This window comes from Lepidochelys kempii, chromosome 5 (genome assembly GCF_965140285.1).
Source record: "Lepidochelys kempii isolate rLepKem1 chromosome 5, rLepKem1.hap1, whole genome shotgun sequence".
Lineage (NCBI taxonomy): Eukaryota > Metazoa > Chordata > Testudines > Cheloniidae > Lepidochelys > Lepidochelys kempii.
The window spans coordinates 809,939-948,644 of NC_136384.1; the positions used below are offsets into that span (position 1 = coordinate 809,939).

General features: G+C 58.9%; 4 protein-coding genes across 9 annotated transcripts in view; 1 reads left to right on the forward strand and 3 right to left on the reverse strand.

Annotated features, from left to right (window-relative positions):
- Positions 1–3,208: 3,208 nt before the first annotated feature.
- On the forward strand, positions 3,209–53,869 carry NPR2 (natriuretic peptide receptor 2). Of its 6 annotated transcripts, XM_073343266.2 has the most exons (23): positions 8,065–8,300; positions 20,078–20,375; positions 22,847–23,046; positions 29,962–30,075; positions 35,809–35,944; positions 36,284–36,378; positions 36,748–36,880; positions 37,400–37,484; positions 40,279–40,399; positions 40,815–40,889; positions 40,980–41,057; positions 41,598–41,702; positions 45,619–45,690; positions 46,159–46,318; positions 47,737–47,892; positions 49,434–49,602; positions 50,334–50,480; positions 50,768–50,891; positions 51,237–51,305; positions 51,550–51,724; positions 51,936–52,034; positions 52,351–52,442; positions 52,962–53,869. In XM_073343266.2, the coding sequence occupies exons 1-23, from the start codon at positions 8,244–8,246 to the stop codon at positions 53,022–53,024; spliced, it is 2,823 nt and encodes a 940-aa protein (XP_073199367.1). In that variant the 5' UTR covers positions 8,065–8,243; the 3' UTR covers positions 53,025–53,869. The 6 variants fall into 6 exon arrangements, with proteins under 6 accessions (XP_073199362.2, XP_073199363.2, XP_073199364.2 ...); XM_073343261.2 differs by lacking the exons at positions 8,065–8,300; positions 20,078–20,375 and adding an exon at positions 3,209–3,942 and having other exon boundaries at positions 22,811–23,046; XM_073343262.2 differs by lacking the exons at positions 8,065–8,300; positions 20,078–20,375 and adding an exon at positions 3,209–3,942.
- A 2,988-nt stretch (positions 53,870–56,857) lies between these two features.
- SPAG8 (sperm associated antigen 8) lies at positions 56,858–71,107 on the reverse strand. The gene is made up of 7 exons (XM_073343267.2): positions 70,860–71,107; positions 66,032–66,362; positions 63,427–63,601; positions 60,100–60,145; positions 57,847–57,961; positions 57,308–57,370; positions 56,858–57,004 (listed from the first exon to the last, which is right to left on the reverse strand). The coding sequence occupies exons 1-7, from the start codon at positions 70,898–70,900 to the stop codon at positions 56,882–56,884; spliced, it is 894 nt and encodes a 297-aa protein (XP_073199368.1). The 5' UTR covers positions 70,901–71,107; the 3' UTR covers positions 56,858–56,881.
- Positions 71,108–130,400: 59,293 nt separating this feature from the next.
- Positions 130,401–134,907, reverse strand: HINT2 (histidine triad nucleotide binding protein 2). Its single transcript, XM_073343269.2, has 5 exons — positions 134,798–134,907; positions 132,891–133,046; positions 131,686–131,793; positions 131,148–131,220; positions 130,401–130,589 (listed from the first exon to the last, which is right to left on the reverse strand). Exons 1-5 carry the CDS (start codon positions 134,867–134,869, stop codon positions 130,498–130,500), a joined length of 501 nt encoding a protein of 166 aa, XP_073199370.2. The 5' UTR covers positions 134,870–134,907; the 3' UTR covers positions 130,401–130,497.
- Positions 134,908–137,815: 2,908 nt separating this feature from the next.
- Positions 137,816–138,706, reverse strand: part of TAF1C (TATA-box binding protein associated factor, RNA polymerase I subunit C) — a 10,870-nt gene continuing 9,979 nt past the window's right edge. The window contains exon 14 of the mRNA XM_073343268.1: positions 137,816–138,706. This exon is cut by the window's right edge and continues 510 nt beyond it. Within this exon, the coding sequence (XP_073199369.1) occupies positions 137,964–138,706 (743 nt within the window). The 3' untranslated portion in view covers positions 137,816–137,963.

Consider the following 138,706-nt stretch of genomic DNA (forward strand, 5'->3'; position numbering starts at 1 on the left):
TGTCCGAGGGGGGAGCCAGGGGCGAAGCTGGGAGGGGACTAGGAGGGCAGGGTCGGAGGGGGCTGAAAGCAGCGTGTCCGAGGGGGGAGCTGGTGCCACAGGCTGGGAGGGAATTTGGGGGCCAGGAGGGCAGGCTCGGAGGGGGTTGAAGGCAGCGTGTCCGAGGGGGGAGCCAGGGGTGAAGCTGGGAGGGGACTAGGAGGGCAGGGTCAGAGGGGGCTGAAGGCAGCGTGTCCGAGGGGGGAGCCAGGGGTGAGGCTGGGAGGGGATTTGGGGGGGCCAGGAGGGCAGGCTCAGAGGCGTCTGAAGGCAGCGTGTCCGAGGGGGGAGCCAGGGGTGAGGCTGGGAGGGGATTTGGGGGGGCAGGAGGGCAGGCTCGGAGGCCTCTGAAGGCAGCGTGTCCGAGGGGGCAGCCGGTGGCACAGGGTGGGAGGGGATTTTGGGGGGCAGGAGGGCAGGGTCAGAGGGGGCTGAAGGCAGCGTGTCCGAGGGGGGAGCCGGTGGCACAGGGTGGGAGGGGATTTTGGGGGGCAGGAGGGCAGGGTCAGAGGGGGCTGAAGACAGTGTGTCCGAGGGGGGAGCCGGTAGCACAGACTGGGAGGGGTTTTGGGGAGCAGACTCCAAAGCAGCTCCAGTCGTTTGGAACCTCACATGCTACACTTTACAGAGCTCATCAAATCCTTCCCATGCAAATGTCTGGCAATAGCCAGGCGGATCCGCTCGTGCTCAGCTTTCGGCAGAGACCAGTGGAGTTCCCAGCAGCTGCTCAGACGGGCGGAAGAGCCCTGCCTGGGCATGTCACGATGCTCTCAACAGAAGGGCCCATGCAGCGGAGCCAGGGGCTCGTCCCTCAGCCACCCTCCCACGCTACAGCTGCTGTGCAAGGAGACAGGAGCCACAGCTGCGGTTCCCAGATGTTGCCCGCACTGGCGCTACGGAGGACACCCAGGGCACTGTCTGGAGTCGTTCCCCAGGGAGCTGTGCTGAGCACGGGCTCCCCACTTGCTCTGCGCCATGGAGCCGGACCAAATTCCCACCAGCAGCCGTGGAGTCCACACGCCGGAGTGTGCCACATTGCCAGGCCCGAGGCTGCAGTCTGCTGAGAAAACAGCCTTAGCAGGGCCCTGAGTGGCATAGGCCCAGGCCTGTCCTGGGGAGAGCAGCTCCTCTGCCCCGCAACTCAGGGTTCGGGACCCCGTCCCAGCCACACCCCCAACGCTCTCGAGCGCTCGCACAGATGGTACCATGAGGCCTCCTGCTCCACGTGTGTGAAGAGCAGAGCTTGGGTCCGCTCAACTCCGCTCCAACAGCAAAGCTTGGTCTAGTTTGCCAGCTGAGAGCCCCTCTGTGACGAAGCAGGACTGTTCTTAATGTTTTCTCCGAATACTGTAGGGGTGCCTCAGTTTCCCGTATGCATCTCTTAAGTATCTAGGTGGTGGGATAAGGGGGTGAGATTGTTGCAGAGCCCTAGGCAGGTGTGATGGTGTCTGCACAGAGAATGGCCGACACCCTGTTTCCTGGCAACTGATGGCCTGGCCCTTCCCCCCTGCAAAGGTGCCAACTGAAGGTATTGGAGAACAGAGACCTGGTGGCCTCCTGGCCCAGGAAAGAGACAAAAGCCAGAGGAGGAGGGGCTGGAGAGTTTCAGTTTGGAGCTGGCTGGGGAAAGAGAGGGAGGCCCTCACCCCCCCATGGTGGACCTGCCTGAGGGGTCCTGTTCTCTGCACCTACAAGCTCTGTTTTAGACCATGTTCCTGTCGTCTAATAAACCTTCTGTTTTACTGGCTGGCTGAGAGTCACGTCTGACTGCGGAGTTGGGGGCAGGACCCTCTGGCTTCCCCAGGAGCCCTGCCTGAGCGGACTCGCTGGGGGAAGCACACGGAGGGCAGAGGATGCTGAATGCTCCGAGGTCAGACCCAGGAAGGGGGAAGCCGGGTGAGCTGTGTGTCCTGCAGACAGGCTGCTCCCAGAGAGGAGGCTCCCCCAGAGTCCCGCCTGGCTTCATGGGGAGCAGTTCGAGAGCATCGCCCGGGGACTCCGTGACACCCTCCCATGCCACTGCCATAATCTTTGTGTAATCTCCCCCCCACCACCCCATGCTCTGGCTCCAGTCCTGTGCCAGGGCCCTGCATAACTCCATGGCATAGCGGCTCCCCCACCTGGGGGCATTGCTGGAGGCAGGGGTTATGTGGAGGGGCCAGCGGCCTGCAGCTGGTTTGGCAGCTCGGGTGGCTGCGCTTCTGCTGTGGAAGGACCATCCAAGGGCCTGACACAGTCTGGGGAGCTGCTGGGCTGGAGCACAGGGTAGGGGAAGGCGCCACCTTCCCTGGGCCTGTGGAGGCAGGGATGGGGGGGCATTGGTGGAAGCCATGGGGGGGGGGGTGTAATGTGGAGGGGGGCATAGTCCTGCTGCCTGCAAGGGGGATACTTGTGATGGTGGCTTGATGCAGAGGCTCATCCCTGAGGACCACAGCTCATGTCACCCCCCTGTCCCGCGGGGGGGGGGTCCTGCTGGGGACGGGGTGCCCCCAGCTTCTAGGAGAGGCAGCCCAGCCCGGAGAGGAGGAGAGCCCCTTTCAGCTCCCCAGGACGTTGACTCTTGTCCCTAAGGATGGCGGAGCACTGTGAGCTTCCACCGCGGAGCCTTGAGTGAACGCGCTTCCTCCCCCGCGGCTGCCTGCCCGGCCGCAGCGCCCGGGGACCGCGGGGCCAGCGCGCGAGGCGCACACGGGCTGCAGCCCCCAGCTCGGCGCCGGCCTGCGGGGGGGTCGGGGCTGGCCGGGGGGGCGCCCCGCTCTGGCGCCGGCCCCCGGCTCCCCCGGCGAGCAGCAGCGGCCGGGGCCGCGGGGCCGCGGATCCGCTTCCAGGCCCGAGCAGCGCCCCGGCCCCGGCCCGGCCCGGCCCCGGCCCCGGCCCCGGCCCGGCCCCGGCCCGCGCGCAGCCCGGGGGCCCGGCGGGGTCGCGCGGGGCTGGCGGCGGCAGGGGGCGCTGGGCTGGCTCCGCGGCGGGGCGGCGGGCTCTGTGCAGTCACGTCCGGAGGGAGGCGCAGGGCAGCGGGGGCCGGGGCCGGGGGCGGGGGCCGCGGGGCGGAGGCGGCCGCTCCCGGGGAGCCGGGCGCAGTCGGAGGCAGCGAGCGGCGGCAGCAGGGAGCCGCCGGCCGGGGCTGGGCAGGGGGCCGCGCAGCGGGGCGGAGCGGGGCCGGGCCGGGCCGGGCCGGGCCCCCCATGGCGCCGCCGCCGCCGCGGCTGCTGCTCCGGCTGCTGCTCCTGGCCGCGCTGCGGGCCGCCGGGCGCGCCGAGCCCGAGGGCGCGAACCGCAGCCTGAGCCTGGCCGTGGTGCTGCCCGAGCGCAACGTGAGCTACGCGTGGGCCTGGCCGCGCGTGGGCCCCGCCATCCGCCTGGCGCTCGAGGCGCTGGAGCGCGGCGACCCCCCGCTGCTGCCCGGCCCGCTCGCCGTGCGCCTCCACTTCAGGAGCTCGGAGCTGGAGGGCGCCTGCTCCGAGTACGTGGCGCCCCTCAACGCCGTGGACCTGAAGCTCTACCACGACCCCGACGTGCTCTTCGGGCCGGGCTGCGTCTACGCCGCCGCCTCGGTGGGGCGCTTCGCCTCGCACTGGCGCCTGCCGCTCATCACGGCCGGGGCGGTGGCCACCGGCTTCAGCCACAAGCGCGGCCACTACGGCACCACGGTGCGCACCGGGCCCTCGGCGCCGCAGCTGGGCGCCTTCGTCTCGCAGCTCCACGCGCACTTCAACTGGAGCGCCCGCGCCGCGCTGCTCTACGCCGACCACAAGACCGACGACCGGCCCCACTACTTCACCATCGAGGGCGTGTACCAGGAGCTGCAGGAAGCGCTCAACCTCACCGTGCGGTACCACATCTACGCGCCCGACGAGGGCGGCGCGGAGGCGGCCATCCACTTCATCCGGGCCAGCGGGCGCGGTGAGTGCGCGGGGGCGCAGCGGCCGGGGGGCGCGGGGCTCTGCGCGGCGGGGCAGGGCGGGGGGCGCGGGGCTCTGCGCGGCGGGGCAGGCCGGGGGGCGCGGGGCTCTGCGCGGCGGGGCAGGCCGGGGGGCGCGGGGCCCTGCGCGGGGCGGGGCGCACTCGGGGGTCCTTCCCCCTTTTGCTCTCTGGGTGGGCACCCAGGGCGCGCGCAGCCCTTTGGAAATGGGGCTGAGTGCGCGCGCGGGAGGTACCGCCGGGCGCGCTGGAGCATCAGCGGAGCAGGAGGCATCGCCGCGCCCCGAGGAGTCTCGGTACCAGCCCGGGGTTCCGCCCGGTGCCCCGCCACCGGCCACGCCTTGGTCTCCTCCACGCTCCAAGGCACCTGCCCCAGCGCCGTCCCCGCCCCGGCACAGGGCACAACCGCTGGAGGCAGCCCCTGCCCGGCCCGCTGCGAGGGGCAGTCCCGGTCCGGCGCAGCCCCCGCCGCCCCCAGCCCAGGAGCACCAACCGCCCAGCTCTCCTCGGCCCCGGGTTGGACCCAGCCTGCCCGGCGCTGTGGCCGTCCGGCGGTCTCGGGGGGCGGAGTGGGGGCAGAAGCGGTCGAGCCGCAGGGGGGCGAGGAGCCGCGGAGCGGGGAGCCGGGGCAGGCGCTTGCTGCTCCCAGCCTGGAGCGTGGGCGGCTCAGCTCTGGGGGGCCCTGCGGCGGGGGACGCAGCGGCTCCGGCCGAAGTGCAAAGGGAGCTGCGGGGTGGGGCGGGGCCAGCAGGAGCCAGGAGAGACCCCAGTGGCTCCTGGGCTGAGCCCTGTGCCCAGGCAGGGGGGTGAGACCAGCCAGAGGGGAACGAAGTAGCCGGGAGCCCCCAGCCTCGGGCTGCGCCCTACAGGAACCGCACCCCTCCGGCGCGGCCCCACACCCCCATAGGCTTTGTAGGCCTGGCTCCGGTGTGGGTTCCTGGGCTGGCTCCGGGGCACTGGGTGGGACTTGATTGTTATTTGGGATAGCAGCACTTCGGCCCCGGCCGAGACGGGGGCCCCGTCGGGCCCGGGCGCTGCCCGGGCCCCGGCCGAGAGGGGCGCTGCCCGGGCCCCGGCCGAGAGGGGCGCTGCCCGGGCCCCGGCCGAGAGGGGCGCTGCCCGGGCCCCGGCCGAGAGGGGCGCTGCCCGGGCCCCGGCCGAGAGGGGCGCTGCCCGGGCCCCGGCCGAGAGGGGCGCTGCCCGGGCCCCGGCCGAGAGGGGCGCTGCCCGGGCCCCGGCCGAGACGGGGGCCCCGTCGGGCCGGGCGCTGCCCGGGCCCCGGCCGAGAGGGGCGCTGCCCGGGCCCCGGCCAAGACGGGGGCCCCGTCGGGCCGGGCGCCGCGCTGATGCAGAGCGAGAGACAAGCAGAGGGAAGGGGGCAGCCCAGTAGTGGCAAAGGACATTCTAGCGCCATGCGGGGGGTGGGGTTTGGCCTGGGCAGAGCTTGGGGAAGGCAACGTGGGCTAAACCCCCTGGCAGGAGCGGCAGAGCAGTGCCAATCTCTGAGCTGCCGTGCGCCCTTTGGGCCAGGCTGGGCACTGTCACCTTCTCCGGCCCCAGCACGGTCCCCGGGAGGGGCAGCTGCAAGGGAGCAGAGCGCGGAGCTGGAACCAAGTGCGTGACTTTTCCCGGCAGATGGACGGAGCTGGGATTCCAGGCCCGGGTGATGGGGGAGGGGGCTGGGGGCTGCGCCAGCCTGCTGATGGATTGATAAAGCTGCCGCCGGCCTGGGGAGGTGGCCCTGGGAGAGCGGCTATATTGGGAGCAGGAGGAAATGGAGAGGGTTACAGAGCAGCTGGAGCCCAAGGGCAGCCTGAGGCTGGTTCATTATTGATGAGAAGGGGTTATTGATTCCGGAGGCAGCTGCTCGGCTGCTGGCTAATGGATCCTAAGATGCTGTGTCATTAAGAAGGGCAGGGAGTCGGGATGCTGGAGCCGGCGCGGCTGGTGGGCACTCCTCTCTGCTCCCAGGAAGCCTGGCCACAGCAGGAGTGGGGCCTGGGGCAGTCGGTGCTTCGCACTGGCTCCTGCCCCAGGTGCTGAGCCTGGGGTGCCCCCTGTGCTGCCCCACACTCATGCTGGGGCAGGTGGGTGCAGGCCCAGGCTGGAGACGCAGTTCTGGCCTCAGTTCTTGCTGCTGAGCGTTAGGAACTGGGAGCTGCAGTGACCTGGCCCTTGGGGGGGCTTTGCATCCCTGTGAGCGTGAGGGGACCCGGCCCCTGAACTTAGCCAAGGGTCTGAATGCTGGCCCCCAGGGCCCGATGCTCAGATCAGGGAGGGGTCAGTGACTCGGCCCTCACACCAGCGCCAGGGCTGTGTGACTGACAGTGGGCAGTTGGGCCAGGCCAGAGGAGGGGCCTTAGGGGTGGTCCAGTGGCCAGGGCACTCGCCAGGTGCTGGAGACCCCTGCTAAGTCCCTGCTCCAGGGATGGGTTAGTTATTTATAGGGGTGGCAGCGACTGACTGGCCCCATTGCTCGGGGTGTGGAAACTCCACAGCCAGGTCTCCTCTGCTCATCGCGCTCTGGGTGCGTGGCGTCTCCCACGTCCCAGGTGAACGTCCTAAGCACTGCACTAGGGGCTAGAAGGGAGCTCCCGCTCCGCCCCACTCGTTGTGGGGCCAGCAGGCCTCAGCTTGGGCTGAAGGCCTGAGACCAGCCTGAGAAGCGCTGGGCTGAGACGGAAGGTGGGCCTTAGGCCGGAGCTAGTGGATCCCTGCCTGGGAGTGATACTGGAACCAGGACCCTGCGCCCTCCTGGCTCCTTCCAGCGCCCAGCCCTGTGCCAGAGCCTGGCGTCTCCCCCGCCCCGCAGCCGCCTCGCCTCTGCTGCCCTGCTCCAGCCCCCGGTGCGGCCCCCTCTCCCCCGCGTGGGCGTGGGCATGCCTGTGTGCCGGGGCTTGGCCTGCGGCACCCTGTGACATTCCTGCCGCAGCCTCCTCCACCGGCCTGCTCGCGGGCTGGGGGAAGCCCTGGCTGCTCCCCGCCTCTGGCCCCCCTGCTGGGGCAAGGGGCCCCCTTGGGGAGGGGGTTTCAGCTGGCGGGCCGGGGGCTGTGGGCAATGCTCCAGCCTGGCTGGGGAGAGCAGCCTGGCTGTCCCCTTCCTGTCCGGGGAGGCGCCGGCAGGGCAGCCGCTCTGTTTCCAATTAGCGCCGGAATCCAGGGACCTGCACATTCCTGCCGCTGCTGCAAACCCAAACATGTTTTCACCCCGCTTGGAGCCTGGTGGCTTTGGCCAGGGATCCTCGGCTCTGCCCCATGTGGGTGTCGGGGCTCCTGGCCCCAGGGCTGGGGCTGAGCCAAGGGGCACAGCTCAGAGCAGGCTTCCCCCAGAAGTTTTCTGCCCCGTCCAGAGGAGCCCGCAGAGCAGCCGGGGCCAGTTTTGAAGCCTGTCCCCCCATCAAAGGCAGGCCCGGGGCCGGGTGAGGCCCCGTCAGGGGCAGAGGGACTGGGCTGGGGGATAAGAGGAAGAGGGGCAGGTGGGGGCTGAGTTCTGGAGATGCCAGAGCAGGGGATGGGGGGCAGGTGCAAGGCTGGAGCAGTGGGAAAGGGCAGGTCCCTACTTTGCTACTTGCTGGGGTCGGCCTGGTACGTGGGGCTGGCTGGAGGCCTGCAAGGGGAGCAGTGCCCAGCATGTGGGGGGTTGGCGAAGAGGTTTGACTGGAGGTCTGTGTGGGGGTGGCTGGCACATGGGTCTCACTGAGGATGTCTGTGGGGCTGGTTGGATTCTATGGGAGCTAGCTAGAGGTGTGGGGGGCTGGCTGGATGGCTGGGGGCATGCAGGAGGGCTGGCTTGGGACACGCAGGGACGGGGAGGGGCTGGCTGGTTGGGGGTCACATTCATGTATATCATTTTTTCTCCTGTAAGATCATACAAGTCTCTGCAGGGGGTCCCCCTCATCCCCCACCCTAGGGACTGAACCCCCCTGCCGGCCACCCTAGAAATGGCACTTTCATTCTCCATGGCACTTAGCAAAGGGGGGACAGGCAGGGCCATAAGCTCTGGTCCGGGTGTGCCGAGAGAGAGGAGCTGGGTGAGGGGCAGGGCGGGGGGAGGGTTATGAACCCTGGGGACGAGTGTCCAAGGGCTGAGGTGGGTTCTCCCCCAGTGACCGTTTTTTCACTCAGGATGGGATGGGTTGCAAAGAGACCTGCTCCTGGCGCCTCCGTCCCGCGTCCTACGGGGGTCAGACCAGAGGGGCACAGGGGGGCTGCCCTTGGAGCGGCTGATCCTGGGAAGGCGCTGTCGGGGGGATGTCCATGTTCTGGCTCCTGGCTAGTGTGACATGCAGCAACAGGCCTGTCGCGCTCGGGCACCATCGGCTCTCGGGCCGCAGCCTGAGGTGGGGAGAGGGAGAGGGGGTGCATGCGGGGGTGGGTGCGTGCGGGGGGGTGCGTGCGGGGGGGGTGCGTGCGGGGGGGGTGCGTGCGGGGGTGGGTGTGCGGGTGGGTGCATGCGGGGGTGTGCGCAAGAGGGTGCGTGCGGGTGGGTGCGTGCGGGTGGGTGTGCGGGGGGTGGGTGCATGCGGGGGTGCGTGCGGGGGGGGTGCGTGCGGGGGGGGGTGCGTGCAGGGGGGGGTGCGTGCAGGGGGGGTGCGCGCGGGGGTGGGTGTGCGGGTGGGTGTGCGCGAGAGGGTGCGGGGCGGGGGTGGGTGCATGCGGGGGTGTGCGCGAGAGGGGTGTGCGGGGGTGGGTGCATGCGGGGGTGGGTGTGCGGGGGTGGGTGCATGTGGGGGTGCGTGCGGGTGGGTGCGTGCGGGGGTGTGCGCGAGAGGGTGCGTGCGGGGGTGGGTATGCGGGGGTGTGCGCGGGGGTGGGTGTGCGGGGGTGTGCGCGGGTGGGTGCGTGCGGGGTGGGGTGCATGCGGGGCTGTTTCCGCACTGCTGGAAAGGTGTGTTCCTACCTCGAGTTCCATTCGCGGCGCTGACTCGGCTCTGTGGCATTTAACCGGGCCCAGCAGCCTAGTTACACCCTGTGGGGCAGCCTGGGCTAGAACTCGGCGAGCCACGGGTCATGTCTGCGCTGCTCTTGTGACCGAGTTAGGAGCCTTTTTTGCAGTGAAGAGGCACGTTGAGTGACAGCCCGGGTGGGGGGTTGTGGGTGTCAGTGGGGGGGGTGAGAGCGGGGGGTGGGTGAGGGGCTGGGTGGACCGGGTGCCAGGGGAGAAGGAGCCAGGTGAACTTCCCATTCTTCCCCAGTGAGCTGCCTGTCCCCCACCCCCGTCCCCTCACCTTCCCTCCCTCTGTTGGCCCCCAGCTAGCTTGTGGGTGGGGGCAGGGCTGGTCCAGGGATCCCCAGTGCCATGAGGGCCGTGCACTGGGGAGCTCAGGGCATGGAGGCGAGCAGGTTTGGGACACTGGACTCCGTCCGGGGCAGCCCTGAATGTAGTGTGGGACGGGGTCGGGTTCAGCACTCTCACCGACAGGCCGAGTTCTCCACTGTCCCCATCCTCCGGGGAGCGGGATTCCCAAGCTGGACCCATCCCATGATGGGCTCCTGGCGCCCTGTGCTGAGTGTGGGGCTGCCCCTGCAGAGCTGAGACAGTTTATCCACTGCTCCCCATAGGGATTTCCCTACACACCCCTGAATTTCCCCAATCCCCCCCCCCCCCCAGTTTTGTGAACTAGTTACATTCAGTGTTGCCAATTTAGTGATTGTTTGGAAATTTGAATTGAAATGGAAACATTAATACACACTTTAAAGCATATACAGTGTATGATAAAATACGCGTATCTGAAAAGGTATCACAGATTTGAAAAGTATGAACATAGACTAGCTTCCTTATACAGCTGTTGTTTTTTATGACAATGTCAGTGATGTTGACCAACCTAATAATTTCAAATGACGATTTGTAAGCAAAGTCTAAATGAGTTCTCTCTGACGGGTTGGGTCACAGAACCCCCCGCGGGACCTGCCACCTGATGTGCTGGGACTACCTCTGAGCCCGTTTTCCCTGGCAGCTTGGGACTCTGGAACCCTTGCCTGGTTTGAGCCAGACACGCCAGCCTGCTACAAAGACAGACTCAGGTCTGAACCACGTCCCCCAAAAGCTGCAGGCTTAACTGAAAACAGCTTAAGGGGTGTTCCTGTCTCCAGCACTCAGATACCCAACTCCCAATGGGGTCCAAACCCCAAATAAATCCGTTTTACCCTGTATAAAGCTTATACAGGGTAAACGTATAAATTGTTCGCCCTCTGTAACACTGATAGAGAGAGATGCACAGCTGACCGCCCCTCCCCCCTGGTATTAATACATACTCTGGGTTAATTAATAAGTAAAAAGTGATTTTATTAAATACACAAAGTAGGATTTAAGTGGTTCCGAGTAATAACAGACAGAACAAAGTGAATTACCAAGCAAAATAAAATAAAACACACAAGTCTAAGCCTAATACAGTAAGAAATCTGAATACAGATAAAATGTCACCCGCAGAGATGTTTCAATAAGCTTCTAACACAGACTGGATGCCTTCCTAGTCTGGGCCCAATCCTTTTCCCTGGTACAGTCTTTGTTCCAGCTCAGGTGGTAACTAGGGGATTTCTCATGACTGCCGCCCCCTTTGTTCTGTTCCACCCCCTTATATAGCTTTGGCACAAGGTGGGAATCCTTTTTCCCTCTCTGGGTCCCCACCCCTCCTTCTTCTGAATGGAAAAGCACCAGCTTAAAGATGGATTCCAGGTCAGGTGACATGATCACATGTCACTGTAAGACTTCATTACCCACTTGCCAGCACAAGTAAAGACTTACAAGTAAACAGAGCCATCAAAATTCCAAACCACCATTAATGGCCCATACTTTGCATCGTTACAATAGGCCCTCAGAGTTATACTTCATATTTCTAGTTTCAGATACAAGAATGATACATACATACAACTAGGATGACCACACTCAGTAGATTAGAAGCTTTGTAGTGATACCTTACAAGAGACCTTTTGCATGAAGTATATTCAAGTTACATCATATTCACACTCATTAGCATATTTTCATAAAATCATATAGAGTGCAATGTCACACTCTCCCGGACAGCTAGTGATGAGCTGGGGGCTGGGGGGAAAGGCTTCAGGACCAGATTGTATTTACATTCACACCTCATCTACTGAGGTATCCAGCAAACAGAGCTGCCTTGCCCAAGTGATAGATTTTGGCTGGAGCTGGGTTACAAATCACTTGAATGCGGGGGGAGGTGGGTGGGAATGAAATGTTGTTGTTCTTATTGTCTGAGTAAAGGGCAGTAGAACGGTACTTCGCCTGTGCTGACTGAGGGCATCGAGAGAGAGAGAGAGAGGGTGGGGACAGGTGTTTTGCTTGATGGTCTGCCTGAGTCACAAGTACGATTTGACCTGCCCCTCTCCACTGTTTAAAGACAGAGCTGATCAGGCTCCATAGCGAGTCTTTTGTTCTGCTCAGTGACCCCTACAGCTGAAATCACTGATAATCAGGACTAAGCGCTTAGACCGGCTGTGGGACAGCGTTTCTGTGGCAGAGACGGCCCAGTCTGCACTCGCAGCGAGGTTCCCCCCCGAGCGCTCGGCTGAAATCACTGAGAATCAGGTCTAAGTGCTCAGACCGGCTGGGGGACAGGGTTTCTGTGGCAGAGACGGCCCAGTCTGCACTCGCAGCGAGGTTCCCCCACTGAGAGCTCGGCTGAAATCACTGAGAATCAGGTCTAAGTGCTCAGACCGGCCGTGGGACAGCGTTTCTGTGGCAGAGACGGCCCAGTCTGCACTCGCAGCGAGGTTCCCCCCCCGAGCGCTCGGCTGAAATCACTGAGAATCAGGTCTAAGTGCTCAGACCGGCTGGGGGACAGGGTTTCTGTGGCAGAGACGGCCCAGTCTGCACTCGCAGCGAGGTTCCCCCCCGAGCGCTCGGCTGAAATCACTGAGAGCCGGTGGAACCTCCAGAGACCGACTCGCAGAGGTCACGGTGGCAGGTGGCAGCCGAAGGCGACGGCGCAGGGCCATGGGGGACAGAGCGATGGAGCGAACGGTGGCACAACGAACAGCAGTGGCCAGAGCGAACCGTGAGCAGCTGCAGGAACGAGCAAGGGGCCTTCTTGCCCCCACCTGGGCAGTGAACTCACGTGAAAGCACCTCTGAACTCTGAGTCCCCACTGACCAAGGACAACAGCGGTGAGTGGGGTGTGGGGGAGGGAAAAGCGAGGGGCCCGTTAAATAAACATTTGTTTGTTGGACTATATTTTAGTGACTTTGCTCCAGAATACTAGATTTGTGACTGGGAATGGAAACTTATAGACATATGTTTCCTAGGAGGCCAAGATTTTTAAAATACATTATTTGCCAAGGTTGTTATCTCACATTGTTGCTATCTTGAGAGGTCATTATGTTGGGGAGTTTCTGTACTAAACATTTTTATTATTATAATTATTTTTTACATAAGAATGACCACACTGGGTCAGATCAACTGTCCATATAGCCCAATATCCTGTCTGCCGACAGTGGTCAAGGCCAGGTGCCCCAGAGGGAATGACCAGAACAGGGCAATCATCAAGCGACCCATCCCCTGTCGCCCATTCCAAGCTTCTGGCACACAGGCGAGGGACACTCAGAGCATGGTGTTGCATCCGTCCCCATCCTGGCTAATAGCCACTGATGGACCTATTCTCCAGAATGTATCTAGTTCCTTTTTTAATCCTGTTATAGTTTTGGGCTTCACAGCATCCCGTGGCAAGGAGGTCCACAGGTTGACTTTATGTTGTGTGCAGAAATACTTCCTTTTGTTTTGTTTTTTAAAACCTGCTGCCATTTAATTTCATTGGGTGACTGCTAGTTCTTGTGTTATGTGAAGGATTAAATAACATTTCCTTATTCATTTTCTTCACACCAGTCAAGATTTTATAGACCTCTATCATATCCCCCCTTAGTCATCTCTTTTCTAAACTGAAAATTCCTAGTCATTTTAATCTCTCCTCCTGTGTCATGCCCCTAATCATTTTCGTTACCCCTCTCTGTACCTTTTCCAATTCCAGTATACCTTTTTTGGGATGGGGTGACCAGATCTGCATGCAGTATTCAAGGTGTGGGCGTTCCATGCCTTTATATAGAGGCAACATGATATTTTCTGTCTTATTATCGCTCCCTTTCTTAATGATTCCCAACATTCTGTTTGCTTTGTTGACTGCCCCTGCACATTGAGTGGATGTTTTCAGAGAACAATGACTCCAAGATCTTTCTTGAGTGGTAACACTAATTTAGATGCTGTCACTTGCTATGGCTAGTTGGGATGATGGTTTCCAATGTGCATTACTTTGCATTGATCAACACGGAATTTCACCTGCCATTTTGTTGCCCAGTCACCCAGTTTTGTGAGATCCCTTTGTAACTGTTCGCAGTCTGCTTTGGACTTAACTATCTTGAATAGTTTTGTATCATCTGCAATTTTTGCCACCTCACTGTTTACCCCTTTTCCCAGATCATTTATGAGTATGTTGAATAGGACTGGGCCCAGTACCGACCCCTCAGGGACACCACTATTTACCTCTCTCCATTCTGAAAACTGATAATTTATTCCTACCCTTTGTTTCCTATCTTTTAATCCATGAGAGGACTTCCCTCTTATCCCATGATGGCTTACTTTTCAAAAGTCAATTTAAATTAAATAAATTTTTAAAAAAATTACATTTGTTTTAGAAATCTAGAACTGTTATGTGTTTTGGTGTATTTTGCGTTACCCTTATGTTAAATTTGCATTATCCTAACAAAACATTTACTTTATTCATATCTCTTTTATATGTTGCAGGTCAAAGTGAAAATGAAAAGACAAAAAACAATGCAACAATTTTTCCACTCAAAGGCCTCAAAAACCAACTAAGGTGAAGAACACGTCAAGAACCAAGAACATATCAACATGTCGTCTGAAGGTTCAAGTGGTGTATCTACATCCGACCAGCCTGAAGCACGAATACAGCTACCTACTGAAGAAACAGTGTCTCCAAAACCTAAAGGCATTTCCTGATGTTTGTCGGTCAAAGTGTTCCCATTTACTGAAGTTACAAAAGATGGCTACTGGTGCACCTCTTGCAAAGAAGCTTACGAAGAAGGAAAGCTTCCCAATGCTATAATTGGTAAAAGTGGAGGAGCTTGGTTTGTCAGACTGATCAGCAAAGCGAATGCTGACAAACTATGTGGAAAGGCTGCAAAACACCATGCCTGTGGAGTGCATCAACATGCAGAAAGCCTCATAAGCCCAGTTTCAAAGGCAATTTTAGAAGTACTTAATGAGGTTGGTAAGAATGCTGGAGACACAACACAGTTCATGTGAACAAACATGGCTGTGGCATCCTACTTTCCATTTAAGCAAGAGATACCACACGCTACAAACCGGAGGCCAATGTTAAGTGCATTGTCACTTGTTCATCCTAGAGTTGAACAACTGGTTCCGAACAAGACCAGCAAATGCTCACTGTCTTTCTGCAGGAAACTCAGCTGACTGGCTAGATGCATGCGGTGCAACAGTGAAAGACTCAACAGTTGAAAAAGTGAAGAACTCTCTCACCACATTTAAAAAATTGAGAGGAGACTTCCCCAGAGTCCTGCCTGGCTTTGTAGGGAGCAGTTCCAGAGCATCGCCCAGGGACTCCGTGACGGGCATCAAGTATTAAGTCATTGTGTACGTTATCTTGATGTCAGTGATAGGCCAGTAGATGCGTTTCTAGATGTTCAAGTTATAGAAGACACATCGGCTGCATCTGTGACAACCCACATCCTTAGAAGAATTAAATGCTTGTCAATTGGACCCCAAAGAGATAGCTGCTTGTGCATTTGATGGAGCCGCAAACTTCTCTGGAAGATATGGTGGAGCACAAGCTTTGCTCAGAGAAAAGTGTAGCCCTAGCCTCTCCTATACACACTGCAGAGGCCATCTACTCCAACTAGCGCTAGGACGAGCTGCAGAATCTTCAAAAGACATTAAAAAAGCTATAAATTTAATGTCTTCATTATATTCTTTTTTCAGTAAGAGTCCAAAAAGACTGAATATCTTGGAAACAAATAGAAGATACACTGGGACTGAAGTTCAAATTAGTCCAACCTGGGAAAACCCGCTGGCTTTCTCATGAGCGATCTTTGACTGTTGTCTTAAAATTACTCCAGCCGTTATTACTGTCTTTGGAAAGTCCTACCAAGGTGGGATGGATCTAAGTAGTGAGGCTGGTGGATTACTTTTGCTACTACATTCAGAGAAGACTATCACCATTCTCTCTCTTGTAAGTCTACTGTGGAAACCACTTGGGTCATTAAACAATGCCATCCGGGCATCTGCTACAACAGTAGTAGATCTTTGTCCAGCAACAGAAGCTACATTTGGATCAATCCGAGAGCTATCCATTGAAAAAGTACTGGAAGAAGGAAAGACTTCAGTCCAGAAGTTGACTAATGAAGGCTTTTATATTGAATCCTTAAGTGAAAAGGACAAGAAGTGTTTAAGACTTGATTCTTAAAAATCTACAACAGCGACCTCTAGATTCTACTCAACCTCTACGTAGCTTTTACAGATCCCTGTCCTATAAAACACTGACAGCTGAGGGGAGTGAGGCACAAGCAGCCATGGGGCTGCCGTGTGCTCCAGAGAGAATAGAGAATTTGAACACAGAGTGGAATATCATACGACGAATGAATGAAGATTTGACTTCAACTTCTTTTTTATCATCGCTCGTGGCTTAGCCCGACCGTTGTGCTCTGTTTCTTGGGAGGAAAGAAGTCGGAATTCCTCTCTTGCTACTCCCAGTCACAGCAGCCACAGCTGAGCGTTCTTTTGCCTCATTGAATCAAATTTTGTGTTCAGAAAGAAGTCGCCTTCTGCCTGATCCTGTGACTGAACTAATGAGCCTATCAGTTGAAGGACTGGAAGTACCGGACACACGAGAAGCCACTGAAGATGAACGCATTGCATTCAAGAAGTTCATTAACAGAGTTGTGCAAAATTATTACAAGAAACCAAGAAGGATGCAGATGTCGTGCTTCATAAAAGGCTTGAGTAGCCAACTTTAATTTGTGTGATGATTTTAAAACGTGAGTTAAATCTAATGAAATGGTCATGAACATTTTTCAGTTTTTACTATCATGCCATACAGCCACCTTCACCCTCACGGTCTCAGCCCTCTGCGGCCTTGACACCTCCTCCCCGGTAAATTCAAACACTCCCCCAGTTTCAATTCCTGGGGAAAACACTGGCTCCCCAGACGTTGGTCTGTCTCTGCTGGGAGGTTCCCTGGCAGGTGGTGGGGGCCGCTCAGGGCAGGGGTGACGCCATATTGGCTGGGTGAAGGGTCTTGCCCCGTCCAGCAAGGGCAGTGGCCCTGACCAGGCACCAGCCCCTTCACCTCTGCTGCTCGCAATAGTCTAACTAGCCTCGTTGGCACTGCAAGTAACACACCCAGCATCAGCCACACAGCACTGGGCCAGGTGGGCAGGGGCCTGGTGCGGCTACGCAGAGGGTTACGCCTTCCTCTGGCGCAGCAGTTCTCAACCAGGTGTCCGGGGCCGCCAAGATAAACCAGAGAGCAAGGCCGGTGTTAGACTCACTGGGGCTCAGGACAGAAAGCCGAAGCCCGAGCCCCGCCACTCAGGCCTGAAGCCGAAGCCTGAGCATCTTAGCTCTGCAGGGGCCCCAGGCAATTGCCCTGCTTGGTACCCCTAGCACCGGCCCCGGCGTTTAGCAATTGTTGGGCCACAGGCAGGCCGGGCACTTTGTATCGCATGTTGCGGGGGAGGGATAGCTCAGTGGTTTGAGCATTGGCCTGCTAAACCCAGGGTTGTGAGTTCAATCCTTGAGGGGGCCATTTAGGGATCTGGGGCAAAAATTGGCGATTGGTCCTGCTTTGAGCAGGGAGGTTGGACTAGATGACCTCCTGAGGTCCCTTCCAACCCTGATATTCTGTGATTCTAAAAAGGTTGTAAACGCCTGGGCTAGGGCATCAGGCACTGGCGGGCCGAGTCGTCCAGGGCCTGGCACGGCCTGTGTTCCCAAGCGTCCGGGGCTGCAGTGCTGCCCTGCTCGGAGGCCGCTCGTGCTACACGGGCGCCGAACACAGCGAACGAGCACCAGGAGCACCGAGCGCTGGGGGGTCGAGGGAGGAGCCCCCAGCTCCTGGCTGCAGACAGCCCTGGAGAGCTGGGGAGATCTGGCCCTGGGGCGCTCTAGGCTGAGGGTGCCAGGATTGGGGCTGGGCTGGGGAGGAGACATGCCGGTGCGTTGGGACTGGCCGGCTCTTGTCAGGGCCCAGTTCACTCTCCCCTCAGCCCTGGCTGCGTCTCTCCCCCTGACCAGTCACAGAGCCTCTGTCTGCGTGCCCGGCACAGGCAGCTGGGAGCCACCGGCTCTCTGGGGAACCAGCTAATGGGGGCTGGGGCTGGGGTGCAGCCGGCTGGTCCCTGTGCGGTGAGTGGATTAGCCGGGGAAGGCCTGGCTCAGCCAGCCAGAGGCTGCTGGGAAGGCATTGGCAACAACCCCCAACTGGAGGTGTGACTCGCCTTGGTGGGAGGTGGAGGGGCTGTCCCGGGGGGGCGGTGACGCTCATTGGGGGGGCTGACCCGGGGAGTGATTCAGGGGCACGTTGGGGCCGTTCCGGGGGGTGACTGTCACAGAGTCTCAGTGAGAACGGCTCTGGATGAAGTTAGACGACTCTGGGGCAGCGTCTCAGGGCACCCTCACCAGGGCAAGGAGCCTGCTCGGCTTCGGCACCTCCTGGGTCTGACCTGGGAGCGTTCAGCCCCCTGCTTGCCCCGGGAGCTCCCTGCAGTGAGTCCCCCTGGGGAGCTTCACCCCCCCAAAGGGCTCTGGCCCCCACTCCGCAGCCAGCAGTGACCCAGCCAGCGTGTGACACAGACGGGTTATTAAGTGTGGGGATATCACGGTGTCCCCGGGCGATGCTCTGGAACTGCTCCCTACGAAGCCAGGCAGGACTCTGGGGCAGTCTCCTTTCTGTGAGCAGCCTGTCTGCAGGACACACAGCTCACCCGGCTTCCCCCTTCCTGGGTCTGACCTCGGAGCATTCAGCCTCCTCTGCCCCTCCGTGCGCTTCCCACAGCGAGTCCGCTCAGGCGGGGTCCTGGGGCGGCCAGAGGGTCCTGCCCCCCAACTCCGCAGTCAGACGTGACTCTCAGCCAGCCAGTAAAACAGAAGGTTTATTAGACGACAGGAACATGGTCTAACACAGAGCTTGCAGGTGCAGAGAACAGGACCCCTCAGCCATGTCCATTTTGGGGGGCAGTGAGCCAGACAACCCCATCTGCACTTCACTCCATGTCCCCAGCCAGCCCCAAACTGAAACTCTCTCCACCCCCTCCTCCTCCTCTGGGCTTTGTCCCTTTCCTGGCCAGGAGGTCACCTGATTCCTTTGTTCTCCAACCCTTTAGCTCTCACCTTGCAGGAAGTTGCCAGGAAACAGGGTGTTGGCCATTCTCTGTGTCCAGACCCCTGCACACACCTGCCCTCTAGGGCTCTGCAAGGATCATACACCCGTATCCCACCCCCTAGATACTTAAGATCTGCATAGGGGAAACTGAGGCACCCTCACAATATTCAGAGGAAACATTAAGAACAGTGCCACTTCATCACAGGGGAACCCAGCGTAGAGCAGAGCTTGTTCCTGGTTTCTGAACTAACATTCAGCAAAGTCCATCTTGGGGGGGCTCCAGAGCCCAGGGCTCCCCCCATCCTCCCTGAGTCCCAAAACAGGAGACTGACCAGCTTGCAGGAGCCCAGCCTCTGTCAGGCCCAGCTGCCCCCCTCCGGGCATTGTCTCTTTCCTGGGCAAACAGCAGGTCACCTCACTTGGCCTCCACCTCTCTCTTTGTTCTCTAACATCCCCAGCTGATTCTTGCAGGGGCCTGCTCTGGCCATCAGTTGGCAGGATACAGGTTGTCAGCCATTCTCTGTCTCAGGCAGCCAGTCGGTGTCACACTTGCCCTCTAGGGGCCTCTGCAATGATCACACACCCTTGTCGCACCACCTAGGTACTTGAGTAACACATAGGGGAAACTGAGGCACACACAGTATTCAGACAAAACATTAAGAACATTTCCACTGCGTCATAGACTCATTGGGGGATTGTGTGTGATAGGGTTGCCAACTTTCCAGTTAGAATCATAGAATATCAGGGTTGGAAGGGACCTCAGGAGGTCATCTAGTCCAACTCCCTGCTCAAAGCAGGACCAATCCCCAACTCAATCATCCCAGCCAGGGCTTTGTCAAGTCTGACCTTAAAAACCTCTCAGGAAGGAGATTCCACCACCTCCCTAGGTAACCCCTTCCAGTGCTTCACCACCCTCCCAGTGAAAAAGTTTTTCCTAATATCCAACCTAAACCTCCCCCACTGCAACTTGAGACCATTACTCCTTGTTCTGTCATCTGCTACCACTGAGAACAGTCTAGAGCCGTCCTCTTTGGCACCCCTTTCAGGTAGTTGAAAGCAGCTATCAAATCCCCCCTCATTCTTCTCTTCTGCAGACTAAACAATCCCAGTTCCCTCAGCCTTTCCTCATAAGTCACGTGTTCCAGCCCCCTAATCATTTTTGTTGCCCTCCGCTGGACTCTCTCCAATTTATCCACATCCTTCTTGTAGTGTGGGGCCCAAAACTGGACACAGTACTCCAGATGAGGCCTCACCCGTGTTGAATAGAGGGGGACGATCACGTCCCTCGATCTGCTCGCTATGCCCCTACTTATAAATCCCAAAATGCCATTGGCCTTCTTGGCAACAAGGGCACACTGCTGACTCATATCCAGCTTCTCGTCCACTGTAACCCCTAGGTCCTTTTCCGCAGAACTGCTGCCTAGCCATTCGGTCCCTAGTCTGTAGCGGTGCATGGAAACCGGACACCCTGCTTTGACCCATCTCCCTGAGGCCTTGCCCCCACTCACTCCTCTCCCCTCCAATCAAAACAAAAACACCTAAACCCCAAAGGAGGAATCACTGCAGGAAATTGTGTGTTTCCTACCCCCTCTTCCAATCTTAACCCTTATCACAAGTTCTGAGGAAAGGGGGCGGTGAAGCTTCGCTGTAATACTTATCTTGGTATTTGTCAGGGTATCTGGGAAGTGTCAAGGAGTTGCTGGCTCCTACTGCATTAAGTACCATTACTTGTATCCCTGCCACCGCAGCGCGCCAGAGACGCTGTGCGCAAGACGAGGGATGAGCCTGCTGCCAGAACAACCCTTCAGCAGAGAACCGTTGGGATGCTGAGAGTTACTACACAAGTACGGTGCGGCCTGAGATATAAACACAGGAAATGCATTTCAGCAACGGACACCTGCTCTGCTTCCCCCTCTCCCCTCCGTACGACGAGAGCAAAACAGGGACTTTTGCTGGCTGCGTGTTCGTTTTGGCTGAGAAGTTCGTTCTTGCCCCCTCCTCTATCCAAAGAGCCAGCACCTGAGCCCCACCTTCCGCGAGCTCACGGTGAGAGCAGGTGACGTGGTCCTCTCTACAGAGCTCTCTGCGCTGTGCAGAGAAAAGGTCCACAGCTCAACCAGGCAAGTCCTGGAATAGCCCCGACAGGGCAGCGGGTGTTTAGGACCCTCTTTAAGACACATCATTGAGGGAAGAATGTGGGGAGAAGGGGAGATACTGACTCAACTGAGCTAAACCTCAGCGCCCTCCCCAAAAAAGATTCCCAAAAAAGTCAAAGACCTTTAAATAAACTCCAAAACTGACATGACCCCCCCACACACACACACGTACACACCAGAGGCGAGGAAACAACACATAGTAATTCCAGGGTGTTGGGATCGGGCGGGGGGGGGACACTGTGGTATCTGTGGTCCTCCTGGGGAATGAGTGGCAGGGGAGCTGGCTCTAGGTCCTGTGCAGGGATGGGGGAGGGCTGCGTGGCCAGGGTGCGTGCCCAGGAAGGGGGATGAGGCTCGGAGCCAAGCCGGCCCCATTGTGGGAGCAGGGCACACGGGGGTTTTGCCGCCGCAGGGGCTGGCTGGGGACAGGGCAGCTGCAGGCTCTGTGTGCGGGGTGTGGGCAGTGAGGTGAAACACTGCCAAGGGGTAGGTGCAGCCCCCCTGCCCGAGGGAGCAGGGATCTCCTTCCCTGTGAGCTGCCCTGGGCCGGGGGCACTCTGCCCCAGCCACTCACCCATGCAAGGTGGGAGCGGGCAGCAGTGCAGCAGGGGCGCTGATGTGGGGGGCGGGGGCGGGAGCAGGGTGGGAGCCTGGGCGGCCCATCCCTGGCGCTGCTGCCCCTGCTCCCGCCGCTGGAGGAGGCGGGAATGGAGACTCCCGCACGGGCACACGCTGGGAGGAGCAAAGTGGGGGGCATGGCCCCTTGCTGCCCTCGCTGCCAGCTCTGTGCCCGATCCCCTCACAGCGCCTCCCTGCCCGCCTGCTTGGCCCCAACGGTCCTGGCGCCCCTGCAGGACTTTGGGTGTCCGGTCAGTGTTTCTGACTGGACACTGTCGGGTGCCCTTTTTGACTGAACTTTCCGGTCGAAAAAGGGGGCACCTGGCAACCCTAGGCCGTGTGGAGGGGTGGTTCTTGTTGGGGAGGAGATTGGGGTGTGGAGGAGCTGTCATGGGGGGATGGCTCATTGGGGAGGTTGGGATGTGGAGGGGCCGTCTCAGGAGGGTGACTTGTTGGGGGTGGGGTTGAGGTGCAAATGTGCTGTCCCGGGGGGTGACTCACTGGGGGGGGTGACTTGTTGGGGGGGGGGGTTGGAGTGCAGAAGTGCCGTCCAGATGGGGATGATGGAGCATTGAGGGTTTTTTGTGGGAGTGAAGTCGCCTTAAATAGAAAGGTAGACTGGGAACTTTCCCTGTCCCCAGCTCCCCCCACAAGGAGAAAGGAGGGACATTGAAAATGGATCAAAGGAAACTCTTTTTCACACGGTGTGTAATTAACCTGTGGAACTCACTGCCACAGGATTTAATTGAGGTCAAACTTTTAACAAGTTTCAAAGGGGATTGGCCATTCCTGAGCATTACAGCAATAGTCAGGGTGCAGTTAATGCTAACTGTTCTGGCAGGGAGATTAAACGTTGTTCTCAGGGCTTGAAGCAATCTCTAACTATTAGAGACCAGGGTGGGACCTGAGGTGGGGTACATAATCCCACACCTGCGACTGTGGGGTTGTTGCGCCTTCCTCTGGAGTATCTAGCACTGCCCATGGTCGGGGCCCTGGGCTGATGGGTGCCGGTTCAGTCCTGTCTGGCAGTGCCCATGTGCCTGCGAACCTGTCCACGTGGTGGGGGTGGGGTCTGGGTACGTTCCTCTGCTGATCTGGTGTGAGCGCTGCATCGGCCCTGAGCCTCCTGCACTGCCCTTCCGTCAGGCTGGACCGTCAGGGCTCGGGGCCCTGCATCACACTGGGACCAGTCCCCCAGCTCTGCGCAGGCTCCCAGCTTTTCCTGCCCAAGACGGCTCTGAGTGTTCCCAGGGGGCCCGCAGCCCTGAGCTGCACGGCAGGTCCTAGCTGGCCAGCCTCGGGAGAGCCCAGGCCTGGGGCTGTGAGCAGGGGCATGTGGTTGTGCTGTGCATTGTGGCTGAAGCTTATGCTCTCCGCCTGTCTCTGCCCTCCAGCGACTGACACAGCCTGTCCCCCATTCTCCACCTGTCTCTGCCCCACAATGACTGACACTTCCTGTCCCCCCTCTTCCACCTGTCTCTGCCCCTCAGTGACTGACACCTCATCACCCCCATTCTCCGCCTGTCTCTGCCCCGCAGCGACTGACACAGCCTGTCCCCCCTCCTCCACCTGTCTCTGCCCTGCAGCAACTGACACCTCATCACCCCCATTCTCCGCCTGTCTCTGCCCCGCAGCGACTGACACAGCCTGTCCCCCTCCTCTGCAGCAAACTGACACTGCCCCTTCCCTCCCCTCTCTTCCCCACAGTGACTGACGCTGCCCCTGTGTTTCCCACCCCCACAGTCATCTACATCTGCGGCCCCCTGGAGATGTTGCACCGGATTATGAGGCTGGCCCAGCGGGAGAGCCTGACTAATGGCGACTATGTCTTCTTCTACGTGGACGTGTTTGGGGAGAGCCTGCGTGCCAATGCTGCTCGCGACGCCTTGAAACCCTGGCAGAACAGACAGAGTCAGGACGTGGGCCTGCGTCAGGCCTTCCAGGTACCCCCCGGGGCTGGGGCTTGGCTTGGGCCTGTCCCACGCCAGTCCCTGCGGAGCGACCCTCCAGGGTGCCAGCCCCCAGGCAGTCCCACAGCCTCCAAGACTCCAGCCCTGGGCCTGTGGGTGCACACGGTCCCTGTCTCCCTCTGCCTCCAGAGCAACCCTGCACTGCTCAGCCTCTGCTTTCCCCTTCTCAGGGCTTCTTAAAGGAGCACCACCCGGTCCGAAGAGAATGAAGCATTCCCTGCCTAGGATCCGATTGCCCCTGCCCCTCCAGCCCCAGCTCAGCGTGTCTCCTCATGAGCTCAGCGAGCAGGCTTTCAGATAGAACGCTAGGCAGCCCTCCTCCCAGCTGCAGCCGGCACAGTCCTGCCCCCCAGTACCTCCCGCCTGGAGTGGGTTTTCTCCGCAGGCCTCCCCCTCAGCGGCTGACTCAGGGCCCTGCAGGAGCCGCCTCGGGCCACGTCTACGCTACAGACAGTGGCTGGCGCCCGGTTCGCGGCAGGACGCCGCTGCACTTGGTGCATCGCTCCTGCAGGCGCCTGCTGGGGTCCTGGCGCTGTGGCCATGCTCAGGGCAGCGCTCCGTGGGTAGGTGTCCCAGCGCGAACTCGCATCATCCGGCATCACGCTGGCTTTTGGGGAAGGGTGGTGGTGCCGGTCAGTGGGAAATCAGTTTGCAATTGGAAAATGCACAGCGCAGGCCATTGTCCTGCGAGCCCCCAGGGCCATTAATCGTCTCCTGTTAGGCAGGACCGTGGCTCTTGGCAGCGTGTAGGACGTAGTGGCTGGATTTGCAGCTGTGGGGTTCCCGAACAGTGGTGGAGCAATAGACGGCGCGTTTCGCTCTATTTTGGCCCCAGACCACCTTGCCACAGAGCACATCAGCAGAAAGGGCTGGTGCACCCCCAGGGACACTTCACCGGCATCAGCGTTGGCTGGTCAGGGGAGGTGCGTGACGTGCACAGGGGACGTGCACATCTTTAGAAGATAGCGCTGCTCAAAAAGCTGCAGGCAGGGACTTTCTTTCCCGACCAGGGGATCATCTCTGGTGATGCTGAAATGCCGGTAGTGATCCTGGGGACCCAGACTACCCCTTACTCCTCTGGCTCAGGAAGCCATACACCGGCCCCCTGGACAGCACCGAGGAAAGATGTGCCAGTGGAATGTGCTTTTGGTTAAGTGAAGAGACGCTGCTGGTGTTTGCTCACAAGATTGGATCTCAGTGAGAAAAACATCCCAATGGTTAGAGCTGTCTGTTGTGTCCTGCAGAATATCAGTGAGGCACTGGGGAGAAAGCTGCCGCTGGCATGGAGAGGGAGTGGCTGTCTGCTGAGTTTGACCAGCTAGACAGAAGGACTGTGAGAAGAGCTCAGTGCAGAGCTGTGTGGTTGTGGGAGGCCTTGAAAGAGCCCTTTACCAGTGAGCCAGAGCAATGTGGTGTGGGGGACAGTGCTCCAGCCGGCCCTTACGTGTTGGGGCTGTTACGAATTGTGCGGGGGCTGGTGACCATTTCTGATTATAGCAGTTTGTCAGTGGACCTGTTAATTTGGCGCTGCGTGCTGTACCTTTATCATTATGACACTGTGTGTCGCCGAGCCCAAGAATTCTGGTGCCCTGGACAACAGCAAGTCGGGAGTGCTTTCAGTAGCACTAGGCCTATTGTATCCTGTGTGGCGAAATAAAGATAAATGGTATTCCCCCAAATCAGATTTTATTGGGTACCAAAACCAGTGCATAGAAACGGTGTGCAGTTAAAAACCAATATGATACAAAGTTAGAAAGAAAGGAACAGAACTAAACAAGGGGAAAGAACATTCTTGTCTCTTTCATCCCGTGTTGGCCACCCATACCGCAGTCGTGGCTCTCTCACGTCAGTGTATAGGAACCTGGGCTTGTCCTTGCTGGTTCTCGGGGTGTAGGCGTGCAGGCAGGGGGGCACCCCTCAGGCGACGTGGACTGTTAAGAGGGCTATAGGGAGGTGCTGCAGTGGAGTTCTCCATGGACTGCAAAGGGAGGAGAGCCCAGGCTTGTTGACCCTGTATGTCCACAAGAGTCTGCAGCATCTGTGTTTCCTGCCGGAGAAGTCCCATTATGGCCTGGTGCATCTCCCTCTCCTTGGCCTGCTGGGACCCTGGGGCCTTTCTCTTGTCTGCTTTTTCCTTCTCCATACAGTCTGCAGTATTCTCTCTCAGGGCCCTCTGCTCACAGTCGGATGCAGCGCTGCCTTGCAGGATCTCACTGGATATGGCATCCCGAGTCCTCTTCTTTCTCCTCCTCTTCTGGCTCAGGCATTCCCCCCAAAGCCGCAGTGGCGGTACCCTTGTCAGCGTAGTCACGACGGCAAGTGAAAGCAAAGGTGCAGAAATCCCCTTACTCCCCTAACAGTTTAACAAGACTTTCTCACTGCTGGCTGGAGAGATTGTGCCCAGCTCTGTTCTGCATTCGGAGCCCTGGGGACCCTGGCGGCTGGGGCCGGGGGGCAAGGGAGTGAGGAGAGAGTTGTAAACACACACGGGGCAATGGCACTGAAGACGGGCACTCGATGGGCCTTGGGGGTTTCAGCGGAGCTCTCGCTCACGAGAGGCACAGAGAGCGCAGCGGCTGCTGGTGTCCCGAAGCCGGTTTCCTGCAGTGGCGCCAGGCGAGCTCATCGCAGACTGGCGTGGGAAGGGGTCCTACTGTGGAGGAAGAGATCGGGCTGCCGTCCCTAGAGGCTTTCGGGAGAGGATGGCAGAGTACCTCTGTGAATGTTTCACCGAGAGCTCTAAGGAGGAGTCAAGGAACATCCCTGAGCACATAAATAAGCTGCTCCAGCTGCCACCCTTGCCTGACTCTACAGGGCAGTGAAAAGCAGATACCAACTCTCCCTCTGGTCGATGTGTGTTACCTCTTCTAGTACGCGTAAACGAATAAGAAGTGGATGGCTGTGTCCTTTAACAGTGCGGCCCGTCACCACCACTGCATTTAAACTCCATGAGAAATGCACTCACGTTCCTTCCCATGCATCAGGCGCATCCAGGCAGGACTGTCTGGCCTGTGGGGAGTCTCAGATGGTCCTGGCTCGTGGCGTAGCAGGACCCACCAGTTGCGTGTCCCTCCTCCTCGTCCTCACTGTTGACAGCAGTGGTCTGCCTCAGGCTCTTGGAGGCATCCAGGGTGGTTGGCGGGGGGGGGTGTGTATGTCTCTGCTGAGGATGGCATGCGGCTCTTTGTATAAGCAGCGGGTCTGTGGCTTGGCATCGGATTGGTTATTGGCCTCCCTGGCTTCCTGGTACACCCACCACAGCTCCTCTGCTGTCACACGGCACTGCCGCTGGTCTCTGCCGTACCCCTTCGCCTGCGTCCCCCAAGCAATCTGCTCACAACTGTCCACGTTTCTATGGCTGGTCCGTGGCTGTGCTCCCCACAGGCCCGGGAGATCCAGTACCTGGCTGTACACGACAGTGGAGAGCCGCTAGGCGAGCTGGGCAACCAGGAAAAGCCATTTCAGAAATGTCCGGTGGTTTTTCAATAGGGAGGTGGGTTCCGGTCTTTGTGACCCCTGGGCAGCCGAGTTCACGGCTGTGACCAGAGTGCTTGTGCTGGGCATTGGGGGACAGCAGCTGGAGGGTCGTTAGGGTCGACATCGTCATGCTGCATTTACCTACCTACCTCGCCCGTCGGGGAGGCGGTGTAACTGCGTCGCTGTAACAGGGCGCTTGCGTGGGCGGGATAGAAATGGAAGTGTTGAGACATGCCTGGCTAGTTCGACACAAGGCAGCTCACATCAGCCTGACTGGAGTGTAGACAGGCCTTGCTCTCTGCAGACATAACCACAACTTCCTGGACTTCCCCCTTCTCCGCAGCTTCCTGCTGCTTCTCTCCTGGCATCACCTGATTCCTCTTGGGGGCGCTCAGTCTGCAATCAGGGTAGGCCAGCCCCAGTTCTCCAGCTGTTAAGGGGTGAGCCACCCCGTTATAGGTTCCCTGCAGAAAATCCTGCAGAGCCAGACCCCCGAGGGAGCTCCCCCAGGGCACGGCGTGCTCGGTGATACCTGGCAGCAGTTTATTAGTCACCTGGCACAGCGTGCGAAGGTCCCGAGGTCAGCAGACAGATGCAGAGGTTCAGATGGGTCAGTCTAGCCAACACCCAGCCAAGCTGCTGTAGAATCCGTTTGGGCCCTGGCTCGCTGTCTCGCCCTTTCTTGTTTGTCCCAGGTGTGTGCTCAGGGTCTCTGCACCCTCAGCTCTTAGCACCACCACCTGGCACCGGTCCTCTGGGCTCCACTCAGGGCTTTGCTCTGCTTCCCTGCAGAGAGGGAGGGGAATCTCCTTCCTCGGCTGTTATCGCTCGGTGCGATGCTCCCGCCAAAGGGGCTGCCTTGGCTTTCCGGAGCTGCCCCTCACACACCTGTGGACTTCAGTCACGTTAATGACTCTGGTTTCCAGCCAGGCTGCTGAGTCAGCACCTCCTCTCTTCCCCTCCACTCAGTGCCTGGCCACGCCAAGGCCAGAGGGAAATGGAGGCATGCGTGGGGATCATAAAAATATTACCAAAATTCCCCCATGTCACAGGCCGGGCACTGGGCTGGGGTCAGGGGTTGGGCCCATGCCAGGTCGGGGCCGGGGGTCAGGGGTTGGGCCCAGTGGTGAGCTGGAGCCGGTGGTTAAATTTAGAAGCCCCTTTAGAACCGGTGGTTCCGCGATGGAGAGCCGGCTCTAAAAGGGCTTCTAAATTTAACCACCGGCCAGAAGTGGCACCTTAGGCGCCGACTCCGGGGGTGCTCCGGGGCTGGAGCCCTCATGGGGAAAATTTGGTGGGTGCAGAGCCCCCACCGGCAGCTCCCCGCCCCTGCTCCCCCCCCAGCTACGCTCCCCCGCCCCTAGGAGCCAGAGGGACCTGCCGGAGGCTTCCCGGGAGCTGCCCCAGGTAAGCACCGCCGGGACTCCCCACCTCGCCCCCCGGCAGGTGCCTCTGGCTCTTAGGGGCGGGGTGGGCACCCACTACGGTGGCCCACGAGACCCTCCTGCCCGGCTCAGGGGACAGGGGAGGGGGGTGGATGGGGCAGGAGTCCCGGAGGGCAGGGCTGGGCAACGACCCCCTCGTGGGGTGAGGAGGGAACCGGTTGTTAAGATTTTGGCAGCTCATCACTGGTTGGGCCTATGCACAGTCAGGGCTGGGGGTCGGGGTTGGGCCGATGCCAGGCTGGGGGTCAGGGGTCGGGGCTGCACCAGGGCTTCCAGGTCCAATCCTGGGGTCAGGTTTGGGGGCCCCCACAAAAGCCATTCCTGCTTCAGTGAGCAGGACACAGGGCAGTGGGCGCCCACCCGTGGGGGGATTCTGGGAGACCCCAGGGGGACACATGGTGTCAGACCCACAGGACCGGTGCTATGACCCCAGCTTTGGAACAGCTTCTGCAAGGATCCCATCCTGTGCGAGACACCCTAGGGTGTCACTCTGCCCCAGGGTGAGCCACGCGGCCTCTCCGCCTCCTTCAGCAGGACCACTGGGCCTGCAGCCCCCCTGCTCCACCCCGTGAGCTCCGCTCCGCGAGTCCCTCTGAGGCAGACCCTGAGAGGGAGACCTGTCCATCTTGGGGAGCAGCGCGGCCTTCGGCCAGCGTCTGCAGGGACACAGCCAGTGTGAGCAGACAGTCGGGGTCATTAGTCGACTCGCACACAGCACAGAAAGTCCTTGGTTAGAAAGTTCCAGCCTGTCAGGTCCGCCCAGAGCCCCAAACCTAGCCCCTGACTGCCGTGTCCCAGTCGGTGTGTGCCCCCAGCCCTCAGCAGCCAGCCCTAAACCAGCCCCTGGCACCTCCCCAGCCCTTTGTTCTCCAGCTGGGCAAATGCTGCTTGGCTTCCTGGTGAGAGGTAGCCGTCCATGGCCGCTGGTTGCTAGGTATCAAAGTCCTGGTGACTGGGGTTGCCATTGTCGTCTCACAAACTACCTGGATATGGGGCCCAAGCCCCAGACTGCTGGGAGCCATCCACACCTTTTTCTGCGGAAAAGGACCAAGGGGTGACACTGGACGAGAAGCTGGATATGAGTCAGCAGTGTGCCCTTGTTGCCAAGAAGGCCAATGGCATTTTGGGATGTATAAGTAGGGGCATAGCGAGCAGATCGAGGGACATGATCGTTCCCCTTTATTCGACATTGGTGAGGCCTCATCTGGAGTACTGTGTCCAGTTTTGGGCCCCACACTTGAAGAAGGATGTGGATAAATTGGAGAGAGTCCAGCGAAGGGCAACAAAAATGATGAGGGGACTGGAACACATGACTTATGAGGAGAGGCTGAGGGAGCTGGGATTGTTTAGCCTGCAGAAGAGAAGAATGAGGGGGGATTTGATAGCTGCTTTCAACTACCTGAAAGGGGGTTCCAAAGAGGATGGCTCTAGACTGTTCTCAATGGTAGCAGATGACAGAACGAGGAGTAATGGTCTCAAGTTGCAGTGGGGGAGGTTTAGATTGGATATTAGGAAAAACTTTTTCACTAAGAGGGTGGTGAAACACTGGAATGCGTTACCTAGGGAGGTGGTAGAATCTCCTTCCTTAGAGGTTTTTAAGGTCAGGCTTGACAAAGCCCTGGCTGGGATGATTTAACTGGGAATTGGTCCTGCTTTGAGCAGGGGGTTGGACTAGATGACCTTCTGGGGTCCCTTCCAACCCTGATATTCTATGATTCTATGAGTCTCTGAGCCGCTGCAGAGAGCACCAAGCCTTTCTACCCACTAGGTAACAGTGCAGCACACAGGGGAAACTGAGGCACACATAGATTGCATAAAAATGTTACAGAAAATTCCCATGTGGTCACCCCTGGGGCCCTGAGACAGAACACCCTCTCTGAGCGGGGCTGTCGCCCTCTCCTCCCTGGCCCCAGCAGGGTGGGCTCGCTGCTGGGTCTGAAGCTGTGGCCTGTGCTTTGCCTTGCAGACGGTGCTGGTGATCACTTACCATGAACCCCAGAACCCCGAGTACCAGCACTTCCAGACCCAACTGATCCTGCGAGCCAAGGAGGAGTTCAAGGTGGAGCTCGGCTACTCGCTGGTAAGTGGGCTCGGCCTGCCTGTGCGTGTGCCGGGGCTGCTGTCTGCCTGGCACCTTCCCACGCACACGCACCCACACCTCCCCCCGCAGGCCCTGAGATTCCCCACTCGGGAGTGCTGGCGGCTGGGAAACAGCTGGGTCCCGGCCAGTCCCCATCCCACCCACCTGCCCCGCTCTGGGAAACCTCTCCCAGGGCTCCGAGCAGGAAGGGAACAGGCTGGTAGAAGCAAAGGGCCCTTCTGGCTGTGCCACGGGTTGGCAGGGGCCCCACCTGGCCTGTTTGCGCCGGAGGATCTAGGGGCCCCACCTGGCCCCTGTTCACAATGGGAGATCTAGGGGCCCCATCCAGCCCCCATTCACACCAGGGGAATCTAGGGGCCCCGCCTGGCCTGTTCGCGGTGGAGGGATCTAGGGGCCCCATCTGGCCCATTCACACTGGGGGCTCTAGGGGCCCCGCCCAGCCCTCGTTCACAGCGGGGTATCTTGGGGCCCCACCCAGCCCCCATTCCTGACAGTGCTTCTCCGTGAGCCCCAGCCATTGAGGTCTGTGCTGTGGGGCTGCAGGGTCTTGTTCACACGTGCATGGCACTGGTTGAGCTTGTAGGAAGCCCTTACACACACAGTCCCTTACATGTGTGCACACTGCCCTTACAAACAAACGCTGCCCTTACACGTGTGCATGCTGTCCTTACACAGACACGCTGCCCTTACACGTGTGCACGCTGTCCTTACACAGACACGCTGCCCTTACACGTGTGTGCACGCTGTCCTTACACAGACACGCTGCACTTACACGTGTGTGCACGCTGTCCTTACGGACTCTCGCTGCCCTTACACGTGTGCACACTGTCCTTACACAGACACGCTGCCCTTACACGTGTGCACGCTGTCCTTACACAGACACGCTGCCCTTACGTGTGTGCACGCTGTCCTTACACAGACACGCTGCACTTACACGTGTGTGCACACTGCCCTTACAAACAAACGCTGCCCTTACACGTGTGCACACTGTCCTTACACAGACACGCTGCCCTTACACGTGTGCACGCTGTCCTTACGGACTCTCGCTGCCCTTACACGTGTGCACACTGTCCTTACACAGACACGCTGCCCTTACACGTGTGCACGCTGTCCTTACACAGACACGCTGCCCTTACGTGTGTGCACGCTGTCCTTACACAGACACGCTGCACTTACACGTGTGTGCACACTGTCCTTACACAGACACGCTGCCCTTACACGTGTGCACACTGCCCTTACAAACAAACGCTGCCCTTACACGTGTGCACACTGTCCTTACACAGACACGCTGCCCTTACACGTGTGCACACTGTCCTTATGGACTCTCGCTGCCCTTACACGTGTGCACACTGTCCTTACACAGACACGCTGCCCTTACACGTGTGCACACTGTCCTTACACAGACACGCTGCCCTTACGTGTGTGCACACTGTCCTTACACAGACACGCTGCACTTACACGTGTGTGCACGCTGTCCTTACACAGACACGCTGCACTTACACGTGTGTGCACACTGTCCTTACACAGACACGCTGCACTTACACGTGTGTGCACACTGCCCTTACAAACAAACGCTGCCCTTACACGTGTGCACACTGTCCTTACACAGACACGCTGCCCTTACATGTGTGCACGCTGTCCTTACACAGACACGCTGCCCTTACGTGTGTGCACACTGTCCTTACACAGACACGCTGCCCTTACACGTGTGTGCACACTGTCCTTACACAGACACGCTGCCCTTACACGTGTGCACACTGTCCTTACGGACTCTTGCTGCCCTTACACGTGTGTGCACGCTGTCCTTACGGACTCTCGCTGCCCTTACACGTGTGCACACTGTCCTTACACAGACACACTGCCCTTACACGTGTGTGCACACTGCCCTTACAAACAAACGCTGCCCTTACACGTGTGCACACTGTCCTTACACAGACACGCTGCCCTTACACGTGTGCACACTGTCCTTACACAGACACGCTGCCCTTACATGTGTGTGCACGCTGTCCTTACACAGACACGCTGCCCTTACACGTGTGCACACTGTCCTTACGGACTCTCGCTGCCCTTACACGTGTGCACACTGCCCTGACACACACAGCCCTGCCCTTGTATGCACACACACGTACACGCATGCACGGCCCTTACACGTCCACACACACACCGCCCTTATATGTACGCTGATTGTACCTGCACACGTCCCTTATGCGCGCACACGCACTGCCCGTACGTGCACATTGACCTTACACACACGCTGACCTGGTATGTGTGCACGCTGTCCCTATGCATGCACACCCTGCCCTCACACGCATGTGTGCTGACGGTACACGTGCACTCTGCCCTTATGTACATGTACACACGCAAAGTGCCCTTATGCGCACGTCCACTCACTGTACACGAGCGCCGTCCTTATACGCACGCCCCACCTACGGACCGTGCACGCCCACACGTACGCTGACTGCACGAGCACTGCTCTTACGCACACTCAGCCCTCCCCATATACGCACACGTACACACGCACGCCGCCCTTGCCTACACACACACGTACGCTGAGCATACATGCCCGGTGACCATACGCACACACAGTGCTGATATCCACACGCATGCACACGCCAGTGAGCTGGTCCACACGCGCGGCGTCCCGGAGCCCAGGGGCCAGGCAGAGCCATGGCTGCCAGCCCTGTCTCTGGCCCGCCAACCCCAAGCAGCCGTGGGAGCTCCCCCAGGCTCTGTCACTCACTGAGGACTGGCCCTGGGGAGGCCCCTACAAGGGCAGCGTGGGCTGGCCCTGCCGGCAGGCTCACGGAATTACAGCTCTGATTGTGGTGCAGGCAGGGGGAGGCTGAGGGCTGCTGCTCAGGGCCTGGGTTTAGGAAGGCTCCGAGAGTGTCGCTTAACAACCTCCTGGACACGGAAGGGGCGACGCGTGCGGTCGAATCGGGCACGCGGCAGCGGGAGTCTCTTGGGCTGTCGCTCTGTACAGTGCCGGTTGTGCACGTGGGGCGGGGGTGGCTGCTCGTGAGAGCCCTCTCCCGTGCCACGAGGACAAGGAAGTTCCGGGGAAACCAAGGGGCAGCAACGTTACAGCTGATCAAAGGAAATGCACTATGTGTGATCGACCTGCGGAACTCTCCGCCACAAGGTGTCACTGAGGCTGCAAGCCCAGGGAAGGCTCAGCTATTTCTGTGGTGAATGAAACCAGCCAGACTCACACGTGTGCACAAGATTAAAAACAGTTTGGAAGGGACCCGTGCCTCGCAGTGACAGAGCCCTGAGTGAGGGGGCTGCCGTCCCCTCCTTGGGGCGTGGGGCTGGCCCAGGGCTGTGGCAGGCTCAGCTCCTCAGTGGGGCGTTGGCTTCTGTGGCTCAGGTAGCACCATGAGTTGCTTAACTTCTCTGTGTCTTTATGAACAACGGGAATTGCCTGGTGATGCCGTTTGCTGAGATCCCTCCTATGAGGGCAGCCCGTGCTGCAGAGGGGATATTCTCGGGGTTCAGCCCCATTCTGTGAAGGTCCTGGTTTGAGCTGGACCCCAGACTCCACTGCCCTGTGGCCAGGTGGCTGGGAGTCACTCCTCAGACAGGAAGCTGGAGTCTGTAGTCGTCTCAGGGTCTGCCTGCACAGCAAAGCAAAGCCCCTGGCTGGCCCGTGCCAGCCGACTTGGGCCATGGGGCTTGGGCTGCGGGGTTGTTTCCCTGCTGTGTGGATTCTGCAGCCTGAGCTCTGGGATCCTCCCACCCCGCAGGGCCCAGAGCCCGGGGCTCCAGCCACAGCAATGACACAGTCCCGCAGCCCAGTCAGCTGGCATGGGCCGGTCGTGGGTGTTTCTTTGCTGTGGAGACGGACCTTTAGAAGCTTCCCCGTGGGGCTGGGCTGGTGGGTGGCCGAGGTCCCCAGGACGGGGCTGAAGGCTGCTGTGGAATGACTGGAGCAGGGGCCTGGAGCCGAGGGAGCCGGGGGTTGCTCTTGCTGTTGGTGAGTCTCTGGAGCGTGGCTGGATTGGCGGCACTCCCAGTTTGGCTGGGCTGAGCTGGGAGCCCAGCCAGCTGCAGTGGGGCTGGGCAGGGCCCTGGGGTGCCTGCCCGGCAGACCCCAGTCCCCCAGGTTATGGGTGCAGCACTGTGATGGGTGATGCTCAGGCTGCAGCACTGCCTGGCTCCCTGTGTCGGGCAGCGCCCGCTCCCTGGGGTTGCCCGAGTGGCGGGCGCGGACACTCCCCTCCCAAGGAGCCAGCTCACGGCCTGCACAGCAATGACAGGGGCAGGGGCAGGGGACAGCTCCAGCGAGGGAGCCAGGCTAGCTGGGCCAGAGGCCAGGAAACTCCAGGGCTCAGTGCCTGGGGGCAGATCTTCTCTGCCAAGCAATCTCTGGAGTGAGATTTGGGAAGCTGTCCTCTCCCCCAACCCCTGCTGTCCCCAAGGGCCCCGTGCTGCCCCCCAAGTGTGACCCCATGGAGCTGGAGTGGGTTCCCCTGCTGCCTGCTGGTGTGGCCCAGGACAAGCCAGGCGATCTGGTGGTGCCCTGGGGAACGTGTGGGGAGCCCACCTGCTGTGTGCAGGCACCAGGCACCTCCCACTGGGAGCTTGGACAGAGAGACGGCAGCTGCTTTGGGGGGGCTGTACGGGCCGTGTCGGGGATCAGGGCTGGGGAGCCGTGTCGGGGATCAGGGCTGGGGGGGCCATGGCGGGGATCAGGGCTGGGGGGGCCGTGTCGGGGATCAGGGCTGTACGGCCCGTGTCGGGGATCAGGGCTGTACGGCCCGTGTCGGGGATCAGGGCTGTACGGGCTGTGGTGGGGATCAGGGCTGGGGGGGCCGTGTCGGGGATCAGGGCTGTACGGGCCGTGTAGGGGATCAGGGCTGGGGGGTCGTGTCGGGGATCAGGGCTATACGCGCTGTGTAGGGGATCAGGGCTGGGGGGGCCGTGTCGCGGATCAGGGCTGTACGGCCCGTGTCGCGGATCAGGGCTGGGGGGCCGTGTCGGGGATCAGGGCTGGGGGGCCGTATCGCGGATCAGGGCTGTACGGGCCGTGTAGGGGATCAGGGCTGTACGGGCCGTGTCGGGGATCAGGGCTGTACGGGCCGTGTCGGGGATCAGGGCTGGGGGGGGCCGTGTCGCGGATCAGGGCTGGGGGGGGCCGTGTAGGGGATCAGGGCAGTACGGACCATGTCGCGGATCAGGGCAGTACGGGCCGTGTCGGGGATCAGGGCTGTACGGGCCGTGTCGGGGATCAGGGCTGTATGGGCCGTGTAGGGGATCAGGGCTGGGGGGCCGTGTCGCGGATCAGGGCTGGGGGGGCCGTGTCACGGATCAGGGCAGTACGGGCCGTATAGGGGATCAGGGCTGGGGGGCCGTGTAGGGGATCAGGGCTATACGCGCTGTGTAGGGGATCAGGGCAGTACGGGCCGTATAGGGGATCAGGGCTGGGGGGCCGTGTAGGGGATCAGGGCTATACGCGCTGTGTAGGGGATCAGGGCTGGGGGGCCGTGTCGGGGATCAGGGCTGGGGGGCCGTGTAGGGGATCAGGGCAGTACGGGCTGTATAGGGGATCAGGGCTGGGGGGCCGTGTCGGGGATCAGGGCTGGGGGGGCCGTGTCGCGGATCAGGGCTGGGGGGCCGTGCTGGGGATTGGCGCTGTGCCGGGTACGGGGCTGTCTCTGGTGCAGGCACCAGGGCAGGCGCAGGGCTCTGATGACTCTCTCCCGCGGGCAGATGAACCTGGTGGCCGGCTGCTTCTACGATGGCGTGCTGCTCTACGCCATGGCACTGAACGAGACGCTGGCCGAGGGCGGCTCCAAGAAGGACGGCACCCGCATCGTGCAGAAGATGCGGGACCGGAAGTTCCAGGGTACCGGCCTGGGGAGCCTGTGCGGGGAGGGAGATACCAGCCCAGGTGCTCTGGCTGGCATGGGCCGCTTCCCCCTCACTGTCCCAGCAGCGTTTTGCCAGGGCAGCCGGGGCCTGTGCTGGCCCCCGTGGGTGTGTTCGGGCTCAGCGCCCGGCCTGGCACACTAGTTGCCGGGGGACGGGGACAAGCAGCCCCAGGCCCAGCTGCTGCTCGTCGGAGTTCGGGAGAGGAGCTGGTGCCGAGCGCTCACTGGTCAGGAGGGGACCCCCGCACCCCCACCCCCACCCCCTCCCTCTGCCTCTCCAGCCCCAGGTGCTCACCCCTGCCCCTCCCTTCCAGGGGTCACCGGACTCGTGAGCATGGACAGCAACAATGACCGGGACACGGACTTCAGTCTGTGGGTGATGGGCGACCCCGAGAGCGGGGAATACGAGGTGGGTGCAGCCCCGAGCCGGGGGGCTCCAGAGTCCACAGGACTGTCCCAGCTGCGGAGTGACCTTCCAGGGCAGGGCTGGGAGCAGGAGCTGACCCTGCCATGGGGTTTCGGGGAGGGAGATGCAGCAGGGTCAGTGCCCCCGGCAGGGGTCGGAGGGATCTGGGGGGACAAAGCGGGTGCATGGGGGGAGGGGGAGGCTTAGTGACTCCCGTGCTCTGGGCTGTTGGGGGATTGCTCGTCAAGGAAGGGGGTGCGTAGAGGGGTGGGGGATGTGCTGGTATGGGCCGGGGGGGCTGGTGGCCTGGTGTGGGAGGGGTCGCTGTGGAGCAGCCCCGCAGAGGCCCGGCTGTGCCCTCTCTCCATGCAGGTGGCAGGGCACTACGCGGGCGCGGAGAAGAAGCTGAACTGGCTGGGGAGGCCCATTCACTGGGTGAAGGGGGTCCCCCCCCTCGACAACCCGCCCTGCGTCTTCGATGTGGATGATCCCTCCTGTGATAAAAGTGGGTGTGATGGGGAGCTGCCTGGGCCTGCACCCCTGCCCTGGGCAGTCTGCATCCTGCTGGGCCTCTCTCCTGAGCCCCTGGCATCCCTGCCTCCCATTCAGCCTGTCCCTGGGGATGGGCGGGTCGGGGCCCTGCATCCCTCTGCCCCAGCAGCGTCTGGACTGGAAGGCGCCTGCCCCACATGCAGGAAAATACCCAGCTAAGCCGGGAGCCTTGGGGCTGCAGGCCTCCTGCTCCCCTGCCAGGTCTGGGGCTGCCCGCCCTCCTGAGCCCCCCACCTCTCCTTACGGGTTGACACGCCGCCCCTTCCGCGGATCCACCCCTGATCTCTGAGCATGGGGAGCTCTGTCAGGCCTCTGACTGCTGCCCTCAGGGCTGGGGTTTGGGCCCATCGGGCACCGGGCAGCACATGCTAGGTGCCCCGAGGGAAGGGCTGAGCATTTGACAGGTCAGGACAGGGCCTGGGGGCCGTGTGGGGAGTCCTGCCCCCTCTAACGAGCTCTCCGCTCTCTCCAGCCCCACTCTCCACGCTGGCCATCGTGGCGCTGGGCACCGGCCTCACCCTCGTCATGTTTGGAATCTCCAGCTTCCTGATTTTCAGGTGAGATGGCTGTACCCAGCCATGGCGCCCTGCTCCCGGGGCCCAGCCATGGCGCCCTGCTCCCGGGGCCCAGCCATGGTGCCCTGCTCCCGGGGCCCAGCCATGGCACCCTGCTCCCGGGACCCAGCCATGGCGCCCTGCTCCCGGGGCCCAGCCATGGCGCCCTGCTCCCGGGGCCCAGCCATGGCGCCCTGCTCCCGGGGCCCAGCCATGGCGCCCTGCTCCCGGGGCCCAGCCATGGCGCCCTGCTCCCGGGACCCAGCCATGGCGCCCTGCTTCCGGGACCCAGCCATGGCGCCCTGCTCCCGGGGCCCGGCCATGGCGCCCTGCTCCCGGGGCCCAGCCATGGCGCCCTGCTCCCGGGGCCCAGCCATGGCACCCTGCTCCCGGGGCCCAGCCATGGCACCCTGCTCCCGGGACCCAGCCTGGCCCCCTGCTCCCGGGACCCAGCCTGGCCCCCTGCTTCCGGGACCCAGCCATGGCGCCCTGCTCCCGGGACCCAGCCTGGCCCCCTGCTTCCGGGACCCAGCCATGGCGCCCTGCTCCCGGGGCCCAGCCATGGCGCCCTGCTCCCGGGGCCCAGCCATGGCGCCCTGCTCCCGGGGCCCAGCCATGGCGCCCTGCTCCCGGGGCCCAGCCATGGCGCCCTGCTTCCGGGGCCCAGCCATGGCCCCCTGCTTCCGGGGCCCAGCCATGGCCCCCTGCTTCCGGGGCCCAGCCATGGCCCCCTGCTTCCGGGGCCCAGCCATGGCCCCCTGCTTCCGGGGCCCAGCCATGGCGCCCTGCTTCCGGGACCCGGCCATGGCGCCCTGCTTCCGGGACCCGGCCATGGCGCCCTGCTCCCGGGGCCCGGCCATGGCGCCCTGCTCCCGGGACCCAGCCATGGCGCCCTGCTCCCGGGGCCCAGCCATGGCGCCCTGCTCCCGGGGCCCAGCCATGGCGCCCTGCTCCCGGGGCCCAGCCTGGCGCCCTGCTCCCGGGGCCCAGCCATGGCGCCCTGCTCCCGGGGCCCAGCCATGGCGCCCTGCTCCCGGGGCCCAGCCATGGCGCCCTGCTCCCGGGGCCCAGCCATGGCGCCCTGCTCCCGGGGCCCAGCCATGGCGCCCTGCTCCCGGGGCCCAGCCATGCGCTCTGATCCCGGGGCACAGCCTGGCCCCCTGCTTCCGGGACCCAGCCTGGCCCCCTGCTCCCGGGGCCCAGCCTGGCGCTCTCCTCCCGGGGCCCAGCCATGGTGCCCTGCTTCCGGGGCCCAGCCTGGCGCTCTGCTGCCAGGAACGCCAAGGGAGCCTGGTGTCCCACCCCAGTTGGATCACAGCCAGTGCGTGTGCACTGGAGGGTGCGTGTGCAGGGTGCGGTGGGGTGGGTCCTCAGCAGCCCCCTCCCCACTGGCACTCAGCAGAGGCCAAAGGCAGAGGGGCCTGTAGAACGGAGCCCCCAGGAGGGGGCCCGGGAGTGGGGGTGGCTCTGCCGTGCCCTGGGTGCTCGGTGCCTGGCCCAGCCAGTCCCATCTGCAGAGCGCCAAGGCGCAGGGCCTGGCTGGTGGCAGAGTCGTCCTGTCCTGGGGGCTCCTGGGCGAATGTCCTACCCTGTGATTGCTGAGCCAGCAGTTCTGCCCAGGCAGCCCCAGTGGGGAGGGAGCTGTGGAGGGGAGCAGCCGTACACAGCACGGCCAGGTCCCTTGATACCAGCTGCCTTTCGGAGGGCAGCTCTGGGTCCTCCGCCCGGCCGGCTCCAGGCCACACTGCCCAGCCTGGGGGCACGCCCACCTTCCAGAGCACTTCACTTCCGGCAGCTGGGTTCCTCTGGGAATTGCTCTGCTCAGAGCTTCTGTATTAACCCCCGAGCCTCCCGGGGAGCTCAGCCCCATGGCACCATCCCACTACGTCTCAACTGGGAAATCATGAGCCTGGCACCCTCCAGGGCAGTATCTGAGCTGCTGGCCTGGCGCTCCCTCCCGGCACAGCGTCCGAGCCACCAGCCTGCCTCCCGCCCCGCGGTATCCAAGCCACTGGCCTGGTGTTCCCCCCCGGCACAGTCAGGGGCGGCAGGTTTGTGTAATTTTTGGTAGTGCCCAACTTGGTCCAAGTCCGGTCCCCACCCCCACACCTGCCAGGAGCACCGGGTGGTGCCTGCTGGGGGGCAGAGCTGCTCCCCCCGAGGGCAGGAACCCTCCAGCCTGAGGGAGAGAGGCCGCGAAGGCTGCTTGGGAAGGCCTTGGCTGGCGTCGCAGCACTGGTGCAGGGGCCGGGAGGCTGTGGCCAGGGCTTTCCGGGGCCCTTCCAGCAGTGAGCCTGCTGCTTGCACCACCCGAGCGCCTCCTTTCCTTCCCTGAGGCGCGCGCTGGCCCCCGGCTCCCGTCTGGTCGGCACCGAGCCCCGGCATCCACGAGACGCCCAGCGCAGGGTGACTGGGTCCCCCACGGGGATCCCACAGGAGGCTCCGGAGGGGGCTGCTCCCAGGGAGCAGCGCCCCATTCCCTCAGACACCCCGGTGCTGTGGCTAACGGTCACGGGCCCCCACCCCGTGTTACATGTGCACAGGCTTTGTGCTCCACTGCAGGGGCGTGCTGCTCACACGCAGCAGAGTGAATCCCCTGCGCGCACGCCCAGTGTGACTGGACAGAGCCCCGAGAGGGGCTGGAGGGGGCTGCGTGGCACAAGGGTCTCACTGCACCCCGGGCAGTCCCTGGGGCTGGACCCTCTGGGACACGCCAGGCCAAGCCCCCCCCCCACACAGACGTGTCACCTGTGAGCGCGGGGATCCGGGGGCTTCCCTGACACCCTGTGCTCCCCAGGAAGCTGTTGCTGGAGAAAGAGCTGGCCAGCATGCTGTGGAGGATCCGCTGGGATGAGCTGCAGTTTGGGAACGCCGAGCGCAACTACAAGGGGGCGGGCAGTCGGCTCACCCTGTCGCTGGTGAGAACCCGCATCCCCCTACGCCCCACGCCTCCAGCCATCCCTGTGCCCGGACGCCTCGGCCCCTTCCCCCATAGAGCCCCTACGCCTCGGCCCCTGCCCTATAGAGCCCGTACGCCTCGGCCCCTCCCCTGTGGAGCCCTGCCCTTTGTACCGTGCCCTATACGCTCCCTCAGCCATCCCCCATAGAACCTTTCTAGGAACTATCCCGTCGCCTCCCCAGCCATCCCCATGTGGCTCTTATAACTCACCCTTCACCACGAGGCACCCACCAAGCCAGTCCATGCCTTACCCCCGCCCTTCCTGCTGCCCCCTGGCCCTCATGCCACCCCCTAGCCCAGAGCGCCCCCAGGCCACACCCCTGCCCCCCACTCTCTCCCTGCCGTGCTCTCCTAACTGCCTTCTTCCCTCCCAGCGCGGCTCCAGCTATGGCTCCCTGATGACGGCCCATGGCAAATACCAGATCTTTGCCAACACTGGCCACTTCAAGGTGAGTCCCTGGTGTTCGCCTGCCCCGTCCCCTTGCACTGAGCCTCCCGCCCCGTGCGGCGCTGACCCTGTCCCTGTCCCTGGCCCCCAGGGGAACGTGGTGGCTATCAAGCATGTGAATAAGAAGCGGATCGAGCTGACGAGGCAGGTGCTCTTCGAACTCAAACACGTATGTACTGGGCAGCCGGGCAGGTTGGGCTCCCGGCCGGGGAGGTGATGGGGGGCCCAGGGGTCTGTGCTGGGGTACGGGTGAGGTGATGCCGGCGGGGGCTTCCCAGCACTGGCTGAGCGCAGCATGGCTCAGAGCCCTGGTTGGCAGCACTTCTGCCTGGCCGTGCTCAGCTCACAATGAGGTGCCTTGTGGAGCCTGGTGGGTCCCACATGGCAAAGGTGCCAGAGACACATGTCCATGTGGGGGGCACACAAGCAGCAACGCACACGGGCAGATGCACCCACCTCCCTGCTCCGCCCAGAACTCCACACGCCCCATTTTATCATCCAGCCCGAATCTGGCTCTCAGGGCCTGAGCCGGGGCCCAGGAACAGCCATCGCTGTGCTCCCGTCAGGCATGTTGTGCGGCTCTGATTCCAGAGTGCGTGCGGCCTAGAGCTTTGCAGCAACCAGACTGGCCCCATCCCCTCTCAGGCCTGGGTGGTGCGCGGTGACCCGCCAGGTTCTGATGGGTCCCTGCTTCTGTTTCCCGCCCTAGATGAGGGACATCCAGTTCAACCACCTGACCAGGTTCATCGGCGCCTGCATCGACCCGCCCAATGTCTGCATTGTGACAGAATACTGCCCGCGGGGCAGCCTGCAGGTGACAGGGGCTGGGGTGTAATGATGCTGGTTCTGCTGGGTGTCACAGAGTCCCCGGGTGATGCTCTGGAACTGCTCCCCATGAAGCCAGTCAGGACTCTGGGGCAGTCGCCTTTCTGTGAGCAGCCTGTCTGCAGGACACACAGCTCACCCGGCTCCACCTTCCTGGGTCTGACCTCGGAGCATTCAGCCTCCTCTGCCCCTCCATGCACTTCCCACAGCGAGTCCGCCCAGGCGGGGTCCTGGGGGAGCCAGAGGGTCCTGCCCCCCAACTCCGCAGTCAGATGTGACTCTCCGCCAGCCAGTAAAACAGAAGGTTTATTAGACGACAGGAACATGGTCTAAACCAGAGTTTGTAGATGCAGAGAACAGGACCCCTCAGCCGGGTCCATTTTGGGGGGCAGTGAGCCAGACAACCACGTCTGCCCTTCACTCCATGTCCCAGCCAGCCCCAAACTGAAACTCCCTCCAGCCCCTCCTCCTCTGGGCTTTGTTCCTTTCCTGGGCCAGGAGGGCACCGGATTCTCCAAGGCTTTAGCTCTCACCTTGCAGGGGGGAAGGGCCCAGGCCATCAGTTGCCAGGAGACAGAGTGTCGGCCATTTATGTACCCTGGCCCTTTGCTCTGCAACAATTACAGTCCCTTATCCCACCACCTAGAGACTTAAGAACTGCCTAGGGGAAACTGAGGCACCCCCACACTATTCAGAGGAAACATTAAGAACAGTCCTGCTTCGTCACAGTGGGACCCACCTGAGAGTGCCAATTCAGGACAAATGGCTTCAAGCAGGGCAGCTACAGCCCAAGACTGGGGTTTATTTGCACACCAAGGCAAACCAAACCAGACAGACAGAGAAGACTTTGGTTTTACCCCACAGGCTAACCACAAGTCACACAAGCAATTCCCTCAGACACTCCAGTTTCCCAGTATCCCCACCAGTGCCACTCGTTGTGGGGACAAATAGTTATGAAAACCAACACCCCAGTAAAAGAAAAAAGGTTCTCTCGATTCCAAAGGACTAAGCCCCAGACCCAGGTCACTATACAAATCAGATCTTACCCACAAATCACGCTGTTGCCAGTCCCTTAGAATCTAAAATCTAAAGGTTTATTCATAAAAGGAAAAAGATAGAGATGAGAGCTAGAATTGGTTCAATGGAATCAAGGACATACAGCGATGGTAAAGTTCTTGGTTCAGGCTTGTAGCAGTGACGGAATAAACGGCAGGTTCAAATCAAGTCTCTGGAGAACATCCCCAGCTGGGATGGGTCATCAGTCCTTTGTGTAGAGCTTCCATTATGTAGCAAAGTCCCTCCAGAGGAAAGAAGCAGGATTGAAGACAAGATGGCGGAGCTGCAGCAGCTTTTGATAGTCTCTTGCCATGTGGTCTTTCTTTCTTTGTCCCAAGGACAAGCTGCCCATCACCTGGCCTGGAAACACCTCAGAATTCTCTCCATAGTTCAGGTCCCTGCCTACCTGGCTGAGTCCCCAGGCGTGTCTGCCTTCTCTCAACGGGTCAGGTGTGTAGCTTATGGTCCTTAATGGGCCGTCCAGCAGGCTGGGCAGAGCTGACACCAACGTGTCTGGGGTGTCCCCCAGTGGCACAGCACAAGTTTGAACTACAGACAGTATAGAGCCAATATTCATAACTTTAACTGCAAAAATGACACACACATACAGACAGCATAATCATAATCAGCCAACGATAACCTAGTGTTAGACACCTTATTTGACCCCCTTTATACAAGATTTGGTGCCACGACAGGACCTTGGTTGCAACAATGTTCTATATGGTCCCAGATTATGTCAATAACATCACATGGGGCATGCCACCAGCTCGCTTGCTGCTGGGCGGTGATCCCTGGAGAGGCTGCGGCAGCTGACAGAGCCCAGGAAAGGGGCTGGCAGGGACTGTTGCAGACCACAGGCCCAACAAGAGAGTAGGACAAACTCCTTCTTAGGCACCTGTCACGGAGTGTGGGGGAGTCTAGGCCCTGCACCCCTCTTCCTGGGATTCACTGAGACTCTCAGCCAGCCAGTAAAACAGAAGGTTTATTGGACAACAGGAACACAGCCCAAAACAGAGCTTGTGGGTACAACCAGGACCCCTCAGTCAAGTCCTTCTGGGGGAGCAGGGAGCTTAGACCTCAGCCCTGGGGTTCCCTGCGTTCCACCACCCAGCACCAAACTGAAACCTTCCCCCTCCCGCTGCGTCACAGCATCTCTCTGCAGTGAGTGGAAAGGAAAGTTGCATTGTCGTGGGTGACGTCAGTCGGGAGGTCTCCTGCCTCCCATGGTACAAGTTCAGCAGTGTCTAGACATTAGAGATGGTGCTTTTCGAATACGAAAGGTGTTGCACCAAGCCCGCGGAGCTCGTTATGGTGGGTACAGATGAATCCGTCACTGGTGCAGAGGCTGGTGGTTGCCCAGGGACCGTGACTGAGACCTGACCACACTCAGTGCGAGCAAGTGGAGGACAGTTTCTACCAGTGAGATCAGTACTTGCTGCTTCAGAAGGGCTTCTCCCAACGCAGAGGAAAATTATGAGTGCAATTTATGGTGAGGAAAAATTTAGAGAGAAGAATGTGACTGAAAAGTGGGAGTTTTGAAAGCAGAGTTTATTAGCTGGCCAAAAATGATCCCACAATTGTGCAAGAGGCGAACTCTGGCGAAGAGCCCGTCCTGGTTCAGTGGGGAAGTGATGCCAGCAATTCAAATTGAAAAAGGGGAACTAGGTATCAGCGGCAAACGATGTGAATTAGAATGTACAAAGTGAAGAACATTCCTGTACTCATAAAGTTTAAATGGCTACTCTGACAGTGACCCCCTGCAGAGCACAGGCCAGAGAAATCCCTCCAGTTACCTTGGGACTGAGCCCCAGAACTTGGGTTTGACTAAAGCATCTTCCAGGAAGGCCTCCGGGGCTGATCTGCAGACACAAAGAAATGGAGAATCCACCACTGCCCGTGGCAGTCCGTTCCCATGCTTCAGCAGCCGTATTTCCAATTGAAATTTCTCTGGCTTTAACGTCCAGCCATCGGTGGTGGTTCTGCTTTTCCCCTTCGGTGCCAGGGATTTTCCATCTGTGAAGGTGTTTACACGCTGATCATGGCACTCACCTTCTTTTGGACTGAGCTCTTTAAGTCTCTCACTGTTAGGCATTTTCTGCAGCCCTCGAATCATTGTTGTGGCTCTTTTCTGCCCCCTCTCCAAGATCTGGTTGAAGATGCGGACACCAGAACTGGATGCAGTATCTAGTATCGGGCTCCCCAATGCTGTAGAGAGGTAAAATCCCCCCAACACTTCATTATCAAAGGGAAGACTGAGCAGCGACTTGCTGACAGTGTGTAAGGACCTTCCCAGACAGCAAACCCTGGGCACTGATGGCTGGAAACTGAAGCCAGACAAATTCAACTTGGAAATACAGCATCAGTATTGATCAGTGAGGGTGGCTGACCATTGGAACAGACTGCCAAGATCCAGGGCAATTTCTCCATCTCGGGCCCTTCAGACCCAGACTGGAGCCTTTCTGGGAGATGCTTTGCCAAACAAAGTCAGTGAGCTCTGTACAGGGGTATGTGGGGGAACTAGAATGGCCTGTGCTCTGCAGCACTTCAGACTAGATGATCTAATGGCCCCTTCTGGCCTGGTGCTCTGTGAATCTATGAAAGAGAAACCCCATCGTTACGCCAGGCATGACCCTGATTGCAGTGCCGTGTCTCAGTGTGGGGGTTGCTGTGTCCAGGGCTAGGGGCCTTGGCATGGGGTCATGAAGGCTGGGGCATGTCTTGGGGTGGGGGAGTCATGGTGCTGTTGTCTGGTGTGTCCTATGGGGTGTGGCACACCTGCCCAATGAGAGGGCCTGACTGGGGTGCCCGGAGCCCACACCTGACACAATTCCCTCTCTGGCCTCTCCCAGGACATCCTGGAGAACGAGAGCATCAACCTGGACTGGATGTTCCGCTATTCACTCATCAATGACATCGTGAAGGTACGAGAGCGTGGCGGGGTTCCTCTCTGCCCTGGACCCATGGGTCTGGCTCCTCGTGCTGGGGCCCTGTTGGCACTGGGGGAGCAGCACTGGGGTGAGCAAGCCCCATGGCCAGACAGCATCACCAGCCCTGCAGGCAACACTCCCTGTTCTGTTAGGCCCCACACCCCACTAGGAAAGGTGCCAGGGAACCAGCTGTCCCTGATTTCGATGTCTCAGGAAGTGTGGAGCCCCATGGCACCAGCCCGCTAGCCAGGGTGGGGCACTGGCGATCTCCCTCTGGTGACCCTTTGGTAGCCGTGGCTGGGTCGTGCCAGCTCTCGTGGCCCCTGGGCCGTAGGGGCTATAGTTTCTGCCCCGATGGGGTGCCCCCAGATTCTGGCTGGGGGATAGGTCGGGGCTGTCTCCTGGTCTGGAAGCCCCAGGGGTCCCGACAGGCGACGTCTCAGCAGTGTCTGTCTGGCACAGGGAATGGCCTTTCTGCACAACAGCATCATTGGGCACCACGGCAGCCTCAAGTCCTCCAACTGCGTGGTGGACAGCCGCTTTGTGCTGAAGATCACGGACTACGGGCTGGCCAGCTTCCGCTCCAGCTGCGATGCTGAGGACAGCCACGCGCTGTATGCCAGTGAGTACCCCCCACCCCGGCGTGCACCTGCTCCCCGCCCTCCCCCTCCTCCCCAGGAGCCCCGCTCCAGGAGCATGTGACGATGCTGCCTCTGGCGGGACGCAACTGAGAGTGTCAATTCAGGACAAATTGCTCAGAGCCGGGCAGTCACAGCCCAAGGCTGGGGGTCCTTTACTGTTAAGGCACCAAACCAGCCAGCTAGAGAGGACTTCGGTCTCACCCAAGCAATTCCCTCAGACACTCCAGTTTCCCAGTATCCCCACCAGTGCCATTCGTTATGGGGACAAATGGTTATGAAAACCAACACCCCAGTAAAAGAAAAAAGGTTCCCTTGATCCCAAAGGACCAAGCCCCAGACCCAGGTCAATATACAAATCAGATCTTACCCACAAATCACACTGTTGCCAGTCCCTTAGAATCTAAAATCTAAAGGTTTATTCATAAAAGGAAAGGGATAGAGATGGGAGCTAGAATGGGTTCAATGAAATCAATGACATACAGTGATGGCAAAGTTCTTGGGTCAGGCTTGTAGCAGGGATGAAATAAACGGCAGGTTCAAATCAAGTCTCTGGAGAACATCCCCAGCTGGGATGGGTCATTCAGTCCTTTGTTCAGAGCTTCAGTTTATAGCAAAGTCCCTCCAGAGGTAAGAAGCAGGATGGAAGACTAAATGGAGGGGTTTCCAGGTCCTCCTATATTCTCTCTCTTGTGAGCGGAAACCCCTTTGTTCTCCTGTGCAAAATCACAGCAACAAGATGGAGTTTGGAGTCACGTGGGCAAGTCACATGTCCATGCATGACTCAGTTTGCAGGCCGCAGCCATTGCTCACATGCTACTTTGAGCGTCCCAGGAAGACTTCTCATGTGTGGATTGGAGTCTCCCAAGGTCTATTGTCAGTTAAGTGTTTCCTGATTGAGCACTTAATCTGCAAATTCCTTTCTCAAGAAGCTGACCACATGCTTCACTGAGGCTACTTACAATCAAACACATTGCGATACAAGTACAGAGCCAATATTCATAATTTCAGCCTCAAAAATGATACACCCAGACAGACAGCATCATCCTAACCAGCAAACCAGAACCTTCCCCTAGACACCGCACACGACAACCTTTGTACAATATCTGCTGCGAATATTACAGCAGTAATCTATACGGTCACGGGTCATGTCAATAACGTCACAGAGGAGAAGGGGGCGCCTATGCTCCGCAACCTGCCCAGGGCTGAGAGGGCAGCTCCATGTGGTCCTTCAAGCCTGGGCTGCCCCACAGCCTGCCACCGCACTGCTCCCGGCCAGGCTCCTCTGAGCTGGGTGGGGCTTGGCCCTGGGGGCTCTGGGCTGCTGGGTTCTCTCAGGGCGGGTGAAGGTCGGACCCGTGGGGCTCCGGTCAGACGTGGCTCTGCCCCTTGCTCCTCCCAGAGAAGCTGTGGACGGCCCCAGAGCTGCTGCAGAAGGGGCGCCTGCCCCCGCAGGGGATGCAGAAGGCCGATGTGTACAGCTTCAGCATCATCCTGCAGGAGATTGCCCTGCGCAACGGGCCCTTCTACATCGAGGGCATGGACCTGAGCCCCAAGGGTGAGGGGGGCCTGGGTCCCTAGGGATGGGGTGGCGGAGGGGTGGGCCCCAAGGTGACAGTGTGTGGGGCGGGGCCAGGGCTGGGTCCCTAGGTGACAGGGCGGTGGGGGGCCTGGACCCCGAGGTGCGAGTGGCGGGGGGCAGGGCTGGGTCCCTAGGTGACAGGGCGGTGGGGGGCCTGGACCCCAAGGTGCGAGTGGGGGGGGCGGGGCTGGGTCCCTAGGTGACAGGGTGGTGGGGGGCCTGGACCCTGAGGTGCGAGTTGGGGGGGGCGGGGCTGGGTCCCTAGGTGACAGGGTGGTGGGGGGCCTGGACCCCGAGGTGCGAGTGGGGGGGGCTGGGTCCCTAGGTGACAGGGTGGCGGGGGGCCTGAACCCCGAGGTGCAAGTGGGGGGGGGCTGGGTCCCTAGGTGACAGGGTGGTGGGGGGCCTGAACCCCGAGGTGTGAGTGGGGGGGGCTGAACCCCGAGGTGCGAGTGGGGGGCGGCGGGGCTGGGTCCCTAGGTGACAGGGCAGTGGGGGGCCTGGACCCCAAGGTGCGAGTGGGGGGGCGGGGCTGGGTCCCTAGGTGACAGGGTGGTGGGGGGCCTGGACCCCGAGGTGCGAGTGGGGGGGGCTGGGTCCCTAGGTGACAGGGCGGTGGGGGGCCTGAACCCCGAGGTGCGAGTGGGGGGGCGGGGCTGGGTCCCTAGGTGACAGGGCGGTGGGGGGCCTGGACCCCGAGGTGCGAGTGGGGGGGGCGGGGCTGGGTCCCTAGGTGACAGGGCGGTGGGGGGCCTGGACCCCAAGGTGCGAGTGGGGGGGTGGGGCTGGGTCCCTAGGTGACAGGGTGGTGGGGGGCCTGGAGCCCCAGGTGCGAGTGGGGGGGCGGGGCTGGGTCCCTAGGTGACAGGGTGGTGGGGGGCCTGGACCCTGAGGTGCGAGTGGGGGGGGCTGGGTCCCTAGGTGACAGGGTGGCGGGGGGCCTGAACCCCGAGGTGCGAGTGGGGGGGGCTGGGTCCCTAGGTGACAGGGCGGTGGGGGGCCTGAACCCCGAGGTGCGAGTGGGGGGGCGGGGCTGGGTCCCTAGGTGACAGGGCGGTGGGGGGCCTGGACCCCGAGGTGCGAGTGGGGGGGCGGGGCTGGGTCCCTAGGTGACAGGGCGGTGGGGGGCCTGGACCCCAAGGTGCGAGTGGGGGGGCGGGGCTGGGTCCCTAGGTGACAGGGTGGTGGGGGGCTGGACCCTGAGGTGCGAGTGGGGGGGGCTGGGTCCCTAGGTGACAGGGTGGCGGGGGGCCTGAACCCCGAGGTGCGAGTGGGGGGGCGGGGCTGGGTCCCTAGGTGACAGGGCGGTGGGGGGCCTGAACCCCGAGGTGCGAGTGGGGGGGGGGCTGGGTCCCTAGGTGACAGGGCGGTGGGGGCCCGGAGCCCCAGGTGCAAGGGCCGGTCCAGCCCAGGGTGAGGACAGCCAGCCGCTCAGACGGCACCCCGGGCCTGGCTGGGCCCCCCCGTGCCCTTGCCCCGGCGCGTGGCCCACGCCGTGCCGCGCTCTGTCCCCGCAGAGGTGGTGCAGAAGGTGCGGAACAGCCAGCAGCCCTTCTTCCGGCCCTCCATCGACCTGGGGCTGCACAGCGAGGAGCTGGCCGTGCTGATGGAGCGCTGCTGGGCGCAGGACCCCGCCGAGCGCCCTGACTTCAGCCAGATCAAGATCTTCATCCGCAGATTCAACAAGTGGGTGCCCCGGCCGGGGTGGGACAGGGCTTGGGGCGCGGCCTCATGCCAGCTGGCACCCAGGGGCGCTGGGGGAGGTGTGTGGGGCTGGATGCATGCCCTCAGGGCGTGGGGACAGCTGGGAGCGGGGCCGAGATGTGCGATGGGGGCACGCTCCGGGCAGGAACGGGGAAGCAGGACGGTGTCACTCCCAGCACCCGGGGTGTGCGAACACAGGAGCATTACGGTGTCGCACGCGGCCCCTCAGGCAGGGGTAAGACGGGGGGTTTCTTATCTCCCACCTCCCCAGTCCTGTGTGCTCAGCTGGGGCGGGGGTTCTGCTCCCCCTGGGGTGTTGGGTGCCGGCTGTCACTGTCCTGGTGACTGGGTTCCTCCATTGATGTGGGGCCGGCCTCAGACCAGGCAGCGGGGTGACGTTCAGACCCGTGTGTCAGCCGCCCTGAGAACAAAAGGTCCTTTCTCCCCCCTCCCGCACGGACCCATGCAAAATATAGAGGAAACTGAGGCACACCACAAAGTCATTCCAGAAACTTCCCGCTCGGTCACGGTACCAAGAGGGGTTCTGGGTGGTGTCATAGCCGCTCCTTGAGCGCCAGACCCAGGAGGCGACTGGGGAGCAGCAGCCCTTGGGGAGCAGGCTCTGGGGGGGGGTGTCACTGTGCCCCTGTTCGTGGACACAAGGCCCCCCACAAGTCTCCTCCCGTGGCCTCTCTGCCGGCCTGTCTCTGCAGGGAAGGCAGCACCAGCATCCTGGACAACCTGCTGTCGCGCATGGAGCAGTACGCCAACAACCTGGAGAAGCTGGTGGAAGAGCGGACGCAGGCCTACCTGGAGGAGAAGCGCAAGGCCGAGAACCTGCTCTACCAGATCCTGCCCCAGTGAGTGACCCACACAAGCCCCTGAGCGGGCGCTAGCAAGGGGGGACGCCGGGGGGCACATGCCAAGCTCCGCCACGGGGGTGCGCTGGCGTGGGATGGGTGAGCGTGCGGTGGAGTGAGGGGCAGAGTGCCCCGGGAGTGGGTGGTGGATGGGGCTTACAGGCCTTAGCCCTGGTGCACCCTGCACGGTGCCTGGGGCGGGGGGCAGGGGCCTGGTGCTTCTGCCTTGCTCCCCTTTCGCAGCGGGGGGGCAGCAGCGCTCACACTGACCTGCCCCCCACCCCCAGCTCCGTGGCCGAGCAGCTGAAGCGTGGGGAGACGGTGCGGGCCGAGGCCTTCGACAGCGTCACCATCTACTTCAGCGATATTGTGGGGTTCACAGCCCTGTCGGCTGAGAGCACCCCCATGCAGGTAACCTAGGTGGGGGGGAGCAGCGCCCCTGCGGGTAACCGGGGGAGGGGAGAGACCATACCATGCAGGCAACCAGGGGGGAGAGCCCCCCATGCAGGTAGCCAGGGAGGGGGAGAACAGTGCCTTGCGGGTAGCCAGGGGGTGCCCTGTGGGAGAGGGTCTGTAGGGGAGCAGCCTCCCCTCCCCCCGGCAGCCCAGTTCCCGGGGCTCTCGGCATGGGCTGGCCCCGTGCGTGGGGAGCCGCGGCCCGCGGGGTGTGGCTGGGCGCCCTGGGCAGTGCCGGCTGCGCAGCGAGCGGCCAGGGAGGCTGGGCGCTCGGCCCTCACCTGTGCTCCCCGCCCCCAGGTGGTGACCCTCCTGAACGATCTCTACACCTGCTTCGATGCCATCATCGATAACTTCGACGTGTACAAGGTGAGACGGGCCGGCCGCTGTGCATGGTGCTCTCTGGGCCGGGCCTGGCGGTCGCGGGGAACCCAGCGCTCGTGCCCCGGGGAGGGGGCGGGGAGCTGAGAAGATGCTCCTCGGCAAGGGGCCCCGGGGCCTGGCTCTCAGCGGGATGGGAGTGTGGGTGGGGTCTCCCGCTTCGAACTCCCTGGGGTGGCAGACCCGGGCATGCGTTTGCTGATGCTCGTCCCTGACTCTGCTTGGCCCCCAGGTGGAGACGATTGGAGACGCCTACATGGTGGTGTCGGGGCTGCCGGTGCGGAACGGGAAACTGCACGCCAACGAGATCGTCCGCATGGCGCTGGCGCTGCTGGAAGCTGTGAAAACCTTCAAAATCCGGCATCGGCCCAACGACCAGCTCCGGCTGCGCATCGGCATCCACACCGGTGAGCCGCCGGCCCCGCTCTGCAGACACGAGGCTCATGCAGCCAGCGGGTGGGCCCAGGGAGGGCCTGCACCCAGCTCCCTGGTGGGGCACCACGCTCCGAGTCACCAGCAGGACTGGGGGGGACGTGCTGTCCTGGGGCCAGAGGGGGCCTGGGCGAGGGCAGGGGTTCCCAGGTCCTGCGCAGAGGTGACAGCTCTCTCCCCCGGCAGGTCCTGTCTGTGCCGGGGTCGTAGGGCTGAAGATGCCCCGGTACTGCCTGTTTGGAGACACGGTGAACACAGCCTCGCGCATGGAGTCCAACGGGCAGGGTAAGTCTCCCCCTCAGCGGGCAGCCCAGCCCTGTGCCCTGGCATCGCAGCTCACCCATCCCCCTCCCGCTTTCCCTACTCCTGGGCCGCTCCCTGGTGGGTACGGCAATGGGCCCCCGCCCAGCTGCAGGGCAAGTTCAGGGCTGGCCCTCGCTGCCCTATGGCAAGGTGACTTGGAGGCAGCACCATGGGAACTGCCCAGTTGAGCCCATCTAGCCCAGGAACCCCCAGCCCAGATCCAAGCCGTGGGTCCACAGGGGTAGCTCCAGACCCCTTGCTCTGGCCCCTGGTGACTCCTCCCCCTCGTCTGACCCAGCACTGAAGATCCACATCTCGTCCACCACCAAGGAGGTCCTGGATGAGTTTGGCTGCTTCGAGCTGGAGCTCCGAGGTGACGTGGAAATGAAGGTGAGTCTGGGGTCCCGCTCTGCCAGGACCGGTCCCACCAGATGGACGGGGGCAGGGCTGTTGGCATCTCAGTGCTCCTGGGGCACTGGGCACTGGCAGGTGAGCACGGAGCTGGAAGCAGGTGGAGGGGCCAGGTGTGGGGCCAGCAGCCAGGATGCCATGGCCATGGGAATGCACGGACGGGCCCCTGCACAGCTGAGAGCCCAGCAGCCCCTGTGCCAACTTCAGCCACAGCAGCTCTGCCCATGACGGGCACATCTTGGCAGCGGGGAGAGCCCCTCGGGAGCGCACTGCACGGCTTGGAACAACGGGCACTGCCGAGCTCTCCAATGCGGCATCCCTTCTTGGGGCAGGGAGTGCAGCGGGGCATGGGCGGCCCCAGCTCTGCAGAGGGGAAGCCTGGAGAGGCCTGGCCCCAGCTGCGGGACATGGAGGATGTGGGGCGGGTGAGCCCGCCCAGCCATGGGGCCCAGCCCCAGGCGATGGCTCGGGCCTGACCTGCTCCCCTCTGCCTTCCAGGGGAAAGGGAAGATGCGGACGTACTGGCTGCTGGGCGAGCGGACAGACGACAGCATCATCTGAGGCGGGCCCCTGGGCTGACTCGGGCTCTGCACTGAGCGGGGCTTCGTCACTGAGCTCCGCACGCAGGAGGCTGCGCGCCGTCTCTGAGCACCACTCCCCGGCCGCGGCAGGGAGCGCCCAGCACACAGGTGGCTCCTGGGCTGGCACCGGGCTCTGCCTCCGGACTGCAGGCCCCAACCAACCCAGCCGAGCTCCATGGGCCCTGCTGGCAGACATACACAGCCGTGCTGCCCACCTGGCCCTGCCCGCCCAGCTGCAGTCTCCTTCCACTCAGCCTCCGAGTGCAGGGCCTGGCGGGGATAGCGGGAGCCAGCCGGGCCCACGACCCCACTCGGCTCCTCAGAACCTGGCTGTACCAGGGCTGGCAGGGCCCCGGGCAGCGCCTGAGAACGAGCCCCCGGGGCCCTGAGTCTCTGTAACCTGGTATCCCCTCCCCAGGCTCGGCTGGCTCTGAGCCCCTCAGCCTCGCCACCCCCTGGGCCCAGCCGGCTCTGAGCCCATCCCCCCAGGGGCCTGGCTGCTCCCCCATGGCACTTGGCCTTCTTTCCAGTACTCTGCACCCTCCCCCGAAGTGAGCAAACTGGGGGCTGCTGCCAGGGCTGGCCCTCAGCTGGAGGTGGGGGTGTTCCTCACCCACTGGCCTGTGGCCTGGTTCACACGAGCACGATGCAGCTGCTCACGCCTTCCCTTGTAACTGTCCCGCATTCCTCCCCCTTGCCCTGTAACTACCCAGTGGGCTGGGCAAACGCCCACAGCGTGGCCATGCCCACAGCCTCCCTCCAGTGTACAGATAGGGATCAAACTGTGCAGACGATTGTGTTGAAATACAGACTTCCCGAACCAGACCCTGCACGTCTCTGGGGGGGCTAAGCGGAGAGCACTGCCGCAGTGTGACCCTGGGCGGCTGTCTGGGGGGTGGAGGGAAGCTGGTGCCACCCTGAGCGGAGGGCTGAGGAGACCTGGCCAGTCAGGCTTCTTTGCCTGGCCAGGTAGTTGGTGACCGGCTGCAGGGGCTGCTGTGAACACTGGCTCCTGCATTGTGTGCCGGTTGCCCTGTGTGCAGTGATGCCCTGGGCACGGCCATGCACCCGCCCTCCACCTGGCCAGCCCTGGCAGGAAGGCCATGCAGCAGCCGTGGGCCCCGCCTGGCTCCTGAGTGCAGAGCGGGGCTAGAGGCTGCCTCGCTGTGTCTCCTGGACCACGTTCAGAGAACGGCTCGCTGCCCACACTGGGTTTGCTTTGGCTGGTGGCCGGAGCACTTTCCTGTGAGCTCAGCGCCGGCTTCTCAGCCAGCCCCTTCCTGGAAGGCACCATTGCCCGGAGCACGGCAGCGGCGGGGGCTCTGCCTGGCCCAGGGGCTGGCGGTAATGAGACCACGCACACTTCCCAGAGAGCATGAGAGGGAGCAGTGGGCCATGACATGGCCAGCCCAAAGTGCAGAAAGAATAGCAAATATGGCAAGCGACCAGCTTGGCTTAACAGTGAAATCTTCAGTGAACTTAAACTTAGAAAGGAAGCTTACAAAAATGGAAATTTGGTCAGATGACTTGGGAGGAGTATCAAAATATTGCTCGAGCATGCAGGGATGTAATCAGGAAGGCCAAGGCACAATTGGAGTTGCAGCTAGAAAGGGATGTGAAAGGGAACAAGAAGGGTTTCTACAGGTATGTTAGCAATAAGAAGAAGGTCAGGGAAAGTGTGGGCCCCTTACTGAATGGGGGAGGCAACCTAGTGACAGAGGATGTGGAAAAAGCTGAAGTACTCAATGCTTTTTTTGCTTCAGTCTTCACAGACAAGGTCAGTTCCCAGACTGCTGTACTGGGCAACACAGCATAGGAAGGAGGTGAGCAGCTCTCAGTGGAGAAAGAACAGGTTAAGGACTATTTAGAAAAGCTGGATGAGCACAAGTCCATGGGTCCAGCTCTAATGCATCTGAGGGTGCTGAGGGAACTGGCTGATGTGATTGCAGGGCCATTGGCCATTATCTTTGAAAATTCGTGGCGATCAGGGGAGGTCCCAAACAATTGGAAAAAGAAAAATATAGTGCCCATATTTCAAAAAGCGAAGAAAGAGAACCCGGGGAACTACGAACCGGTCAGCCTCACCTCAGTCTCTGGAAAAATCCTGAAGCAGGTCCTCAAGAAATCCATTTTGAAGCACTTAGAGGAGAGGAAAGTGATCAGGAACAGTCAGCATGGATTCACCAAGGGCAAGTCATGCCTGACCAACCTGATTGCCTTCTATGATGAGATAACTGGCTCTGTGGATATGGGGAAAGTGGTGACATCTTGACTTTAGCAAAGCTTTTGATATGGTCTCCCACAGTATTCTTGCCAACAAGTTAAAAAAGTATGGATTGGATGAATGGATTATAAGGTGGATAGAAAGCTGGCTAGATTGTCGGGCTCAATGGATAGTGATCAATGGCTCCATGTCTAGTTGGCAGCCAGTATCAAGCGGAGTGCCCCAAGGGTCACTCCTGGGGCTGGTTTTGTTCAATATCTTCATTAATGATCTGGAGGATGGTGTGGATTGCACCCTCAGCAAGTTTGCAGATGACACTAAACTGGGAGGAGAGGTAGATAACGCTGGAGGGCAGGGATAGGATACAGAGGGACCTAGACAAATTGGAGGATTGGGCCAAAAGAAATCTGATGAGGTTCAACAAGGACAAGTGCAGAGTCCTGCATTGAGGACGGAAGAATCCCATGCACTGCTACAGACTAGGGACCGAATGGCTAGGCAGCAGTTCTGCGGAAAAGGACCTAGGGGTGACAGTGGATGAGAAGCTGGATATGAGTCAGCAGTGTGCCCTTGTTGCCAAGAAGGCCAATGGCATTTTGGGATGTATAAGTAGGGGCATTGCCAGCAGATCGAGGGACGTGATCGTTCCCCTCTATTCGGCACTGGTGAGGCCTCATCTGGAGTACTGCGTCCAGTTTTGGGCCCCCCACTCCAGGAGGGATGGGGACAAATTGGAGAGGGTCCAGCGGAGGGCAGCGAAAATGATTAGGGGGCTGGAGCACATGACTGACGAGGAGAGGCTCGCAGGTCTGGTCTGTCCCATGGGGGGCCAGCAGGGGTGGGCTCCGCTGTGCTGCCCCATCCCCCGCCCATGATGCTAGGAGAGCGAGGATGGGCGAGCCCTGTGCAGGCTCACGGTGCTGACTGTGCCCATGGGAGGCAGGGCTTAGCTGGCAGCTCTGGTACCCCACCCTGTGCTGCAGTTTCCTGCACCAACCCCAGAGCTGCAAGGAGCTCAGCAAACCTGCCCGCTCCAGCCACCCCATGGCCTGATGGCAGCACCTGCTGCCTCCGCCAGCCCCAATGGCACCAGGGCGAGGGCTGGGCCCTGCCGGCCCCAGTGGGCAGCCATCCCCGCCCTGTAGATCTGCCTGCTACTGCCCCGCACAGCTGCATGAGACTCCTGCAGGGAGGGGGCTCTGGGGAGGCCCTGGCCCCAGGCCAGAAATGGCTGGGACAGGAGCCCCTTGTCTGGGACAATGCCCCCTGGCCAAGCTCCAGCTCACCCAGGCTCCCTGGCCTGCTGCAGCTGGGATCACTGGGCAGGCAGGGCTAACAGGCCCTGCTAAAGGGGGGCAGCCCGGCTCAGCACAGCACCTCATCCCCCCACCAAAATGCACAGGTGAGGGGGTAGTGGTGCCTGGGGCCCAAGTCCATGCCCGAGTACCCCGAGCCTGCACGGGGCACTACCAGACGCCTTCTGCATCTCACTCCGGCCGTATCTGCCGTGCGTCCTACCCCAATGCACACGCAGCATCCCTCCAGCCCAGTGCGGAGCCCCCAGCGTCACACCAGCCAGCCATTGCCATCTACTCTTTATTGCTCTGCAGGGCCTAGAGTTTGGGGTAGTTCTCTGGGGCGTAGGGCATGGGCTGGTCCAGGTACTCGCTGATGGGGGTGGTGAAGGTTGCGTTCCTCCTAAAGGGGGTGTCACTGGTACGGATGTTGGAGACGCCCTGAAAGAAGAGGAATTGGACAACATCCCAGGTGAACAGAGCAGGACTTTCAGGGAGGGCCTCAGCTGTGGGGATGGGGCAGACATGGCAGGGCCCCCGGCTGGGGGGACGGGGCCAGAGGCATGCTGAGGAGAGGAGCAGGAGTCACTCCACGCCCCTGCCCGCGGAGGTGGCTGCCAGTCTGTTGGGTCAGGCCCAACCCTGCCAGCAGCCACATGGGATGCAGGTGGGAACGGCTGAGCTGCTGGGGCACTCGCTTGCTGCCCCCAGACAGCCTGGCTGGTGCAGACCGGGGGTACTTACAGGCAGCTGGCGGACGCTCTCCAGCCAGAAGGTGTGGGGCTGCTCCAGGCGATAGTCATGGGGCTGGGAGAAGCACAAAGGCAGAGCGTGCCCATCAGCAGGGAGCTGCATCCCCCAAGGCTTCCCGTGCCCCTGCGATGGGCGCTTGGCTTGCCCTGCCTGAGGACCCACAGGGGAGTCTCCATGGTCAAGGCAAGTCCCAGCCACCCCGAGGGCACCACCCACGCTGGGGGGCACTGCCGAGTGGGCAGCCCTTGAGCCTGCAGCTCAGCCCCTCCGTGCTGGCTGTGATGCCGAGCGCCAGGAACAGCAGGGGCTGAATCACCCCGGCTGGGAGAGGGCAGGTGGCAGGTCCCTGCCCTGGCCATGTACCCTGCCATATGCCCATCCAGCTACCCACTCTGCCCAGCTCCTCCTCTCCGCCCCAGTCCATGGACCTGTCACTATCCCACCCACCCTGTACCCCCCTCCTTCCCCTGCAGGCTGAGCAGCGATGCTGGGGGCGGCTGATGGTGCGGAGCCCTGGGCCCAGGTCTCACCCTGGTGGGGGGCGGCAGCTCAGCCCGGAAGCCCTCCTTGCGGTAGTCCCAGTGGGTGGTGGAGAGTGACTCCATGGGCCCGGCGGGAGGGTAAAGCTCCGTCAGGGTCTCCTTCCTGCAGAGAGACGCTGGGGTCACCGAGGGACGGGGCTGCAGCGCCCACCGGCTCCCCTGGCCCCTGCCACCCTGGCCCAGCCAGTGGGCCCCGTGGGAAAGTTCTGCAACCACAGGGGACCCAAGCTGCAAAGAGCCCCGCCCCATGGGGCGGAGCCTGCACAGAGTTCTCACCTGGCCCCAGCCCAGGGGAGGAGTCTGTGAAGAGCCCCACCCCCAGGGGAGCAGCCTAGGCAGGTGCCCGCCCCCGCACCAGGGTGGTGGAGCGGGGGGAGTGTTAATGGGCTCGGGAGCAGGGCGTGGCTCTGCCCTGGGGGTCACACGGGCGCCGGCTGCAGGGCGCTGGCTGGGGAAGCAGCAGAGTGGTGCATGTCAGGCTGGCCGGCAGCCTCCCAGGGGCTGGCCGGAGCCTGGGGGCAAGGCCGACGTCCTCTCTGTTCCGGCAAGCCAGTGCCCCCGCAGCATCATGCAGGCCCTGGCTGGGCCGTGTCCCCAGGGCTCCCACTAGTCAGGCGCCCAAAGCCGCTGGCCATCCCCTGCGCCCCCGAAGAACAGCTCTCTCCGGGGCTCCACAGGCCAGCTGGGACACCCCACCAGCATTTAGCAGCCTCTGCCCCTACTCAGCCTCCAGCTGCCACCCCCCAGCCAGGCCCATGGCCACCCGGGCGTTTCCCTCCCCCTGGGCATTGGCTAGAACTGGTACCCCCAGTGCTCCCCTGGCCCCCGCCTGCTCACACTGCCCCTGGGGGGAGCGCTGCCCCCCAGGCTCCTAATCTCTCCTGCTGCCTCTGCTTTCCCAGGCTCACAACAATGGCTTCCCTTATCACAGGGCCCGGGGGAGCGGGCCAGCACATGGGCCCCAGACGCTATCACAAAGGGAAAGCAACAGGAAACCCCCCCAGGCCTGGAGCATGACGCAGCCCAGCGGCTCAGCACAGGGTGCAGGCGAGGAACAAGGAGGCCTCAGGCCTGAATCTGAGCCGGACTCGCCTCTGGCTGGGGTCAGCATGTGTTGGGCTGAACCAGGAACCAGCCGGCATGGCCCCAGGCCCTTTGCAGCAGTGACCCACCTCAGTGAGCCCGACAGCCGCCCCGCAGGGGTGCTGCAGTCCAGACAGGCACCCGGCACTGCCGGAGTCCGGGCCACGCTGAGTCCTCACCTGGTGGGGCCTGGGCCAGCCAAGTGTCTCATAACCCCCCTCCAGGCTGAGCACCCGTCTGGGCCGGGCAGCCTCAGGAGGGGTCTTGCCGGTCTGGGGCTCTAGGCATGCGGGATAACACAGCATGTGAGACAGACACAACCCCTCCCCAGTCCCTGCCCCCAATCTGGCTCCCCCAGCACCTCAGAGATCAGGACCTGGATATAAGGACCCCTTCCCTGGCCCCATAGAGCGCCCTGGGAAACCACAACCAGGGGCTGGCAGAGCCAAAGGAGACTACAGGAGCTGTGGAAATCTGTGGGGGCCATACCCAGGGCTGGGGGCGGGAATCCAGGGCAAGCAGCGCCCAGCAGGGGCAGAAGGCACAGGACTGTTGGCAGTGCCAGGGCAGCGAGCTAGCAGCCCTCAGCCAAGCAGCCCAGCGGGGGCGATTCCACAGGCTCCTCTCCCACACCGGCTGCTCAGCGCTCGCGTCTCTGCCGCAGCTGGCCCCCAGCCTCCCCGCCGGGGGCTGGACTCTGCTAGCGGGACTCCGGCCAGCACGCTGAGACCAGCAATGGACACACTGCAGTGCCAGCGGAGACTCAGTCGGAGGCCACACGGCCCCCGGGGGCGGGCGGGCAGGCTAGAGCTCGGGTGGGTAGCCCAAGCCTCTGCCACTTCTCCACACTGCAATTCTCAGCGGGCTGGCAACGGCTGCTCCCCGGGCTGGAGATCCATCTCCCGCTGCAGCATAGACCCAGCCAGAGTGCCCAGTGCAGCTGGCACTTCCCCCATGGCTGCCAGGCACAGGCGCCTCCCAAGACGGGGCCCTGCTCCCTGCACGGCCCAGCTGAGCTAGGGGCCCGGGGAGAGTGAGGCAGCCGCAGGGAGAAGAGCTTGGCTGGGGAGCAGCCTGCTCATTGCCAGCCCCGCACTGCCCTACCCGCCCTCCCTGCTGGGAGCCTGAGCGTGGGCAGGAAAAGGGCAGCAGGCTCACCTGTATTTCTGGTACAGCATTAACTCCAGCATGGCCTCCCGCTGCCCTGCAGGGAGAGACGGGGCACGTCAGTGCTTGGGGACTGGCCTGGGCACTGTACTGCAGCCCCTGGAGTCAGAGCCCCTGCCAAGGCAGCGGTGTGGGGTGGGCTGGGAGGCCAAGAGAAAACACACGGGCAGCCTACAAGGCACAGGGAGCACCATGGCCAGATAGAGAAGGGCAGCAACCTCGACCCACAGATACAGCGCCAGGCGCCTGAGACCCAGAGCGAGTCATCCTGCCAAGCCGCGAGCAAGGCCTGCAGCTGCCTCTCAGGGGAGCTGTCATCAATATAAAGGGAAGGGTAAACACCTTTAAATCCCTCCTGGCCAGAGGAAAAACCCTTTCATCTGTGAAGGGTTAAGAAGCTAGGATAACCTCGTTGGCACCTGACCACAATGACAAATGAGGAGACAAGATACTTTCAAAAGCTGGGGGGAGGGAGAAACAAAGCCTCTCTCTGTCTGGGTGATGCTTTTGCCGGGGACAGAACAGGAATAGAGTCTTAGAACTTAGTAAGTAATCTAGCTAGAGATGCGTTAGATTCTGTTTTCTTTAAATGGCTGAGAAAATAGCTGTGCTGAATGGAATGGATATTCCTGTTTTTGTGTCTTTTTGTAACTTAAGGTTTTACCTAGAGGGATTTTTCTGTGTTTTGAATCTAATTACCCTGTAAGGTATTTACCATCCTGAGTTTACAGAGGTGATTCTTTTACTTTTTCTTCTATTAAAATTCTTCTTTTAAGAACCTGATTGCTTTTTCATTGTTCTTAAGATCCAAGGGTTTGGGTCTGTGATCATCTATGTAAATTGGTGAGGATTTTTATCAAACCTTCCCCAGGAAAGGGAGTGTAGGGTTTCGGGGGGAAAGGTGTTTCCAAGCGGGCTCTTTCCCAGTTATATATCTGTTAGACTTTTGGGGGTGGCAGCGATAAAGTACAAGGGCAAAATCTAAAATAGTTTGTACCTTGGGGAAGTTTTAACCAAAGCTGGTAAAAGTAAGTTTAGAAGGTTTTCATGCAAGTCCCCACATCTGTACCCTAGAGTTCAGAGTGGGGTACGAACCTTGACATGGTGGCAGAGCGGTGGGATTAACTTGAAATCACTTTGAGATCAATTTGAGATTTTTTGAACCAGAAGCACAGATTTTAAAAAGGGATTTTTTTTTTCCTTTGGGCTGCTGGAAAGCAGGTTTTCAGCTGAAAGCAGTTAGAGTTTTTTTTTTTTCTCTGCTTGGGGGCCAGAGCAGAGACAAAAGGGAATTGTCTTTTGTGAGCTGGAGTTTTCTCTACCTAAAGGCAGGGTAGTTCACCTCCTGCAGGGAAATTCACAAGTCTTCACAGACCTGAAGAAGTGTTGTTGTTTTTTTTTCTAAGAGCAACTAGAGGGGTTTTCTACCTATTTGCCTTTCAATTTTTAATTTGGAGACAAAGGTGTTAGGTTGTTTTTTTTTTAAAGTATTTCTCTGTAGGCTGACAATCACTATCAGAGAACCTAGGTATCCGGACAGCACAGCAAAATTTTACAAGCCAAGGTTTTTTTGTTTGTTTGTTTTCTTTCTAACTCTCGGGTGTAAAGTTAGTTAAAAACAGAGAGGTTAGGATGACAGACTGCACTGTTCAATAAAAGCTGGAATTAGCCAGATTTGAGGCTGAGGAAAAACAAAAGGAACATGAAAGACGGATAGAACTCATACGGATGGAGATGGATGCACACACGGCCAGAGAAAAAGAAATGAAGGCTGCTCACAGGAGAGAAATGGAGGCAAGGGAAAAAATAATGGAGGCAAGGAACAAAGAACTGGAGGAGAAGGAAAAAGAGAGGAAGCATGTGGAGGAGGAGAAGGAAAAAGAGAGGAAGCATGCACTGGAGATGGAGAAGGCAAAGGCTCAGCGGAATATATAAACAAACCCTAAAAAGAAAAGGAGTACTTGTGGCACCTTAGAGACTAACCAATTTATTAATTGGTTAGTCTCTAAGATGCCACAAGTACTCCTTTTCTTTTTGCGAATACAGACTAACACGGCTGTTACTCTGAAACCAAACAAACCCTAGCAATCCTTCTCTAGGTACCCCTTCCCATCCCAGAAAGTTCCCCACCTACAAGGCAGGCGATGATACCGAGGCCTTCTTAGAAAACTTCAAAAGGGCCTGCCTTGGGTACAGCATCCCTACAGACCAATACATGGTAGAGCTGAGGCCACAGCTCAGGGGACCCTTAGCTGAGGTGGAGGCTGAAATGCCTAAGGAACAAATGAACCAGTATGAACTGTTTAAAACCAAGGCGAGAGTCAGAATGGGGCTAATCCCCGAGCATTCCCATCGGCGATTCAGAGCCCTAAGGTGGAAACCAGACGTGTCATTTACCCGACATGCCTACCACATTGTGAAACATTGGGATGCCTGGATATCAGGAGCAAGTGTTAAATCTGCAGAAGATTTGCCCTTCCTAATGCAAATGGAGCAGTTCCTAGAGGGGGTTCCTGAGGAAATAGAAAGATACATCCTAGCTGGGAAGCCCAAAACTGTAATCGAGGCGGGGGAGATTGGAGCCAAATGAGTGAAGGGGGCAGAAAAGAAAAAAACTGGTCGCAGTTGGAGCGGAGACCAGAAGGGACAACCTCAGACCACCCCCTACTACCGGGGGCAGCCCAAGGCCCCACCTACCCCCCAAGGAACCCTCCAGCCCCCTTATCGTCCCGCACAGGGGCAGGTGAGTGGCCCAGGGTGCTGCACCACCCCACTGGAACACATAGAATCATAGAATCATAGAATATCAGGGTTGGAAGGGACCCCAGAAGGTCATCTAGTCCAACCCCCTGCTCAAAGCAGGACCAATTCCCAGTCAAATCATCCCAGCCAGGGCTTTGTCAAGCCTGACCTTAAAAACCTCTAAGGAAGGAGATTCTACCACCTCCCTAGGTAACGCATTCCAGTGTTTCACCACCCTCTTAGTGAAAAAGTTTTTCCTAATATCCAGTCTAAACCTCCCCCACTGCAACTTGAGACCATTACTCCTCGTTCTGTCATCTGCTACCATTGAGAACAGTCTAGAGCCATCCTCTTTGGAACCCCCTTTCAGGTAGTTGAAAGCAGCTATCAAATCCCCCCTCATTCTTCTCTTCTGCAGGCTAAACAATCCCAGCTCCCTCAGCCTCTCCTCGTAACTCATGTGTTCCAGTCCCCTAATCATTTTTGTTGCCCTTCGCTGGACTCTCTCCAATTTATCCACATGGAACCACTTCCCTGCGCCCCCTTGCCCAGCTGCTCCAGGCCCCAAGGCCTCACCTCTCCCAGGCAGCCCAGTCCTTCGGGGGCTGCGGTAGGAATCCTTCATGGTGGTGCGGTCAGCCAGCTGCGCGAGGAGCTGGAGGGTGAGCAGCCCGCGGTGGCCGTGCCGGTAGAAGAAGCCCTCGCTGCCCAGCTCTGGACTCGGCACTTGGTCCAGCTCGTTCGTGGCTCTCTGGAAACAAGCAGCAGCAGCAGCACAAAGTCCAGGGTGGGGAGGGCACAGCTAGCCCTGGCCCCAGCTCTGGCCCCAGCCTCCCACGCCAAAGGGGACGGCTTCCCTCAACGCCTGTAGGGCAGCGCGGCCTGTGGAGACTGCAGCACCCAGCGAGGCAGCCGGCCAAGGGGACGGCTCTGAGGGCGGCTCACCCCAAGCCCAGCTCCTTCTCCAGCTTCCTCTGCTCCCCCAATCCCCGAGGAGCTCCGAGACACAGTGCTTCTGTGCCAACACCTGCTAATGCCAGGACTGTGCCCTCAGCAGGGGCCGCCACAGGGCCAGGGCCATGCAGACCCCTCCTCGCAGCGAGACGTGCTGCACAGATACAGCCTCCCACCAACACCAGAGCCCAGCAGGAGCCCTGAGAGCAGCAGCTCAGTGACCGCAGGGTGGAGCAGGGACTGAGACGGGGGCACTCTCTCCTGCAGGGTCCAGAACTCGAGGACTCGCCAGAGACACTCTCAAAAGGGGAAGCGGGAAACCAACCCTTGACCCTGGGGAAGGAAAAAGGTGCAGATGGCATCAAACTGTCCAGCCCGTCCCTGCCCTCCACTGGGGGTCACACCCCACTGTTCCTCTCTCTCCCTCAGATCCCCCTGCTATGATCCCGAGTGACCCCTCCTATGCCAGCACCCCTGGGTGCCTCCTTTACAGTCTGCAGGTATCCACAAGGGGAACAAATATTGACTAAAAGAACAGGAGGACTTGTGGCACCTTAGAGACTAACCAATTTATTTGAGCATGAAATAAAAAAAGCTCAAAGCTCAAAGCTCATGCTCAAAGCTCAAGCTCACGAAAGCTCATGCTCAAATAAATTGGTTAGTCTCTAAGGTGCCACAAGTCCTCCTTTTCTTTTTGCGAATACAGACTAACACGGCTGTTACTCTGAAACCTATCAGGTCTAAGTGTTTCGCAGTGAGGGGAATTAACCATTGGAGCCATTTACTGAGCATCGTGGAGGATGCTCCATCACTGACCCTTGTAACCCAAGATAGGATGTTTTCCTAAAAGCTGCTCTCCTTCAAACAGGAATTAATCCAGAGAAGTTCTCCAGCCGCTGTTAGACCGCAGGTCGGGTTGGTCCTAGGGCCCATGCCGTAGAGGGGGTCACACTGGTCCTATGGCCTGTGCTGTGCAGAGGTTCAGACCAGTCCTAGGACCTGTGCTGGGCAGGGGGTCAGGCCGGTCCTAGGGCCCGTGCTGTGCAGGGGGTCGGACTGGATGATCACACTGGAGTCTAGGATTTATGATGTTAAACTGGCATCAGGGTACTGGACCCTCCCACCCTGGAACTCAATTCACTGAGCCACGATGGGCCTGATGAGTGGGATAAGTGCTGCCATAGCATAAAAGGCCCAGCTCCTTTGAGCCTCTGAACACAAAGGGCCAATCCCCACACACCCAGTGGCTCTTATCATGGCAGGCACTGGGGCTATCGGGAGGATAGGACCCCCCACAGGGAAGCCCATCCTGGCCGGTGCTGAGTGTACAGGGTTGGGACCATACGCACACTGCCAGCCCTGTCCGGGGGGCGCTGGTGTTGACGTTTCAATAATGAAGGAGATGTTAGGCTGGGTGGAGATCAGCCATGTGGGGCCTTGAAAGTACAGACGGCAGCTTAGGTTGGCCGGGGGAGCTAGTGGCGGGGTGATGCAGGACAAGTGATGGGCTAGGAGAAGGACCTGGGTAGCCGCATCCGAGTGGCTCCAAGTGGGGCAGGACTGCACTGTAAGGCCAGAGAGAGGGAGGCGAGGCACTGGGATCCCGGAGGAGAGCTTTCGCTGTGTGGATGGACAGGAAAGACTGGGTCTTCCAGATGGGATGCAGAAAGAATCAGCGAGATGTAGACCTAGCCTGGGTGTGAGGACCTAGAGAGGTGCCTGAGTGGAGGTTACGGCCCCGGGCAGCAGGCAGGATGGTGCGTCCTACCAAACTCTGCCTGGGGGGTGTCTGATAAATGTGACCTCCCACCAGGACTGGCTCCAAGCCACCGCCACCATTCAGCACAAGACACTGCCATAGGACTCCATACCACCCCCACTGCTCACAGGGAGGGCGAAGCAGCCATGACACTGACCAGAGTCTTGGGAAGCCCAGAGCAGCAGCAGCAGCCGCAGGGACCTACAGACTCAGGCAGACACTAGGCATTGGTCTGACCTGTACAGGGAGGGGAGGAGGGTATCAGGCTAGATGGGCCCTGATGCAGAGTGCAGGAGATGGGGAGATAGTGGCCTAGCTGGGCCATGCCAGGGTGGGGTGATGCCAGGCTGGTGGCCACAGGGCAGTTATGTAGGGACATCACAGTGCTTTGCATCAATGTGGCATTGTCTGTGCTGTTGTGTAAATACCAGCAGGCAGCTGCTTTGCTGCAAACAGATGGGGGATTACCTCCTCCTGCCAGTTATGGACAAGGCATTTCCCTCGGGACTCAAGCCGCGGTTGCTCCTCAGGCATCTTAGCCTTGCTGGGCAGCATGTCGACCATGCAGGGCAGCAGCATTCCAAGGCTGCCCCCCGGCTCTCCATGGCAGGGTGGCATCTCAACCAGACAGGGCTCCATCTCAGCCTTGCTGGGTGGCATTTCTCCAGGCATCTCTGCCACGCAGGGCAACAGCTCTCTGTGGCAGGGCGGCATCTCAGCCATACTGGATGGCATCTCTCCGTTGCTCACTGGCAGCTCTCTCTGGCTGTGCAGCAAGGCTTGCTCTGTGAGAGCTGAGCTGTCGAACGAGGAAGGAGAAAGTGCTGTCATTTACACTGTGGTCCCAGCACAATGGGCTCACAATCAACGTCTACTCTCCACAGCAAACGCCATCTCACCCTCGGCCCAACCCAGAGACCCAGCAAGACCAGGGCCTAGGTGCACCTTGATGCAGAGGTCCCTGGGGCTCTACCTATGCAGCTTGCCCCACGCTATGGCCCTCCCCACTCCGGTCCCGCCATCCTCAGAACAATGGTGGTAGCAGGGATCCCGTTCTCCCCCACAATGAGGCAGGAGCTGCAGCAGGGCCCCTCTCCCTTCAGGAGCACCAGGGTTTCCTGTTCCCTCCTGGAGAGGCAGGGTGTGAGGAAATTGGAATTTTCTGTAATATTTTTGAGAGGCCTGTGTGCCTCAGTTTTCCCTGTGTGCTGCATCATTGCCAAGTGGGTAGCAAAGGGCTGTTTGGTCTAGGGTGGGCTAAGAGACACAGGTGTGTGTGTGTCACCAAGCTGTCTGGGCCTTGGTCCCCTCATCAGGAGAGCATTTGAGAAAACAATGGCAACTCCAATCCCTCAGACATTGACTCCCAGTGACCAAGGCCCCAGAGGGATCTGGATTTCCCCATCTCTCAGCAGGGAGGCTGAGCAACTTTTCCCAGCTGGAGAACAAAGGACTGGGGAGGTATAAGATGGGGGATCAGAGCTGGCAGGAGCCGGGCTCTCCCTGGAGTCTGACCTACGAGGTCAGATGGTGAGACAGGGCAGGAGTGCAAGTCGGGCGGTACTCTGGCAAGAGATTTTGAGGGGTACAGCGTACTGGAAAGACTTGGAGCTAGCCCCCACTCCGGAGGGGGAGTGGGGCTGCACTCTGCTCCTTAAAGGAGCAGAATGCTGTTAGGGAGGGGATTCATTCTTTAAATGGCTTTAACAGCACAATACATATGCTAACAAACTTCAACAAAGTCAGGAGTCCTCAAGAGGGGTGGGGGGAGGATGGGTGTTTAAACAGTGTTTTTGATTCTGTTTCTCCCCACTGGTCTGAATTATCCATGACGTCCATACTGCATCACATCAAGTCCAAATCATTCGAGGAATGCCTCTGCTTGCACTGACCAGAGGATGTTTGGATTCTGATGTCAGCCCAGTTCTGCAGCCTGACGGGAATCAGGTGTTGTCCCCAGTGTACAAAGAATTCTTCTTTGCAGCCAAACTAGTCTAACATGCATTTTGTTAACTGGAACTGGAGCAGCAAAACAAAGAAAACAAATGCCTCATTTTCCAGCTTTGTGGGTGAGAGAACTATAAGTGAAGAGTATAATGCCGGACACTGACAGCCTTAAACCAGCTGCCTCAGGAATCTGCCAAGAACTTTGCTGACAATATGTTCCTCATCTTAGCAATGGAGCTAAGGCATCACACATCTGCCCACCTTTATTCAAATGAAGCTCCTTCTGATCTGACAGTTCAGGCAGTCAGTTTCGTCCAGAACAATTTACAAAAAGGGATAGAGAATAAGACGGAGAACATCTTATTGCCCTTATATAAATCCATGGTACGCCCACATCTTGAATATTGTGTACAGATGTGGTCCCCTCATCTCAAAAAAGATATACTGGCAGTAGAAAATGTTCAGAGAAGGGCAACTAAAATGATGAGGGGTTTGGAATGGGTCCTATATGAGGAAAGATTAAAGAGGCTAGGACTTTTCAGCTTGGAAAAGAGGAGACTAAGGGGGGATAGGATAGAGGTCTATAAAATCATGAGTGGTGTGGAGAAAGTGAATAAGGAAAAGTTATTTGCTTGTTCCCATAATATAAGAACTAGGGGCCACCAAATGAAATTAATGGGCTGCACGTTTAAAACAAATAAAAGGAAGTTCTTCTTCACTCAGCGCACAGTCAACCTGTGGAACTCCTTGCCTGAGGAGGTTGTGAAGGCTAGGACTATAACAGGGTTTAAAAGAGAACTGGATAAATTCATGGAGGCTAAGTCCATTAATGGCTATTCGCCAGGATGGGTAAGGAAGGGTGTCCCTAGCCTCTGTTTGTCAGAGGGTGGAGATGGATGGCAAGAGAGAGATCCCTTGATCATTACCTGTTAGAGTCACTCCCTCTGGGGCACCTGGCATTGGCCACTGTTGGCAGACAGGATCCTGGGCTGGATGGACCTTTGGTCTGACCCAGTATGGCCGTTCTTATGTTCTTACAAACTTGGAACCTAATCCTGTAAACCCTTAATCATTTGATCAGTTCCATTGAAGACAATGGGACTATTTACATGACTGTGGACCACTTTTCTGGACTGGTAAGAGTTTCAGAAGTGTGTTCTTATAAAGGAAGTTGAACCCCCATTGAAATGCAATGTTTGGGTACAATACAATAAAGCAGTTTAGGATACAGTTCTACTTAAAATTTGTCTTTTAATAAGTCATACATGTGTTGGAATGGCTCCTCACCCAACTCCCATATTCCACATAAACAGACTGAATACTACATATGTTGGGGGAAAGTGAGTAGTTAAGCATCTTGATGTTTGTATATACAAAGGGGGGTGTCGGAGGGGATGGGGAGAGTGTGGGGGCCCCAGGCTGGGGGTGGGGCAGGGAGGAGTCACATGGAGGGTCACATGGGGAGGTCACATGCTCCCCACCCCTTGTGTCCCTCCCATGAGTGCAGTACCAGCAAGAAATGATTTCTACTTGCACTACTGCCCACCGGGTTCCCTACAGCTTGGCTGGGCTCTGGGCTGACCGGACTGGACAATGCTCCAACCGTCAGTTCTCTGGGCTACCCTGAGGGCTCCCTGTGCTGTGTCCAGGTGACTGATCGACCCGACGGCTCTGGCAGCGCTGTGGGAATGTCACTGCAGATGCTGGGCGAGCTGCATTAATCCCTGCGGAGTGGACAGGTCTCCACTGGGCTCTGTCTCAGTGGGACTCACTGAGCGGAGCTCATGGGGTGGAGCAGCGGGGCTGCAGGCCCAGAGGTCCAGTCTCAAGAGGTGGTGAAGCCAGAGGAAGAGTGAGACCTCCCAGGGGTATGGCCCACTGACGGACTCCTCCTAGAGACTGTTCCAAAGCTGGTGACACAGTTCCAGTCCTGTGGGTCTGTGACACGGGGTAGCAGCAAGGAGGTCCCCCAGCATTCACAACCCCAGCTTCTGAGATATCTGCTTTGATAGGAGCCATGCCCCTGTGCTATTCCCCACCTGCTACGTTCAGATCCCTCTGCTGGGGTGGGGCTGGCAGAGCATCTGACACCCCACTGAGATGCATAGGGAACTTCCCCTGTCACAGCAATCGTCTCAGACTCAGGCAGACAGGACTACATCGATTCCACCAGTCCCAGCTCCCCCCGTCAGAGCGATCAGCTCAGGCTCTCTGCAGACGCAGGCAGCATCGCTGCAACGCTCACCCTGGGTCAGTGTCAAGCTTTACTTTATGGCTCCAAAGGCAGAAACTTCCCTTCTTTAAATGAAAGCTGAAGTTGTGCTGTGGTGGCCGGGCCCCTGCGGCTTGATCCAGCCCAGCTCATGCCCCCCCCATCTCCAGATACTCCTGACACCCTGACCCTAAATCCCACACATGCCCTAGGCCCTGCCCTTCTTGTGCTCTGTGCCCCACACCAGGCCCCGCCTCCACGTGCCCTGTGCCCCACACCAGGCCACGCCCCCACATGCCCTGTGCCCCACACCAGGCCCCGCCTCCACGTGCCCTGTGCCCCACACCAGGCCACGCCCCCACATGCCCTGTGCCCCACACCAGGCCCCGCCTCCACATGCCCTGTGCCCCACACCAGGCCATGCCCCCACGTGCCCTGTGCCCCACACCAGGCCACGCCCCCACGTCTCCTGTTCCCCACACCAGGCCCCGCCTCCACGTGCCCTGTGCCCCACACCAGGCCACGCCCCCACATCCCCTGTGCCCCACACCAGGCCACACCCCCACGTGCCCTGTTCCCCACACCAAGCCACGCCCCCACATCCCCTGTGCCCCACACCAGGCCACGCCCCCACGTGCCCTGTGACGCACACCAAGCCACGCCCCCAGGTCCCCACACCAGGCCACGCCCCCACGTGCCCTGTGACGCACACCAAGCCACGCCCCCAGGTCCCCACACCAGGCCACGCCCCCACGTCCCCTGTTCCCCACACCAGGCCACGCCCCCACGTGCCCTGTGCCCCACACCAGGCCACGCCCCCACGTCCCCTGTGCCCCACACCAGGCCACGCCCCCACGTGCCCTGTTCCCCACACCAGGCCACGCCCCCACATCTCCTGTTCCCCACACCAGGCCACGCCCCCACGTGCCCTGTGCCACACACCAGGCCACGCCCCCAGTTCCCCACACCAGGCCACGCCCCCACGTGCCCTGTGCCCCACACCAGGCCACGCCCCCAACACTGGGCCCCGCCCCCACCTGCCCTTAGCCCAACGCCAGCCCCCACACAGCGCTACCTTTGCTCCATTTGAACTCTGACCCCACCCATGACCCCGTGACCCTGGCATGGCCCCCTCACCCCTGCGGGCTCCCGTCCTCGCGCGGCCGCTCTCGCTCCATCTCGGGTCAGCCAATCACTTCTGCGCCTGCGCACGCAGCCTCGCTGTCTCCATGGGGACAGTAAACAGCGTGGGGGAGAGCCTTCCGAGTGCGCATGCGCTGACGGCCCCAACTGCCCTGTCTCCTAAGCGACGGGACGCCACCCGCCCATTGGCTGAACGGAGCACGTGCCATCTAAGAAGCACCTCCCATTGGGCGGCTGCCGGGCGAGCATCTGAGTCCAGCACGGCCCCCTCTCCCCGCGTGGGCTCGGGGGGCGGGGCTCCAGCGACCCCTCCCCTCGGCCCCGGCTTGCGCTGGGCCCCGCCCCCTGCTGCAAAGACCCGTCCGGGAGCCGCCGGGCAGGGCGGGGCCAGGCGGGAAGGGGCGGGGCCGATGGGCGGGGCCAGGCGGGAAGGGGCGCGGCTGGTGGGCGGGGCCAGGCGGGAAGGGGCGGGGTCAATGAGCCGGTTCAGCAAGAAGGGGCGTGGCCAAGCTGGGGCTGTTGCAGCAGGACATATCCCTGGCTGTCTTTGGGCCAGGGTGGGGGGGAACCAGGCCCTTCCCCTTGTTAACTCTGAACCCTACTGATGGCGCAGTGACAATGTCCCTGCCCAGCTTGCAGAGCCCAGGGAAGGGCAGGGTGCTGGGGTGGGCGCCTGCAGCCCTGGGGTGTGGTGAGGCTGTCCCCGGCACACCCACCCCCTGCCTCTTGTTTTAGCCTCGGCTGGGCGTGCTGCGGGGCAGGTGCTGTTTCGGGCCACATGCCTGTGCAGCACCCGATGGCACCCGTATGCTGCCTGCGGCCTCCAGCTGCGCCAGTAGCCCAGCTGTGAGCAGCCCTGCTCTGAGTCCCAGGCCTCCCTCACTCCAGTAAGGAAAGCCAGGCAAGCCATCCGCTCTAAGGCAAATGGGATCCTTTCAATAGTCAGCAGCGTACAGAGGCTGGAATGATCTGCTGCAGGCCGGCCCGCGGCTGCGTGCGGGGAGCGCTGCAGAGCCAGCCAGCACCAGCCGCTGCAGCGGCTGACTGGACCCGGCAGCAGGATCTTCAGGTTGAAGGGATCTTGCTCAAACTTTCCAGAAAGTCTCGCTTGGGGCTGAGCCGGGGCCTCTGTCTGGCAGGTGAGAGCCGAGCAGGGAACAAGCTGGAAGCCGGGCGCGAAGGTGCCCCTCCAGGGTATTCCGGGGCAGGGCTCATGCTTTGGGACTTGTGGGCTTGTTCTTTCGTGTCCTTCTGCTGGGCCTGGGAGGCCCGGAAGGTGAAAGCCTTTAGCTCCTTGGTTTCCCCTACACAGCTCGGGCCTGCCCAGCCTCCTCCGTCTTCCTTGGCTGGAGGACTGCCAAGCAGTGGGGAGCGCTCCCTACTATCTGGGGAAGGGGCTGCAGCCTGCCCACAGAATTGCAGCACTGTAGTGAAGACGCTGGAAGCCGACGAGACAGCTTCTCCTGGCCGCGTAGTTAACCCACTTCCATGAGAGATGGTAGCTGTGCCGGCAGAGACTCTGCCATCGCTGACGCGCTGTCTACACAGGGGTCAGGTCGGTGTATGAGTGTGGCTCAGGGGGGTGGATTTCTCACAGCCCTGCGCACCCCTGATCTAGGTCTGCAGTGTAGGCCTGGCCAGAGAGGTGTGAAGAAAAGCAAAGTGTCAGAGCAGGCTCTGTGAGAGTCCCTGCCTCACCCCACCCCACCCTGTCACCCACATGGAACATGGGACCTGCCTGCAAAGCAAAAACTCCTGCCAGGCCTCTTCAGCTGTCAGAAAGGCGCCAAACCCACGCAGTGCTGTGCAGCACACCTGTATGCATAGCAGGTGCTTCACAAACTCCACACAGCAGCACTGAAATGCAGCCACCTCTGGGGTGGATGATAGGAGCCAAGCAGAGCATTGCGCCCGACTGGACAAGGAGGACAGCCATCTGTGGACGTACATTGGCCTGCCCTTGCTCTCTGCTCCCCTCCTCCCTCCCCCAGGCTTCCCACATAGTCTCCTGCTGCAAGTGTGAGAGCCTTCTCCACTGCAGTTCCTGCTGGCTGGAGCAGCCTCTCTCCACATCATTTCAAGCTTGTGCTGGACCCTGGGTCTCCTCACCTGCGCAGGGCTGCGTGATCAGCTCTGCAGGACGGGGCGGGTGGGGTGCAGGTGGTACCAGACTGCAGGAGAGCTGCGTTTGGCTCCTCTGGGCTGTGCAGGTGCCATGGGCCTGTGGGGGGAGTGGCATTGCCCCATGCCATGCTGCTGACCTTGAATGTAAAACCAGGGCTCCTGCACCACTTCCCACTGCCTGCTTGGTCTGTGTGTGACCCAGACAGGGGTCTCGGCCCTGATGGGGGCAGGTGTTCGTCCAGACAGCCCTGCAGGAGCAGCCTCTCCCCGCCCTTTCTGCCCTGCAGTTTGGGGCCCAGGCAGGCAGCTTCCTTCCTGCCAGTCTCTGTGCCAGGGGAGCCGGCCTCAGCCATGTAGCACGCACCCCACCTGCTCCCCACACTGCCCTGTGTTCACCTCCACGCCTGCGGAGTCGGCGTCCCTGCCCCGGGACGTGCCCTCGCCCCCAGCTGGCTGCCACCCCCCACACCCCCCCCCACTCCACACACACTGCCCCCGTGACACTCACCCCTCACCCTGCCCCGGGACGTGCCCTCGCCCTCGCCCCCAGCTGGCTGCCACCCCCACACCCCCCACTCCACACACACTGCCCCCGTGACACTCACCCCTCACCCTGCCCCGGGACGTGCCCTCGCCCCCAGCTGGCTGCCACCCCCCCACCCCCCCACTCCACACACACTGCCCCCGTGACACTCACCCCTCACCCTGCCCCGGGACGTGCCCTCGCCCCCAGCTGGCTGCCACCCCCCACACCCCCCCCACTCCACACACACTGCCCCCGTGACACTCACCCCTCACCCTGCCCCGGGACGTGCCCTCGCCCCCAGCTGGCTGCCACCCCCACACCCCCCCCACTCCACACACACTGCCCCTGTGACATTCACCCCTCACCCTGCCCCGGGACGTGCCCTCGCCCCCAGCTGGCTGCCACCCCCCACACCCCCCCCACTCCACACACACTGCCCCCGTGACACTCACCCCTCACCCTGCCCCGGGACGTGCCCTCGCCCCCAGCTGGCTGCCACCCCCACACCCCCCCCCACTCCACACACACTGCCCCTGTGACACTCACCCCTCACCCTGCCCCGGGACGTGCCCTCGCCCCCAGCTGGCTGCCACCCCCACACCCCCCCCACTCCACACACACTGCCCCCGTGACACTCACCCCTCACCCTGCCCCGGGACGTGCCCTCGCCCCCAGCTGGCTGCCACCCCCACACCCCCCCACTCCACACACACTGCCCCCGTGACACTCACCCCTCACCCTGCCCCGGGACGTGCCCTCGCCCTCGCCCCCAGCTGGCTGCCTGCCACCCCCACACCCCCCCACTCCACACACACTGCCCCCGTGACACTCACCCCTCACCCTGCCCCGGGACGTGCCCTCGCCCTCGCCCCCAGCTGGCTGCCACCCCCACACCCCCCACTCCACACACACTGCCCCCGTGACACTCACCCCTCACCCTGCCCCGGGACGTGCCCTCGCCCTCGCCCCCAGCTGGCTGCCACCCCCACACCCCCCCACTCCACACACACTGCCCCCGTGACACTCACCCCTCACCCTGCCCCGGGACGTGCCCTCGCCCCCAGCTGGCTGCCACCCCCACACCCCCCACTCCACACACACTGCCCCCGTGACACTCACCCCTCACCCTGCCCCGGGACGTGCCCTCGCCCCCAGCTGGCTGCCACCCCCACACCCCCCCCCACTCCACACACACTGCCCCCGTGACACTCACCCCTCACCCTGCCCCGGGACGTGCCCTCGCCCCCAGCTGGCTGGCTGCCACCCCCACACCCCCCCACTCCACACACACTGCCCCCGTGACACTCACCCCTCACCCTGCCCCGGGACGTGCCCTCGCCCTCGCCCCCAGCTGGCTGCCACCCCCCACACCCCCCCCCACTCCACACACACTGCCCCCGTGACACTCACCCCTCACCCTGCCCCGGGACGTGCCCTCGCCCCCAGCTGGCTGCCACCCCCCACACCCCCCCACTCCACACACACTGCCCCTGTGACATTCACCCCTCACCCTGCCCCGGGACGTGCCCTCGCCCTCGCCCCCAGCTGGCTGCCACCCCCACACCCCCCCACTCCACACACACTGCCCCCGTGACACTCACCCCTCACCCTGCCCCGGGACGTGCCCTCGCCCCCAGCTGGCTGCCACCCCCACACCCCCCCCACTCCACACACACTGCCCCCGTGACACTCACCCCTCACCCTGCCCCGGGACGTGCCCTCGCCCTCGCCCCCAGCTGGCTGCCACCCCCACACCCCCCACTCCACACACACTGCCCCCGTGACACTCACCCCTCACCCTGCCCCGGGACGTGCCCTCGCCCCCAGCTGGCTGCCACCCCCACACCCCCCACTCCACACACACTGCCCCCGTGACACTCACCCCTCACCCTGCCCCGGGACGTGCCCTCGCCCCCAGCTGGCTGCCACCCCCACACACCCCCCCACTCCACACACACTGCCCCCGTGACACTCACCCCTCACCCTGCCCCGGGACGTGCCCTCGCCCCCAGCTGGCTGCCACCCCCACACCCCCCCACTCCACACACACTGCCCCCGTGACACTCACCCCTCACCCTGCCCCGGGACGTGCCCTCGCCCCCAGCTGGCTGCCACCCCCACACCCCCCCCACACCCCCCACTCCACACACACTGCCCCCGTGACACTCACCCCTCACCCTGCCCCGGGACGTGCCCTCGCCCCCAGCTGGCTGCCACCCCCACACTCAACCCCCTACACCCTGCGACACCCCCCACTCCACACACACCCCACGCCCTGCCCGTGGGACACATCCTCGCCTCCAGGAGGCTGCCTGCCACACCCACCACGCCGTGCAACACACACACACCCACCCCATTAAATCCACAGCCGGCATGTGCTCCCTCCCCGCCACCCCCATACACACGGACACACCCTACAATCCACACAGCCCCGACCCCGTGCTGCGCCCCCCAGGCACGCAGACCCGCCTGCTCCACACGGCCTGGGCCCAGCGCCGCGCTGCAGGCTGGCCACGTGCTGGCTGATATAAATACCCAGCCGGGTGTTTTCTTTGGGAGCAGGACCATCCCCAGAGCCGAGCGGAGAGAAACCAGCCGCCTCCCCTCCCCAAACCCACAAGTGGGCCCCTGGCCCGCAGCCCCCGGCAGCCCAGAGCCAATAGCAGGGCTGCCTGGGCCCGGGAGGAGCCCTGAGCCCCAGCCAAATCCCACAGAGCAAGCCTCAGCTCCCCCCCCGCCACACGGGATATTTATAACAACAAGCAGCGCCTTGAGCCGTGTGTACAGAGCAAGCCAGCCCGGCCCCGCCACTGCCATGCCCAGCTCCTGCGGACGCTTTGCTCCCAGTCCTGGGACGCCGGGGGCACAGCAGGGTCTCTGCCCAGCCGGCCAGGCCACCACGCGTGGCCAGGAAGGGATTTCAGACCAGTGAACTGAGCTGCCAGCCTGTGCACTAGCCCCCCCACGGGGCACAGACCCCACCGGGCTGGGGGAGGATCCCGGCCCTAGTGTCCCGGGGCACAGACCCCACTGGGCTGGGGGAGGATCCCGGCCCTAGTGTCCCGGGGCACAGACCTCACTGGGTTGGGGGAGGATCCCGGCCCTAGTGTCCCGGGGCACAGACCTCACTGGGCTGGGGGAGGATCCTGGCCCTAGTGTCCCGGGGCACAGACCCCACCGGGCTGGGGGAGGATCCTGGCCCTAGTGTCCCGGGGCACAGACCTCACTGGGTTGGGGGAGGATCCCGGCCCTAGTGTCCCGGGGCACAGACCCCACCGGGCTGGGGGAGGATCCCGGCCCTAGTGTCCCGGGGCACAGACCTCACTGGGCTGGGGGAGGATCCTGGCCCTAGTGTCCCGGGGCACAGACCTCACTGGGCTGGGGGAGGATCCCGGCCCTAGTGTCCCGGGGCACAGACCTCACTGGGTTGGGGGAGGATCCCGGCCCTAGTGTCCCGGGGCACAGACCCCACCGGGCTGGGGGAGGATCCCGGCCCTAGTGTCCCGGGGCACAGACCTCACTGGGTTGGGGAAGGATCCCGGCCCTAGTGTCCCGGGGCACAGACCCCACCGGGCTGGGGGAGGATCCCGGCCCTAGTGTCCCGGGGCACAGACCTCACCGGGCTGGGGGAGGATCCCGGCCCTAGTGTCCCGGGGCACAGACCCCACCGGGCTGGGGGAGGATCCCGGCCCTAGTGTCCCGGGGCACAGACCCCACCGGGCTGGGGGAGGATCCCGGCCCTAGTGTCCCGGGGCACAGACCTCACTGGGCTGGGGGAGGATCCCGGCCCTAGTGCCCCAGGGCAGATCCCGCTGCCCTCGGGGGCTGTGTGGGTGAGGCCCGGTGGTGCAAGGGCTGTGCTCAGGAGACGGGCTGTGAATCTTGGCCCCAGTGACTGCTCCGTGGTTCCTGCCCTGCCCCTCCCACCTAGCTGGGGACCCACGGCTCTGACGCCAGGATCCACCACCCCTGGTCGTGCCCCTGGGTAGCTCTGTGTAGGGGCGTCCGTCATGGCCCTGCACCCGGCCCCAGGGACAGGGCCTCACCATGGCCCAAGGAGCGAGGGTACCACAGATGGCCGAAGGCGCCTCTCCCACAGGGGACTGCAGGAAAGGAGCACGCGCACACCCATTCACCCACGCTCACGCCCATTCACAACCAGACACAACTCCCACGCACAACCACTGGCACACCCAAGCACAATCATGATCACCCACGTTCACCCCTGGATGTAACTCCCGCGCGTAATCACTGTCACCCCCCACCCGATGCAACACCCACACGTGATCATAGTCACACCCAGACACGACACCTACGCCCAATCACTGTCACACCCAGACACAACAACTGTGCACAATCACTGTCACACCTGGCTGCAACTCCCACACACAACCACTGTCACACCCAGACATGACACCTGTACATAATCACTGTCACAGCTGTTCACTGAATACACTACATCCCCCCACCCCCAAGTCCTTGTCATACCCATTTGCAATACCCTATCACTGTCACTAGGAACTGTTAATGGGGAGTCATCATCCCGTAGGGTTGTTTCCAGTGGGTCCTGCAGGGATCCATTCTCTGGCCAATGCCATTCAACGTGGTTGTGCGCTGGAGGACACGTTGTTATGACGTTAATTAAATCCCATTGTGATTGATAGGTGTGAACTCACCCTTGTAAGCATAAACCCCTACTCAAGACAAAACAGGGTGTGTGCACCAGCCCAGAAGCTTTTGGCTGAGTACTCTTTTAAGGGTGGGGGTCTGCAGGGAGATGATACAGAAATTGAGAACAGACAAGAACAGAGAGTGGGAGAAGCAAGAAAGTCAAGCAGGAGCCTGTGAGCACAGTGCGAGCCTGGAAAAAGCTAGAGAGCTTTTGGGTCTGGTGCTGGCTAAAGAGGCTTGGGGCTGTAAACGAAGAAGCTGCTCCTTTTGATCTCGGTTCCTCCTGTGTTCAGGGAAGCAGGACTTTGTATATTGCTTGTAAATAAACAAAGAGAACACCAGACCACTGTGACGTTACTGACGTAACCTCTGACCCTACAGATCACTGTTGCAACCACTGTTATATAGTTGCAGCAAATATTGTACAAGGATTGTTGTGTGAGGTGTCCATGGAAAGGTTACGATTTGCTGGTTATGATGATGCTGTCTGCATGGGTGTGTCATTTTTGTAGTTGAAGTTATGAATATTGGCTCTGTACTTGTATCTTAATGTGTTTTCATAGAATCATAGAATATCAGGGTTGGAAGGGACCTCAGGAGGTCATCTAGTCCAACCCCCTGCTCAAAGCAGGACCAATCCCCAACTAAAGCATCCCAGCCAGGGCTTTGTCAAGCCTGACCTTAAAAATATCTAAGGAAGGAGATTCCACCACCTCCCTAGGGAACCCATTCCAGTGCTTCACCACCCTCCTAGTGAAAAAGTTTTTCCTAATCTCCAACCTAAACCTCCCCCACTGCAACTTGAGACCATTACTCCTTGTTCTGTCATCTGCTACCACTGAGAACAGTCTAGATCCATCCTCTTTGGAACCCCCTTTCAGGTAGTTAAAAGCAGCTATCAAATCCCCCCTCATTCTTCTCTTCCGCAGACTAAACAATCCCAGTTCCCTCAGCCTCTCCTCATAAGTCATGTGTTCCAGTCCCCTAATCATTTTTGTTGCCCTCCGCTGGAGTCTTTCCAATTTTTCCACATCCTTCTTGTAGTGTGGGGCCCAAAACTGGACACAGTACTCCAGATGAGGCCTCACCAATGTCGAATAGAGGGGAACGATCACGTCCCTTGATCTGCTCGCTATGCCCCTACTTATACATCCCAAAATGCCATTGGCCTTCTTGGCAACAAGGGCAAACTGTTGACTCCTATCCAGCTTCTCGTCCACTGTAACCCCGAGGTCCTTTTCTGCAGAACTGCTGCCTAGCCATTTGGTCCCTAGTCTGTAGCGGTGCATGGGATTCTTCTGTCCGAAGTGCAGGACTCTGCACTTGTCCTTGTTGAACCTCATCAGATTTCTTTTGGCCCAATCCTCTAATTTGTCTAGGGCCCTCTGTATCCTATCCCTCCCCTCCAGCGTATCTACCTCTCCTCCCAGTTTAGTGTCATCCGCAAACTTCCCAAGGGTGCAATCCACACCATCCTCCAGATCATTAATGAAGATATTGAACAAAACCAGCCCGAGGACCGACCCTTGAGGCACTCCACTTGATACCAGCTGCCAACTAGACATGGAGCCATTGATCACTACTCAATGAGCCTAACAATCTAGCCAACTTTCTATCCACCTTATAGTCCATTCATCCAGCCCATACTTCTTTAACTTGCTGGCAAGAATACTGTGGAAGACCGTGTCAAAAGCTTTGCTAAAGTCAAGGAACAACACGTCCACCGCTTTCCCCTCATCCATAGAGCCAGTTATCTCGTCATAGAAGGCAATTAGATTAGTCAGGCATGACTTGCCCTTGGTGAATCCATGCTGACTGTTCCTGATCACTTTCCTCTCCTCGAAGTGCTTCAGAATTGATTTCTTGAGGACCTGCTCCATGATTTTTCCAGGGACTGAGGTGAGGCTGACTGACCTGTAGTTCCCAGGATCCTCCTTCTTCCCTTTTTTAAAGATGGGCACTACATTAGCCTTTTTCCAGTCGTCTGGGACCTCCCCCGATCGCCATGAGTTTTCAAAGATAATGGCCAGTGGCTCTGCAATCACATCCGCCAACTCCTTTAGCACTCTCGGATGCAGCACATCCGGCCGCATGGACATGTGCTCGTCCAGCTTTTCTAAATAGTCCCGAACCACTTCTTTCTCCACAGAGGGCTGGTCGCTTCCTCCCCATGCTGTGATGCCCAGGGCAGAAGTCTGGGAGCTGACCTTGTTCGTGAAGACAGAGGCAAAAAAAGCATTAAGTACATTAGCTTTTTCCACATCCTCTGTCACTAGGTTGCCTCCCTCATTCAGTAAGGGGCCCTGACTTTCTTCTTGTTGCTAACATACCTGAAGAAACCCTTCTTGTTACTCTTAACATCTCTTGCTAGCTGCAACTCCAGGTGTGATTTGGCCTTCCTGATTTCACTCCTGCATCCCCGAGCAATATTTTTATACTCCTCCCTGGTCATTTGTCCAATCTTCCACTTCTTGTAAGCTTCTTTTTTGTGTTTAAGATCAGCAAGGATTTCACTGTTAAGCCAAGCTGGTCGCCGGCCATATTTACTGTTCTTTCTACACATCAGGATGATTTGTCCCTGTAACCTCAGTAAGGATTCTTTAAAATACAGCCAGCTCTCCTGGACTCCTTTCCCCCTCATGTTATTCTCCCAGGGGATCCTGCCCATCAGTTCCCTGAGGGAGTCAAAGTCTGCTTTTCTGAAGTCCAGGGTCCGTATTCTGCGGCTCTCCTTTCTTCCCTGTCTCAGGATCCTGAACTCGACCATCTCATGGTCACTGCCTCCCAGGTTCCCATCCACTTTTGCTTCCCCTACTAATTCTACTAATACTAAACTGGGAGGAGTGGTAGATACGCTGGAGGGGAGGGATAGGATACAGAAGGACCTAGACAAATTGGAGGATTGGGCCAAAAGAAATCTGATGAGGTTCAATAAGGATAAGTGCAGGGTCCTGCACTTAGGACCGAAGAACCCAATGCACCGCTACAGACTAGGGACCGAATGGCTAGGCAGCAGTTCTGCGGAAAAGGACCTCGGGGTGACAGTGGACGAGAAGCTGGATATGAGTCAGCAGTGTGCCCTTGTTGCCAAAAAGGCCAATGCCATTTTGGGATGTATAAGTAGGGGCATAGCGAGCAGATCGAGGGACGTGATCGTTCCCCTCTATTCGACATTGGTGAGGCCTCATCTGGAGTACTGTGTCCAGTTTTGGGCCCCACACTTCAAGAAGGATGTGGATAAATTGGAGAGAGTCCAGCGAAGGGCAACAAAAATTATTAGGGGACTGGAACACATGAGTTATGAGGAGAGGCTGAGGGAGCTGGGATTGTTTAGCCTGCAGAAGAGAAGAATGAGGGGGGATTTGATAGCTGCTTTCAACTACCTGAAAGGGGGTTCCAAAGAGGATGGCTCTAGACTGTTCTCAATGGTAGCAGATGACAGAACGAGGAGTAATGGTCTCAAGTTGCAGTGGGGGAGGTTTAGATTGGATATTAGGAAAAACTTTTTCACTAAGAGGGTGGTGAAGCACTGGAATGGGTTACCTAGGGAGGTGGTAGAATCTCCTTCCTTAGAGGTTTTTAAGGTCAGGCTTGACAAAGCCCTGGCTGGGATGATTTAACTGGGAATTGGTCCTGCTTCGAGCAGGGGGTTGGACTAGATGATCTTCTGGGGTCCCTTCCAACCCTGATATTCTATGATTCTATGATTCTATGATTCTTCCCGGTTTGTGAGCAGCAGGTCAAGAAGAGCTCTGCCCCTAGTTGGTTCCTCCAGCACTTGCACCAGGAAATTTTCCCCTACACTTTCCAAAAACGTCTTGGATTGTCTGTGCACCACTGTATTGCTCTCCCAGCAGATATCAGGGTGATTGAAGTCTCCCATGAGAACCAGGGCCTGCGATCAAGTAACTTCCGTGAGTTGCTGGAAGAAAGCCTCGTCCACCTCATCCCCCTGGTCCGGTGGTCTATAGCAGACTCCCACCACGACATCACCGTTGTTGTTCACACTTCTAAACTTAATCCGGAGACTCTCAGGTTTTTCTGCAGTTTCATACCAGAGCTCTGAGCAGTCATACTGCTCTCTTACATACAGTGCAACTCACCAACCTTTTCTGCCCTGCCTGTCCTTCCTGAACAGTTTATAACCATCCATGACAGTCCTCCAGTCATGTGAGTTATCCCACCAAGTCTCTGTTATTCCAATCACATCCTAATTCCTTGACTGTGCCAGGACTTCCAGTTCTCCCTGCTTGTTTCCCAGGCTTTGTGCATTTGTATATAGGCACTTGAGATAACTCGGTGATCGTCCCTCTTTCTCAGTATGAGGCAGGAGCCCTCCCCTCTCACGCGCTCCTGCTCGTGCTTCCTCCCGGTATCCCACTTCCCCACCTACCTCAGAGCTTTGGTCTCCTTCCCCCAGTGAACCTAGTTTAAAGCCCTCCTCACTAGGTTAGCCAGCCTGCTTGCGAAGATGCTCTTCCCTCTCTTCGTTAGGTGGAGCCCGTCTCTTCCTAGCAATCCTTCTTCTTGGAACACCATCCCATGGTCAAAGAATCCAAAGCCTTCTCTCCGACACCACCTGTGTAGCCATTCATTGACTTCCACGATTCGACGGTCCCTACCCCGGCCTTTTCCTTCCACGGGGAGGATGGACGAGAAGACCACTTGCGCCTCAAACTCCTTTATCCTTCTTCCCAGAGCCACGTAGTCCGCAGTGATCTGCTCAAGGTCATTCTTGGCAGTATCATTGGTGCCCACGTGGAGAAGCAGGAAGGGGTAGCGATCCGAGGGCTTGATGAGTCTCGGCAGTCTCTCTGTCACATCGTGAATCCTAGCTCCTGGCAAGCAGCAGACTTCTCAGTTTTCCTGGTCAGGGCAGCAGATAGATGACTCAGTCCCCGAGGAGAGAGTCCCCAACCACCACCACCCGCCTCCTTCTCTTGGGAGCAGTGGTTGAAAGGACTATTCTCAGTTAAGTGCCCAATCAAGAAACACTTAACGGACAATGGACTTTGGGAGATGCCAATCCACATCTGAGCTTTCCTGAGAAAGTTCAAACTAATATGTAAACAATGGTGTGGGCCTGCAAACTGAGTCATGCATGGACATGTGACTTGCCCATGTGACTCCAAACTCCATCTTCCTGTAATTTTCCACAGTAAGAACAAAGAGGTGTCCTTCTACCTGGAAGAGACTATAAAAGGCAGCTGCCTCATCTCCATTTGGTATTCAGTCCGGCTTCTTACCTCTGGAGAAACTCTGCTACAAACTGAAGCTCCAAACAAAGGATGTTCTCCAGAGACTGGATTTGAACCTGCCGTTTATTCCAATCACTAATGCAAGCCTGAACCAAGAACTTGGCCATGGCTGTGTGTCATTGATTCCATTGAACCCATTCTAACTCTCATCTCTATCTTTTTCCTTTTATGAATAAACCTTTAGATTTTAGATTCTAAAGGATTGGCAACAGCGTGATTTGTGGGTTAGATCTAAGTTATCATTTGACCTGGGTCTGGGGCTTGATCCTTTGGGATCGAGGGAATCTTTTTTCTTTTCTTGGGGTTTTGGTTTTCATAACCATTCATCCCCATAACGAGTGGCACTGGTGGGGATACTGGGAAACTGGAGTGTCTAAGGGAATTGCTTGGGTGACTTGTGGTTAGCCAGTGCGGTGAGACCAAAGTCCTCTCTGTTTGGCTGGTTGGGTTTGCCTTGGTCTGCATAGAAACCCCAGCCTTGGGCTGTAACTGCCCTGCTTTAAGCAATTTGTCCTGAATTGGTACTCTCAGTAGTCTCCCACCAAAGCCAGCATCATTACAAACACGTCAATTTCTTCCAGCCGGAACATGCCCTGGACCTCAAAATCTGACTGGCTGCTTGGGTCGAAAAGGGGCAGCACTATCTTTATCAATGATCTGGAAAGAAACATAAGGTCAGGACTACTAACGTTTGGAGATTAAATAAAAATGGGAGTGTAACAAGGCTGGTTCTGGCAGGACCCCACGGAGAGTGCCGATTCAGGACAAATGGCTTCAAGCAGGGCAGTTACAGCCCAACGCTGGGGTTTCTATGCACACCAAGGCAAACCAAACCAGCCAGACAGAGAGGACTTTGGTTTTACCCCACTGGCTAACCACACGTCACACAAGCAATTCCCTTAGACACCCCAGTTTCCCAGTATCACCACCAGTGCCACTTGTTATGGGGACGAATGGTTATGAAAACCAATACCCCAGTAAAAGAAAAAAGGTTCCCTCGATCCCAAAGGACCAAGCCCCAGACCCAGGTCAATATACAGATCAGATCTTACCCACAAATCACGCTGTTGCCAATCCTTTAGAATCTAAAATCTAAAGGGTTATTCATAAAAGGAAAAAAAGAGAGATGAGAGCTAGAATGGGTTCAATGGAATCAATGACATACAGTGATGGCAGAGTTCTTGGTTCAGGCTTGTAGCAATGATGGAATAAACAGCAGGTTCAAATCAAGTCTCTGGAGAACATCCACAGCTGGGATGGGTCTGTCAGTCCTTGGTTCAAAGCTTCAGTGTAGCAAAGTCCCTCCAGAGGTCAGAAGCCAATATCATAACTTTAACTATAAAAATTGTACACACATATAGACAGCATAATCATAACCAGCAAAGCATAACCTCGTCTTAGACACCTAATTTGACCCCCTTTATGCAAGGTTTGGTGCCACTACAGGACTTTGGTTGCAACAATGTTCTATACGGTCCCAGTTCAAGTCAATAACGTCACACCCCCAATGCAAAATTGATGCAGGAAGGCATGACACAAACATCACTGACTGCATCCCAACAGCTCCCCATCCTTGGTTCTATCTTACTACAGCTAGTATTGGTTTAAAAGCCGTATCAGTGTATTAAAAATGGTTTATCAAAGTCATGTTCAATAACATGATTGAATCTCTTTACAAACTCAAAGTAAAACTTGGTTAGAACAATAGTGGATTGGATCTGCTCTTGCAGCATGGTTCCTGTATGTCTCATGTGATCTTGCCAAGAGCTAAAGAACCTCGCTACTTTATCCATACAAGCTCTGGCAAATGTTTGAAACCCAATTAACATCAAGTCAATGTAGATATTAATGTTGTCCATAGCATAGAAATCTTGGCAGTTAGCCATGAAAGCAATATGGTACTGTGCCTCAGTTTCCCTTTTCATACAGCACATCAGCTTTGAAATGTCTTTTTCTGTGTGAAAAGTTTCAATACTGTTTACAGGCATTAACTGTGAAACATCAGTATAACAAGGCCTTTTAACATAAAGTGTGTCTTTATGAATTACTCTTAACATGTCCAAGGGATTTTCCAAAAGAGTAGGCACAGTGTACCTCTTTACAATTCTTGGTAATAGCAACGCAGTAGTTACAAAAATTACCATTAGCAATAACAACAAATTCATTGCAAGTGTCCATCTACAATCATGTTTGTCTTGCCACAACTCTGGCTCAATACCATTGGGGTTTGGGCCTTTTAGGGTCACCCTGCGGCTTCCCTTTGCAAAATTAAGGTCTCTTTTTTCTTTTTGACCTGTAGGATCAAACCCTGATCTCTCTTGCTTAACACAATGCACTGGCTGATTGGGTGTGATTTCTTTGCTAACAACTATTAGCAAGTTTCAGAGTAACAGCCGTGTTAGTCTGTATCCGCAAAAAGAAAAGGAGTACTTGTGGCACCTTAGAGACTAACCAATTTATTTGAGCAGAAGCTTTCGTGAGCTACAGCTCACTGAGCTGTAGCTCACGAAAGCTTCTGCTCTAATAAATTGGTTCATCTCTAAGGTGCCACAAGTACTCCTTTTCTTTTAACTATTAGCAAGTCTTTCCTCCCCCAGTCAGTCAGGTAATATGCATTACCACAGACAGGAGCTAGTTCACCAGTTTTCAGATCCTTAACTGCTACCAATTCCAAGGCTGGACTCTGACTTAAAGAGATACTATCTGTTTTCACAGAATACAAGTCATATCCAAAGTGTCTAGAGATGAGAGTTTACCTGCCATCCCCCGCATTCTCGAGAGATTAGCTGCACAGCTGTTCTGCTCTGCAGACTCAGCTACCCAGTCTTCCCTCGGAACCTGAGACACAGACTGTTCACTTACAGAATCAGCATGGAGACATTCCTCTCTCAACAACCTTGTCTCCCCAACAAGCTGGCCAAACACAGCCACTTGGTTATAGGACTGTTTAACTTTCTTAGCAGCTTTAACTCCATCTGAGACCTTCTCAAAGCTATCCACACTGGGATCTTTCAACAGGAAAGTCAGTGGCTTCAGTCACAACAGAAAATTCCTGCCTGTTAGGAACTAAAACTTTCTTGATTAAATCACTTTCACACCCTTCAGTGGCAGTAAACTGCTTGGGGAAACTGAGGCACCCCCACACTATTCAGAAGAAACATTAAGAACAGTCCCACTTCGTCACATCTCTCCCCCCTTCAAGATCGAACTGAGCGGGGTCACTTTAGCCAGTGACCCGGGGAAGTTCGAAGCCACCAACGTTCCTATGGATGCCCCAGCATCTCTCCCATTCCTTGGTAGGAGTTACACCAGGCCCTTCTGGTTTCACGCCCTCCCTTAGGTCGGGGGTGGTCGATTGCACTCACAGGCTGCATGTGGGAAGATTTATGCGGCCCGTGCCCTTTGGCCACCCCCAAAACCCCAAGGGGTCAAACTGGGATTCAGTCTTCTCCCCAACAAGCTGGCCAAACACAGCCACTTGGTTATAGGACTGTTTAACTTTCTTAGCAGCTTTCACTTCATCTGAGACCTTCTCAAAGCTCTCCACACTGGGTCTTTCAACAGGACAGTCAGTGGATCATAGAATCATAGAATCATAGAATATCAGGGTTGGAAGGGACCCCAGAAGGTCATCTAGTCCAACCCCCTGCTCAAAGCAGGACCAATTCCCAGTTAAATAATCCCAGCCAGGGCTTTGTCAAGCCTGACCTTAAAAACCTCTAAGGAAGGAGATTCTACCACCTCCCTAGCTAACGCATTCCAGTGTTTCACCACCCTCTTAGTGAAAAAGTTTTTCCTAATATCCAATCTAAACCTCCCCCACTGCAACTTGAATCCATTCACAACAGAAAATTTCTGGCTCTTAGGAACTGAATCTTTCTCGATTAAATCACTTTCACACTCTTCAGTTGCAGTAAACTGCTTGCAAAGACTCCATGAGGATTCCTTTCCCTAGGGCTTTTCTATGCAACAATTCACCCCTCACAGAAATTCTGCTCTCACCCTCTTCACCTAGGGCTTGCTCTAGAGGAACACTTTCCTGAGCAACAGACTCTTTCTGGGTCTCCCTTACATCCAGATTCACCTCTGGCCTATCCGGTGGATTCCTACACAATCCCCTTTTCAGGCAAACTGACAGACTGCCTAGATAAAAGGTCAGAAGCATTCTCCTTCCCTTTGCCACACACAAGTCCAGGAATCTTTTCCTTCTTGCTACAGGTTTCCACACCCTCAGTCGGTAACACAATCACATTACCTTCATGCTCTCCTTGTGCCCTGGCTAGGATCTCACCCTGATTAGACAGAGTTGCTCCACCCTTTCCCAGCCACACACTAGCAACAGGCAAAATACAAGCACCAGAATTGTCTGGTCTCTGGGATTTTGCATAGACACTAACTGGATGCAACCTAGTTACAGGGCCATTCTCCTGAGCAGACACAAACTTAGGGCCCTTCCCTTCCTGGACTTTAGCTGAATCCAGAACAAACTCTGAGACAACTGCACTCCCCTCAACCATCACAGGCTGAAAGGACCCTTCTGTCTGCTCCATGGACAAAGAAGAGCTGGACACACTTTCTCCTTTCCCAGACACATAGTTTGGGATCTCATTCACCTGGTCCCAGCACACAGGGCTGGTCACAGACAACTGCTTGGAGACCAGGGTAGCTCCCTCCACAGGCAAGTCAATACCCCTGACAGACACAGGCACGTTTCCTTCACTGTCCCAATTCTCCACCCAGCTAACAGGTAAGGTCCAGGGACACTCATCTTCCACTCTCCTCGCCTTCCCACCCTGCTGACTAGACACAGCCATCAGCTCACAAGACTGCCTAGGCTCATCCCAAATCTTCTTCCCAGGCACATTGCCACTCCCCACAGATAAACTGCTGCTCTTCTCACTACCCTGAGCTACTTCCAGCAAATCAGTTACCTTTTCCAGGTTCACTTTTACAAGCTGTACTTGCCAATAATCCATTACCCATCAAAAATCTACCCTTTCCTTCCTCAATTCGGGCTTCCACCTGACCATCCACTTTAATCTGCTCCTGAGAAAGTCATGACCAATGAGTTCTTTCTGTGCTTGATCTAATTCCAGATTCACTTCTGAGACATTAGACAGACATTCAGAAGCTTCATTCACAGACAAACAGCTATTTCCCACTTTTCCCAGGTTAGAATCCCCCTCTCCCTGGCCATAGCAAAACTGGTTAAATGCAGAAAACTGCTCAGAGGAATACAACATATCAACAGAGTTATAAACTGGACTTTCAAGAGGATACAGTTTCTGCCGTTCTTCCATTGCTGTTTTGACTTGGAGCTGGAGTTTCGCCATCTCCTGTTGCATCTGGTGAGCTTTCTTCTTCCTTTCATCAGCTTCTTTTTCTCTCTCAGTAGCTTCTCTTTCTAATTCAGCATTCCTTTCTTTGGCTTCTTTCTCTCTCTCAGCAGTTTCTCTTTCTAACTGGGCCAAGGCTTGCTTCTCTCTCATTCAAATTTCTGCCAGTTTTTGTTCATGTTCAAACTGCAGGCTGTCTCTCAGGGCTTGTAGATTCATTGCTTCTGCTGTTGCTTTCTGGCTCATGGTCACTGCTCTTTAACCGACAAAATTCTCAATACCAAAATTCAAATTTGGATAGCGTGGGGTTCTGACCTAAAGCTTAATTGACCTGGTTCTGTGGATCCAAGCACGACTACGCCACTGTAACGAGGCTGGTTCTGGCGGGACCCAACTGAGAGTGCCAATTCAGGACAAATTGCTTAGAGCAGGGCAGTTACAGCCCCAGGCTGGGGTTTCTGTGCCCACCAAGGCAAACCGAACCAGCCAAACAGAGAGGACTTTGGTTTTATCCCACTAGCTAACCACACGTCACACAAGCAATTCCCCGTCAGTTCCCACCTGGCTAGGTGCTGGAGAGCACACCCCTCTGCCTAGTCTGGCTGCCCCCTGAGAGACACCCACACACCCAGGGCCAAATTCTCTGCTGGCATAAGAATAGGGACAAGGACACGGAGTCTCTCTCTCTCTCTCTCACACGCACACACCACAGTCTTGCTCGCCCGAGGGCTCTGCCCAGGAAGCCCTGGGGGAGTCTGGACTGTGACCGGAGGGTCAGAATGGGCCCTTTCAGCCTGGACATCTCTGACCAGTCCACACACACAGGCCCCTTGCGCCGTCTCTCAGTGCAGAGTGGGTGCAAACAGTCTGCAATAGGCATGCCGGTGCTTGGTGCCCATGCTGCCCGGGCTGGCTGGGGCCGCCCGGATCCCGCCCAGCGTGGTGCCGTCTGGAATTCCCAGCCCTGCGCCCCACACGCCGGGGAGAAGAAGGGCCCTTTGATTGCTGAGCGGCAGGTTCCTGCTGGAATGTGCCGGGCGCCTGACGCAGGCTGTTATTCCAGGCAGCTCTGCGGTGTGTGCCGAAGGGGCGACCTTGTGTGAGGGGGCACCAGCAAGGGGCTGGGGGCCTCTGTTCAGCCTGGCTCTGCCTCCCTTGTCCCTCCTGCCCCCAGCACGCTGGGAAGGCCCTCTGCCCTCTGCAAGCCAGGAGCAGGGCAGCCGGGGGTGGGGGGGGGCAGCAGTCACAGGGTTTCCTGCTGGCCACTGGACAGGAGGACTGGAAAGGGCTGGGGGGACCCAGCGACACTGGGCCTGGGGAGGGAGGAGGAGGAGGTGATGGCGGTGGGGATAGACGCTGGGAGCTGAGGGGAAAGAATTAAGGGCTGTTGATGTTGCCAGCCCCGCCAGCCAAGGGGGCTCCAAGTGGACACATCTCCTCTGTGTTCATCTGCCGAACAGCTGCCGGGAAGGAGAAACAAACAACCCCGGAGCTCTGGCTCCGCACACAGCCCCTCCGTGAGTCAGGACGCTGCCGGCTCCAGCTCCGCACACAGCCCCCGGCTCCGCACACAGCCCCCAGCTCCGGCTCCAGCTCCGCACACAGCCCCCGGCTCCGCACACAGCCCCCGGCTCCGGCTCCAGCTCCGCACACAGCCCCCGGCTCCGGCTCCGCACACAGCCCCCGGCTCCGCACACAGCCCCCGGCTCCGGCTCCGCACACAGCCCCGCACACAGCCCACGGCTCCGGCTCTGGCTCCGCACACAGCCCCCGGCTCCGGCTCCGCACACAGCCCCGCACACAGCCCACGGCTCCGGCTCCGCACACAGCCCCCGGCTCCGCACACAGCCCCCGGCTCCGGCTCCGGCTCTGCACACAGCCCCCGGCTCCGGCTCCGGCTCTGGCTCCGCACACAGCCCCCAGCTCCGGCTCCGGCTCCGCACACAGCCCCCGGCTCCGCACACAGCCCCCAGCTCCGGCTCCGGCTCCGCACACAGCCCCCGGCTCCGGCTCCAGCTCCGCACACAGCCCCCGGCTCCGGCTCCAGCTCCGCACACAGCCCCCGGCTCCGGCTCCGCACACAGCCCCCAGCTCCAGCTCCGGCTCCGCACACAGCCCCCGGCTCCGCACACAGCCCCCAGCTCCGGCTCCGGCTCCAGCTCCGCACACAGCCCCCGGCTCCGGCTCCGGCTCTGCACACAGCCCCCGGCTCCGGCTCCGGCTCTGCACACAGCCCCCAGCTCCGGCTCCAGCTCCGCACACAGCCCCCAGCTCTGCACACAGCCCCCAGCTCCGGCTCCAGCTCCGCACACAGCCCCCAGCTCCGCACACAGCCCCCAGCTCCGGCTCCGGCTCTGGCTCCGCACACAGCCCCCGGCTCCGCACACAGCCCCCAGCTCCGGCTCCGGCTCCGCACGCAGCCCCCAGCTCCGGCTCCGGCTCCGCACACAGCCCCCGGCTCCGCACACAGCCCCCGGCTCCGGCTCCGCACACAGCCCCCGGCTCCGCACACAGCCCCCAGCTCCGGCTCCGGCTCTGGCTCCGCACACAGCCCCTGGCTCCGGCTCCAGCTCCGCACACAGCCCCCGGCTCCGGCTCTGGCTCCGCACACAGCCCCCAGCTCCGCACACAGCCCCCAGCTCCGGCTCCGGCTCTGGCTCCGCACACAGCCCCTGGCTCCGGCTCCAGCTCCGCACACAGCCCCCAGCTCCGGCTCCGGCTCTGGCTCCGCACACAGCCCCTGGCTCCGGCTCCGGCTCCGCACACAGCCCCCAGCTCCGGCTCCGGCTCCGGCTCCGCACGCAGCCCCCAGCTCCGGCTCCGGCTCCGCACACAGCCCCCGGCTCCGCACACAGCCCCCGGCTCCGCACACAGCCCCCAGCTCCGGCTCCGGCTCTGGCTCTGCACACAGCCCCTGGCTCCGGCTCCAGCTCCGCACACAGCCCCCGGCTCCGGCTCTGGCTCCGCACACAGCCCCCGGCTCCGGCTCCAGCTCCGCACACAGCCCCCGGCTCCGCACACAGCCCCCGGCTCCGGCTCCGCACACAGCCCCCGGCTCCGCACACAGCCCCCAGCTCCGGCTCCGGCTCTGGCTCTGCACACAGCCCCCGGCTCCGGCTCTGGCTCCGCACACAGCCCCTGGCTCCGGCTCCAGCTCCGCACACAGCCCCCGGCTCCGGCTCCAGCTCTGCACACAGCCCCTGGCTCTGGCTCCGGCTCCGGCTCCGCACACAGCCCCCGGCTCCGGCTGCTGGCTCTCGCTGAGCACACTGACAACGGTCTCACAACACTCGGGGCCCAGCCAACTCGGTGCTGGGGGTGCTAAGCGTGTGAGTGGCACTGCATGCAGGGGTGATGTGTGCACTGCAGCGACCGGGGGGGGGTGCACGGGGCAGTGAGCACGCTGGGGCCGGGGGCCGGGCCTGGAGCGCGGCAGGCCCCCGTCACCGAGCCCAGGGACTGGGCCCAAGTCAGCCGGAGGCTCTGGCGGGCTGCGCCCCGGGACTGGGCCTAAGTGGGAGGGGAGGGGAAAGCCTGAGTGTGCTGAGCCCAGGGGCTGGGCCAGAGGGGAGGGCGGCGGGGGGGGGAGCAGGGGAAGTCCCAGTGTGCTGAGCCCAGGGGCTGAGGTGTGTGTGGCAGCGAGGAAGCCCCCAGTGTGCTGGGATGGGGGAGGGGAAGCCCCTGGCTTGCTGGGCTGGAGGGAGGGTGGGGGAAGGGGAAGCCCCCAGTGGGCTGGGCTAGGCTGGGGGAGGGGAAGGGAGGGGAAGCCCCCGGTGGGCTGGGCTGGGTTGGGGGCGGGGAAGGGAGGGGAAGCCCCCGGTGGGCTGGGCTGGGTTGGGGGCGGGGAAGGGAGGGGAAGCCCCCGGTGGGCTGGGCTGGGCTGGGGGGGAAAGGGAGGGGAGGGGAGGGGAGGGGAAGCCCCTGGTGGGCTGGGCTGGGTTGGGGGCGGGGAAGGGAGGGGAGGGGAGGGGAGGGGAGGGGAAGCCCCTGGTGGGCTGGGCTGGCCTGGGCTGGGCTGGGGGGGAAAGGGAGGGGAGGGGAGGGGAGGGGAAGCCCCTGGTGGGCTGGGCTGGTGGGCTGGGGGAGGCTGAGCAGTAACCACTCTGATGCAGGGCCACGCTGTGCCCTTGACGAGGACGAGCCGGGGCATGATCAGAAATATCTCCTGGGCTTTAAGCCAAACTGCCGCTGTGAGGCCCGGCGCCATCTGCCCGCGCCTGTGACGGACGAGGGGCTGGGCAGGGCCGGGCAGGGTCCCGCCTGCCCCCCGGGGCTCGGCTCCCTTGTGCTGTGGACACCGGGCGCCAGGGGAGGATTTGCCGCGTGCCAGGAGCCTGCTGCTTGGGGCTGGCGGGAGCCCGAGCCTAGTCCTGCCATGGCTGAGCAGGGCAGCCCCTCGGGGGGAGCGAGAGCCGCGCAGACCTGCCCTGAGCACGGCCGGGCACCCGGGGCCCTGCCTGGGCTGAGCTGCCAGCGGGAAGCGGACGGGGTCGGCTCGCAGGGACCCCAGCGAGGGCCGGCACAGGCCCAGCAGCCCTGAGCTCAGCCCAGGGAGCATCCGGGCAGCTCCTGGAGGGCTCGGGAGCTGCAGCAGAGAGGGGCCCGGGCCCCCCCTGCCGGCGTCCCAGGGCCCCCGCTGCTGCCCAGCCCCACCCCAGGACGTCCAGCCCCATCCTCATCCCCTGCCCCGGCCGGCCCCAGCAGAGCTGACCCCCCCACGCGTTCAGCTGGCACGAGTCAGACCCGCACATTGAGGGTATTGGGTTCTTTGGTTGCTCTTTTCAGCCCCCCGCAGGCCCCCGGTGCCAAGTGTGGGGGGAGGGGCAGGGGAGTCCCAGCTCCCCCCACTCCCAGAGCAAGGGGCTCATGCAGCTGCCGGCTGGTGGGAGGACCCCACTACTCCCCAAACCCCAATGTTCTCATTAATCCTGCCCCTCCCCCCACCCAGCAAATACTTCTCACCCCCCCCCACACCCCCTCTGCTCCAGGGGCTCGTCAACCCCCTTCCCAGGCTGGGCACTGCAGGAGGGTGGGAGCAGGGAGCAGACTGACCCATGGCTCACGGAGGGGGGGGCTGGGTTCTTCAGTGCTCCCCCCATCCTGGGAGAATGGTGTCGGCTGCCCCCCCCAGTAGCTCTTCTGAGGGGGAGGAGCTCCTCCTGCCTCCTGCAGAGCTCTGATTGGCTGCTTTTCCCCAGGAGGTGGGGCAGTGGGGAAGCAGCCAATCAGAAGGGATTCCCCTTGGGCAGGGCTGGGCCTCCAGAGGCTGAGGTCCCCAGGGCCCCACCTGGCCGCATCCCCAGGTGTAGGGGGCCCTGCCTGGGTCCCGGCTCAACCCTGCATTCCTCCCTGTCCCAACCCCCCCACCCCATCCCCTATCACTGAATCCCTCCCTGTTCCTACCCCCCCCGCACCCCATTCCCCTTCACTGCATCCCTCCCTGTCCCAATCCCCCCCGCACCCCATTCCCTGTCCCTGCATCCCTCCCCGTCCCAGTCCCCCCACACTCCGATCCCCCTTCACTGCATCCCTCCCTGTCCCAACGCCCCCTGCACCCCATCCCCTGTCACTGCATCCCTCCCTGTCCCAACCCCCCCCCGCACCCCATCTCTATCACTGCATCCCTCCCTGTCCCAACGCCCCCCTGCACCCCATCCCCTGTCACTGCATCCCTCCCTGTCCCAATCCCCCCCGCACCCCATTCCCTGTCCCTGCATCCCTCCCCGTCCCAGCCCCCCCACACTCCGATCCCCCTTCACTGCATCCCTCCCTGTCCCAATCCCCCCCGCACCCCATTCCCTGTCCCTGCATCCCTCCCCGTCCCAGCCCCCCCACACTCCGATCCCCCTTCACTGCATCCCTCCCTGTCCCAACGCCCCCCTGCACCCCATCCCCTGTCACTGCATCCCTCCCTGTCCCAACCCCCCCCCGCACCCCATCTCTATCACTGCATCCCTCCCTGTCCCAACGCCCCCCTGCACCCCATCCCCTGTCACTGCATCCCTCCCTGTCCCAACCCCCCCCCGCACCCCATCTCTATCACTGCATCCCTCCCTGTCCCAACCCCCCCCCGCACCCCATCCCCCGTCACTGCATCCCTCCCTGTCCCAACCGCCCTGCACCCTATTCCCTGTCACTGCATCCCTCCCCGTCCCAGCCCCCCCATGCCCCCATCACTGCATCCCTCCCTGTCCCAACCCCCCCCCGCACCCCATCTCTATCACTGCATCCCTCCCTGTCCCAACCCCCCCCCGCACCCCATCCCCTGTCACTGCATCCCTCCCTGTCCCAACCGCCCTGCACCCTATTCCCTGTCACTGCATCCCTCCCCGTCCCAGCCCCCCCATGCCCCCATCACTGCATCCCTCCCCGTCCCAACCCCCCCGCACCCTATTCCCTGTCACTGCATCCCTCCCTGTCCCAACCCCCCCACCCCAATCCCCTGTCACTGAATACCTCCCTGTCCCAACTCCCCCCTGCACCCCATCTCTGTCACTGCATCCCTCCCTGTCCCAACCCCCCCTGCACCCCATCCCTGTCACTGCATCCCTCCCCGTCCCAACTCCCCCGCACCCCATCCCTGTCACTGCATCCCTCCCCGTCCCAACCCCCCCCCTGCACCCCATCCCTGTTACTGCATCCCTCCCCGTCCCAACCCCCCTGTGCCCCATCCCTGTTACTGCAACCCTCCCCGTCCCAACCTCCCCCTGCGCCCCATCCCTGTTACTGAATCCCACCCCGTCCCAACCCCCCTGCACCCCATCCTCTGTCATTGCATCCCTCCCTGTCCCAACCCCCCCGCACTCCATCCTCTGTCACTGCATCCCTCCTCAACCCAACCTCCCCACACATAGGCCACACTAATTAATCTAGATCCCCTTTTAAGACTCCTGAATTTTACCCTGTAGGTTTCAGGTGTAATCTGGAACTGTTTCAAAACCAGTTCCTTAAATTTACCATCATTTGAAGCATCATCAATAGGCATCCTAGTGCATATGTCCAGAGCTCCCCCAGTCAATCTTGCCACCAAAGTGGTCATTTTTTGATCTTCAGGAATCGCATGGAGAGTGTACAGTCTCTCAAAGGTGATGAAATATTCGGCAACATCGCTGGATTCATCATAGAATCATAGAATCATAGAATATCAGGGTTGGAAGGGACCCCAGAAGGTCATCTAGTCCAACCCCCTGCTCAAAGCAGGACCAATTCCCAGTTAAATCATCCCAGCCAGGGCTTTGTCAAGCCTGACCTTAAAAACCTCTAAGGAAGGAGATTCTACCACCTCCCTAGGTAACGCATTCCAGTGTTTCACCACCCTCTTAGTGAAAAAGTTTTTCCTAATATCCAATCTAAACCTCCCCCACTGCAACTTGAGACCATTACTCCTCGTTCTGTCATCTGCTACCATTGAGAACAGTCTAGAGCCATCCTCTTTGGAACCCCCTTTCAGGTAGTTGAAAGCAGCTATCAAATCCCCCCTCATTCTTCTCTTCTGCAGGCTAAACAATCCCAGCTCCCTCAGCCTCTCCTCATAACTCATGTGTTCCAGACCCCTAATCATTTTTGTTGCCCTTCGCTGGACTCTCTCCAATTTATCCACATCCTTCTTGAAGTGTGGGGCCCAAAACTGCACACAGTACTCCAGATGAGGCCTCACCAATGTCGAATAGAGGGGAACGATCACGTCCCTCGATCTGCTCGCTATGCCCCTACTTATACATCCCAAAATGCCATTGGCCTTCTTGGCAACAAGGGCACACTGCTGACTCATATCCAGCTTCTCGTCCACTGTCACCCCTAGGTCCTTTTCTGCAGAACTGCTGCCTAGCCATTCGGTCCCTAGTCTGTAGCTGTGCATTGGGTTCTTCCGTCCTAAGTGCAGGACCCTGCACTTATCCTTATTGAACCTCATCAGATTCCTTTTGGCCCAATTTTCCAATTGGTCTAGGTCCTTCTGTATCCTATCCCTCCCCTCCAGCGTATCTACCACTCCTCCCAGTTTAGTATCATCCGCAAATTTGCTGAGAGTGCAATCCACACCATCCTCCAGATCATTTATGAAGATATTGAATAAAACCGGCCCCAGGACCGACCCTTGGGGCACTCCACTTGATACCGGCTGCCAACTAGACATGGAGCCATTGATCACTACCCGTTGAGCCCGACAATTTAGCCAGCTTTCTACCCACCTTATAGTGCATTCATCCAGCCCATACTTCCTTAACTTGCTGACAAGAATACTATGGGAGACCGTGTCAAAAGCTTTGCTAAAGTCAAGAAACAATACATCCACTGCTTTCCCTTCATCCACAGAACCAGTAATCTCATCATAAAAGGCGATTAGATTAGTCAGGCATGACCTTCCCTTGGTGAATCCATGCTGGCTGTTCCTGATCACTTTCCTCTCATGCAAGTGCTTCAGGATTGATTCTTTGAGGACCTGCTCCATGATTTTTCCAGGGACTGAGGTGAGGCTGACTGGCCTGTAGTTCCCAGGATCTTCCTTCTTCCCTTTTTTAAAGATTGGCACTACATTAGCCTTTTTCCAGTCATCCGGGACTTCCCCGGTTCGCCACGAGTTTTCAAAGATAATGGCCAGTGGCTCTGCAATCACAGCCGCCAATTCCTTCAGCACTCTCGGATGCAACTCGTCCGGCCCCATGGACTTGTGCACGTCCAGCTTTTCTAAATAGTCCCTAACCGCCTCTATCTCCACAGAGGGCTGGCCATCTCTTCCGCATTTTGTGATGCCCAGCGCAGCAGTCTGGGAGCTGACCTTGTTAGTGAAAACAGAGGCAAAAAAAGCATTGAGTACATTAGCTTTTTCCACATCCTCTGTCACTAGGTTGCCTCCCTCATTCAGTAAGGGGCCCACACATTCCTTGGCTTTCTTCTTGTTGCCAACATACCTGAAGAAACCCTTCTTGTTACTCTTGACATCTCTGGCTAGCTGCAGCTCCAGGTGCGATTTGGCCCTCCTGATAACATTCCTACATGCCCGAGCAATATTTTTATACTCTTCCCTGGTCATATGTCCAACCTTCCACTTCTTGTAAGCTTCTTTTTTATGTTTAAGATCCGCTAGGATTTCACCATTAAGCCAAGTTGGTCGCCTGCCATATTTACTATTCTTTCGACTCATCGGGATGGTTTGTCCCTGTAACCTCAACAGGGATTCCTTGAAATACAGCCAGCTCTCCTGGACTCCTTTCCCCTTCAAGTTAGTCCCCCAGGGGATCCTGGCCATCCGTTCCCTGAGGGAGTCGAAGTCTGCTTTCCTGAAGTCCAGGGTCCGTATCCTGCTGCTTACCTTTGTTCCCTGCGTCAGGATCCTGAACTCAACCAACTCATGGTCACTGCCTCCCAGATTCCCATCCACTTTTGCTTCCCCCACTAATTCTACCCGGTTTGTGAGCAGCAGGTCAAGAAAAGCACCCCCCCTAGTTGGCTCCTCTAGCACTTGCGCCAGGAAATTGTCCCCTACGCTTTCCAAAAACTTCCTGGATTGTCTATGCACCGCTGTATTGCTCTCCCAGCAGATATCAGGAAAATTAAAGTCACCCATGAGAATCAGGGCATGCGACCTAGTAGCTTCCGTGAGCTGCCGGAAGAAAGCCTCATCCACCTCATCCCCCTGGTCCGGTGGTCTATAGCAGACTCCCACCACTACATCACTCTTGTTGCACACACTTCTAAACTTAATCCAGAGACACTCAGGTTTTTCTGCAGTTTCGTACCGGAGCTCTGAGCAGTCATACTGCTCCCTTACATACAGTGCTACTCCCCCACCTTTTCTGCCCTGCCTGTCCTTCCTGAACAGTTTATAACCATCCATGACAGTACTCCAGTCATATGAGTTATCCCACCAAGTCTCTGTTATTCCGATCACGTCATAGTTCCTTGACATCACCAGGACCTCCAGTTCTCCCTGCTTGTTTCCAAGGCTTTGTGCATTTGTATATAAGCACTTGAGATAACCTGTTGATCGCCCCTCATTGCCAGTATGAGGCAGGAGCCCTCCCCTCACAGACATTCCTGCCTGTGCTTCCTCCCGGTATCCCGCTTTCCCACTTACCTCAGGGCTTTGGTCTCCTTCCCCCGGTGAACCTAGTTTAAAGCCCTCCTCACTAGGTTAGCCAGCCTGCTGGCAAACTAAAAAATCATACTACGGGCGTAATCGTTCCCATTTGTGGATTTTTGGGGAAGTAGATCCAGCTGCTCTATTCCACTCCATTACAGCCAGTTCATGCTTCTGGGTCGCAATCTGGGCCTCGATTTCTTTGTCTTAACTCCAGGGCTAGCTGCCTCTCTCTTTCCTTCTCCTCCTGAGCACTTGTTGGACTAACCTGGGCTTCCATGGCTTTTTTGTGAGCAGCTTCCTCTCTGGCTGTGTGACGAAGTGGGACTGTTCTTAATGTTTCCTCTGAATAGTGTGGGGGTGCCTCAGTTTCCCCTAGGCAGTTCTTAAGAATCTAGGTGGTGGGGTAAGGGTGTATGATCACTGCAGAGCCCTAGAGGGCAGGTGTGTGCAGGGGTCTGGACACAGAGAATGGCCGACACCCTGTTTCCTGGCAACTGATGGCCTGGGCCCTTCCCCCTGCAAGGTGAGAGCTAAAGGGTTGGAGAACAAAGGAATCCGGTGACCTCCTGGCCCGGGAAAGGAACAAAGCCCAAGGGAGGAGGGGCTGGAGGGAGTTTCAGTTTGGGGCTGGCTGGGACATGGAGTGAAGGGCAGACTTGGTTGTCCGGCTCACTGCCCCCCAAAATGGACCCAGCTGAGGGGTCCTGTTCTCTGCACCTACAAGCTCTGTTTTAGACCATGTTCCTGTCGTCTAATAAACCTTCTGTTTTACTGGCTGGCTGAGAGTCCCGTCTGACTGCGGAGTTGGGGGGCAGGACCCTCTGGCTTCCCCAAGACCCCGCCTGAGCAGACTCGCTGGGGGGAAGCGCATGGAGGGGCAGAGGATGCTGAATGCTCCGAGGTCAGACCCAGGAAGGTGGAAGCTGTGTGAGCTGTGTGTCCTGAAGACAGGCTGCTCATAGGAAGGCGACTGTCCCAGAGTCCTGCCTGGCTTCATGGGGAGCAGTTCCAGAGCATCGCCCGGGGACTCCGTGACAGGCTGCCTCTGCTTCTTTGAGCCTCATTTGAAACTCACGGTCCTTTGCCTTCTCTTTCGCTTCCATCTGGCCAGCTCTAGTTTTGTAGCTGCCTCACTGGTAGTCATTTTCCGGCTTTCTTGTGCTTATTTCCCTCACCCAAAATAAACAAACAGAAAATAACAAACCAGTAACCACTTTGTCTATTCTCTGGCCACCACACTCAAAACTCACTTAAAATGACTACCAGTAACTCAAAGCAATCAGCGGTGCACAGATCATAGATTCATAGATGGTTAGGGTTGGAAGGGACCTCAGGAGGTCATCTAGTCCAACCCCCTGCTTGAAGCAGGACCAATCCCCAATTTTTGCTCCAGATCCCTAAACGGCCCCCTCAAGGATTGAACTCACAACCCTGGGTTTAGCAGGCCAATGCTCAAACCACTGAGCTATCCCTCCCCCCGTCATGTTCGACTACGCCACTGTGATGGGTTCGGTCACAGAGACCCCCTTGGGACTGTCACCTGACGTGCTGAAATTACCTCTGAGCCTGTTTTCCCTGCCAGCTTGGGACTCCAGAACCCCGCCTTGTTGAGCCAGACACACCAGCCTGCTGCAACACAGACCCAGGATCTGAAACACACCCCCAAAGCTGCAGACTTAAGTAAAAACAGCTCAGCAAGTACTCCTGTCTCCAGCACCCAGACACCCAGCTCCCAATGGGATCCAAACCCCAAATAAATCCATTTTACTCTGTATAAAGTTTATACAAGGTAAACTCATAAATTGTTCACCCGCTATAACACTGATAGAGAGATATGCACAGCTGTTTGCTCCCCCAGGTATTAATCACTTACTCTGGGTTAATTAATAAACAAAAGTGATTTTATTGAGTATAAAAAGTAGGATCGAAGTGGTTTCAAGTAATAACAGACAGAACAAAGTAAGTAACCAAGAAATAAAGCAAAAATATGCAAGTCTAAGCCCAATACATTAAGAAATTGATTACAAGTAAAATCTCACCCTCAGAGATGCTCCGATAAGCTTCTTTCACAGCCTAGACTCCTTCCTAGTCTGGGCCCAATCCTTTCCCCTGGTACAGTCCTTGTTAGTTCCAGCTCAGGTGGTAACTAGGGGATTTCTCATGACTGGCTGCTCCCTTTGTTCTGTTCCACCCCCTTCTATAGCTTTGGCACAAGGCGGGAATCTTTTGTCTCTCTGGGTCCCCACCCCTCCTTCTAAATGGAAAAGCACCAGGTCTAAGATGGATTCCAGTACCAGGTGACATGGTCATATGTCCTGTGAGACCCCAAGCCTCCATTCTTCCTGGCCTGACTCACACAAACACAGGAAGGCTTCCAAGTCAACAGAGCCATTTACAACCAATTGTCCTAGTTAATGGGAGTCATCAAGATTCTAAACCACAATTAATGGCCCACACTTTGCATAATTACAATAGGACTTTAGAGTTATACTTCATACGTCCAGTTTTAGATACAAGAATGATACATTTATACAAAGAGGATGACCAGACTCAGTAGATTAGACGCTTTGTAATGTTACCTTTCAAGAGACTTTTTGCATGAAGCATATTCCAGTTACATCATATTCATATTCATAAAACATATGGAGTGCAACGTCACACCCTCCTCCTGAACTTACTGCCAGAGACTTGGACACGGCCCAGGGCAGAGGCAGAACATGTAAAATCCCTGTTTATCTCTGGTTACTCACCCTTCCAGTACCTTTAAACCCTATGATGTCATTCGTAGGTGTTCTAGCAAAGTTCCGGGTTCCTGGTCCCTGGGTGCCTGAAAACATGTCGGGGTGCATTATTGCTAACAGAATGCAGGTAGCAATATCTGTTAAAGTGTAGGTGTCTTGGCATTTAGCCACCAATGCCATGAGGTGGTGTTAGAGGAACAGCCGTGTTAGTCTGTATTCGCAAAAAGAAAAGGAGTACTTGTGGCACCTTAGAGACTAACCAATTTATTTGAGCATGAGCTTTCGTGAGCTACAGCTCACTTCATCACTTCATCACTTTCCCCTCCCACACAGCAGCTGTAACGAGGCTGGTTCTGGCGGGACCCAAGTGAGAGTGCCAGTTTAGGACGGATTACTTCGAGCAGGGCAGTTACAGCCCCAGGCTGGGGTTTCTTTGTACACCAAGGCAAACCCAACCAGCCAGACAGAGCAGACTTTGGTCTCACCCCACTGGCTAACCACATGTCACACAGCAATTCCCTCAGACACTCCAGTTTCCCAGGATCTCCACCAGTGCCACTCGTGGGGACAAATGGTTATGAAAACCAATACCCCAGTAAAAGAAGAAAGGTTCTCCCGATCCCAAAGGACCAAGCCCCAGACCCAGGTCAATATACAAATCAGATCTTACCCACAAATCACGCTGTTGCCAAGCCCTTAGAATCTGAAATCTAAAGGGTTATTCATAAAAGGAAAAAGAGAGAGATGAGAGCTAGAATTGGTTCAATGGAATCAAGGACAGACAGTGATGGCAGAGTTCTTGGGTCAGGCTTGCAGCAGAGATGGAATAAACTTCTGGTTCAAATCAAGTCTCTGGAGTACATCCGCAGCTGGGATGGGTCATCAGTCCTTGGTTCAGAGCTTCTGTTTGTAGCAAAGTCCCTCCAGAGGCAGGAAGCAGGACTGAAGACAAGATGGAGGAGCTGCAGCCGCTTTGTATACTCTCTTGCCATGTGGTCTCTGCTTTCTTTGTCCCAAAGACAAGCTGCCCATCACAAGGCCTGGAAACACCTCAGAGTTCTCTCCATAGGCAGGTCCCTGCACACCTTGCTGAGTCCCAAGGTGTATCTGCCTTCTCTCAATGGGCCAGGTGTGTAGCTGATGGTCCTTAATGGGCCGTCCAGCAGGCTAGGCAGAGCTGACACCAACGTGTCTGGGGTGTCACCCAGAAGCATAGCAGAAGTTTGAAATACAGACAGGATAGAGCCAATATTCATAACTTTAACTGCAAAAATGATACACACATTTAGACAGCATCATCATAACCAGCCAACGATAACCTTGTCTTAGACACCTCATTTGACCCCCTTTATACAAGATTTGGTGCCATGACAGGACCTCGATTGCAACCATGTTCTATATGGTCCCAGTTCAAGTCAATAACTTGACAGCAGCATAGGCCTGTTATGCTTTTGCTGCTGTGCCAAGCTCTAAGCCTGTTTACAGGCATTAGCTGAGAAGCATCAGGTTTGTGGTACTGTCTTCTTACCACCCGTAGCATGTACACACGTTTTTTCTACAAATCAGGTATGTCACACATCTTCAAAGGGTTTACCATTAGTATTAACTCCTTTGTCTTGACCCCTAGATGAAGTAGCAAAAGACACAAGATTAACAGCCAATTTATGATGGACAGACTCCATTCACACTGCCTGGCTTGCCCAGTGTCCACTGCATTTCCTAATCCCTTTGTGTACCATGGCAGGTGCTCAGACACGGATTCTCCTGTGTCCTTGGAGAAGGCTCTCAATTCAGGCATGTGTTTGAGGTTTTGGCAAGGAAAGAGTGCACTGTAACCATGCCTGCCCTTGGTCCCTCCCTCTGGAATCTCTTTGTGTTGGGCCACACCCGCCTGTGAAGTTTTCCAGATGCAAAGTTTTTCTTCCTCCCGCCTTGCAGAGACAGTTTTATCTCTTACAAGTGCAGCGGGAACATCATCTTTCAATGGAGTGCTTTGGATTGGTAAGATCCCCTCGGTCACTCCACTCTCTGCTCCCAACAGGTCAGCTGGGTGGACTCTCCCCTGCAGGAGCTCTGACCCCCCCAGTCTTCCCTTCAAACCTGATCCACAGGTGAGGGGTCTGGCATTTCAGAAGCAGATCCTTCACCCTCCTTCTGGGGAAATGCCTTCCTACAAAAGGTGGGCAGACCCTCCTATCTCCCCTCACCTTCTGTCTGGACTTCTCTTTCTGGGCTCCCTTCTGAGGCAGACACTCCTGTGTCCTCCAAAAGGGAAGGTGACCCTGGTCTGGCTGGGGGCTTACAACTATCAGCTATAACAGACCCTTCACTGGCCAGCAAAATCCCCACCTTTCACTCAGGTTGAACTTGCTTCCAGGTACAGAGTCCTGGGGGGTCTGTTCCCACCGCAGCGGTCACCAGGACCCCAACTTCCACCTCCAGGATACACGTCTCTCTGCACCCTAGGGCTGGACCTGTCCCCTGCTCACCTGCAACTTCCTGGCAGTCAGCAGCTGGGACGGCCTCCCTGTTACAAGGTGGAGCATCCCCCTCCCCCAGGGAGATGATCACAGGACAGAAGCTGGCTCTATTCAGCTCCTCCGGCAGGGACCTGCCTTGAACCCCGGGGCTACAGGAACTGGTTAGGACCATCCCTACTGCTACCTAGGAATTAAAGAGACATTCTCCTATTTCCCCAGCAGCACTTGTGACTTCACCCTCCCCTCTGGGGCTTTCAGCACAAGATTCCCCCGTCACTGCATCCCTCCCCATCCCAACCCCCCACAACCCATCCCCCCAGTGAGAGTGTGACCCTCAGGGGGCTGACACACTGAAGGGGTCCCCCTGGGACTTTTCCTGAGCCATGCGAGAGCACGGGGCCTTGGAGCCATGACACGAGGCCAGCCCCAGTAAGCAAACCCAAGACAGGGCTCCCAGTTCCATGGGCATGGCCACCCCCCCAGGACCCCCCAATACCACAGTACCATGGCCCGGCCCAGAGGTGTGCAGTGAGGGTAATTCTTCAATGGGTGGCTGCAGAGGAGAAGAAATATGCGTATTTCCTCTCCCCCAGTGCCAGGCGCCTGGGAACACAGAGCAGCTGGGGTTGCTCAGGGACAAGCCCAGATTCGATCTAGCTGCTATTACGGAGACCTGGGGGAGGGTTCACTGGGTGAATGTTCCAGTCAAGGGCTGTAACCTTGTTAGGAAGGATCGAGTGGGCAGAAGGGGGAGGGGAGAGAGTGCCACTCGACATCAAAACTGGCATTCCCTACTTCCGAGTAGCTGATAACTTGGAGCAAAGGACTGTGAATGCTGATGGATCAACGGCTGAGAACAGCCTTAGTTACTGTCTGCTCCAGACCCCAACTCACAGGAGGGACCAGGATGACCGGCTCCTTATGCACGAATCTATCATGGGGGACGTCAACCTGAGGGCCGTGCTGCTGCCAGAACTAAAACATCCTTGGAATTTCTCACCATTGCAGACAGCCACCTCCGGACTCCACAACTGCTGCAGCCAAAAGCGGGTAATTCTGTGTGAGGCTCTGTCTACACTACGGCCCTGAATCGCGGCCACTGTGCCGCGGTCAGGTTTCCTGGGTAGCCGCTCCCTGCCGACAGGAGAGAGCTCTCCTGCTGGCAATGAGCAGCGGTCGCTGTGTCTGCAGGAGAGCATCTCCCGCCAACATAGCACTGTCCGCACTGCCGTGTCTGTCGGTGAACGTTTTGTCAGTCAGGCGGGTGTGTTTTCATGCCCCTGACTGACCAAAGTTTTGTCAATGCAAGTGCCTGTGTAGACAAAGCCTTAGACCTTGTCCTACCAGATAAAGGGGCACCGACCAATGAACTGAAAATGAACGGTAGCTTAGGAGCAAGTCATCATGACTTGATCCCATTTATAATGTGCAAGCAGAATGACGTCCAGACCCATAACCCGTATGCCTGGTGCTTTAACAGGGACAGCGTCACAAAGCTGAAAACTATTCTGAGCCGGCCCAGCTGGGAGGAAGAATTGAATCAGAAAAGTGTAAATAACAATTGGGAATTGTTTAAGAACATCTCCTGAGGGGCCCAGAAAGCCGCAATGGAGGGAGAAGGCCAGGCTGGTTAAAACACTCACCTGGGTTAGACGGCAAGTGAAGGCAACTATTAAAAAATTGCAAAATAATCTTCCACAAATGGAGGACAGAGGAAGGTGACAGTTATTCATATAAATCAGAAGCTCTGGATTATAAAACATTGGTAAGAGAAGCAAAAGGACACCCGGAGGCCGCTATGGCCAGGAGCTCTTAGGCAGAGGTTTTTAAGCATATTAAATCCTAGCAGTGGTATTCGCCCATAACCTGGTGGGAATGGCAGAACGAGCAATAACAATGCGGGGGTAGACAGGCGACAGTTCTCGGAAAAGGGCCAGGTCGTTGCAGTTTAATGTACCCACCCTACACACGCCCACATCACGGCTCATTTGAGAGCTTTCGTTAGGTGTGGTGAGGGGGTGTGCTGGAGCTGTCAAGTGGTGCCAGGCGCCGGGAGGCGAGAGGGGACAACGTCCGCAGACTGAGAAAGTGCCATTTTTTGCACAGTTCCACAACCACGGCAACATGGCTGTGACTGCAGCCTGTACTGGCCACGCTGATTTCAACATCTGATTGCGGGGTTTGTTGGCCAAAGCTACCAAACAGCCATGTGTGGAATGATTTCTATTGGTTTGCTCTGGGTTGTTTCCAGAAGTGCGGATGCTGTTCAGCACGTGACAGAAGTGGGGAACAGCAACACACAGACGCGAAACGGTTTCATGGCTCATATGCTTCATTTTCAGAGTATCTCGGAAGTGATTATTTTTTCTCTATTTTCGACTGAAATTTGCCGACCAGTCGCACGCTGCAGGTTGTGCGCCAGGAGCACCAGATCGCGTGCCCGCAGCTTGCACTGTGCTGTGGGCGGATATAAATGCGTGTGAATTCCTAATGTAATGCTGCGACATGTGTAAGCTTTTGCACAGACTGTAGCGCGTGTGCTTGGTGGAAGGTTTTACTCTGTAGTTACCTATGCGTGCAGTGCCTTTCAGATATTCTCCTGTAACCTCTCTGCAAAGTGGTACCATAAGAATGGCCCTACTGGCTCAGACCAAAGGTCCATCTAGCCCAGTATCCTGCCTGCCGACAGTGGCCAGTGCCAGGTGCCCCAGAGGGAATGAACAGAACAGGGAATCATCAAGTGATCCATCCCCCGTCATTCATTCTCAGCTTCTGGCAGACAGCGGCTAGGGACACCATCCCTGCCCATCCTGGCTCAGCCATTGATGGACCTATCCTCCATGAACTTACCTAGTTCTTTTTTGAATCCAGTTATCATCTTGGCCTTCACAGCATCCTCTGGCAAGGAGTTCCATAGGTTGACTGTGTGTTGTGTGAAGAAATACTTCCTGTTGTTTGTTTTAAACCTGCTGCCTGTTAATTCCATTGGGTGGCCCCTAGTTCTTGTGTTATGAGAAGTAGTAAACAACACTTCCTTGTCTACTTTCTCTACACCAGTCATGATTTTATCAGCAGCAGCAAGGTCCGGGTTCGATGTCTAGGGGTTCCTCTTAACAATACAGCACAGAACCAGCCCCCATCCAGTAATCTGGGAAAATGACACCCCACTCCTGGGCGCCCCTCAGAGGCGATGCTTCCCCTCTCCAAAGTACCAAGTCTGAGTACAATAAAAGAAAACTTCTCTTAGAAGGGAAGGGAACCCAGCATTAATTTGGGAAAATGCCACCACAATCATTCAAAAGCACATGACCATAAGCAAACACCCACCCCACAGCATGTTGGACAGTGTCCTTTGCCTCATTTTCCTACCTTATGGCACGAAAGTCTGACAAAGGAACGTCCCTTTAACAAGCCCCTCTCCCTCCGCTGTAACCTACTCATGGGTAGCTGTCTTTAGTCAGTGAAGAGCCAGAGCTCAAAGGTGCATCCCATGGGTCTACCTTGCACCCCAAAAAGAAGTGGGGCATCCAGCAATGCCTGCTGCTGCCAACCCCTCAGCAGCTGGCTCGCTGCTGCGACGTCTCTGCTCCTGCCTGCCACGGGGTTCTCACGGCCCCCGGCCGCTTCTGCAGTGCAGTGTTCGGAGGCTCTTCCGCTTGCCCCAGCGACCTGGGCAGGGAGCAGCTGTACTGTCTTTTATGCCACACCCTCCCCACGGCAGGCCTAAGGTGTAGCCCTGACTGGCCTTTGGCCTCCCTCCCCCTGCTTAGCAAGTGAGGTTTGGCTGAGGGTGACCCCCCAGAGCACAGTTCAGCTGCCCTTTACTCAGACAATGAGCGTAACATTTCCTTGCCCTGCCCCCTGCACTCAGCCCTAGAGGGATCTGAAACCCGACCCCCACCCAAAGTGACCACTGGGGCAAAGCAGCTCTGTCTGCCGCGCACCTCGGCAGAGTGGGTGTGTCTATGCAAACACGGCCTGCTCCTGGAGCCTTTCCCCCCAGCTCCCCACTCCATGCCAGGTGAAAGTGCAGTCACACCCTGATTCCACCAGAAACTAGCTTCTTACTTCAGGGACCCTTGGGCACAGGTCAGCATGTGTCAGAGATGACTCTGCACAGCTTCCTAGTGGGCTCCAATCAAAGCGCTCACGAAACAAAACTGGCCATTTGGACGCTAACACACACAGGCAATTTTGCACCCGTCTGTGCACTTGCACAAACGGACAAGCGGTGGCCGCGGTGGTGGTAATGCTAACAGTGTACGTGGGGAGTTTTGGGAAGTTCCAGTGTACGCAGACATGGATGAGACAAGCCCTGTAAAGCTTATGTCAGAGAGAAAAAAGACTCTCCACAAACTCTGAAAACCATGTTACTTGTCAAGAAAACCGACCTTTGTCCAGGCACCAGTGCAGGACTGAACTCTGTGCTGCTGGCTGCAGAGGCAGGAGAGATGAATGGTAGGCTACTGGACCAGGTTTCTCATTCAGATGACACACCATCCATCCTCTAGCACAGGGGTTGTTTTCAGAAATACACAAGCAAGTCGATTTGGCACATGTCAGAGTTGTACTGAACCCAGGAAAGAAAACAGACTCTGAGTCTGATCAGAAAGCATCACGTTCACCAGTTCTGTAGCCACCAGAGCAAGCACGTCCTCCAGCAACTGGTCCTTTTGCGTTGTTTGCTTGAAAAAAACACACAGGACAGACAAGAAACTTCATAAAATAGAAACATCTGAGAGCACAACCAATCTAAGTGAGGCGGCTCTCCAAAGAGAAGCAGCCACTGCTGCTGTGCAGAAGACCTGTGGAAGACTTGATTGCTAAGGATGCAGTTTGTAACGGGATCCCCAGGGTGCAGCCTGGGACCGTGGGACCCCTGTTCCCCCTGAACTCTCTCCAGCCTGGGCTGTCTCTCACAATGCCTTGCTAGTGACCAGCAGCACCCCCTCCCGGCGCTGTGATCACTCAGCACAACCACATGTGGAGCCCCACACCCAGCGAGATTGCCTGAAGGCTCCCAGAGCCACTCGCGAATCACACAGGGAGGCACCAGCCAAATCCCCCCAGCTCCCAGCACTGTACCCCAGGAATAAACCGTCTTGCACTGCTCAAGACGAGCTGTGCACGTTTATTAATTGGTTCACCACGTCATCAATGGAAAGTGGACATACACCGGCCTTTGCCAACCCGAGCAGGTTCACCAGACACCTCAGGCAAACTCACTGGTAAAGATAAACAGTTGAACACATTTATTGACTACAAAGGATAGATTTTAAGTGACTGTAAATGATAGGCAAAAAGTCAGAGTGGTTACCAAAATAAAATAAAATATAAGCACGCAGTCTAAACTCTCAACCTATTAGACTGGGCAACATTTAGAGTAAGCAGTTTTTCCCACCCCACTGGATATTGCAGTTCATAGTACACAGATTTCACCCTTGAAACATGGGCCAGTCTCCTCCGTTGAAGTCTTCAGTCTTCTGAGTGTCCTTGTTGCTTGCAGCATAGATGGGGCAGGAGAAAGGTGAAGCATGGGGCCCCTGTGTCCTGTTTTATACCCTCAGTCCATGTGCTTGGAAAACACAAGTCCAGGCATGTCTGGGGGGCATTGCTGAGTCCCCAGGCAAGGTTGAGCAATTCCCCTGGTGTGGCCTTATGCAGGCGAGTCATTGCATTGTAGCTCCCTTGCTGGGCAATGGCTGTTGATGGTTGTTTTGACACCCACCTGGGCTTTGGTCACTTTCCTTGCTGTTGTCTCTAGGGAGCTAATATCTGGCCGATCCCCCAACTTACAGCAGATTTTAGTGACAACCGTACAACACAATTCTCATAACTTCACGTGCTCTATGATGTACATATTGAGATAGAACAGTGACTTTGAGCAGATCATGGCCTTTCCCACGACACCTCACACGGCCTGCTTTATGTGACAGGGCGCTCCCCTAAGGTACAAAGTGTCACGCAGTTATCACTCAACATGCCTTTCTTTTTAGCTGAGTAAAGCAAATCTTACAGTGAAACCAGCTAGTTACACTGCAACAATACAGTTATTGCACTGCATGTTATCGCTGATTGAAGAGACAATGATCTTGTGTACACAATGGAAGTTCTTCTCTTGCCCAAGCTGCTACAAAGGTATAAAGCCCTACTCCCCTCCGATGCAGAAACTGCAAGTATTCCAGCAGCAGATTACAGGCAAGATCAGAAAAACACTGCAGTGGTTCTGCAAATTCATTCCACGCACGGCATGGACAAGGCAAGTCTGCTGTTGCTCTGTGCAGTGCAATGCGCTGATGCGATCCAAGCCACTGTAATCAGAAGCAGGAACTTCAGTCATCCATGTGTTTTGTGGATGTTCTTCTGGCGCGTGAGCCTGACGAACAGCTTTCAAATGAGCAAGTGGGTTTGTATAACCCTGCTGCAATCCTAGCCAGAGTGAAAGCCTCCGAACATCAGCCAAAGCCAAGTGACTGTAGCCTCCAGAGCTCAGCTACGTGTGAGCCCCAATGGAGACAGAGGTTGGCCTTTGGTTGATAGATAAAGAGCTGATAATTCAGCCAGCATTGAGTACCAGCCTTTAGAAGACACTCAAAGATGGTGCCACTCAACTACAGAGCACCCAGTATTCAACAGTTTCAGTATATTCACCCACTGCACACAAGGCTGCCTGCACGGCTACCCCATGAGTCTGGGGCTCACACTTTCATTGACAAAATGTATCGTCCTGGATTCGGCATCCAGTATGCGGGGCCGAGGCAGTCCATCACTAGTGTGGCAAACACTGAAGTGGAAAGACTCCAGGGAAGCGTGTTCATTCCAAGTAGAATTGTGCCATGTCATGCTGGTGGAATCTCCTCCAGGAAGGAGAGAATCATATAGACAGCAGCACAAAGCTGACTGATGGAAAGCACACCTTCCTTCAATGGCTAGAGCGGGATTTCAAGAACAGCCTGCAGAGAGCCAGCACCCCAAGAAATAACACTGATGGGTGGGAAAGAAAAGGAACTTACTCTCCCTGGGCACTCAGAGTCTTATAAGAACAAAAGAACAGTCAGACTGGGTCAGACCAAAGGTCCATCTAGCCCAGTCTCCTGTCTTCCAACAGTGGCCAGTGCCAGGTGCCCCAGAGGGAGTGAACAGAACAGGGAATCATCAAGTGATCCATCCCCGTCGCTCATTCCCAGCCTCTGGCAAACACAGGCTAGGGACACCATCCCTGCCCATCCTGGCTCATAGCCATTGATGGACCTATCCTCCATGAACTTACCTAGTTCTTTTCTGAACCCTGTTATGGTTTCTTATGCAATGTGCAGCATTCGCAAAACCTAGAACACGTCCAGAAACAATTTGCCATGGAAAAGTACTCGAGAATATGAACAATGTCTGCAGCCAGAACAATCTGCCCTGCACTGAACTGGGTCTGTGCCAAGGCAACGGAGACTGTGGTAAGCCACACACTCAGCAGAGAGCAGAACGATGAACAAGACGAAGATAATGATGTTGACTAGAAATGTCACCAGCGCTATCCCATTGCAGCAATGCCAGCACAGACTGACTATTAGTGAGGCCCTACTTCATTTGCGATATCACGGATCCCGCAGTATTAGGCTTCCAGTGCAATTTTGTCAGCCAGACAGCTGACAGCAGGAGCCCCCGTGGAGCCTAGGCAACTGCCTTGCTCACCACCCTCCAGAGCTGGCCCTGAAGGGAAGGGGCAGCGTGGAGAGGCAATTCTTGATTTAGTCCTGAGTGGAGCACAGGATCTGGGCCAAGAGGTGAACAGAGCTGAACCGCTCAGTAATAGTGACCATAATGTAATTAAATTGAACATCTTTGGGGGGTGGGTGGGAATAGAAGCCCACCACAGTAGCATTTGTCTTCAGAAAGGGGAACTACACAAAAATGAGGAAGATAGTCAAGCAGAAATTAAAAGGTACAGTCTCAAAAGTGAAATCCCAGCAAGCTGCATGGAAACTTTCTAAAAACACCTTCATAGAGGCTCAAATTAAATGTATACCTCAAATTAAAACAAGTGAGAGGACCAAAAAAGTGCCACGGTGGCTAAACAACAAAGTAAAAGCAGCTAGAGGTAAAAAGGCGTCCTCCAATACCTGGAAGTCAAATCCTACTATGGAAAAGAGAAACGAGGATAAACTCTGGCAAGTCAAGTGTAAAAGTACAATTAGGAAGGCCAAAAAAGAAATTGAAGAGCACTAGCAGAAGACTGTAACGATGCTGCCTCTGTTGCGACACTTGTGAGAGTATCAATTCAGGACGAATCGCTTAGAGCAGGGCAGTCACAGCCCCAGGCTGGGGTTCCTTTGCCCCCCAAGGCAAACCCAACCAGCCAGAAGAGAGGACTTTGGTTTTACCCCACTGGCTAACCACACGTCACACAAGCAATTCCCTTAGACACTCCAGTGCCCCAGTATCCCCACCAGTGCCACTCGTTGTGGGGACGAATGCTTATGAAAACCAACACCCCCGTAAAAGAAAAAAGGGTCTCTCGATCTGTGAGATTCAGAGTGTAATATAATATCTCATTGAAAGGTGACAGGGCCAGAAAGAGTTAATTACCTCCCAGACTGACCTGACCCAGGGCCGGACTTTAGGGACTGGTTAGGAAGAGATGGAAATGGAGAGAGCTGTGCAATGCAGCCGGCATTGTGAGAGAGAGAAGGGGAGCTGTGTGCTCAGGGCTTGTGATGTCCGCAAACAAGTCTTGTCTACGGCTGTAGCTTTGATTCAAAGATCAACAAAAGGAATATTAACATTTACTTGAGTGCAATAGTGTTATTGTCTATGTCTCTTTGAAGGTTGTGGTAACCTGTGTCTGAAATGTTAATGGATAAATTACCCTGTGCTAATGGCCAGGATGTTTGGAAGAAGGAAAGTTAAGCCCATTGTTTTCTCAGGCCAAAAGGCTGCAGGAAATGTATAAAAACCTTGGGACACGATCCTTCTTCATCCTTCATGCTCTGGGTTTCAAGAGGGGGAAACCTTAAGCCATAAGAACTGAGATCCCCAGTCACTGACTGGAGTCACCCTGAACATGGACATTGGACTATTACCTGTGGACTATTTCTAAAAGGACTTTTGGCCACTACAAGCTCAGCTCTGCTCTGTATCTGAACCTCAAGAATTGAACTCAAGTCTGTCTGTGTATTGATCTTTTAACCAACACACTCTCTCTTTTCTTTTTTAATAAACTTTAGTTTAGTTAATAAGAATTGACTGTAAGCGTGTATCTGGGGTAAGATCTGAGTTATCATTTAACCTGGGTCAGGGGCTTGGTCCTTTGGGATCAGGAGAACTTTTTCTTTTATATGATGAAATAAGATTATCAGAATTTATCATCATATGTTTGACGTGTGTGTCTGGATGGAGGCCGGAGGCTGGTACTTTAAGGGAACTGCGTTGTGTGGACGTCTGAGCACCCAGGGAGGGGCTAGAGAAGCTGGTTTGGGCTGGCTGGGTAAATCCCAGTACTGGAATATCCCCCAGCGTTCGGGTTTATCTGATCCGCTCTATTTGCAGATCACCCTGACTGAGTGACCTCAGCTGGCTCCCACAGGCAGCACGGTCACACGACCCCAAAGGCCCAAGCCCCAGACCCAGGGCAATGTACAAATCAGATCTTACCCCCCACAAATCACACTGTTGCCAATCCTTTAGAATCTAAAATCTAAAGGGTTATTCATAAAAGGAAAAAGATAGAGTTGAGAGCTAGAATCGGTTAAATGGAATCAATGACATACAGTAATGGCAAAGTTCTTGGTTCAGGCTTGTAGCAAGGATGGAATAAGCTTTAGACATAAATCAAGTCTCTGGAGAACATCCCCAGCTGGGATGGGTCATTCAATTCTTGGTTCAGAGCTTCAGTTTGTAGCAAGCTTCCTCCAGAAGTAAGAAGCAGGATTGAAGACAAGATGGTGGGGCTTCCAGGGCCTTTTATATTCTCTGCCCTGTGGAAGATCACAGCAGCAAGATGGAGTCTGGAGTCACATGGGCGAGTCACATGTCCATGCATGACTCAGTTTGCAGGCCCACACCATTGTTTACATGTTAGTTTGAATGTTCCCAGGAAAGCTCAGATGTGGATTTTGGCATCTCCCAAACTCCATTAAGTATTTCTTGATTGGGCCCTTACTGAGAATAGTCCTTTCTCAAGAAGCTGACCAAATGCTTCACTGAGACTACTTGGAATCAAATACATTTGAGATACAAGTACAGAGCCAATATTCATAACTTCAACTACAAAAATGACACACCCAGACAGCTAGAATCATTATAACCAGCAAATCAGAACCTCTTAATAGACACCTCACACAACAACCTTTGTACAATATTTGCTGCAAATATATAACAGTGGTTGCAACAATGATCTATACGGTTACAGTTTATGTCAATAATGTTACAAAGACTCAAAAACTAACAGCAAAAACTTCTTTAAATACATCAGAAGTGGGAAGGCTGCCAAGCAACCAGTGGGGCCACTGGAGGATTGAGGTGCTAAAGGAGCACTCAAGGAAGACAAGGCAATTGTGGAAATGCTAAATAAATTCTTTCCATTGGTCTTCACTGCAGAAGATGTGAAGGAGATTCCCAAACCTGAGCATTTCTTTTTAGATGACAAATCTGAGGAACTGTCCTAGATTGAGGTGTCATTAGCGGAGGTTTTGGAACAAATGGATAAACTAAACAGTAATAAGTCTTCAGGACCAGAGGGGATCACCCAAGAGTTCTGCAGGAACTCAAATGTGAAATTGCAGGACGACTAACTGTGGTCTGTGACCGATCATTCAAATCAGCTCATGACGAGGATCGCTAATGTAATACCAACTTTTAATAAAGGCTCCGGAGGGGATCCCGGCAATGACAGGCCGGTGAGCCTGACCTCAGCACTGGGCAAACTGGTTGAAACCATAGTAAAGAACAGAATTGTCAGACACATAGATGAACACGATTTGTTGTGCAAGAGTCACCATGGCTTTGTAAAAGGAAATCATGCCTCACCAATCTACTAGAATTCTTTGAGGGGGTCAATAAACACATGGACAAGGAGGATCCAGGGGATATAGTGTACTTGGACTTTCAGAAAGCCTTTGACAAGGTCTCTCGCCAAAGGCTCTTAAGCAAAGTAAGCTGTCATGGGATAAGAGGGAAGGTCCTCTCAGGGATCAGTAACTGGTTAAAAGACAGGAAACAAAGAGCAGGAATACATAGTTTTCAGAGTGGAGAGAGGTAAATAGTGGTGCCCCCAGGGGTCCGTACTGGGACCAGTCCTATTCAACATATTCATAAATGGTCTGGAAAAAGGGGTGAACAGTGAGGTGGCAAAATTTGCAGACAATAAAAATTACTCAAGATATTTAAGTCCAAAGCAAACTGCGAAGAGCTACAAACGGATCTCACTAAACTGGGTAACTGGGAAACAAAATGGCAGACGAAATTCAATGTTGATAAATGTAAAGCAATGAACATTGGAAAACATCATCCCAACTATCCATACAAAATGATGGGGTCTAGATTAGCTGTTACCACTCAAGAAAGATCTTGGAGTCATTGTGGAGAGTTCTCGGAAAACATCCACTCAATGTGCAGCAGCTGTCAAAAAAAAGGAACAGAATGGGGAGAGGGATAGCTCAGTGGTTTGAGCACTGGCCTGCTAAACCCAGGGTTATGAGTTCAATCCTTGAGGGTGCCATTTAGGGATCTGGGGAAAGAATTGGGGATTAGTCCTGCTTTGAGCAGGGGGTTGGACTCGATAACCTCCTGAGGTCCCTTCCAACCCTGATAGTCTATGAATGTTAGGTACCATTAGGAAAGGGATAGATAATAAGACAGAAAATATCATGTTGCCTCTGTATAAATCCAGGGTACACCCACATCTTGAATACTGCGTGCAGTTCTCATCACTCCATCTCAGAAAAGATCTATTGGAATTGGAAAAGGTTCAGAGAAAGGCAACAAAAACAATTAGGGGCATGGAACGGCTGCCTTATGAGGAGAGATTAATCAGACTGGGACTGTTTAGCTTGGGAAAGGGACGACAAAGGGGGCCAGAGAGTGACAGAGGTCTGTAAAATCATGACTGGTGTGCAGAGAGTGAATAAGGACATGTTATTTACCCCTTCGTGTAACACAAGAACTGGGGTCACCAAATGAATTTAACAGGCAGCAGGTTTAATACAAACAAAAGGAAGCATTTCTTCACACAAAGCACAGTCAACCTGTGGAACTCCTTGCCAGAGGCTGGCAGGCTGTGGGTGGGGAGTGCAGGCCAGGGGAGGAAATCGGGGTGGGGGTGGGGAGCACAGGCCGGGGGACAAGGGCGGGGGGACAGTATGGGGAGTGCAGGTCAGGGGAGAGGATCGGGGTGTGTGTGGGGAGCGCAGGTTGGGGGGAGGTGTGGGGAGCGCAGGCAGGGGGAGGGGATCAGGGGGGCGGTGTGGGGAGCGCGGGACGAGGGCGGGGGGACAGTGTGGGGAGCTCAGGCGGGGGAGGGGGCAGTGTGGGGAGAGCAGGCTGGGGGACAAGGGCGGGGGGACAGTGTGGGGAGCGCAGGTCAGGGGAGAGGGTCAGGGCGGCCGTGTGGGGAGCACAAGCAGGGGAGAGGGTTGGGGGTTTGTGGGGAGCGCAGGCAGAGGGAGGGGATCAGGGGGGCGGTGTGGGGAGCGCAGGCTGGAGAAGGGGATCAGGGAGGCGGTGTGGGGAGTGCAGGACGAGGGCGGGGGGACCGTGTGGGGAGCTCAGGCGGGGGAGGGGGCAGTGTGGGGAGAGCAGGGTGAGGGAGGGAATCGGGGGGAGGTATGGGGAGCGTGGGACGAGGGTGGGGGGACAGCGTGGGGAGCGCAGGCTGGGGGACGAGGGTGGGAGGCGGTGTGGGGAGTGCAGGCCAGGGGAGGAAATCGGGGTGGGGATGGGGAGCACAGGCCGGGGGACAAGGGCGGGGGGACAGTATGGGGAGTGCAGGTCAGGGGAGAGGGTTGGGGGTGTGTGGGGAGCACAGGTTGGGGGGAGGTGTGGGGAGTGCAGGCAGGGGGAGGGGATCAGGGGGGCGGTGTGGGGAGCGCGGGACGAGGGCGGGGGGACAGTGTGGGGAGTTCAGGCGGGGGAGGGGGCAGTGTGGGGAGAGCAGGCTGGGGGACAAGGGCGGGGGGACAGTGTGGGGAGCGCAGGTCAGGGGAGAGGGTTGGGGGTGTGTGGGGAGCACAGGTTGGGGGGAGGTGTGGGGAGCGCAGGCAGGGGGAGGGGATCAGGGGGGCGGTGTGGGGAGCGCAGGCTGGAGAAGGGGATCAGGGAGGTGGTGTGGGGAGTGCAGGACGAGGGCGGGGGGACCGTGTGGGAAGCGCAGGTGGGGGAGGTCGCAGTGTGGGGAGAGCAGGGTGAGGGAGGGAGTCGGGGGGAGGTATGGGGAGCATGGGACGAGGGTGGGGGGACAGCGTGGAGAGCGCAGGCTGGGGGACGAGGGCGGGAGGCGGTGTGGGAAACGCAGGTGGGGGAGGTCGCAGTGTGGGGAGAGCAGGGTGAGGGAGGGAATCGGGGGGAGGTATGGGGAGCGTGGGACGAGGGCGGGGGACAGCGTGGGGAGCGCAGGCTGGGGAACGAGGGCGGGAGGCGGTGTGGGAAACGCAGGTGGGGGAGGTCGCAGTGTGGGGAGAGCAGGGTGAGGGAGGGAATCGGGGGGGAGGTATGGGGAGCGCAGGCAGGGGAGGGTGATGATGGAGGGATACAGCCATGGGGGGTATGAGGCTCCAAGCACCATCCTGCCCCCCCCCCAAGCCCAGCCCCTTGGGCGGCTGGGACCATGTCTCACTCGCCCAGTGGGCCCCCTCCCCCAGGACAGGCTGCCCTGCCCGCCCCCCGGCGGTAGGGCCCCCCTGGGGCGCTCGGACCGTGGGGGTGGGGCGAGCCTGACAGACGGGGGCACCGTCTCCGGGCCCTCACCAGCCTCCCGGGGCGGAGCAGAACCTCGGTGGGGAGAAGCCCTGAGCTGGGGGGAGGGGGTTGCCAAGCCTCCAGGATTGTCCTGGAGTCTCCAGGGTTTAATTAATCTTTAATTAAAGATGATGTCATAGGATGAACCCTCCAGGGATACGTCCAGCGCAAACTGGCAACCCTAGCTGAGGCCCCGGCACTCGCTGCATTAATAATCCCCCCCCCGGCATACAGAGGGGGCTGGGCTGCCACAGTGCCCTGCCAGCCCCTCACACCCGCGGACGAGCTGTGCGAGGCTGGGCGGGAGCGGGGACCCCCCCGGAGGCTCCCCGTGTCCCGGGGGTTCACCCCAAGCCCCCCGCAGGAGTGGGCGGGCGCTGGGGGAGCTGCACGACCCCAGGGGGCCTGGAAAGTGCGGGGGGGGCGACACACGGGGTCTGATGCAATTCACTCGGCGTCACCGCTCCAGGCCCTGGGCTATTCTTAGCAGCGTGGCCGTGGGGCCTGGGAGCAGGTGCTGTGCCGGCCGCAGCAGGGCCTGGAACCGGCCCCCTCCCCGCCGCCTCGCCACAGCTGCCAGCCTAATTGCTCGGCCTCGTGCAGCAGAGCCCGTTAATTGGGCGCTAACTGGCCGCGGCTGCCCTGCTGCTGCACGTCGAGCTGGAGCCGGCGGGGCCAGGCGGGTGCTCCCCGCTGTGCGGGGCTCCCAGCCCTGCGACCCCAAGCTTCTCCTGCCCCCCACCTTGGCCCTCTCGCCCCCGGGGCCCTGCCTGGAGCCAGGCCCCTCCCATGCTCACCCCGCTGTGGGCAATTCTTCTCGGCTGGCTGCTGCTCAGCACCGTCATCCCGGAGCCGGAGCCGGCGGAGGGAGTTTGCGGCTGACACGCAGCCTGGCACAAACCGATGGGGACGGGCCTGGCACACAGAGCGAGCGGGATCGCTTGGTCGGCTGGGCCCAGGCACACAGCGGCAGAGCCCTCCCCGTGCGGAGCAGGACCGCAGCCGGCGAGCAGAGCGGGGCGCGTAGCGACTCGGAAAAGGATGATCTGGGAGTGTCACGGAGCCGCAGGATCGGTGCTGTAGCCCCAGCTTTGGAACGGTCTCTAGGAGGAACCCGCCAGTGGGCCAGACCCCTGGGAGGTCTCACTCTTCCCCAGGGTGAGCCACGCGGCCTCTCCGCCTCCTTTGGCTGGACCTCTGGGCCTGCAGCCCCCCTGCTCCACCCCGTGAGCTCCGCTCCGCGAGTCCCACCGAGGGAGACCCCGACGGAGACCTGGCCACTTGGGGAGCAGCATCACTATCTCGACAGCTGCATGGGTCATGCGGCAGGTGCAGCCCCCTGCCCATCTCTGCTGCCCATTTGCCGCGGTGCTGGCTGCGTGCCCCACGGCCGGTGGCAAAGAGGGAGCAATAGAGGGTCATTCCCTTCAGGCGTCGGAGTTGGAGGCCAGAAGGGCCCCCCAGATCTCCCTGTCTGACTCCTGTGTAGCACTCGCCCACTAGCCCCAGGGCACTGCAGCGCCCGGAGACCCTGGGCGGAGACTAGGAGGGCCCACGGTGCTCGAGGCACCTTCGCCCTGGCCACGTGCCTGGCTCCCAGCCAGACGGGTTTGCCAGGGGAGAGGCCACACACTCACCTGGTGGGTCTGGGGTCCGCTGGGGAGCAGCATCCTGGCAGGGTGTGAATGGCAGGCACAGCTCGAGGTGAGGGGCGCTAGCTGGGTGAGCCGGGGGGACCTGCCACCCTGAGCCCCACTCGCCCAAGGGGAGGGGAGATGAGCTGCAGGCAGGTGAGTGTCTTTGCCTGGATCCCTGCCTATCGCGCGGGTGAGGAAGAGAAGAGAAAGGAAGGGTTAGGGGTCTGGGCAGAGTCTCTCTGTCTGTCTGCTGCCCCACGCCCCACAGGCAGTTACACCATGACCCAGGAGGCTCGGACTTCCGGGGGCAGGCTGGGAGAGCAGCCCATGGGGCTGACCAGGGCCGAGGGGATCCATGTCCGTGAAGCGGGAGCAGACTGAGGGATGGTGCCCCCCAGCAAAGGGGCCAGGAAGGGCCAGGGTGGGAGCTGCTGAGACCCAGGGAGCGATGCACATGCACCCCGCGGCTGGGTTCCCGCACAGAGGTGGGGGGGCGGCCAGCAGGGACAGCCCAGCCGGATCTGAGGCAGGCCTAGCGAGGGGGGGTTGGGTTCATGGGCACCGCTGGGGTGCAGGGCCGGGGAAGAGGCGCGAGTGATGTGCACCGCAGGGATGCAGGTTTGGGCTGGGGTGGGGATGGGCACAGCTGGGGTGGGGGGTGTGGGGGTAGGCGCACTTGGGGGGCGGGCAGTGCCGGGGTGGGGATGGGCACAGCTGGGGTGGGGGGTGTGGGGGTAGGCGCACTCGGGGGGCGGGCAGTGCCGGGGTGGGGATGGGCACAGCTGGGGTGTGGGGTGTGGGGGTAGGCGCACTTGGGGGGCGGGCAGTGCCAGGGTGGGGATGGGCACAGCTGGGGTGGGGGGTGTGGGGGTAGGCGCACTTGGGGGGCGGGCAGTGCCGGGGTGGGGATGGGCACAGCTGGGGTGGGGGGTGTGGGGGTAGGCGCACTTGGGGGGCGGGCAGTGCCGGGGTGGGGATGGGCACAGCTGGGGGCAGGGGTGGTAGGTGACTCCAACCCTGGTAGAAGTGGCCGATCACCCCCTAGCACATTTTCATCCCCACCGGGCACTTCAGCTTCACCGTGGGATATGCTGGGGAGGGAGTGCAGAGGGGGAGGGCGGGCAGGCAGGAGGGCAGGGCTGGCAGGCGGGAGGGCAGAGGGGCAGAGCGGGCAGGTGGGAGGGCAGAGGGGCAGGTGGGAGGGCAGGAGGGCAGAGGGGCAGGCGGAAGGGCAGGGTGGGCAGGCGGGAGGGCAGAGGGGCAGGCGGGAGGGCAGAGGGGCAGGGCAGGCGGGAGGGCAGGAGGGCAGGGTGGGCAGGCAGGAGGGCAGAGGGGCAGGGTGGGCAGGCAGGAGGGCAGAGGGGCAGGTGGGAGGGCAGAGGGGCAAGGCAGGGAGGGCAGTATGTCAGCAAGGGGCAGGTGGGTCCCCAGCCTGCCTGGTCACTGCGTAGGCCATGATTCTGGGCTTCACAAGCTGCAGGAGCATGAAACAGAGGGGCCATGAGTGACTAATAACTGCTGGTGCCTTGTGGCCCCCAACAATTCAAAAAACTCCTGCCCCCCCGCCCGGATCTCCCCCACCCAGGATCCCCTTAGGAAGCAAAGCCAGTAAGAAAATGTTCACATCCCGGGAGACATTTTGTCTAAGGCGCCACAGATCAGCTGAGGTCGGCCGTTCCGCTCCCCCATATCAGAAACGAAAACGGCTAAATGAGATTATCGCTAATGGTCTGGGCAAGAATCTACCTTAATTTTCATATGGATAAAACGTCTTTCTCACTCCACCCTGGCTAAAAGGCTCCCCAGGTACAAAGGACGGGCCGCACCCAGCTTTCCTCCACACAGTGCCCCACTTCACGGGGGGTCAAGAGATGGGTGGCGAAGCTACACATGAAGCAAACCAGAAATGTGGCATCAAAGAGAGTGAAATGCCTGTCACCCCAAGAAATCCAAGAGCAAATTATAACCTATCCCTTGCGTTCCTTGTACTTCAGATATCCCGGGATAATCGGTCTTTCACCCATGTTAGAATCTGCACGTTTGTTTGCCTTGTGAGTCAGATCTACGTCCTTCTGTAACTGGGAAGTGTCTCGCTGTATTGTAAGTGCGAAGTAGGATGAAACGCTTGCGTACAATCAAAGAATGTCTGGAGCATGTCCTCCAAATGGAGATTAGAAGGATTTGGTTCGCTGTCATTGTAAATAATTGCTGCACTCTAGAAGTAATAGGAATTGTCTGGCACAAGAAAGCAGAAATGTTAAAAGATAAAACCCCGGGTGTAACTGAGATATCAAGAGAAATTGCTTAAAATCATAGAACTGGAAGGGACCTCGAAAGGTCTCTAGTCCAGTCCTCTGCACTCAGGGCAGGACTAAGTATTATCTAGACCATCCCTGACAGGTGTTTGTCCTCCCTGGGCAATTTATTCTAGTGCTTAACCACCCTGACAGTTAGAAAGTTTTTCCTAATGTCCAACCTAAACCGCTCTTGCTGCAATTTAAGCCCATTGCTTCTTGTCTTATCCTCAGAGGTTAAGAAGAACAATTTCTCTCCCTCCTCCTTGTAAAAACCTTTTACGTACTTGAAAACTGTTATCATGTCCCCTCTCAGTCGTCTCTTCTCCAGACTAAACAAACCCAAGTTTTTCAATCTTCCCTCATGGGTCATGTTTTCTACACATTTAATCATTTTTGTTGCTCTTCTCTGGACTTTCTCCAATTTATCCACATCTTTCCTGAAATGTGGCACCCAGAACGGGACACAATACTCCGGTTGAGGTCTAATCAGCCAGGAGTAGAGTGGAAGAATTACTTCTCGTGTCTTGCTCACAACACTCCTGCTAATACAGCCCAGAATGAGGTTTGCTTTTTTTTGCAAAAGTGTTCCACTGTTGACTCATATTTAGCTTGTGATCCACTATGACTCCCAGATCCCTTTCCGCAATACTCCTTCCTAGGCAGTCACTTCCCATTCTGTGTGTGTGCAACCGATTGTTCCTTCCTAAGTGGAGTACTTTGCATTTGTCCTTATTGAATTTCATCCTATTTACTTCAGACCATTTCTCCAGTTTGTCCAGATCATTTTGAATTTTAATCCTATCCTCCAAAGCACTTGCAACCCCTCCCAGCTGGGTATCGTCTGCAAACTTTATAAGTGTACTCTTTATGCCATTATTTAAAGCACTAATGAAGATATTGAACAGAACCAGACCCAGAACTGATCCCCGTGGGACCCCACTCGTTATGCCCTTCCAGCATGACTGTGAACCACTGGTAACTACTCTCTGGGAACGGTTTTCCAACCAGTTCTGTGCCCACCTTATAGTAGCTCCATCTAGGTTGTTTTTCCCTAGTTTGTTTATGAGAAGGTCCTGCGAGACAGTATCAAAAGCCTTACTCAAGTCCGGATATACCACGTCTACCGCTTCTCCACATCCACAAGGCTTGTTACCCTGCCAAAGAAAGCTCTCGGGTTGGTTTGACACGATTTGTTCTTGACAAATCCATGCTGACTGTTACTTATCACCTTATTATCTATTAGGTGTGTGCAAATTATTGCTTAATTATTTGCTCCATTATCTTTCCAGGTATAGAAGTAAAGCTGCCTGGTCTGTCATTCCCTGGGTTGTCCTTATTTCCCTTTTTTAAGACGGGCACTAGATTTGCCCCTTTTCAGTCCTCTGGAATTTCTCCCGTCTCCCATGACTTCTCAAAGGGAATTGCCAATGGCTCAGATATCTCCTCAGTCAGCTCCTTGAGTATTCTAGGACGCATTTCCTCAGGCCCTGGGGACTTGAAGACATTGAACTTTAAGTAACTTTTAACGTGTTCTTTCCCTATTTTAGCCTCTGATGCTACCTCATTTTCACTGGCATTCGCCGTGTTAGATGTCCAACCGCTACTAACCTTTGTGGTGAAAACTGAAACAGGGTCATTTCCACATTTTCCGTTATCGTTTTTCCCTCTCAGTGCGTAACGGGCCCGTCCTGCCCTTGGTCTCCCTCTTGGGGGGTCCCCGTTGACAGCAGGGGCTAACACTGAAACACAATCCTTGAAATGACTAAACAGCCTCCAAGAGGAGGCCTGAAGGAACTGGCTACACACCACCACCATCTACTGGAGACTGACAGAAGCAGCAAAGAAGCTGAAGGAGCTAAAACCAGAGCAGTCCCTTGGCACGTGTCCAGTGAGGCTCAGCGGTTGGCCCCCACTCCAAGGAGCCCTGAAACTAGGGCGTATAAACAGGTCACCAGGGGCTACAGAGAGCTGACTGCACCCAGGAGCAGGAGCTGCAGGATCATACGTGGCCCAGCCATCTGGCCAGGACTCTCCCCCAGCCCAGGGTTAACAGGGGAAGAAGAAGGGGTGAGATTTCATTCCAAAGTTTGTATTTCCCCTGCTGGTCTTTAACATCAATGGCTGTGGGTTCTCTTGGTGAGTCTTTGCTTTCGAGAGAGACCTCACGTAACCGTATTTCAGATTTTAACTGCTTTATAAGTCCAAGAAAATTGAGCTAAGATTGCTTGGAAAGAATTGTTTGAAGCATTTGCTTTTAATATTCTAACTGTGTCCCTTTCGGACCAATCTGGTGAAAGAGACGTAACCAACCTCTTCCAAGTGCCCTACAGTCAAGTGCACTCTGGGAGGTGGGGCCAACGTGTGAGGTACTAAAGAACTCAGAACTGATGAGCATAAGTAAACGCAGGAAGAAATCTTGGTGGTTTGCACTGTTCCTTGGTACAGCTGCTGATCCTCAGCCCCAGGCTCCGATAATTGCTTGCAGAGCTGGGTTGTGCACGTGGCACACACAACTGGCCGTGTCTCCCTTTGAGTGGGGAACTGCTGATTGCATGGTAACGTGGGGCTGGGGGAATTTATAAATAGTAGGTTAGTTAAGAATACGTGAGTGTCCTGACATGGGAAATACTGCTCATGTTAAAAGCTGCCCTGAAAAGATCCCAGTGGAAAGGGTGCCGATCAGGACAAGTAAAGAACGTGTCAGATCTTCTGACTCATCTGAATGAATTCAAATCAGCGGGGCCGGATGCTATTCACCTCAGGGTACTGAATGAATTAGCTGAAGAACTCTCGGAGCCCCTGGCAACAAGATTTAGAAGCTCATGGATGACCGGAGAGGTCCCGGAAGCCTGGAGAAGGGCTAACGTAGGGCCCATCTTTAAAAAAAGGGAAAAGGAGGAGCCAGGGAGCTATCGACAAGTCAGCCTCACCTTGATACCTGAGAGACGACTAGAACCATGTATAAAACATTCACTTTGCGAATACGGGAGGAGGGAGAGGTGATCACTAGCAGCCAGCCTGGATTTACCAAGAACAAATCATGCCAAACCAGCTTGATTTCCTTCTTTGAGAGGGTAACTGGTTTGGTGGCTGGGGGGAATGCAGTGGATATAGTATACCTAGAGTCTTCAGCAAGGCTTTTGACCCAGTCCCAGGTGACATTCTGATAGCGAAGCTGGAGAAATGCGGGCTCGACAGAACTGCTATTAAATGGATACACAATTGGTTAAGCAACCACAAGCAGAGTCGCTATTGATGGGATGGTGTCAGACTGGAGGGAGGACTCGAGTGGGGTTCCACAGGGATCTGTTCTGGGTCCAGCGTTGTTTAACGTAGAACCACAGAATCGTAGAGCTGGAAGGCCCCTCGAGGGGTCTCTAGTCTGGTCCCCTGCCTCATGGCAGGACTCAGTATTGTCTAGACCATCCCTGACAGGCAGAGGCGCCGACTTTCTGATTTCCCCAGGGGTGCGTGACCCCCCACTCCACCCCAGGTCCCACCTCCATTCCACCCCTTCCCCCAAGGCCCCATCCCACCCCACCTCTTCCCACCCCACCAGCTGGCCCCAGCTGCTAGCCTCCCTGTCCCAGCCCCAGGCTGCCCTGGCTGGCCCCCCCAGCACCCCCAGCCCTGGAGCGACAGGCAGCCCCAGCACTGGATCCAGGCAGTGGGCCTGCCCCAGCCCCAGCCCCAGCCCCCTTCAGGGAACAGGAGGAGCCTGGGCTAGGGCCATGGGGCAAGAGCAGGAAGACAGAGGGGGCCCGGGGCGGACCGTGGGCAGGGCCATGCATGGCTGTTTGAGGAGGCTCAGCCACCCCTGGCCCGTGGTACCCGCCGCCCAGGCTTCTGCCTCAGATTCCTGAGATCTACAACCAACAGTTCCTTTTCTGTGCCCCCCGTGCTCCCTCCCCGCACCCCACTCACAGGGGTTGTCCTGGGTCAGTGAGGACCCAGGGTTCAGAGGCGCAGCTGTGTGAGTTCCCCTCCCACCCGGGGGAGAAGGCACCTGGCTTGCTCCGGCCTCTGAGCACTTGCCCTGTCTGGCTGCCTGAAGTCTCTCCCACCCCTCACCCCACAGCGAGCTGTCAGGGGAGAACTCCTTCAGACCCTGTTTACACACGTCTACCGCTCCCTGCCCCTCTCTACAGGGCTTGTTACCCTGTCAAAGAAAGCGATCAGGTATAGGTGGGGGGGTGAACCACTGGCTCAGTGAGACTAGACCCCCCAGCCCTGCCCCTTCTACTTGAGGCCCCCCCCCCCGGTGGCTGCTGGCCCCTACCCCAGGCTAGCACCCCCAGCCCCAGAGCACCAGGAGGATGGGCAGCGTGGCCACAGTACCAGCCCCAGCTGGGGCCCTGTGTCACGGAGTGTGGGGGAGTCCAGGCCCTGCACCCCTCTTCCTGGGATTCACCGTGACTCTCAGCCAGCCAGTAAAACAGGTTTATTGCACAACAGGAACACAGTCCACAACAGAGCTTCTGGGGTACACCCAGGACCCCTCAGTCAAGTCCTTCTGGGGGAGCAGGGAGCTCAGACCCCAGCCCTGGGGTTCCCTGTGTTCCTCCACCCAGCCCCAAACTGAAAACTAAACCCCCCCAGCAGGCTCCCTCCTGCAGTCTCCGTCCACATTCCCGGGCAGAAGTGTCACCCCCCTCCTGGCTCAGGGGACAGGCTCTCAGGTCTCCCATCCCCAGGCACATTCCCAGGTCAACACTCCCCCCTCCCTGCTGCGTCCCATCCTCACACCATGGCACAGGGGAAGAGCTGCCCACAGAGCGGGAAACAGGAGGGGGACAAGGGGGTGGAGCGTGGGTGGGGCCATACCTGGCTGTTTGAGGAGGCTCAACCTCCCCCAGCCTATGATACCCGCCATCCCTGCAATTAGGTTGGTTTGACACGATTTGTTCTTGACAAATCCACTCTGTTACTTATCATCTCATTATCTTCTACTTATCTCCAAATTGATTGCTTAATTATTCGCTGCATTATCTTTCCAGGTACAGAAGTTAAGCTACGTGGTCTGTAATTCCCCGGGTTGTCCTTATTTCGCCTTTTAGAGATGAAGGACTTGTGGCACCTTAGAGACTAACCCATTTATTTGAGCATGAGCTTTCGTGAGCTACAGCTCACTTCATCGGATGCATGCCGTGGAAAATACAGTGGGGAGATTTATATACACAGAGACCATGAACCAATACCTCCTCCCACCCCACTCTCCTGCTGGTAAGAGCTTATCTAAAGTGATCACTATTACCAGCAGGACAGTGGGGTGGGAGGAGATATTGTTTCATGGTCTCTGTGTATATAATAAGATCTTCTGCACTTTCCACGGCATGCATCCGATGAAGTGAGCTGTAGCTCACGAAAGCTCATGCTCAAATAAATGGGTTAGTCTCTAAGGTGCCACAAGTCCTCCTTTTCTTTTTGCGAACACAGACTAACACGGCTGTGACTCTGAAACCTTTTATAGATGGGCACTAAATTTACCCTTTTCCAGTCTTCTGGAATCTCTCCCGTCTCCCATGACTTCTCAAAGATAATTGCTAATTGGTCCAATACCTCCCCAGTCAGCTCCTGGAGTATTCGAGGACGCATTTCATCAGGCCCTGGTGATTTCAAGACATCTAATTTGTCTAAATAATTTTTGACTTGTTCTTTCCCTATTTTAGACTCTGATCCTACCTCATTTTCACTGGCATTCACTCCATTAAACATCAAACCACCACCAACCTTCTTGGTGAAAACCAAAACAAAGACGACATTAAGGACCTCTGCCATTTCCACATCTTCTGTTATTGTTTTTTCCCCTCACTGAGTAATGGACCTGCCCTGTCCTTGGCCTTCCTCTTGCTTCTAGTGTATTTGTAGAATGTTTTTGTGTCTCTCGCTAGTTTAATCTCATTTTGTGCCTTGGGACTGGAGGAGCTCTCACTCCCCACTGCGGCCCCAGCGTCCTGCTAGGGACAGAGCTTCTCCAGTCCTGGGGCCATAGTGGGTGGGGGGAAAGGAGCCGGGTGGGGAGAACGGGACACTGCAGGTCGGCACACGTCAGCGGCTCGGTTTTCCTGCCAGCACCTTGCCCCCCAGGGCAGCGAACCAACAAGCCGGTGATGCCGTCACCCATGGTGGCAGCAGCCGCCACCTGGGCTGGGTGTCACCCCTGCCTCTCCCCCCGCCCCTGGGCACCCGACGCATCCCCAGCCTGGCCTGGCGTCGCACTCCTGCCGGCCCAGGGTGCAGGGGCAGCTGCCGCTGTTGGAGCAGGTCTGCGTTCAGTGCAGGGGGTGGAAGCTGCTCCCAGGCCTCGGTGCAGGTCCGTGGCCCGGCCCACCCCAGGGCAGGCTGGCATTCACCCTAGCGGGTGGGCAGGCGTTCCCCGCCCGAGAGCCTGGGACTCCAGCTCTCAGCCTCTGCCCCTCACCCACAGCTGCCCAGTCCTGGCACAGCAACTTGTCCCCACGGTGCCCCCTCGGATCATGGGAACAGCCAGAGGGTATCAGAGCCAGAGTCCACCCAGCCCAGTGCCCCATCCTGCTGGGGGGGCGTGAGAGCCCCCAGGCATGGCATCTGCGCCCCAGGGACCCCTCATGCCCCTCGCAGGTAGGGGCCGCCGCGAGCCCTGGAGCGGTGGTGCTGCGTTGGGGACTGGAAGTGCCCGGTAAGCTGGTTGCAGCTATTGCAGCCAGCCCTCGGCAGCAGGGAAGGGCAGTAACTGCACTGTGGAGCCAGGTCCACAAGAAGACATTGGGGCAGCGCTGAAGGAAGCTCCAGCTGGGGCACAAACCACACGACCAAGAGGACGCGGGAGGATGCGGTGAGCTCTCCTCCCCAGCGCATGCAAGGTCGTGGTTGCCTCTGGATACAGATGGAAAACCTCACAGGAAACCCAAGTTACATCATCAACTGGTCTTACCTGACCAGTAGAAAAGGCAGGCGCGGAGGGTGTGACGAAGTGGGACTGTTCTTAATGTTTCCTGTGAATAGTGTGGGGGTGCCTCAGTTTCCCCTAGGCAGTTCTTAAGTATCTAGGTGGTGGGATAAGGGTGTGTGATCGTTGCAGAGCCCTAGAGGGCAGGTGTGTGCAGGGGTCTGGACACAGAGAATGGCCGACACCCTGTTTCCTGGCAACTGATGGCCTGGGCCCTTCCCCCCTGCAAGGTGAGAGCTAAAGGGTTGGAGAACAAAGGAATCAGGTGCCCTCCTGGCCCAGGAAAGGAACAAAGCCCAGAGGAGGGGGGGCTGTAGGGAGTTTCAGTTGGGGGCTGGCTGGGACATGGAGTGAAGGGCAGATGTGGTTGTCTGGCTCACTGCCCCCAAAATGGACCCAGCTGAGGGGTCCTGTTCTCTGCACCTGCAAGCTCTGTTTTAGACAGCGTTTCTGTCGTCTAATAAACCTTCTGTTTTACTGGCTGGCTGAGAGTCCCGTCTGACTGCGGAGTTGGGGGGCAGGACCCTCTGGCTTCCCCAAGAGCCCCGCCTGAGCAGACTCGCTGTGGGAAGCGCAGGGAGGGGCAGAGGAGGCTGAATGCTCCCAGGTCAGACCCAGGAAGGTGGAAGCTGTGTGAGCTGTGTGTCCTGCAGACTGGCTGCTCACAGAGAGGAGACTTCCCCAGAGTCCTGCCTGGCTTCCTGGGGAGCAGTTCCAGAGCATCGCCCGGGGACTCCGGGACAGACCGTCTGGCTTAGGGTTCCCGTCCCGTCCCGGCAAGGACTAGGGGTGGGGGTGGGCATGCGCTGACAGGGCCGGGCAGCGTTTCGGCTCTATACACGCGTAACACAACCCCGGGTTGGGAACTGGCCCAGCCTGGGCATGGGGCCGCAACACTGGCCCTGCGCAGACCTCGCCCCCACCACGGGCAAACAGCCCCTTGCAGCAAGGCGGAGAGCAAAGGAACCAACCCCCCCCAATCCCGCGAGCCTCGGGGGCCAGGAGAACACACCACAGCCCTGTGGCTTCAGACACGGGCGAGGCACCCAGACGCTGCGGGAGCAGAGCCTGGACAGACGGGCAGCCACAGGCCGTGCATCACACGCCCCCCCATTCCCCCCCTGCTGGGCATCACACGCCCGCCCATTCCCCCCCCGGCCCGCGCATCACATGCCCACCCTCCCCTGCCGGATACCACACATTCCCCCCCCATTCTCCCCCAGGCCCACGCATCACACGCTCCCCCGCTGGGCATCACATAGTCCCCCCATTCCCCCCCCGGCCCGCACATCACATGCTCCCCCTAACCCTGGGGATCGCACAGTCCCTCCCCTCCCCGGCCTGGGCATCACACGCTACCCTCCTCCCCTCTCCCTCACTCCTCTGCCCTGGGCATCGGGTGCTCCCTTCCTCCCAGCGCAGCCCCTTCCTGTGGGGCAGGAGGCCGACCCCCCTGCCCGGCGTGAGCCGCAGACAGCCGGGGGACGGGCGCCGGGACAGACGGGCGAGTGATCACATGGGCCCTCTCACAGGGCTTTAATGGGGGAGCAGGTTTGCCCAGCAGGGCTGGTGCCCTGCGTCCACTGCTCCCATCACCTCCAGCTTCAGCTCAGCCCGGGGGCCAGCCCATCTGACGCCCGCCCAGCACGTGCAAGTGCAGGTGGTAGACGGACTGAGCCCCCTGCTTCCCGTCGTTGATCACTGAAAGGCAGAGAAACGGGTGTGAGCGAGCTAGGCCCCTGCAAGGGGATCAAGTGGGGTGGGGCTGGCCCCCTGTGGGCAGGGCGTGAGGGGTGGCATGAGGGCAGGGTGAGGGGGGCGGGGCCAGCCCCTATGGGCGGGGCAGGGCGAGGGGGGCGGGGCCAGCCCCTATGGGCGGGGCAGGGTGAGGGGGGGCGGGGGCCAGCCCCTATGGGCGGGGCAGGGTGAGGGGGGCGGGGCCAGCCCCTATGGGCGGGGCAGGGTGAGGGGGGCGGGGCCAGCCCCTATGGGCGGGGCACATGGGGTGGCACGAGAGGGCGGGGCCAGCCCCCTGCGGGCGTGGCGAGAGGGTGGGGTGGGGCCAGCCCCCACCCAGAGCAGGGATGCCAGGGCAGCGACGCAGGGAAGTGCTGGGGGGGCACCAGTGGCTCACACACGTCTGGGGCAGGGTCACAGCTGGGCTGGCAGCGGGCAACGCTGGTGAGCGCCAGGGAAAACCCACCAAGGACAGGGCAGGCAGCCGGGCGCTCCCCAGTACGGGGGGTCCCAGCAACTCACCCACTCGGTAGCCATCCTCCAGCCCCTCCACCTTCGCCGTCTGACTGGCCACCACCAGCAGGTGCCCCAGGAGCTGGGCGCGAGCAGAGGGGCAGGTTCAGCGGAGAAGTGGGACCCCAGGGCGGGGGCAGCACATACAGCACCCCCAGAACCCCTCCCCGGGGACCTAGAGCACTGTACCCCCTGAACATCCCCCAGGTGACCCAGAGGGCCCACCTTCACACCCAGCCCCGGGGGACCCCAGGTCCTCACTGACAGCCAGGCAGGGGGCAGCTGGGCTCTTGATGGGAGGGCATCCCACCAAGGTCAGAGCCAGTCCGTACCAGGGCTGGAGCCAACACCCCCCTGCCCCGCGGTTCTGGTGCCAGCACCCACCTCCAGCCAGCACATGGAGCTGACCCACCCCCTTCCCGTGCCCAGCCCCTCTGCTCCCCATGACCCTCGCTGTTCCCTGGGCCTCTCTCCCCACCCCAGCCCAGCCCAGAGCAGGGGCAGAGGCACCCCGGGGAAGGGGGCCCTGTCCAGTCGCTCTGCTCACCTCTGTGTCCCCCCGCTGCCGCATGGGCTCAGCCTCGGGATGGGGGCGCTTGGGGATCACCAGGAAATGCACGGGGGCCTGCGGGGCCACATCCCGGAAGGCGAGGCACTGCGGGGAGAGCGCCGTGAGCACTGCTGCCAGGGGCCACCCACCGTGGGGGCAGGCACCAGCTCAGCCAGGGCTGGGACTGCGGTCACTGTCCCCCTTCCCCTGCCCCCCCACGGGGCCACTGACACATTCCCTGCAGGGTCATAGCCCTCCCCCCAAGGCCTCCAGGGGTCACGTCACCCCCAGCCGTGCTCCACACCCCACTGGGTTGGGAACCTTGCCAAGTGCTCTGTGAAGCTAAACCCAGGACTGCAGGGACGCGAGGGGGGCTGGGCCAGGGAGCTCTGGGAGGGGGTGCACACGGGCGAGCTCTGGGGGGGCTCTGGGAAACGGGGGGCACCCCATCTCTCAGGGGCACTCACCCCTCAGCCGTCACCCCAGCCCAGCCAGGCTGACTTCCCTGCCCCGGGCAGCCCGTTCCCAGCAGAGGGGAGGGCCCAGTTGGAGTCCCCCTGCCCTAGCCAGGGCCAAGGTGTGAAGAGGCTGGCGGAGGCCGCTCCAGGAGCAGGGCAAGGCTCAGAGCCCCCCGTGCCCCACATGGCAGAGACCTGGGTTTGCCCCTGCTTCACCCCTTCCTGGCCCAAAGGCTCTGAGGGAGCCGAGCTCCCAGCCCCACGCAGGTGGCTCCCAGCCCCAGCATCCTCCCCTCAGCCCCACCCACCATGCTGGGAGCCAAGCGGGCAAGCCCTCGGCAGTGCGTGCCCAGGGCAGGGAGCAGCGTGGCCCCCAGCTCAGGCCCAGCCCCACGGCAGCTGGGGGCAGCTGCCAGCACTCGATCTAGGAGCCTGGGGGGGGGTGGGGAGAGATGGCAGGACAGAGACCCATCCCTCCGACTCCCGCATGGAGCAAGGTGGGGGAACAACCCCGGGGGGAGCCTGGCAAGCTAGGGACAATGGCCCTATCTCCCCCTGACCCCCACAACCACAGCGGGCTCAGCAGGGGGCAGGCCAACAAGCCTTGTTCTGGGGAGGGGAGAGAGCACCCGGATCCAGGGCAGGTCAGGACGTTCCCAGCAGAGATGCAGGAAGCTGGAGTGGGGCTGCGGGGAACCCCCCACGAGGGACCCGCATCCCCCCGAACGAGGCGGAGGGCGTCACCTTGTCGTCTTCGTAGAGGATGTCGGCCCGGATGGTGCGGTCGATGATCTTGCTGAAGATGGTCGGGGGCCGCTGGCCTGGCTCCTTTCTGGCCTCAGCTGCCTGCTGAGCCTTCTGCACCTCCCCGTCCTGCCCCCCGGCGGCCACGTAGCATCTCTGGGGCAGAGGGGCATCAGCTCAGGGGCCTGGGCACTGCCAGGTGTACCCCCTGCTCTGCACACCCCGGGAACGGAGCAGCCCCACAGACACAGCTGTGGAGGGCCCAGTCCCTCGCCTCCCACCCGGCTCTCCAGCCTCTCGTGCACGGGCCACCCCGTGGCGAGCGAGACGGGGCTGCGGGCAGCAGCACAGCCCCCAGGATCCCGCCCCGTCGGCGCCCCCAGGGGCTGCTCCGCACTGAGCTGTGCCCGGGGTGGGAGCACAGCGGGGCCCTGCTCGGTGAGCGGCACGTAGCCGAGGGCACGTCCTGCACGTCGGAGGGCTCGGAGCTGCAGGCTCTGCTGGGCCGGAGCTGGGAGACGCGAGCAGCAGCCCCCCAGCGCGACCCAGCCCGGGGGGAGCGGACCTTGGCAGGAGCTCGGGGAGCGGGCCCAGGCCTGGGCCATCGCTGGGGGCTGAGCCCGGCCCGCGGCTCGCCCGAGCCAAGAGCTCCTGCACCCAGCGAGCTGCTGCCCCACCACGCAGCCGGAGAACCCCCTTCCCTCGCCGCGGGGAGCGTCCACCCGGAGCCCTGCCCTGCCCTGCCCCGGGAGCCGCGGGTTCGGGGGGCGCCTTGGCCGGCTTGGTGCTCTGCGGTGACCACACAGTGCAGGGCTGCGGGCCCGAGGCCATCGCCCCAGGCACCGGGCTCCCAGCCCCCCATCCACCCCACAGCCGGGACAGAACCCAGGAGTCCCGGCTCCCAGCCCCACCCCCACCCCCATCCCCATCCACCCCACAACCAGGCCCAGCCCGCCCCATACACCCCCCCAGCGGGAACAGGACCCAGGAGTCCCGGCTCCCAGCCACCCCACAGCCGGGACAGGACCCAGGAGTCCCGGCTCCCAGCCCCACCCCCATCCACCCCACAGCCAGGACAGGACCCAGGAGTCCCAGCTCCCAGCCCCACCCCCATCCACCCCACAGCCAGGACAGGACCCAGGAGTCCCAGCCCGCCCCATCCACCCCACAGCCAGGACAGGACCCAGGAGTCCCGGCTCCTAGCCCCACCCCCATCCACCCCACAGCCGGGACAGGACCCAGGAGTCCCGGCTCCCAGCCCCACCCCCATCCACCCCACAACCAGGACAGGACCCAGGAGTCCCAGCCCGCCCCATACACCTCCCCAGCGGGAACAGGACCCAGGAGTCCCGGCTCCCAGCCCCACCCCCATCCACCCCACAGCCGGGACAGGACCCAGGAGTCCCAGCTCCCAGCCCCACCCCCATCCACCCCACAACCAGGACAGGACCCAGGAGTCCCAGCTCCCAGCCCCACCCCCATCCACCCCACAGCCGGGACAGGACCCAGGAGTCCCGGCTCCCAGCCCCACCCCCATCCACCCCACAACCAGGACAGGACCCAGGAGTCCCAGCCCGCCCCATACACCTCCCCAGCGGGAACAGGACCCAGGAGTCCCGGCTCCCAGCCCCACCCCCATCCACCCCACAACCAGGACAGGACCCAGGAGTCCCAGCCCGCCCCATACACCTCCCCAGCGGGAACAGGACCCAGGAGTCCCAGCTCCCAGCCCCACCCCCAGCCACCCCACAGCCGGGACAGGACCCAGGAGTCCCGGCTCCCAGCCCCACCCCCAGCCACCCCACAGCCGGGACAGGACCCAGGAGTCCGGGTCCCGCCCCTTCCGCGCATGGGCCAAGCCCCGCGAGCCGGGGGGCGGGGCCGGACTCCTGGGTCCCCGGCGGTACCTGTCCCCAGCGGGCCCCCGGCCCCCAGCCGCGGGCCAAGCCCCGGGCCCCGCGCAGCGCCGCGGCCGCCATGCTGAGCCCGCTCCGCGCCGCCCATTGGCCCGGCCGGCCGCGGGGGCGGGGCTCACTCCCCATTGGCCGCCGGCTCTGCCACTCCCCTGCCCTTGGAGGGCCCGTGTCCCGCCCTCCGGGCTCAGTTTCCCGGCTGGCGCCAGTGGCGGGTCCCTCCCCCACAGAAAGGCACGCGGGACGTGCGCGTGTGCAAGGTGCACGGATGCACGTGCACGTTCCTGTGTGCGCACACGCTGGTGCCCGGCTGTCGTGTGCACACGCTGGTGCAGGGCAGTCGTGCGCACACACGCGCTGGTGCAGGGCTGTTGGTGCGCACACACGCGCTGGTGCAGGGCTGTTGGTGCGCACACACGCGCTGGTGCCCGGCAGTCGTGCGCACACACGCGCTGGTGCCTGGCAGTCGTGCGCACACACGCGCTGGTGCAGGGCAGTCGTGCGCACACACGCGCTGGTGCCCGGCAGTCGTGCGCACACACACGCTGGTGCAGGGCTGTTGGTGCGCACACACGTGCTGGTGCCCGGCAGTCGTGCGCACACACGCGCTGGTGCAGCAGCAGCTCACGCGAGGGGCCATTCCGTGTCTGACGGGTTTGGGGGCCGCGTTCACACTTCTCCCTGGGGCTGGGGGCTCTGAGGGCGGCTCCCAGGGGTGGGCAGCGCCGTGCGCTGCGGCCCTTTGGTGCTGAGCTGCTGGGCAGGCGGCCCAGGGAGTGACTCACCCTGGTTTGGCGTGTCTCCACCCACGATCGTGCACCCCCGAGCCAGGGCGTGCCATGCGGCCCCTTGGTGCCGGGGCGGCTCAGGCGGGCGCTCTGGAGCTCACTGGCCAGCCCCGGGGGTTGGCAGCGATCACCCTGGCAGGGGTGAGGCCCAGAGCGGGGCATGCAGGACGTGGGGGGCACCCAGGGGCGGCAGCGGATGCCGGCGGGGCAGTGTCTGGAGGCCCACAAGAGGCCTGCGGCGCCGTGGGAAGCCAGGGAGGGCCCAGCCCCGCTGGGGGGCCCGCTCCAGCTGATGGCGTTGCTGCTGAACATGGAGGGGGGCCGGGGCATGTGCACCGCCAGTAACTCCCCCGCAGCGAACATCACCGAATTTCCTGAGCCCACCACAGCCGCTCCATGTGGGGGGCACATGGCCAGGCAGCTTCCACATGCAGGCCCTCGGTGCAGCCCACAGCGACAGCTCCCGTCTGCGGGTGCCAAGGAACAGCGGGCAAAGAGCCGGGAAATTAGCCACCAGCAGCTGCAGATAGCGACAGCCCAGCATCCAGACCCCGGGTACAGCAGCAGCGCGGGCATTGGCAGCCCATAACCCCACAGAAACCTCCCAAGAGTGAAAATAACCTCCCCCTTCAGCTCACTTCCGCCCCACCGATCGTGCCCTCCACCAGCCCCATGCCCCTAGCCTGTCTGCCAACAGGGCCGCTGCCGAGTGCCCCAGAGGGAAGGCACAGACCAGGGCAATTAGCGAGCGATCCTCCCCTCATCCAGCCCCAGCTTCGGGCAGCCAGAGGCTTAGGGACACCCAGAGCACGGGGCTGCGTCCAGCCATCCCGGCTAAGAGCCCTTGGGGCACCTGCCCTGCAGGGGCTTTTGTTCCTTTTTGAACCCGCTTACACTGGAGTTCCCCACGCTGGCTGGGTTGTGGGAGGAAACACGTCCCTGTGTGTTTGAAACCTGCTGCCTGTTACTTTGCTGGGGTGACCCCTGGCCATGTTAGGAGAAGGGGTAAAGGTCACTTCCCTCGTCCCTGGCTCCACACCGCTCAGGCTTTGCTAGATCTCTCGTATCCCCGTAGTCGTCTCTGTGCACACTTCTGCTGCCTTCCCTTGCCGCTGGGCGTTGGCTGAGGGCCCTGCAGCTTGGGGGGCTGTTGGCAGCTGTGAAGCACCCCAAGCTCCATCCAGGACTCCTGGGCCTCTGCTTTTCAGGGCTGGAGGGGTGGGGGGCAGGTCCTGCCCCACAGAGCTGTCACTCAGCAGGGCTTGCTCGCTGCAGAGGGGGGCGGTGGAAAGCTCAAGTATCTGCCCAGTGCACAAGGGGCCCCACAGGGTGGGACGGACCCAGGAAGAGCCCCCCCACCCCCTCCAGGACCAACAGACAGGGGCCAGAGCCCATCTCTCTCTCTAGCATCTGTTAGAAAAGCCTCAGCCCAGAGGCCCATGTAGCTCAGGCGGCCGTCTCTGATGGGGCCCAGGGCTCGCTGCTGCTCCCGCAGAATAAGGGACAGGAAAGCCCTCAAGGGGCAATACTGGAATATCCTGCCCCAAAGGGCCTTTCCCACAGAGGCAGGGTGAATGTAGGAGGGGCTATCCAGTGGCAATGAGTTCCGCAGGGCAAGTACATGCTGCATCTTTCTCAGAAGCAATCTCATTGCTGGTTTTCCTGTGTGCCCAGGGTCAGTTCCCCAGCCCCTGTGGAAAGGGCTGGGAGCCCCCACTGGTCTCGTGACCCTAGAGGTCTAGGGGGAGCAGCTCTCAGGACACAGGTGTTTGACCGCTGCCATGGGTGAGGTGTGTGCCAACACCCTGCCCCAGCTACACCCACAGGCCTGGGCTCTCCGTGCCCTGGGCAGGAGCATGACAGTGCCCGGTGCCCAGCGCTGCCCCCGGCGAGCCCTGTGGAGGCAGTGGGCCAGTCACACACTAGCTGGGCTCTGGCTCTCCCTGCCTCGCTCCCAGCCGCAGCGTGGGGCAGCCAGAACAGGGACCCTGGAGTGGAACAACCCACAGCCCCAGTTCCCTGCCACCTCCAGCTCAGCTTCCCCCCCACCCCTGCGCATGGCAGCAGCAGGCAATGCCGGCGTTCTGCCCACCTTGCCTGGTGCCGGAGAAACCGCAGCGGCTGACAGGCCCATGCACCTCCTGCCATGTGCTGGGGGTCAGGACTGCTCCAGAAAACCCCACAGGCGGGCTCCATCCCCATGGCGCAGACAATGGCCAGGTGCTACCTTTCCCTGTTTATTGAGTTATCTGCACCGGCCAACAGCCCCAGGGGGCCAGGCCGTGGCTCGGCAGACACCGTCCCAGCACTCCCCATCCCCTAAGACCTCCGGCCATCCAGATGACGCCCCCAGCACCCCCCCGCTGTGGGTCTCAGAAGCCCATGCGGGGCCGTTTGCGGCGGGGCTGCGACACGGTGGAGCGCTGGCTCTGGGAGGAGGGGCCCCAGTGCTGGCTGCCCAGGCTGGAGGCCTGGCTCGCAGGCAGCTCGGATAGCGGCTCCGGGGCGGGCTCGGTGAAGAGGGCCAGGTAGTCCCGCAGGGTTTTCCTGCGCTCCTTGGGGATGCCCCGCGAGCTCAGGGTCTGGGACGAGAGCAGCTGGGAGGAGTCCTCCACGTCCTGGCTGCCCCAGGCCTCCTGGGTGCCCTGCCCGCTGCGCTGGGAGCTGCTGTCCAGTGGGGAGGCCGGCCAGAACTGCCCCGGGGCTGAGGGCACGGCCCCCCATCCCGCCCGTGGTGGGGAAAGGTCCTGGTGGCACACGGGGGCCGGGGGCTGCTGCTCCTCGCGGGCCTGGCCGGGGGGCTGGCTGCCGGCGGAGAAGTCACTGAAGTCGGACTGGTAGGTGACGGAGGAGGTGAAGCTGCCCGACAGGCTGCGGCGGCCCCGCGCTTGCTTCCAGCGCCGTCTCCGGTCCCGCAGCACGTGCAGCTTGTGGGCCCTGGTCATGCCCAGCTTCTCCTCCCACCACTCGCCCCAGCCGCCCGCCCACGACGCCGTCAGCCGCTTGCTCAGGTCGTCGGGCCAGGCCCCGGGCTCCACGAGGTGCGGCATGGCCAGTGGGGCGGGGGGCGGCCCCAGGGCCCAGGGCGCCAGGCAGCCCCGCTCCCACATGGCCT

Excerpts from the sequence above, each read along its gene's own strand:
- NPR2 (XM_073343260.2), top strand. The coding sequence starts at position 3,225 with ATGGCGCCGCCGCCGCCGCGGCTGCTGCTCCGGCTGCTGCTCCTGGCC. Across the intron at positions 23,047-29,961 it reads GCCTGCGTCAGGCCTTCCAG|ACGGTGCTGGTGATCACTTA; the intron begins GTACCCCCCGGG and ends TTTGCCTTGCAG. Across the intron at positions 50,481-50,767 it reads CTCTACCAGATCCTGCCCCA|CTCCGTGGCCGAGCAGCTGA; the intron begins GTGAGTGACCCA and ends CCCCACCCCCAG.
- SPAG8 (XM_073343267.2), bottom strand. The coding sequence starts at position 70,900 with ATGGAGCGAGAGCGGCCGCGCGAGGACGGGAGCCCGCAGGG. Across the intron at positions 57,962-60,099 it reads ATGCTGTACCAGAAATACAG|GAAGGAGACCCTGACGGAGC; the intron begins GTGAGCCTGCTG and ends GTCTCTCTGCAG. Across the intron at positions 57,005-57,307 it reads AGAGCGTCCGCCAGCTGCCT|GGCGTCTCCAACATCCGTAC; the intron begins GTAAGTACCCCC and ends CTCTTCTTTCAG.
- HINT2 (XM_073343269.2), bottom strand. The coding sequence starts at position 134,869 with ATGGCGGCCGCGGCGCTGCGCGGGGCCCGGGGCTTGGCCCGCGGCTGG. Across the intron at positions 133,047-134,797 it reads CGGGGGCCCGCTGGGGACAG|AGATGCTACGTGGCCGCCGG; the intron begins GTACCGCCGGGG and ends CCTCTGCCCCAG. Across the intron at positions 131,794-132,890 it reads TCCTCTACGAAGACGACAAG|TGCCTCGCCTTCCGGGATGT; the intron begins GTGACGCCCTCC and ends CTCTCCCCGCAG.